Source organism: Carettochelys insculpta, chromosome 5, assembly GCF_033958435.1.
Source record: "Carettochelys insculpta isolate YL-2023 chromosome 5, ASM3395843v1, whole genome shotgun sequence".
NCBI lineage: Eukaryota > Metazoa > Chordata > Testudines > Carettochelyidae > Carettochelys > Carettochelys insculpta.
This window is the reverse complement of record NC_134141.1, coordinates 103,115,061-103,223,427: the sequence shown is the minus strand read 5'-3', so window position 1 is coordinate 103,223,427 and position 108,367 is coordinate 103,115,061. Positions and strand designations below refer to the sequence as shown.

The following is a 108,367-nucleotide window of genomic DNA, read 5'->3' as shown; positions in this document are numbered from 1 at the left end:
CCTGGTTCAAACCCCCCATGGCCCAGCTCACCACCTGAGTATGGCTTTGGCTCATGACCCCCGCGCGTGGCTCTAGCTCAACCACCCCACCTCTCTGCACACAGCTCCTGCTCAACTCCATCCCCAGTTCCCCTGCAGCCCTAACCCCCCACCAGACTTAACCCTCCCCAACTGCCCCCACAGCCCAGGACTTACCTTTCAAAAGGAGCTCCTGCTGCTTCCCTGGCTGCAGAACTAGTGGTCTGACAGGGGAAAAAAAGCCACCGCCCCCCTCCACCCGACTTACGCAAAATTCCAGTAACACGAGGGTGCATGGGAACACAACTCTAACATAAATCGAGGCACTACTGTACTAATAAGTGGAAAGTAATATCCATTATTACATAACTCATTTTACTTTTAAAGACTAACTTGTAAAATATCATCATTAATGAAGCAGGCACAGTTTTAGAAATAGATTTTATTAGTTAAGTTGTGCTCCCTGCATTAGGCTGACCTAGTGTAAGAAAACAATATTTAAAAGAAAAATCTCAATGTCAGAATGTTGTGGTTTGAGACTAAGTATATACATTAAATCCAGAGGCTATTTTCCATTATACATTTATAAGTCAATTTTCATTGCCTAGACTACAGTAACAATTTGACAAGTTTGCTTTGCAGTAAACAGAGAGTAAAACCTTAGGATAGACATCTGGAAAATCTGCTGAGCTAAATAGTTAGGTAGAGCCTTTCATGGCTAGTATCTCAGAGTGCTGTACATAAAACATATTAAAACCCATAAATTATGTTTATTCTTGTATAATTATTATGTATTCAAAATTAACATACAAACATTTAACGAACATTTTAGAGAATTATAGTTTATACTGGTACAGTATAAAACTTTAGCCGTGGAGGCACATGTCTTTGTGTATCGCTTTAACTTGACTCTTAAAATTGGAATGATGCATCAAGGATATTTTGGTTTCTCTGGCATCCACTTTTATTTCCTGTTTTCACCACAGTGATGGCGACCATTGGTGGTTACATTCCTTTATGTGATGTTGTCCTCCACAAAGTGGGCAGTCCAGGGCACCTGGGTCTGCTGGTCCATATATTCTTGCAGCAGTGAAATTACGTCTCTCCGTGAAGTTACCAAATTGATTGTTTTCATAGGGACCAAGTGGACTGTGGGAGAGGCAGAAAGGCTCCATTTGATGAAAACTTTAATTCCAGTTCACATTACCCAAACTGTAGTTGCATGAGGCATGACAGAGAAGAAATGCCAGTCAAAGCAATAAATCCAAAAGATTCAAAGTTCTGGGTAGGTTAACCAAAAGTTGTTACATGTAGAAGGATGATCACTAATGATATCTAGAACTTGTGACTAATCAGCTTCAGTGATGTTTTACGCCAGGTGAAAATCCAGTGAAGAGATTACCCTGACCCCCCCAGTGAAGATCAGACACTATCATTCACGATTAATCATTATCATAGATGCAACCTGAATAGGAAAGAAAACGCAAAAATATTAGTATTGTATACTAGCATACATTTTAAACTACCTCACATGTAACTATTAATTTACACCAGTTTGAAATGGCAACCTACCATCTGCAATGTCATCATAGATCTCTCCATCACTGTAAATTTAGAAAGAGAAAATATCTTAGCTTTAAAAAACTCACAAAATAATATACATTTACATCTGCAAATAGATACAAATTCAGGCAGCATAATCTAGAGACACATCCATTAATTAAACACAGGTGGTTAAAGAAAGACCATATTTATACATAGGCTTTAGATATCTCCATATTTGGAAGAAACATTCTGAAATCAAGACAGCTGGAGAACAAAACATGCTAAAGGAAGTTGAAAGTAAAGAACAGACATGGACACAGTGTTTTTAGCATCTTGGCAGCCCCAGCCATGGGATTGGCTGAGGGGCAGGAAGGTGGGAGCTAGCTGAGTACTGGCTCCATTTTTTTTTTAAAGCACTGCATGGAGGTAACATTTTTTGGAAAATGGCTTTTTTGAAAAACAAAAATTTAAGAAAAAATATTTTAAAATCATCTTTTTGTGATTACTTTTACGAAGTGTTATTTAAAATAAAATAGTCATTGATATTTACATTCTTTTTCAAACCAATACATGAAAACAGTAGTAGAGGGGATTATCATATCCTTAAAATGTTTCAGAAGATGCTCAGCCATATAATAATGGGACTGGAGAAAGCAAATGCTAGAAAACTCATTTAGCTAATGTCAATCTACAAATAGTACATGCTCTTTAAAGAGATATTTTCAAAACAAATTATTTACTTATGCATTTGTTTATGCAACTAAATAGTCTCATTGTCTTTAAAAGGACAACTCACATGTTTAATGTTAAGTACATGTATAAATCTGCTCAGGGTTATGGCCTAAATCTGTCATCTAATTTGCTGTTTAAGGGCCTGATCCAAATCCCACTACAGTCTAGAAAGACTCCTATTGACTTTAATGCATTTTGGATCAGACCCTAAATGCTGAACACAGTGCAACTATATTGAGGGTTGGAAGCAGAAATATGGAGACAAATTCTGCTTTGGGTTACATCTGTGGAGCTTCAATAAGATTACACAGGAGAAAACGTGAGGAGAAATTGATCTAATATATTTTAACATATGAAATCGACACAATTTTAATTAAATTAACATGCAGGTAAATAATGGCTATTTTAATACTCAAATTATGGATTAAGACGTGATTTATGTAATTTTTCAGTGCTTACTCTTGAATTTATTCATCAGTAATACAGGGGTAGTTCCACATGTAATTTCAAATAGAAATGGAAGTATGATTACTTGTTAGGAAGAATAAGCTTCATGAAAAATTTATCAATAAATTAATACAATAAAATATTTTATTTTCATGTCTAGTTGCATAATGAGTAGCCAACAGCAAAACTGAACGTATTATAACAAGTTTCCAGAGATCATTTTGTACTTACGTCTCCACTAAACTGCTTTTCAGGACATAGCCATCTGTAAAATAAAACGTATATTTAATTTCAGCTTACATTTTCGTTAAAGTCCTTGTGTTCCCAGAGAAAGCCATCTGAGATGCAGAAGGCATTATTAATAGATAAAACAGAAACATATCTATCTATCTATCTATGTATCTATATATTTATATATACATACAGTACACTAGAAAGGAAGAGGTTGTAGTCATGGAGTTTACACACATGATACGGAAATGAATTTAAGAGATTAATTTATAATTAATTGTTATAGTTATGAGGAGTAGAAGCAGTAAAATTATGGTGGCAACAGACTATAAGTCACAATCAGAAATCAGGATCCATTGCCCTAGGAACTGTACATACACAGACTAATTTTTCAGGTCTTTGTAATGAATTTCCATTGTTCAGATACCAAGTGGTATGGGGAATAGAAGGGAAATCAAGATGCACACGATCAGATAGATTTTATTTCTCATTTCAATTTCTTGGTTACCTAGCAGATGTGTGAAACAATGTCAGATTGCACAAGTTTTAAATAGAGTTTACAAAATGTGTCTTAGCAAAAAAAAGAAAAAAAAGAACTTCAGAAGAAACTGAGAAGAGTTCTTCATCGATGAATAAAAATAATATTTTCTTCTGTTGCTGATGATTTAAGTGACAAATATGCACAGGATATTTTAATCCCTTTGAAAAAAATGTCTTGGTGACTTTGGTAAAAGATAACTGATAGTATAATTCTTACATAATGCCAGTCCCTATAATATCTCATCTCCATTGGAGGATCAGTTACGAAGAAAAAATCCCTAAATTTTCCAATTCATTACCGTCTGCAAGGAGAGCCTGTCCATAATAATAGTATCTAATTTGTTTTGAATTACCCATATTTTACCAAATCTGATTACTCAAATCTAATTTAAAAGCTTGTTATCCAGCATCCCCAGGGAATTGGGGATGTGCCAAATACACAGGCAGGCCAGGCAGCAGGCATCCAGCCCCACTCCAATAGCCCCAGGCAGCTAGCCTACTCAGCTGGCCCAGCCTAGTAACTGGCCCTATAGCAGCCAGCCGGGGCTAGGTAACAGGTCCCATATCAGCCGGCCCATGGCATACCACTTAACAGATTGTGCTGGTTATCCGGGTGCCAGATTACCAACCTTTTACAGTATAAGAGATGTCACTTTGACTGCATACAAAGAACAAGCAGGCAAACTCATTTAAAAACCTGTGCAGTTTGCAGACTTTATAGATCCCTAAAATACACAGAATTTTAATGTAAAGTTTTAGAACTCTTATAACATACAATCTAACTGAAAGTATCACTACACCCTTCAAATTAATACCAAACTTAAGCATGCTCTGCATAAACGGTTACTGATCTACAAATAGGTAGCTCTTGCTTTAGGTTTTCTCTTCCGCAGCAACTTGCAAACAATAGTATCAAAGAATTGCTAATATTACTGGAGGAATTCTCTTGCCTCCGTTTTGTATGACTAATCTCTATTCTGAGTAAGTAGCAGACACGCCACTCTAAAATGGAAGCTGCAAATTATGGGCGTGCTCAGTACAAAAATAAGCTAAATAGGCCAAATATGGGCCATTCCCAGCTAGTGTAGAATACATTGAGGTATGGCCACAAAGTAAATGGCCTAGAGCTGAGCAGTGGGGTCAGATGAGGTAATCATGGCTCTGAAGTAGAAACAATGTGAGTGAGTTTGTGCAGACTAAAATAAGGTATGGCTTTGAACATGTGCAGTCTGAACGTCAGGTAGTGTTTGTTGTAAATATGCTCAGTAGGTGTTAAGAACAACACCTGAGATAAAAAAGACTGTTAACAGAGTATATAAGGCAGGAAGTTGAGAGAAAAAGAGATAGGATAGCAGGCAAAGAGATCAGTCAGGAGCTGGTGAGAAGAAGTGCTGGAAGCGAGCAAGAAGAACGATGTAAAGGCTTACTAAGCAAACGAAGAGATGTTAAGAGCATCAAAGAGTTCCAGAGAGAGAGAGAGAAGTTAGAATCCTCAGAACATTGGTGAGGAAAGCCACTTCAGCAACAAGTAGCAGCAACAGTTGCAACAACGCAGTGGAATCACCAGAAAATAAGCTTGTTATTTTTATCTATAATTTAGCTTAAGCATAGTGCACTTAGCGTGAGTAAACATGCAAATGAATGGTTGTTAACTGTAATTTTCTTATGTAAAACTAAAAAATTTAAGTTAGGAATTTTTGCCAGTGATCTATTACAGACTGATCATGTATAAAAGAGTGCATCACTTAACAGGGATTCCCAACCTATGGGTCGGGATCCAAACATGGGGCACCATTAGATTTTCTAAGTGTTGCCAGCTGGGCAGCTCCAAGCGGCATGTACCTCTTTAAGGAGCCATTTGCAGCTTCTGTCGCTGCTGCCGCTCACTCCTCCAGCTCTCAGTTCCTGCCCTGCTGCACTGAAATGGAACTCAATTTATTTGGCTTAACGGCCAACAGGAGGGATCCGGCATTTAAATCAGTTAAACTGAGTCCCATTTCAGCACAGCAGGGCGGGGACCTGCCTGTGCTGCAGGTGGGAGAAGGAAGTAGGAGGGCTGGGGAGAGCCGCACGGAGGAGAAGGGGGTAGCAGTAGCGCTTGTAGATGCGGGGGAAGCGTTTTGGGATTGCAAGGGCTTTAAACCTGGGGGTGTGAGCGTTTTGGGGCTGCGAGGGGGTTTTGAATTGCCTTGGGCCACTAAATCTTACTGATTTGTCACAATGGATCACTGTCTCAAAAAGGTTGGGAACCGTTAACTTAGAGTCATTTGAACTGTTTATGCTACTGCAATTTAAATGCCCTCTAACTTGGAATAAGAGATGTGTCTTATTTAGGATTTTAGATTAAATTGTAATAGGGATTATTACTTACATTAATACAAATATTTTGTTTTAGAAAACATACAGTTTATGTCAATCATGTTAGTGGAAGGTGACATGGATTAAGTGGACAATAGGCAGGTTATTCTTGAGGCACCCAAATGCCTAACTTTTGGGGTGATACTGGTGATAGATATTGATACCATTTGGGAATTGCTGGCAGAAGAGAGAACCTGTAACATGGAGATCAACAATAGTACATGCAGGAAAGGCTAAAGTTTGGTGGTAATTTAAAGGTACCTTTTTAGGGAAACTATATCTTGGGAACCCATTGCTCAAATTAATCGAAATTTGAACCACTAACCCACCTTTTACCGCAAAAAGTGCAATCTGAGTAAACAAGTGGATTTTAAAACTTAGTCTGTGTTTATACTAGTACCCTCCCTTTCGAAAGGGGGATGCTAATGAGACAATTCAGGATATGCTAATGAGGCGTTGCAATGAATATGCAGTGCCTCATTAGCATAATTGTGCTCGTGGCACTTTGAAAGTCTTGCTTTTGATCGCATGCAGCTCATCTAGACAGAGTCCTTTTCCAAAGGACCCTGCACACTTTGAAATCCTCTTATTCCTATTTGGTAATAGGCATAAGGGGATTTTGAAGTGTACAAGGTCCTTGCGAAAAGCACCCTGCCTAGACGAGCCACGTGCAATCGAAAGTGGAACTTTCAAAGTGCTGTGGCTGCCATTATGCTAACGAGATGCTGCATATTCATTGCAGAACCTCATTAGCATATCCCAACATCTCTCATTAGCATCCCCCTTTCAAAAGGAGGGTGCTAGTGTAGACATAGCCTCAGAATAGTTTAAACATTCTTTAAACTTTAACTCTCAAACTTAACTATAGCACAGCTGCCATTTTGCTACAGTAAACAAAATACTTCTGCAATATTGTTAAGCTAGGAATAGAGACGCTTAATAGAAAAACTATTTTAAAAAGTAATTAGTGAATTAAATGATGCAAAAAAAGAGAAATACCGTTCTTATTTTATTGGCGGTTCAAATGTGAAGGACTACTTTTTCAGGTCTAGCCAAGCTCTGCTCAACCCAAGACTCAAAGGAAGGCAAAGCTGGCTTTCCAAATTATTTTATTCCCTTCATCTTGGGGCTGGCTGGAGAGGTAGTCTGGCACCGCACAACTTAGAGTTTGGATCTACTCTAAATTGTGCACAGGTGGCCATGAGAATAGAAACATTGAATACTCTTGTATCCATAGTCCAAAACTTCTCAGTCAATGATATCAGACGCCTAGTGACAAGTAAGGATCCAGCCCACCTGATGTATTTGTGTGGCCAACAAGTCATATTGAGGTTCTGCAGAATTACAGTTTCTTTTAAAAAGAAGTTTGAACCTTTCATTGTCATAAAGAAAATCTTCCAAATGTGACCCAAGTGTAGCAGACATGGTGATGTCTGTCTGAGTATGCAGACAAACTGAAAGAATAGCTCTGACTGGCACATAATCATCAAGCTATATTTGACCTTTTTTTTTTCCCTCCCCATCCCTGACACCAGTGGGAGCCCTATAGTGGAATGAAGGAAAGATGTAGGCTGCATCTGCACTACAGTTCTGTTTTGAAAGAACGTTTTCCAAAAGAGAACATCGAAAGCTGCTCTTTTGAAACAGAGAGTCTACACACACCAGCGAGGACTGAAGGTTTGGTCTGCTCTTTTGAAAGGCCCTCAGCACAATTTCGAAAGAGAGCGTCCACACATACCAGGGTGTTCTTTTGAAAGAGCAGGGGCAGGAAGCGCCACGGGCAGGGTCGCATGGTGGACAAGCCCTTCCAGGGCTGCTGCCCACTGTCCCCTTAAAGGGCCCCCCTGCCTCAGCCTGCACACGCTGAAGGCCAGCAACCCTGTCCCCAGGCAGAGCGAGAGAGAGAGAGAGAGAGAGAGACACACACACACACACACACACACACACACACACACACATCAGAGGTGGCATCTTGGGCCCCCATGGACTCCGAGAAGCACCCCCCTTCCATCGCAGCCATGACCAGCACCCTGGCCACGGTCCTGGCTGCTGTGCTGCAGCGACTCTGGGTGGCCAGCACAATAGCCACCCTCCTGGACACCATCCTCAGGATGCAATGTCCCCAGCTGGTTCCCCGGATCATCTGCTGCAAGTGCCGGGGGGGAGGGTGAATGGGGAAAACTATATATGGGTGGGAGGAGGGTGAACAGGGAGCCGGGGTGGGGGGCCTTACCCCTCCATGGGGCTCAATGGCAGGGAATCCCATCACCCACACCCGCCCCCTCCTCCTCTTGTCTGGGGGCCAGCCAGGGCTGGGCTGGTGCTGACAGCACAGGGAGGTAGGGGTTTGGCTTGGGCGCGGTCCCCATGCCTTTGCCAGGCTTGGCATGAGGGGAGGGGGGGTTGGGGGCTCGGCCTCCATCTAGCCAGCCCTGGCCCGCAGGCTGTGGGCCAGGCAGATGAGGCTGGCTGGCGGGAGGTGAGGAGGGAGCAGGGCCTCAAGGTTGGCTTCCTCGGGGGGGGCATTGTGGGGGATGCAGGGGGATGGGGGATTGGGGTGATGGGGAACCATTTGGGGGGGAACTGGACACATGGGCGACGGGGTGTGAGGGATGGTGGGGGGCTACGTGGGATGTGGGTGTGGGAGTGACCCATGATGGAGCAGCAGCAGGGGCCAGGTGGCTGACCACAGCCTGGGTGAGGGTGTCCAGTTTGGATAGCACCCGGTCCCATGCCTGCTGCTCCATGGCAAGCCACTCCTGCACGATGGCTGTCAGCTCCCTGAGGGCGGCCATGTGGGCTGTGTCCCCTGCCTCCTCCCTGGCCTGGTGGTGCCTGCAGAGAGACAGGCGGCAGCCCCGCTCTGGTCCCGTCTGAGGCCTGGGCCTCTCCCCCTCGCCCTTGGTAGTCGGGCTCCCCAGGCCCATGGCGGGGCTGGCCCGGCTGCTGGCTGCTGGATCTGTGGGGACAAAAGGGGAGAGGAACAGGCCATTAGTCCTGGTGAGGGACCCCTTGAACCCTCCCATCCCTCCCACCTCATCCCAGGGGCCCTGCTGGGACCACATCCAGGGTACCCCCTCTGAGTTGCAGGAACACTAGCTGCCCTCTGCTACCCTCCATCCCTCCATGGCCTGGCGGCCCATGGTGCTGTCCAGCCCGTATGGTGCTGGGTGCCACACGTCAGCCCTCTGGGGTTGGGGTGGGGGGGCCATCTGGCCTGCCTGTGTCCTGGGGCTGATGTCCCTGTGGGTGGGCTGTGGCCACCCCGTGCGGGACTGTGTGCCCCCTCCCGGGCCCACAGCCATGGGTGTGTAGGGTACATACCTGTGGTTCCCTCCAGGAACTCAGGTGAGGTGTGGTTGGAGGGGGTCAGGCTGGATGGGCAGGATGGAACGTCGATGATGAGGGTCCTCTTGCTTGAGCCTTCATCATCGCTGCTGGCCTGGATCTGTGCAGGTGCCTGTGGGTGGCTGGTGGTCTGGGGCGGTCCTCCCTCTCAGTGCCCATCTCCTCCAGCTCTGGCTCGGTCGGGGGGCCAGCAGCGTCCAGGTACATGGCTGGGGGTCCTGCCTCCTTGGGCCCAAGGAGGTGGTCAAGTTCTTTAAAGTAGGGGCAGCTGGTGGGCACTGCCCCTGACTGCCTGGCCGTGTCCTGAGCCTGGCAGTAAGCCTGCCAGAGCTCCTTGACCTTGGACCTCACCTGGTCCAGGGTCCGGGTGGGGTGATCCCAGCTGGTGAGGCCCTTGGCCAGGCGCTCGAACGCAGCCGCTTTCCAGCACCAGACTCCCGTCTGCTGCAGGACATCCCTGTCTTCCCACAGGACAAGGAGGTGTTGCAGCTCGGTGTCGGTCCAGGAGGGGGCCTGAGGCTTGGGGGGCTGGCTCCCCTCTTGGGAGGACTCCCCCTGGTCTCTGGATGGCCCCTGGGTGGGCAGGAGTCCTGGCTGCTGGCCATGGTGTCAGAGGTGTTGTGGCGCGGGTCGTCACGGCTGGGAGTGGTCTGAGCAGCAGTGTGGGCTCCCTGCTGCCTGCCCACTCTCAGCTTCCTGCCTGAGGGCTTCTGGGAGCCTGCATGCTGAAACGCAGCTGGATGCTGGAGCCATAGAGTTCTGCTTTTGCTGTGAGTGGCGCCGCTGCCTGCCAGCTGATCGTGGCCATGGAGGACCCACTCTTTCGAAAGAGCGGGCCTCAGAGCATCTACACTTGCTCTCTTTCAAAATAATCTTTAGAAAGAGGCCACTTTTTCCATCCCAGGAACGGAGGACCAGCTTCGAAAGAACGGGGAGTTCTTTCAAAGTTAATTTTGAAAGAGCGCCATGTCCTCCGCACGTTCTTTTGAAAGAACCTGGTCTTCCGATCTGAATTTCGAATGTACTTGCTAGTGCAGATGCACCCGTAGTCTTAAATTTATATTCTAGTTAAAATGGAATTCAACATGTTGTTTTGCACAAGTTAGGCACTGCTATGTTAGATGGCCTCACCTCCCCCTTTATATTTCAATTACAACTCAAACAGCAAATATTACAAAGGCTACAATTCGAGACCTAATCTTACTGCTCTCTGGGGGCTTTGAAACTTGAGTTCCTGCAATTGATTTCATGTTCACATGCTTGCCTCTTAAGTGAGAGGAAATATCACCAATTACCATAATTTCCAAGGGGAAATGAGCTTCTCTGGCATATACTACTCTACCTGTCTCATGTGACTGTGATGTAAATTTTGCTACGAACAGGCTTTGTAGAACAAATTATTGATCTGCTTAAGCCTCAGATTCTTACTGCTAATAGTTAAGTGAATAAAAGAACATTTAAAATGATCTTCTTTAAATTATGATGTCCAAAGTGAAGAGCTATAGGTTAGTCATGCCATTTTAAATGAATTATCAAATGCTAGCTTCTCTGTAAAGACGTTCGCAACCAATTGATCAGATCTTTTATTTAATATGGGTCTCGAAAGCTTCTGAACAAAACCTAGAACAGAAATGCTTTGAAAAAGGCACACAAAATCTTTTTCCTACACCCTATATTTGATTAAAGATATACTAAGCAAAATACTTGTGCTGTAATCTCGCCAGTACTGATATATTAAGAATCATGAAGAGTGGTTATTTAAATCATCTTTATGCAGGCCTGCCGACATTCTGGGCCACAAGGCAGCACAGTGAATGGGCCTCCATGCATTCACAAGCTGCACCCTCACAGACGTGGTCCATCTGGCATTTGGGTTGTGGTATGCTTGTGCTGGCTGTGTGCCCAGCAAGCCAGTGGCTGCACTGCTAGGCACACTCTTTTGGCATGGCTAGGACTTCCACACGCCTACCCAGTAGACTAATTACACAAATCCAAAGACTCTTGCCCATGTTTGCCCCATCCCTTTACTGAGGCCATGCCCCTGTTCTGCCCCTTCTCTAAGGCCCCACTCCCTGCTCACTCCAACCCCCTCCCTCCATCCTCATTTTCCCCACCCTCACTCACTTGCTGGGGAAAAGGGTTGGAGTGCAGGAAGGGGTGTGAGGTTGTGTTCTCACAGGGAATTTAGGTGTGGGAAGGGATGCAAGCCTCTGGGAGGGGGTGGGGGCTCTGGTCTGCTGCAGGAGGAATGGATGCAGGAGGGGGTGCAGATTTTAAGATGAGGCAGGGGATTTGGGTAAAGGAGAGAGTGAGGGGTTGGGATATGGCAAGTGGCTTGGTTCTGGGATGGGGTGTAGGTTCTGAGCAGGGATGTGGGTTCTGGGCTGGGGTAGGGAGCTGGTGTGGAAGAGTCAGGGGGTCAGCGAGGGAGTTTGGGTACAGGCTCTAGGCTGGGGCAGAAGGTTGTGGGGCAGGAGAAGTCAGGAGGCTGGTGGTGAGGATGGATTAGCTACAATGGATTTCACAGATGTTATACTCTAGTATGTTTGGTATAATTTTATTCTTGCCATGAGAAACACCAACTGTAGTGCCTTAGAATTCTTGTCAGTACCCTTAGGTGGGGCGAATTCACTATCATGGAAATTATAAAAATCAAGTTAAATTTTCAAATGTATAGAAAGTTTGCAGAGTATTTAAATATGCATTTGAGATTCACAAATTAACCCCAGGTGACCTAGTCATTTAATACCAGAAGAAGTGATTGGATCATAGCATGTGCTACCTTACATCTTTGGCGATTCCACTGAAGTCAGTAGAATTGACACAGAATTGGAATGGTTCTACCCATTGCCTTAAAACAGAATTATACTTTAAAAGGTATGAAACTTCTCCCACTAAAGGACAAAAGTGTAATAGACCCCAGTGCACTGGGATGAGGCCAGAGAGACACTAACTAAGGTAGAAGTTGACAGGGATTTGTTTCGGGATTTTCCATCGAGGTGTTTTCACTCCTTTGCCCACAGCAGAATAGCAGCCTCTGTCCTCATTCAAATGATCAAAGAGCTCTGAAGAGATCCATAGGGAACACTGACACTACAAACCATTTTCAGCTGCATTGTTGTGACCGGGTGACCATCCGTCCCATTGTTGGTGGGCTGGCCCTCTGTTTGGGATGCCAAAAAGGCGTTCTGACTTATTTTTAAAAAGGGACTAATTATCCCGTATCTGCTGTGCAGGTGCAGCTGCCTGCTGGAGCACATGTACTGTGCATCAGTACATGCTCTCCAACAGAGGGAGCCAGTAGGTTAGTTGGGGGAGGGGGAGCGCCGTGGCTGCTCCATCTCTGCCACTTCCCCAAGGCTTAGGGAAGTTGCGGGGAGCACCCCGGCTGCTCCGTTCTGGCTACTTCCCTGAGGCTTGGGGAAGTGGTGCGGGGAAAGCCCACTTGGCTAATATGTGGCCATGGGAGATATAGTCACCCTATGTTGTGATGATCTGCTTAGAAACACCCTAAAGTGAAAGTCACTTATTGGCGAAAGGTCCTGACCAGGCTGTGGAAACACACATGCAGCCATTCAGGGAAACCCTGCACACTCTCCACATGTCCTAGGGAGAAGCTTCTGTCCCCAGTTAGGACATGGTGCATGGGGAACATGGTGGACATGTCAGAAGAAAGGCCCATGCAGGCTTACATAGAACAAGTGACCATTAATCTCCATACAGCAGATATAACAGAGTAAACGCTACTGATTTAATCCATAATATAGGCTCGGAAAGGGGAAGACGAGGGCAGGTGGAAGAGCTCTGTTGTATTCCTGCAGTTTATTCATCCATCAATATATGGACCAAATTTATGTAAGAAACTTACCAATTTATGCCAGACAGACCCTGGCAGAGAGCTCCACCAAGCCACAACATTTAGCTAGGATGTCTGGCTGCAATTGCTTTATGAACTCCTAACAAGAGGCACCACTGGCCAGGAAGGACATGTGATACAGATTTGCTGAGTGGAAAAGTCCCCGGATGTGCTCTCATAGAGCCAGCTGCCACCAGGCTTAAACTTACCTACCCCATAATAGAAATCTAGCCTGTGGGCAAGCGGGACACCCATCACGGGTCCTCCCCTGCGTTAATCATAGGGTGGCTGGCACTGGATGTACAGTGAAGATGATTGCTTCATTAAATTGTATCTGAAATTTTAGTTGTGTGCCATATGACAAATTCATAGATCTGAGCAGCAGACAAAACTTGTTCATCTTAAGAAAGGGAAATTAATATTTAAATAAATAATGCTGCCTTTCTCTCAACCTTATTTATCTTGTCTACTTAGCTTATAAGGTTTTTAGGACAAGCGCAGTCTCTTACCATGCATTTGTGTAGGCACCTCTCTAAGTAATAACACAGAATAACAACAAGTAATTTACAGGCCATCAGCAACAAAGCAAATAGAAAAAGTGATCATCAATCAATGTTTGAGCATAGCAAGTTTATGGGGTTTTTTAGCTGCATGAGTGGTGTTAGGCAGTAAATTTTGATACTCTACTTGCCAGTTTGTCCCATAATATGTGACATGTTGTACCATGTGGTATATAACTTACATTTTCCTTCCTCATTCCTACACAGGACCTTGGCATCATCTACAATTTGCATAACTTCAACTGTTTCCCCGGGTTTCACTTGTAAGTCTTTTCCTCCCCATTTTTTAGACTGCAGATCCATGATAACTGTAGTGGAATAAAGAACTCTAATTTCACCTTCAAACTGTAAAGACAAAATGAAGAGGTGCATGACGCAAACATTACACATTATAAAAACAAAAAGCAGTCAAGTAGCACTTTAAAGACTAGCAAAATGGTTTATTAGGTGAGCTTTCGTGGGACAGACCCACTTCTTAGACTAGCATGGCTTCCTCTTTGTTACTATTACACATTATAATTTCTTACGCACTATGTTACAGTCTTTTCGTACCTTATAGTCTGATTTTTAGAAATTTAGTCAAGTAATAGTGTGCGCTGTTTTGGTATCTATGCCACTTTATTCCTTTCACAACATAGGGCCTTCCATTTTTGCTGATGTCCTGCTGCAGTCTTAGCTACTTCTCATATTATGCTGATCATAGACTCATAGACTACTAGAACTGGAAGGGACCTCAAGAGGTCATCAAGTCCAGTCCCCTGCCCTCATGGCAGGACCAGTACCATTTATATAATCCCTGTTAGCTATTTATTCAACTTGTTCTTACATATCTCCGTTGATGGAGAATCTACAACCACTCTTGGCAATTTATTCCAGTCCTTAATAACCCTGACGGGAATTTTTTCCTAATGTCTGAGCTAAACCTCCATGCTGCAATTTAAGCCTGTTGCTTCTTGTCCTATGTCTTGATGGCTTTCAGCTGTGCTTCTGTTGTATGCTTCCATGTTGTTCCTGGTCTCCCTTATTGCTTGTTGTCCTGGGCCTGTTTCAGTTCAATGTCTATCTTGTTCAGCAGAGCTGATGGCCACCATGGGCCTGGGGGCAAGGTGTGTTGGGGGGGCCTGCTCTGAGCCCTGGAATAGGTGAAGTCTCAGGCAGAAGGGGCAGGTCTGAGGACAGTCAGCTCTTAGCACTACCCGGAGCCTGGTGCTAGCCCTGTCTCCAGCCCTCAGAGCTACGCAGAGTGGCATTTCCACAGCATTTCAAAGAGGTCTGAGGCTCCAGTACCACAGTAGCAGTGATGGCAGCAGGGAGCTCCATGCCCCTTTGAAACACCAAGCCCCTGTGCATTTGCCCCACCTGTCAGCAGGCCCTATTTTGTTATGTTATTCAGGTCTTTCCCCCACCTATGTCCTAGCCCTCTTAATGTTTATAATTTCCTGTGCAAGAAGTTTCTGTTTTTCCTCTTTCAGAGTTCTCCATATGTGTGTGGGGCAGGGGGAGAGGGGTTACTGATCATCTGATGTTGAGGATTTGTCTAATGCAGCTGTTTATGAACATTTGGAATTTAGACTAAAGTCTTTATAAATCTCCAAGTTTCAGTGTCATATATTAATGGTGACTTGACAGTGGTGCTAAATATTTGAAATTTAATTTGGAGAGCAAAATGTATGTTTCCCCAGAATGGCTTTAGCCTTACAAAGGCTTGTCTGCTTTTTGCCGTTCCAGCTTAAATGTCTTTGTTAGTCAAACTGTGACATTTAAAATGCTGCCAAAGTACATGAAATATTGGCTCTCTTTTATTTCAGTCTCTGAAAAGGTTATTGGTGTTTCTTGTTGTGGGTTAGTTCTCCTGGTATTAGTTTTCTTGGTGTTGATTTTTAATCCTAATAATTGTGCATAGGCATGGGGATAATACATGATGAGCCTCTGTGAATTGTACTATTATTACTACTTCATGACTGTTGTGGTAATGCAAGACACAAAGCAGAAGTCTTCCCAAAGTAAATTAATCTTGTACAAATTACTGTACTTCTAAGATGCTGACCACTGCCTAAATTTGCTATTGATTTCAATGGCAGCAGAGTTAGAACAGGGCTGAACACTATTGAAAATTGTTGCCCTTATCCAGTGGGTCTGAATGCCGTGTCTACACTAGCCCCAAACTTCGAAATGTCCACGCAAATGGCCATTTTGAAGTTTACTAATGAAGCGCTGAAATGCATATTCAGCGCTTCATTAGCATGCGGGTGGCCGCGGCACTTCGAAATTGACACGCCTCGCCGCCGTGCGGCTCGTCCCGACGGGGCTCCTTTTCGAAAGGACCCTTGGAATAAGGGGACTTCGAAGTAGGCAGGGTCCTTTCGAAAAGGAGCCCCGTCAGGACGAGCTGCGCGGCGGCAAGGCGCATCAATTTCGAAGTGCCGCAGCCGCCCGCATGCTAATGAAGCGCGGAATATGCATTTCAGCGCTTCATTAGTAAACTTCAAAATGGCCATTTGCGTGGACATTTCGAAGTTTGGGGCTAGTGTAGACATAACCAATATGAACAAGCCTATTTCATGGCACTAACCGTTGTTTCTAAACTGTCATTTGGAAGAGAAAGAGTTGCCACATGAACACACCCTTAAAAGATACATAGTTTTTTTTTGTTATTATAACATCTACAGGTAAACTTCATCATAAAGAGGGTCAGATGAATGAAAACCAAAGCCTGGAGGAAGTCAATTCCTTGACTGAAGAAGTGGCTACAGAATGTTCTGACTTGTCACCTTGAGTTGGAAAAGTCACTTACAATTTCTAGGGTGCTGAGCACACATAATCCTGATTAATTCAAGAAAACTGAGGACCTCAGCACCTCTGAATTCACCTCTCAGGGTCGTGTCATATGAAGAAGTGGAGATAGTAATATTTTGCAACTTCAACCTTGGTCAGAATTCTGATGAGGTAAATTATCAATTATTACAACATTCATAGACTTTGTGTCTGTGAGCAACTCAAAACTCCTTTATTTTTGTTTCTTTTTATTTTGTTGACCAAATATTGACTTAACTGAGATAAGCCTTGTACTTGAAAGTAATTGTTCATGCAGAAGATGCTTAGCTGCGGCAATAATTCTGTTGAAATTGGTCAGATTTGTTATGTAAAAATTTGCAGAACAAACATGTTGGGTGGAAAAATCAATACCCATAATTGGGATTTTTGAAGCTATGTTTAAAATATTAAGTGGAGTAAATATTATTGCATTAAAATTGATCACCTGATCTCCAAAACTGAGGACTTTATTTTTCAGTGGCAGAAGATATCAATGGATAAATTACAAATTGGAGAGTAAATTATGCAAACAGTTTCATTTTCAGACTGTATTCAAATAAGACTTACTTTAAACTTTTTTCTGAACTCTTTCTCCTCCTTTTCCATCTTTTTAAGCTTTTTCAGGTCTTTCTCATCTGATTTACCCCTTCCCAGGCTCAGAGATTTCACACTAAAACATTAAATCGGAGACAAAAACACAATTAACGACATGGGATAGGATGTGATAAACTTCAAACATTTCACTAAAACTGCCTTTACATTTAATTTGTTTCTAGTGAATCAATTTCTTCTACACCTAGTGTACTAATATGGATAATCATTACACACTATGAGTTGGATTTTTCAAAAGCATAAAAAGTAGGGATATTTTATTTTCTGTGTTTATTAAGTATATGTGGGTTCTGACCGTTATTTCTCTACAAACACAAACTACAAAAACTATAAAAAGGTACCTCTCACCCATGTACTGCAGACCAGATAAATAATGCTCCAGTTTAGAGCTCTGTTCAGGTTGTGGTTTTCTGGCGTACATGCATGCCTAGTGCAACAGCCTGACTGATGTACACAAAAGCCCTAGCCTCTCACTGAGTAGCAACCACACATTGTCTTATTATGCCAGGGAATCTGTACCACATAAATACAAGGTCCACCCTGAGTGCCACTGTTTTTTCCATGTTTATTATACATTCAGACTGACAGAGACTGAATTCCTTTATTACCCTCTCCATGCCTGCAAAGTTGAGCTTTGACTCCACCACTTCTCTTCCTGATCTCTCTAGGGCTGGAAATGAGAGAACTTCCCCCCACAGGTGATGGTGGTGGTAGTGGAAAGGGTGTGATGTCAAATAGCCTGGAAATGGGTGGACGAGGTCCTTCCTTTGCATGTGGACATTCGCAGTGGTCTATGTCTTTGTTACCTCCAAACTAGCTTACTGAAGTATTCTCTATCTGGGGCTACACTGAAGACTATGATCACAAATCAGCAAGAGCAGAGTATGCCAGACTGTTTAGTTACTGATTCTCTCAGAAAGCAGTGTAATACATCTGTGATTCAGGTCAGGTGTATAATACATCATAATATTTAATACTAGTGTAATACCTCTGCGCCCTGATTGCCATTTCATTTCCAGGTACAAAAGCAGGTGTTAAAGTAACATAAATCAGTGGCTTGGGTCTTGGATGCATTAATGATTGCCTTCTGTTTTCACATGATACTGGAGCACCATAGTTCCCAAGTTAATGGTCTCTAGGTCTAAAAAGAATGGTCACGCAAGACAGGGCATTTATGCCAGGAAGTCCTTGAATCAGGAAATCATGTCTCCCCTTAGCCCATCAGAGCCTGAATTTGTTGAAATTCAGGGCATGTTGCAAAGCCTATTTACTCTAGCAGCTTAATTCCTTTACTGTTTTAACTGCAAATACAGAATTTGAACTTCTAACTTACAATGTGAACATCCAGGCAATGAGAACAACTGTATCTGGCTGCAGCAAATGAGATACACAAGCTGAGTAATGTAACAATTTTGCCACTAGCAACAACTCAAAAAATGTGTCACAAGATATACAATCTTTTCCCACAATTATAGTTTTTATTTTCACTTACTCAACTTCTACTGGTGGAAGAGGGAAATCGGATGACTCTACATCATCATAAACATCGTCTCCTGCATCTGAAACGGCAGGATTCAAAACAATGAAGGATTAGTATTCAGCCTTGGGTACTGGATACAGTCCCAGGCTGCAACAAAACGTGTGGTCAAGAGGACAATAAATTACGGAATGAAATGTATCCATATATTTCATAGTTTATGGGCAGCTTTTCTTTGTGGACTGTCTCACCATTCAGAGCACATTTACACTAAAATCAGCCAATCTTTTCAGAAGGTTATTAATAATAAACAGTGGCTATTCACTGCTATTTTAATCTTTTAAAGCTTAAACAAGTTTTAGCACATGCTGGCTGATGCAATGGCCTTTAATCTTCAATTTAATTGGGTAATTTCCCACTATACTACTCACAGTATGCATTTTGGGCTTGATTTCCATTCACACTAAGGCCACTTTACACCACTGGGGTAGTGTAAAGATGGCTAGTATCGGGCATGAATCAAATTTATGTTATCTTTAAGACTACTTCACATTGTTAAAGCATTGGCAGAGGCCACAGTGTAAATAAGAATCAGATCTCAAAACTATTCTTTGAAGCTGACCCTAGATGTTTGCACAAAGACATTAGTTGTTGATCAACACATCAAGTCAGTCAGTGCCTAAAAAAATGTGATTACAGGAAAAGCAGGCTTAAAGTCTGCTTCTAGGCAACAGTGTCAAGAATGTCAAGAATTTGCTTAATGTTCCATAGCTGGATTGATATTTACCAGTTTTTGTTGCCTTCACATAAACCAGTATACATCACTTCTGTGTAATCACACTTTTAAAACTCTGCATTCAATGTTTCTTTCTAATTACATCTGTTTATATTGCCTAATGAATGGAATAAGACATCAAGAAGAGAAAAAATGTCCCCTTTAATGTCTGAAGATAGGACAAGAAACAATGGTCTAAAATTGCAGCAAGAGTGGTTTCTGTTGGACATCAGAAGGGGGAAAAAAAGCTTCCTGTCAGGGTAGTAAAGCACTGGAATAAATTTCCGAAGGAGAATGTAGGATCTCTGTCAGTGGAGATTTTTAAGAGCATAATAGACAAATACCTGTCAGGGATGGCTAGATCATTGATGGGCATCCTGCATCCCATAGGCCGCACACGACCCATCAGGGTTATCCGTTGGTGGGCCTGAGACAATTGGTTTATGTTGGACATCTGCAGACCCAGCTCTCTTCAGCTCCCACTGGCCATAGTTTGCTATTCCTGGCCAAATGGTGCTGTGGGAACTGGCTGCAAGCAAGTCCCCATGGCCTGCTGCTTCCTGAAGTTACTATTGGCCAGGAATGGTGAACTATGGCTGCTAGGAGCTGGGGGTGCTGTGTTTTTGGGCACTCAGTATAAACAAATTGTCTTGCAGCCCACCAGAGGATAAGACCAAAGGGTCACCAGCAGGCTGCAGGTTGCCCACCACCACTCTAGGTAATATTTACTCTTGTCTTAAGGGCAGGGGACTGGACTTGAACACATTTTGAGGTCCCTTCCAGTCCTAAACTTCAATGATTCATAACCAAAAAAGTCATGATGCTTTATTAAAGATCCTATGCCTTTTACAGACCCTTAATTACGTTTATAGGTCAGCTAAGGTATTTCAAAATTTATTTTCTGGGCGCTGAATAATGAATATGAAATCCTGATTATTTTCTTTTTTTAAATGATTTTTTCTGTGACTAGCATAATTCCAAACAATATATAACGAAGAAAGCTAGTGTTATGCAAATTATGCTGATAGAATATAAAAATAAAACAGTGAAAACTGACATTGGACTAGTGCTTACCTCTCACAAACTGCTTTACTGGAGGATTCTTGCTGAAAAAATATAATCTTCATTAATAATTATAATCAAATGAACAGACTTTCTCCTAATTTAAACCACTGATAGCCAATTCTCAAAACTGGTGCTGCATGCTACCTGTAGATAAGTTTGTGCCATTCCACTAACAGTAGAAATGGTCATGGACTGGCCACACATGTTCAGAACAGTGCCAGAGTAGCTGGTGATAAAAATGCCAACATTGATTCTACTCCATTTTCCCTATCTCTGGTAAGATTGGAGGATATGCATCAGTCCTATGGCAACTGTGGGTGATAATCCAGAAACTCTAATCGCTGACAAAACAAAAAAGCAGTTCTGCAGCACTTTAGAGACTAACAAAATAATTTATCAGGTGATGAGCTTTTGTGGACAGACCCACTTCTCCAGAATTTTCTAGATCTGAAGAAGTGGGTCTGTCCTAAGAAAGATCATCCGCTAATACATTATTTTGTTAGTCTTCAAAAGTGCTACAGGACTACTGTTTTGTTTTGTGAAGATACAGACTAACATGGCTACCTCTCTGTTATTGTTGACAAAGCCAATAGGGACAGGATTGGACCAAAAAAAGCAGTTCTGCTGTGATTTTGTTTTTAATGTTTCTTCATAATTTATAGCCTTATTTTAGACAGAGAGCGTGTGCTTCGTGGCTTCATCAAATATTAGCATTCAGAAATTACGGAGAACTGCTTCTCAGCATTGGAGAGGTTTTATGAACAGGAGGAGGATCAGGTCATTCTTCTGATTTGCATGTTATCCATATTTTGGATTCATCAGGCTACATTCACCATTCACATTCACCTGTTCCTTAGTGCCATGATGGTGATGCAAAGAAAAGCAACTTCTGCTGAATTTTTACAAAGTTGTGTCACTAGAAAGGCACAAAGTCGCTGGGATATTCTGGTGAATAAGGCCATCTGTTTTTCACAGCAAAAATAATATTTTAACTTAAGTGACTGAGTTCTTTGGGTAAATCCACTCATATTTTTAACACAAAATGCTCATATCAGGCAATTAAAATATGTCCTGTACATATTTCTAAGACCATCTGATAACATGATTTCATTAAAGGAGTGCTGAAAGCAATTAATAGGCCTTTTGGACCCCATTCAGCAATCCATCAGTATTCAGCAAATGACTTAAGCACATGCTTAACTCTTAAGCATATGCTGAAGTCCCATTGAAACCCATACTGTAATGAATACAGAAGAACATAAGAATGGATGTTCATGCTCTGTTGGATTGGGACATCTTTGCTCTTTGAATCTAGAATCAAACGCGTGAGCTTCATACATTCGGTGATTAATAAAGATAGCATAGCATGGGAAAGAACATGCTGCAGTAAGTAATGGACAGCAATTCAAAATTTGAATATCTGTGTGCAGTTTGATTTGTGACTGATTAGGCTGGTATGAAAATGTGTTAGTAGCATATGCTCAACTCTGTATTAGCATTAGTTGTAGTATATTGTGTTTTCACGGCAGACTCTTACAAGGAACCTCCATTATCTTCTGCCTCATTGTCTTTGGTTGTTTTCTCTCGTATACTTTTCTTTTTGTCATCTTTTCCCTTTAACTTCTTCAAAAGCCCCCAGGACCAGGAGTCATTCTTATCTTCATCCTGTGATATAGACCTTTGGAGTATGCATGCAATTATCACAATGCAGAATGGATTATCTTTTCTCAAAAAGGCCCTTTTCAGCTCTTGGTTGATGCACGTAATTCTCATTAGTGAAAACCAGTTGCATGCCATAAACCTATTAACATGCTTTTGTAAAAAAGTTAGTATTGAATATAGAACTAAACATGCTATTTGAATAACAACCATACAAAAGCCAGTGCCTAGCTCAGGCCTGGAACTCAGAAATCCATAACCACATGGACCAAGAGAAATGATCAAGCTCTTTTAGGTAATTCACATACTGATTTAATGTTTGCATGTTGTCCTTGAGCAAGCTAACACCTGTACTGTTCTTTCTTTTCCTCTTTGGATTATTCTGTCCAGGTGGTTTTTTTTTGTTTGTTTTTATTTTTTGTTTTGTTTTTTAATATGTTCATGGATACAGTTTCTTTTGCTGCCTTTATCAATCCATTCCACACATAGGCTGTGGCCACACTAGCCCCCTCCTTGCAGAGGGGGCATGGTAATAAGGCATTTTGGCAGATGCTAATAAGGTGTGTCCATGAATATGCAGCGCCTCATTAGCATAATGGTGGCTGCATGAGCTTTGAAAGTGCTGCTTTCGAAATGCATGCTGCCCATGTAGCTGGGGGCCTTTTGAAACAATCCACTGACTGCAAAAGCCCCTTCTTCCCATTTGGTTTTGGGAAGAAGGGGCTTTTGAAATCAGTGGATTGTTTCAAAAGGCCACCAGCCACGTGGGAAACGTGTGTTTCGAAAGCGGCACTTTCGAAGCTCATGTGGCCGCCATTATGCTAATGAGGGGCTGCATATTCATGGAAGCACCTCATCAGCATATGCCAAAGTGCCTCATTATCATGCCCTCTCCGAAAGGAGGGGGCTAGCGTGGCCACAGCCATAGTCTTATGCAGCTGAGTCAGACTAGATACATGTACATAGCTAGAAATGTACTGTAGAATCAGGGTTGAAGGCTGCAATCCAGTAATTGGCTCAGTGCAGTTGCAGAGATCTGCTTGACAGGTGTTGGTTGCCGACAGAGGCTTATATAGCACAAACACACAAGTTGTGACATACTGTAGTGTACTTACAGATAAGTAGAAAGTGTTAAGTACAACTGTGCACCGGAAACCTCCCCAAAGATGCAGTATAATGTTTAGGAGAGGGAATGTGGAGGGTATCAAAAGTATCCTGTTTTAGGAATTTATTATTAGTAGCGTTATATTGTCCAGATCTTTTAATTCATTCAAATACAAATTTAATATTTGTGTGCTGTCATTTAGCAAGCTACCATCTGTACCTTTCGTTCCTTTCCTCTATGGATTATTCTGACCCCTTTTTATTTCAATATGTTCATGCATGCAGCATCTTTTGCTGCCTTTATTAATCAATTCCACCCATTAATTATCCTAAACTTTACATGAAAATGTCTCTGGAAGTACCATAGAACTTTTTTCTTATCTTGGGTTCATGCCTTCTTGTTTCTGTCTCTCCACTGCTGGAATAGTTTGGTGGCATTCAAATTCTGTGTGTCTTTTTGAAGTCAGTGCAACTTTGCATTTTTACACCAGCTGAAGATCTAGCCAAATACTTGTTAATTATTATCCCACATTTAAAATGCTAAAATAAAAAGCTATACGACTGAGTTCAGATGGGCAATGATCATAAAGGAAATAAACCCTTACCTAACATTAACATCTTCGTCATCAATTCCATCATAAATTTCTTCATCAGGCGGCGGAGGTGGGAACACTTAAATAGATCAAAAAGTGAAATAATCCATGAATAATCTGAGTCTGTTGTGGTGTGATGTTAAGCAGTGGTTTGATATAGTCTGACTCTTCTCTCAGTTACTTGCAGCAAGGCTAACAGCCAGCATGGGCTCTGGGGCAAGGTGGAAGGGGGACCCAACTCTGCACCCTGGAAGGGGTAGAGACAAGGGCAGAAGGGGCAGGAACTAGCACAGTCAGCCCTCAGCCTTGCCCAGGCCATAGCACTGGGCTGCCCTCACCTCCCCCTCACAGTCATGCAGAGGGGCAACCCAGTGCCAAGGAAGTGTTTCAAAGATGTCCAGAGCTCCAGCTACTGTGACAGTAGCAGCAGCAGTGGCTGGAGCACCAGGCGCCTTTGAAACACTGCATCCCAATGCAACTGCCCCTTTTGCGCTCCCTGCATCAGTGGGGCAGGTCGCTTGTAATGTTAAATGTATTGGACTAGGTCCCCAGCTGGTGTAAATCAGAAGAGCTCCTTTATCAGTAAGGCTCTTCTGATTTATAACAAGTTGGGAGTGGCCCATATTATGTCACTAAAATAATACCAATAAATAAATAAATAAATAAATTGAATATTGAAAACAAATAAGTAATTGAAGAAAATTTCTTTAGGACATTAGGAAAAAAATCCTAGCTGTTGGATGGTTAACTACCACAATACATTGCTTGGGGTGGTTGTAGAATCTTTAGCATTGCCAATTTTTAGGAACAGGTTAGATAAATAGCTAACAGAGATGATATAGATAGTGCTTGGTTCTGCCATGAGGGCAGGGGACTGGAATTGAGGACCTCTTGATGTTCCTTCCACTGCTACTGTTCTTTGATTCTATGAAAACTGGAGGGCTATTATGCTGTCTTCCTGTCTTGTCAGTCTCTGGTCTTTCTGTTCAGCCTGTTAACTGAGAACAACGGGTGGAATCTTCCTAATCTACATTGCTAGGGGTGGTAGGAAATGTGTGGCCTTCTGTGACCAGTACCCTCTTTTAAACTGAGAGTATGATCTGAGTCTCCTAGAAGAATGAAGAAATATATGTACTGAACAAACTTGCAAGCACTTTTTTCAAAATGTGGATCAGCTCTGATGATGTTGACAATGAGGAACTACTGTACTAGCACTGACTCAAACTATAAAATGTGAGTGGAACCAGACTTCCCCTTTAGCTCTGCCAGTGAACCATAACTGACTCCAGTATACCTGGCTAGTCCATATTTGGTTTCTTTTGATCAGAAATCCTCAGTCATACTGAACTTTTGCCATTCTACATGTTTTGGTTGCATAAACTAGCATCTGCAATTATCCTCAGGCTCATGACCATACTTTGAATTCACTGTATTCAGAAACTGGTCACTCAGGTTTCCACGAGAGACAGGCAACTGCATTAAACCATCCTACTTTACCACTTCCTAAATAATATTTGCATACCTATGGGTAATTACCCCATATATGATGATCACAAAGGTCTGCTCTGTAAGTAATCACTAAACAACCTGCAAAGAAGGAATTAGATATAATAAAAATAGAACTTACATCCAGTTCCACTTCTACCACCACTGTGGCTAGAAGAACAAAAATAAAAGAACTATTAGGACTCACATTTTCATTCATTGTAAAATGAAACCACTACCCACCCACCCATCCACCATTTTTGTGACGTGCTCTGAATGTAGTATACTTCAATATGTATGGGCCCAGATAATTAAGAGATAAGCAATAATTTTTGATGGGGGAGCCACTCCAAGATTTTGATACCTAGTTAAGGGCTGTACTTTTTCATAGAAGGGGTGCAGAGTTTGGGATAAAGGTTGGATGCAGAAGGGAGCTTTGGGTAGAGGCCTGGGATGCAGCAGAAAGTGGGGGAGGCGGTCTGAGAGGGAGTTTGGGTGAAGGAGGGGGTTGTGACCTGGGGCAGGAGCTTGAGGGGCAAGGTCAGGGAGGGGGAATGGGTGCAGGAAAGGATTCTGGCAGGGGGGAGGGACATAGCAGGGGGTGCAGGGTCCAGGAGAGAGTTGTGACTTGTGGGAAGAGGGGATGCAGAGGATTTGGGTGGTGATCTGAGGTAGGGAGTTGGGGGGAGGGAGGGGCTTGAGTGCCAGATGCAAACTCTGTCTGGCAGGCACTGACCTGGGGAAGTCCCATATTGATCAGAACTTCTTCCTGCTCCACACGAAGGGAGGGAGAGGCTTGGTGTTCTGCTCCCCCCCTCCAGCAAAATCTCTGAGCTCCTATTGGCTAGAAACCAGAAATTAGCCAACTGGAGATACAAGATTTTTGCTGGCAGGTGGGGGCAGCATGCAAAGCTTCCCTCTCTACCCCAAGGTCTGGAGCAGAGAGCTACATGGAGCACGAAGTTGCTTAAAGCAGCAGGGGGAAGACCCATGCTGCTTTAAATGGCTTCCTACTCTGCGCTGAGCATACCAGCCAGGCAATTCATGGGCGAGATCGGGCATCTTGGAGGGCCAGCCCCAGCCCATGGGCTATATCTTGCCCACTCCTGAACTAAATAGTATATTCAAATTCAACATCTAGATGCCTAGATGGGCACTTAGGAAAGTAAACGTCCATGCGTACATACAGGCCTTCTAAATGCCCACATGTACCAATTCTTTCTTGCCCTCTTTCCTTTATCATCCTCATCATTATGCTATATGAGTGCCTGCTAGGCAACCAAAATCAGAAATATCAGAAATATCAGAACCACACATAAAAATGAATGTTTCAATAAAATTTTCTTTAAAATGCCTTGGGTCATCAAACTTTCACACATCGTGAACTTTAGCAGTCATAGGCTTGTATTAAAAATCGGTGTCATTAACAGTTACAATAATATTTTGGTCAACACATTTTTTATTATGGGAATCTTATGTTGGTCTCAAAACATATTGGTGCATGTGTCAGATATTTTGATATATGCAGGATAATTCAAGCTCATGAACTGCAACAAGGCTATAAATCACTAGAGAAAATAAAAATGCCAGAATATAGCTTAAAGGATTTAATGAATTACAGAGCCCTAAGAGTGAATTCTGGCCATCTATTCACTCTACAGCCTTTTACTGTTATTTGTAATATACAAAAGTACAGGGAATTGTACTTAAACCCACATAGAGGTGGAGATGGACGTAGGAGATGGACGGGTTGAAAGTCTCTGGGTTAGACTCAGAGGAGTAAAAAACAAGGATGAGGTCCTACTAGGAGTCTACTACAGGCCCCCTAGCCAGGTGGAAGAGGTGGATGAGGCTTTCTTTAAACATCTAACAAAATCATCCAGGGCCCAGAATTTGGTGGTGATGGGGGACTTCAACTATCCAGGTATATGTTGGGAAACTAATACAGCAGGGGACAGACTGTCCAATAAATTCTTGGATTGCACTGCAGACAACTTTTTATTCCAAAAGGTTGAAAAAGCTACTGGGGGGAAGCTGTTCTAGATTTAATTTTAACAAATAGGGAAGAAATTATTGAGAATTTGAAGGTGGAAGGATGCTTGGGTGAAGTGATCATGAAATCATAGAGTTCACAATTCTAAGGAAGGGTAGAAGGGAAAACAGTACATTAGAGATAATGGATTTCAGGAAGGCAGATCATGGTAAACTCAGACAGCTGCTAGGTAAGGTCCCATGGGAAGCTAAACTGAGGGGAAAAACAGCTGACGAGAGTTGGCAGTTTTTCAAAGGGACATTATTAAGGGCCCAAAAGCAAGCTATCCCTCTGCGTAGGAAAGATAGAAAACATGGCAAAAGACTGCCTTGGCTTAACCAGGAGATCTTGCATGATCTCAAAATAAAAATGGAATCGTATAAGAAATGGAAACTAGGACAAATTACAAAGGACGAATATAGGCAAACAACACGAGCATGCAGGAGCAAGATTAGAAAGGCTAAGGCACAAAATGAGCTCAAACTAGCTACAAGCACAAAGGGAAACAAGAAGGCTTTTTACAAATACATTGGTAACAAGAGGAAGACCAAGGAGAGGGTAGGGCCATTGGTCAGTGAGGAGGGAGAAACAGTAACAGGGAATTTGGAAGTGGCAGAGATGTTTAATGATTTCTTTGTTTCGGTCTTCACTGAGAAATCTGAAGGAATGCCTGACATAGAGAATGCTAGTGAAAAAGGGGTAGGTTTAGAAGTTGAAATAAGAAAAGAACAAATTAAAATTTACTTAGAAAAATTAGATGTCTGCAAATCAGCAGGGCCTGATGAAATGCATCCTAGAATTCTCAAGGAGCTGATAGACGAGGTATCTGAGCCTTTAGCAATCATTTTTGGAAAATCGTGGGAGACGAGAGAGATTCCAGAAGACTGCAAGAGGGCAAATATAGTACCCATTTATAAAAAGGGGAACAAGAATAACCTGGGAAACTACAGGCCGGTCAGCTTAACTTCTGTGCCAGGAAAGATAATGGAGCAGGTAATTAAAGAAATCATCTGCAAGCATTTGGAAGGTGGTAAGGTGATAGGGAACAGCCAGCATGGTTTTGTTAAAAACAGATCATGTCAAACCAATCTAATAGCTTTCTTTGATAGAATAACGAGCCTTGTGGATAAGGGAGAAGCGGTGGATGTGGTATACCTAGACTTCAGTAAAGCATTTGACACGGTCTCACACAATATACTTATCAATAAACTAGGCAAATACAACTTAGATGGGGCTACTATAAGGTGGGTGAACAACTGGCTGGATAACCGTACCCAGAGAGTAGTTATTAATGGTTTTCAATCCTGCTGGAAAAGCATAACTAGTGGGGTTCCGCAGGGGTCTGTTTTAGGACCGGTTCTGTTCAATATCTTTCTTAACGATTTAGATATTGACATAGAAAGTACACTTATTAAGTTTGCAGATGATACCAAGCTGGGAGGGGTTGCAACTTCTTTGGAGGATAGGGTCATAATTCAAAAGGATCTGCATAAACTGGAGAAATGGGCTGAGGCAAACAGGATGAAGTTTAATAAGGACAAATGCAAAGTGCTCCACTTAGGAAGGAACAATCAGTGTCACACATACAGAATGGGAAAGGACTGCCTAGGAATGAGTACAGCAGAAAGGGATCTAGGGGTTATAGTGGACCACAAGCTAAATATGAGTCAACAGTGTGATGCTGTTGCGAAAAAAGCAAACATGATTCTAGGATGCATTAACAGGTGTGTTGTGAACAAAACACGAGAAGTCATTCTCCCACTCTACTCTGCGCTGGTTAGGCCTCAGCTGGAGTATTGTGTCCAGTTCTGGGCACCGCAGTTCAGGAAGGATGTGGAGAAATTGGAGAGGGTCCAGAGGAGAGCAACGAGAATGACCAGAGGTCTAGAGAACATGACCTATGAAGAAAGGCTGAAAGAATTGGGCTTGTTTAGTTTGGAAAAGAGAAGATTGAGGGGGGACATGATAGCAGTTTTCAGGTATCTAAAAGGGTGTCATAAGGCAGAGGGAGGGAACTTGTTCTTCCTTGCCTCTGAGGATAGAACAAGAGGCAATGGACTTAAATTGCAGCAGGGGAGGGTCAGGTTGGACATTAGGAAAAAGTTCCTAACTGTCAAGGTGATCAAACACTGGAATGAATTGCCAAGGGAGGTGGTAGAATCTCCATCACTGGAGCTATTTAAGAAGAGGTTAGATAGATGGCTTTCAGGGATGGTCTAGAAAGTGCTTGGTCCTGCCATGAGGGCAGGGGTCTGGACTTGACGGCCTCTTGAGGTCCCATCCAGTCCTACGCTTCTATGATTCTAAGATTAGAATCTACTGTATTCTAAATAATCCCGTTTAACATATACATTTGCATCCATTTTATTGGATGTTGAGAAGCACAGCACATCTAAAGTCCTTGAACTGAGATGGATGATTATAATGTTCATTATGAAAAAAGAGATTTAAAAATACTTTTGCTGTGAAGTACCTAATGTTGGAATTGACTCTCACTTAGATTAGTGTTCCCAATTTCCTGGTATGGCTGGGATGTCTTAGTGGGGGTTGATCCTGCTTGAAGCAGGGGGCTGGACTAGATAACCTCCTGAGGTCCCTTCCAGCCCTATATTCTAAGCAGTGCTTGCATAGTCCAATGGCATCAGAGAAAGGCAGCTTTAAGCAATGTCTGCGTTTCCAGTTGGAAGCATCAGCTGCTCATTTGGTCCCTTCTTAAAACAGGGATAAAATGCTGTTTTGACAGCATTTATGTCCAGCTGCCCAGAGCACCAGGGAATATTTTAGCAGCTGAGGAACAACTGCATGAAGCCAATGTCCTTTTCCCCTCTGCCTTTTATCCCAGCCCCACCCATATGTAAAGAGGTGGGGAGGTGTTCTAGATACTAATAAAATGGCTGTATGCTTCTGTACGATTCTCCTCCACAAGGGAAATCCTCCCCAGTCTGGATATGGCATTTGCTGAGGCAGGGAGCTTAACTCTATTAGCCACTGATCCCTCCCAACATGGATCCCAGTTACAGTTGCCTCCGAACATCCCCCCACATTCATACAGAGGGAGCCTAAGCTCTCGTGGGAGGGAATGCACAGGGTGGAGGAGTACGCCAGTGCAGCTGCAACCGTTCCTTCACTTTTAGGGCCTTTTGAAAGGGTAGCACATGACCTTAAGAGAGAAGGAGAGAACTGTGTTGTTTGTTCAGTGATCTGTTTTGTGCTGCTTCTCTGGGAACCCAGCATTCATTGCATTGCCTTCTATGGAGTCCTGAGAGTATTTGCTCCACTTCCACTTTTGCTATCTTCCATTGTGTATAAATGGTTCTAGAGGCTGGAGTCCTTCTTTCATTCTCACTCCTCTCACTGCTTCACTCATTTTAGGCCAGTTACATGTTTTTATCTGAATAGCTCGGAAGTGGCCAACTCGCAGTTCGAGCCATATGTGGCTTACCTGGCCTGCTCACCGCCGTTCTCGGCATGCGCCCCAGTGCCTGGAGGGAGAAGCCTGTGGCTGGGATGGCAGCTATGGTGAGACCCAGGCATTGGAGTGGGGCTGAGTGTGTCTGGTCTGGCAGAGGGGAAGGGGATTAGGTTAGAACAGGGAGGAGTTGGGGTGCCTGTCTTGGGGGAGGGGTGGCGTGGGTGCATTGGGTTAGGGTGGGGAGGTTGGGGGTCCCTGGCTCTTGGGGAGTGGAGGGGATTGGGTTAGAGTAGGGGAGCTGGGAGTGCCTGCCTCTGGGGGAGTGCATTGAGCCACTTATTATATATTTATTTTTATCTATTAATTCTGTGTATCTATGTAGATCTACGTAGATAGATAGATAGATAGATAATACATGTCTCTTTGCACTCTATACACAGCTATTTTGGCTCAGGCTAACTGGTTGGCTACCCCTGGATTAGCTGTTTTTCACGTGCTACAAGAGTCGGTTGTGTATGTGTAAAAGCTGCGTGGTGGTGTAAACTGTCATAAATAGAGAACAGCCACTCTGCTCACAGCCTGGCATGCATGTCATTGGGCCAAACTGTGAAGTCCTTGTGAAGTTAGTGGAAGTTTTGCCGAAACAAAGTCAGCGTAACTAGCGAAACAGAATTTACGGATTTAACCCAGAGTTTGCAGTTCAAAGTCAGATCCTTCTCGCAGAGAATGAAGTTAGCTCAACAAGGTAGAATGTTATCTTCTTTCATACATCTTAACTGGTTAGGTGAGATATGAGTGGAGGTGCTGGAATAATTTGTATGGCGCGTGTGTGTGTGTACTGAAAACCACTGAATCAAATGATAAAACCTGGATGGAATAGAAACCATTTCACACCAGAGGATGCCACAGCACACCCAGCACCACTAGTTACAGCACCTGTGGCTTGGATGGGAAGTTTTATAACACCCAGGATTGTTTTCATTGTATTGACACTCTGATGCTTCAAACCTAGAGCTGAAATGAATTAGAAAATTATTTGGATACCTGATTAAACAAACAAGATGGCTCCTGAAGCTGAAAATATCGACTCAGACACGCTTATTGAAGGGATTGGCATAGGTGCAGTAACTTTAAGTTACAGATGGCCAGGAAGAAAATCTCACAGCGTCTCCAAATCAGAGGCTATGTCTACACGTGAAGCCTACATCGAAGTAGCTTATTTCGATGTAGCGACATCGAAATAGGCTATTTCGATGAATAACGTCTACACGTCCTCCAGGGCTGGCAACGTCGATGTTCAACATCGACGTTGTGCAGCACCACATCGAAATAGGCGCTGCGAGGGAACGTCTACATGCCAAAGTAGCACACATCGAAATAAGGGTGCCAGGCACAGCTGCAGACAGGGTCACAGGGCGGACTCAACAGCAAGCCACTCCCTTAAAGGGCCCCTCCCAGACACAGTTGCACTAAACAACACAAGATCCACAGGGCCGACAACTGGTTGCAGACCCTGTGCATGCAGCATGGATCCCCAGCTGCAGCAGCAGCAGCCAGAAGCCCTGGGCTAAGGGCTGCTGCACACGGTGACCATAGAGCCCCTCAGGGGCTGGAGAGAGAGCGTCTCTCAACCCCTCAGCTGATGGCTGCCATGGCAGACCCCGCTATTTCGATGTTGTGGGACGCGGATCGGCTACACGTGCCCTACTTCGACGTTCAACTTCGAAGTAGGGCACTATTCCCATCCCCTCATGGGGTTAGCGGCTTCGACGTCTCGCCGCCTAACGTCGATGTTAACATCGAAATAGCGCCCAACACGTGTAGCCGTGACGGGTGCTATTTCGAAGTTAGTGCCGCTACTTCGAAGTAGCGTGCACGTGTAGACACGGCTAGACAGTGGGTATTATTAAACAAGCAGCATTTAATGTGTCAGGTAGTGAACTTTATGGAATTTGTCGTATTTCCCATTCTAAGTAAAGGAAATATTATGATAAAACTCAAATGCTTCAGACCAGCATGTTTGTGTCAGCAAGATCCTTTTTTGAATGAAAAATGCTTTGTGTTTGTGTTGTAGTTTTCCTAATTTATCTTGGTTAGGTTAATCTATCAAATCAATTCCCTTGAGTGGATTCAGACATACCTGCTGTTACTGTCCTGGTCTCCAACATCATCATACACTTCTTGGTCACTTTCTACACGTTTCACAGAAGCACTGATGGAAGGTCTTTGTTTTCTTTTTAAAGAATCATAGTCAATCTCCACCACAGTTGTTTTAATGTATCCATCTAAAACAATAACAGCTTACGATCAAGCAGCAGTTTTCATTTTAGAACTTAAGAGCTAAGGAAGGACTTTAATAGAAGGCTGACAACTCAAATCATTATAGTTGGATTGTGTGTTTGAATGACCCCATAGAAATTTCTGAATGTAAGCATGTTAGCCTTTAATCTCCTCCACTTACAAAGGGCAAGTCAGGTGTTACGTCATTAAATTTAATGGACTTAGACACACTTAGGTGATAGGAGAATCAGGCCCTCTGTCTTGGAAACTAAACCCTCTGTTTTGAAGACGAGTGAATTATAATCAGTACAGTGATAGCCACTAGAGACTGTGGGCCTGATGCTCAGCTGTAGCAGAGGAGGGCACGGTGCAGCTGGTGGGGAGTGGAGCAAGTGGCAAGGTTGCTTTAAGATATCTTTCTCAGCTAATCCCAGGGTTACTGTGCAAATGGCTAGTCCTCCAGTCTGCTTTAGAGCAATCTATGGTCCAAATAGACCAACATGTAGAGCACTGTGATTCAGAGACATTACAAACGCACTCCTTACACCATGAATTGATAAAAAAGTATGTAGGAGTTACTTTGCTGGCCCTTTGCCAATGCGGATTTTGCCTACATTAGAGTGATCCTCTTGCTACTTGCATGTCCTGGCTGGAGGAGTAATACAAAGCACCTTAGTTCATCTGAGGACTGGGAGCTCCATCTTTATCATTTGTGCTGGATTTTACTGTGGAGATGTCCCTTGCAAAACTTCCATAATAATAAAATGGATTTAAATACTGTATCTGCTAGCTGATAAAAGTGACAGGCATGTTGATTATACAGGAATAGGGTTTTCTTTTCTTTTTCTTTTTTTTTTTTTTGTTTTCTCAAAAATGAGGAAGGCCCAGAGGAAAGCGCACTGAAAACTCTTCCTCCTTTCCTGGTACAGCAGCCCAGTTTCTGGTACATCTGTCCTCTCACTTAGATCTGAACTTCATATGAAAATTAAATAACTGAAAAAAACCCTGATGGAAACTTGGAAAGGAAGCTATAAACGAAGTCACTGTCATGCATTTCAAATGAATCATTATAAATACCCTTCTTTTACAGCATTTGGTACTTTCATTCTCTTGTCAACCTCTCCTCACCCTTATTAGTTTGTATACTTTTCAATTGGCAGATAAGATTAAGGTTGCAACATTGATGAACTACCGCAACTTCAATTTTTAACCTTCAACCATGGGAAGGTTGGTACAACTTCTGCCTTTGCTGAAACTAAAATCAGTTTATGACAAGCCAAAATAAGTTAACTAGCTTGAGATAATTGCACAAGAACCAGCCCAGCCCTACAGAGATTTTATTTTGCGTGTATAAAATCTCCCAAAGAGAACATTTTTTTTAAATGAAAGGTTCTTTTAGAGTGTGCATTAGTATGTCCATTCTCCTAAAGCACTTATCCCCAATAGAGCAAAGCATTTAAACATGCACATCACTCCCACAAAAGTCAATGGGACTACTAATGTTTTTGGCATTAAGCATGTCTTAAATGCTTTAGTGAACGAAGACTCTAATCCCTGTGTCTCTGTAAATCAGAGACCAGATCTTCAGATAGTGTGAATGAGCACAGCTCCACTTATTGCACCCATTTGCACCAGCTGTTGATCTGGTCCCAGCTGCATATGTGCATGAGGGGCTGGGGCTAAGGGTAGGGTAGGGAAAAGATACATTTTTGCTTTAAAAAACAACTTTTGATTTTAGGAATCAGTGACAGACTATTCAGAGAGACAGCTGGAGTGTTCCCATTGTTTTCTTGAGACTGGTAGGAGGTCCTGAAGTCTGCTTCTCTTACTTACACCAGTCATACTTCTGTCTAACTCCAGTGACTGTAAATAAGAGGAAATGTGGGCCCTTTAGTTTTTTTCAATGCAACATTGTATCTCATCACTCCCCCATCCATCTATCAATCTAGAGGCATCTATCTTTTTTTCGTAACAGACCTGGGGAAAAATACTTCCACAGAGTCAAGCTCCAGTGCTGATTCTAAAGCAGACACACTGAGCCACATCCCCAGTGGATGTAAACTGATGCAGCTCCAGTGAGGATTTGGCCCTTTGTTCTTAACTAATCCTAGAATCCCTAAGGTTGCCTCTCCACGGTACATAACTTCACCGTTGCAAGCTGTATCCCACATCAGATAAGCACAGCAGTACAAGCGTTGGCAGTTAATACTATATGTCCTGGCCCATATTGGCAGAGGATCCAGTCTACCTAACATAGCTCTCTCACATAATGCTGCTTCCACTCATGCTTTGATATTCATACTTCTGTAACACATGCTATGAATGAGACACATCCAGCTTAATTTGCTTTATTAACTGGTCCTACTAATGATGGTAAATTCCAGGGTTTTTTTTCATGCTACGTGATGTACCCTGGATTCGGTTATTTCCACCCATCTACTGAAGTGGGCTTTCCCCTCAAAAACTCAAGACCTAATAAATATGTTTGTCTCTAAGGCTTCTAGCTCTAATAGATACTTCACATCTATGAAACAGGCCTAGTATTTTGAAATAGTTTTTGAAATGACAGGTGTGCTTGTTCAGCATCCCTGTATACCTCTTTAAAGGAGGAGTAAGAGATGCCTGAAATAGTGCACTTTTTTGACATTTGGTGCTGTGCAGACAACGCCAAATGTCAAAATAGCCTATTTCAAAATTAACTCAAAATAGGATACATGATTTGTGGAGCACAAATTGCGTATCTTATTTTGAGTTTAGGGTGCAGTGTAGCCACAGCCTAAGGTGCCCAGGACTGCTTGTTGTTTTTGAAGTCACAGCCTAACCCTGCTACCCTCTGAGATGTTACACTCATGCTCTCAGTGTTTGACAGAGAAAACGTATAGGGGTTAAATAGAGAATCAGAACATACAAGATCCTTTTGTTCTGCCCAGCCACTTTCCTTCAGGGTTGTCTGTAATACGGATGATTTCAATTTTATCCCCCTGTTTGATAGTCAGCTCATTCTTCCCTCCCTTGTAGTCCATGCAAGCTCGTGCCTGATGAAGGACTTGGATGGGTCCTGATAACTGCACAGAAAAAAAACACACACACACACATAAAAAGATGCAGAAGATGTGCTGATTGCTTTGGGAGAAATACAGTCAAAACACAAAACAATAATCATTTGGTTTTGGTACCACCCACATGAGCTGGACATTTTGCAAACAAACACAAAGGCTCAGTGCCTGCTCTGAAAAAACCTTACTCTTTCAAGACAAACTACAAAGGATGCAGGCACCGGCTCAGCTACAGCATATAATTAAAGCAGTAGTAATGTAGTAGTTGGCCACATCTTGGTAATACAATGTATTATTAACAGGACAAGGTTAAGTAACCCTTGTTCACATAGGTGAATATTTATTAACTCACAGGAGCTGCTCTGTGTATTTTAGGATGGTTCATGTGAGTGTTAACCAGCACATAATGATCTTTTCCTCAAAATATGTTGTACCGATTGATGACCCATAAGTATGCAGAAGCTGGCCACACACACACCCAGCCAGTTTTTTGAATCCAGGCATCATGAAAGAAGTGGCATATAGGACAGACTGGACTGGATAGGGTAGTGGCCAGAGCAGTGCAGGAAGGGTGTTTTGTGCATTAGAACAGGGGTGCATGAAGTGGCGGGTGGGCCCCCTCGCGGGCTCATGAACTTTCATAATGGGAGGGGTGCAGCACCATTGGCTGTTGGGCCTCAGGCTCATCCATCTCATTACAAATATTGAAATGTTACTGTTTTTATGGCTGTGTAGTCACATTTACAGACCAATTAATAAAGTTTTTACAGCCTACAGACTTACTTTCTTACACATGGCAAAGGGAGGGTGTTTATTTTTCATATAAACATAACCAAATTTCCATTGGTTTGAATTACATTAGACAGGTGTGGGGGGGGCGGGTCCTAATTGTAGGGAAGAGAAGTGGGGCCTGACATAAAGTTTGCTCACCCCTGCCCTAGAACAACAGAGAAGAGATCTGTTTAGATGAACACACCATGTTTGTTTGCAGTTTTGCATTCATGGTTAAGAAGACATTTTAGCCTCCAGGATAAGATGGTCTGTAGACTAAAAACATGGAGCATACAATCCAACCAAGAATTTGATGTGAGGAAAAGATTTGGGGCCATGAAATCTACACACTCCGGATAGACAGTGATTGTGTCCACTGTTTATTGTCCAAAGTGCCCAATCTCCTCAGCCCTTCCACAAAGGCTGTTCCCTAGACACAGAGGAATCACCATGGTTTCTGTGGAGGAACACGACAGGGATTTGTGGGCAGGCAACAAGGATGGTAGAGAAAGACCAGTGAATTTGTAGGCCACCTGGGTCCAGTGGTTACAAAGTATGCATTCGGGGTGTGGGGCACAGAGATCTGGGCTCACTACTTCGCACCATGGGTGTTAGCAGCGGTCTGGCTCAGCTGCACAGGTGCCTTATCCCCAGCCTCACAACTGAGCTGGGAGAGTTCAGATGTCTGTGCCAGGTGTTGCTCCTCCAGGCACAGAACATGTGTGGTGGGCTCCATCCCATAAGGGGGTCAGGCCCCAGTGAAGCAAAACATGTGTTTAACTTGAAGCCTGTGAACATCTTGGACCTAATTCTCCTTTTCACTAAGGCCCCTCTATGCTCTGGACAGGGTAAAGGGTCATAAACCGTATATTAAAGCCCTTTTATACTACCAGTGCACGTACAGGAAACTTCAAGGAAATGAGACTCAGGCTCTGCAATCATTGAAATACTTGGGACTTCAGTGGGAAATTTCGCATGCTTAAATTGAAGCATGAGTTCAAGTTCTTTCTGGGGCCAGAGTGCTCAGCCCCCTCCAAGATCGAGTCCTGCCTCAGCCTTTGTCCAGGGGAGAAAAAGTTCACCCCAAATACCGGGCGAGCTGACAGTACCGAGCAGGCTTGTTTCCAAATGGAAACAGCTGTAACATGTGCTCTAAGCCACACATGGCTAAATAAAGGCTAATGCACTTCAGTTGGTAGCCTGAGAGAAAGAGCCATTACTTTGAACTTCTTTCTGATTTCTTGCTCTTTCTTTTCTTTCTCCTTCTGTTCTTTCTTCTCCTGGTCCAATCTTTTCTTTTCTTCCTTCTCTCTCTTCTTTTCTTGTTCTTTTGATGTGGCCCTAGAAAGGGAAAACAGATTAATTCACAGGTGAGGGGATGAATGTAGAAGTGAGTGGGCAGGAGGGGGTAGGTGCTCAGAGAGATCGGCAAGAGCAGCTAGGAGGAGACTTTCCCTAGGATCATACAAATACGTTCCCTGTGGGAAATGGTCCTGCTTGGATGAGCTACATATGGGAGGGGTTACTTGGAACCCTTTCCCTGCAAGGCGTCTATCTCAGAGCTGCTGGGCTGCTGGCCAGGAGTTGCCCAGGTAAATCTCCTGCTCACAGGCTGCCTCTGGCACTCCAGATATTCCCTCCTCCCATTCCTCTGCACTCCTCACTCCTGCCAACCTATGCTGCTTAATCCTAAACCTCCGCTCCCCTCCCCCACACCCATTCCCTCCCATAGCCCAACCCCTCTGCCACTCCTGCACCCATACCGCTCCCAGCCTCTGCCCCAGGTTACAAACCCTCCTGCCCTAGGTCACAGCTAAACCCCTGCACCTCCTCCTGCACCCCAGTCCCCTGCCCCAGGGCACAAACACCTCCTTCATTCAAATTCGCTCCCAATTCCACACTGACCCCTGCACCCCAGCTCCTCACTCCAAGTTCCCTTCTGCACCCAACCTGTACCCATATTCCACACCTCCTCCATCTATATCATAGAAGAGTGCGGCCCTTAGCCAAATTCTTCTTGAGAGAGCCCCCATCAAAAATGTTTGCCTGCCCCATTCTACGGTATAATTAGACACCTGTGGCTGGCCATGCAGGCTCATGAGGTTTGGGCTAAGGGGCTGCATAACTGTAGTGCAGATGCTCAGGTTCAGGCTGCAGCCTGAGCTCTGGGACCCTCTCACTTTGCAGGGTCCTAGACCCTCAGCTCCAGCCCAAGCCCAGATATTTACACAATTAAGAACCCTGAAAGCCTGAGTCAGCTGGCACAGGCCAGGCACAGCTTTTAGTAGTGTAGACCTGCCCAGAGAGGACATCCCTGGCCGAGAGGCATGATCCTGCTCCTGCATGTGGAGCAGTACCAGCAGGTGAGCCCTGGGATGGAACAGCAGCGAGTCTCACGGGTATGATGTAGCCCCCTTTTTGTGTGTGCATCTGCTAAACTGACTTGAATGGGCCTAGAGGTTGAACTAGTGCATTGCCCTGCATACCTCTCAAATGCATCTCACTTGGAGAGACATCACTCACTTCGTGCCAGCGTTACCTGTGTTCCAAGTATACTTCGTGCCCCCTTCACTTTTATCGTTGAAAATCATTTTGCATTACAAATAAAGAATCATGCACTCGAGTTCTAGTACACTAGGGCCCCCAAAGACAAGCCTCCCACAGTTCTGTAACTTTCCTGCACGAGTTATGTCTCTGTGCCCCTCATTTTGGGTCTCCTGTCATAGGCTGTATTTCACATATGGACTTTAGAAGGTAGTGAGAAAGGCCACTGGTCTCTTCAAATGAGAGGCACTGCTGCAGTTCAGTGGGAGGAAGCTATCTGAAGTGTCCTTGCTTGGTGGACCCCCAGGTTTCAGACCCATGGGGATGTTAATCCAACAGTTCCATGTAGGGCTTCTGATGAGGTTGGGTGGGGTGGGCTCAACTGCCCTGGGGTCCAACAATTCAAAAGGGCCTGGAGCTCCTGGCCACCACCACTGCTATAATAGTGGCTGGAGCCCCAGGTCCTTTAAATTGCTGCTGGAGCCCTATGTGGTATGTTTCCATCCAAGATCACACCCCTTTCAGGAGTGCAGAGCTGGGGCCCTTTCATTAGTCAGGGACCCAGTAAGTCTATCAGGCCCTCACCTCTGCTCCTCTCCCCTGCCCCCCCAGTTTCATGAGCTCCATAAAATCACTTTGAGAGCCACAACATTAACAAAATAATTCAGCTTGTACTGGGGGATAGGAAGGTGAGGTTGTATTTCATTCCCATTTCAGGCAGTAATTCCGTGCAGCAGCTCAGTCGTGCTGAAGATCGGAAAGAGCACATGATCACACTCTTTGCTATCCAAATCCAAATAATCACAGGACTGCATTTGAGGAAGTATCTTCACCTCATGCTACATCAGATATTAGGATAAAATTAACTGTAACCTGATGTGGTTTCTTTAGGGAACATGATTAAGGTGGAGCACAAGAGGACCACCAGTACAGTCAAGCTTTCTAGGCCAGAAGAAGTGTATTTCCTAGAGATCTTTTCACATTTAATAACAAATGGATAATGGACTAGAGCTGGATAAATTAGATTTGATACCTCATGTCATTGATATCTTCATACATTTCTCCTTCACTCTCTGGACCCTGTAAGAAACAATAATAATGGTTCAGTATCCAATTGCCCAAATATACCGTAGTTGCATAGAGAAAGTGACAAACCAGTTCAATTTTATACTAGATACAGAAATACACTAAGATGGAAAAATAATTAATTGAAAATGCATTTAACCTTTCCCAGCCCAAATTACTAAATTGTTCAAATATGTGTTTCTTCTTTTATGATTAGAGTTATCTGTCAAGCCACCCATCCATCCCAGCCCTCGTCCATTCCCTTTGCCTGCATGCATGAACACACATGCACCCACATGGAGATTTTTTATTCTGAGGTGAATCTCTGTGATGTAATTTTGGCTACAGTGAATCTGAAAGATGGCACTGTCATGAAAGGGACCCAGGGATTAAAACCTCGTTATGGGAGATGATGTGCTGGGGAGGGCAAAATTATGGATGGTATTAGAATAGCTCTGCAATGTATTGGCAGTCTACTGGATCTATTCTGCAACAAATTAGCTTTTTAATGCAATGATGTATTGGAGAGAATATGTTTTCAGTGTGTTATAAAGGATAATACTTACCCCATCTGTATTGCCATGACCTGAATGATCAGAAATATAAACAAACAGACAATTACTTTCTTGTGTAGAAAAAGTGCCTCATGCTGGTGCTAGCTCTATGGACAGATACATGGCTATACCTTAACAAGTGCTAAATATGGATTTATAGTTAGCCTTATGAATATTAATGAGGGTAGGAATGCAAACGAATTGGGACAACGAGAGTTTCCTAGTACTGGCATCGTGGTACTTTGTAAACTTTAGGCAGTATCTGATTTAAGCACTTTCACACATCATCTGCCATCATGTGTATTTATCACAGAATACTCATTTCAAAGCTTCCTTGGAGACAACCCTGTCCTTGCCTATTGTACCAGCTTACAGAAATGCACCTCTTACATGCAATGAAATGAACAGTTAATGACATAAAATCTTATACTGGTCTCATTGGGCTAGTGTACCCTTAGCTCTCCACAGCTCTGGCAGGGAGTTTGGAGGCATAAGACCTGTACTCCCAGTGCACGCTAGCTGTGCTATGGACTGCAACCCAGGAAGAGAAGGCTGTGCAGGGCTGCAGATTTCCCCAGGCTGCACAAGAGGGTGACAGGCTCCAGTTACACCCCACTATATGCTGTGCAGGCCAGTGAGGTAGTGTGTGGCTGATATCTCCTGACACAGTTAACTTCCTTTCTAAGGGAGACCAGAAGAGAGAATCATAATCTACTTCTTGGGCTACTCCTACACAAGAAAACTACAGGCTGGCCCTGGCTCAGGGTAGATAGCAAAGGGATGCTAATACATGGCAAGCCAATTTCTTTTATCAAGTATGAAAGCAATGCATGTTTCATGAGACCACAATCACTGAGTCTGAGAAAAGGATAGACCTACCAGAGCAGCATTAAAAATGATTATGCTCAGCAAATCTTCCAAGCCAAAGTTACCAGGGTCCTAAAACAAGGCTTTCTAAGAGACCATCGTTGTCAGGTTAATTGTAGAGCACTGTACTGCAGTTACAGCACTTACAACACTCCACAATATGCCTTGCAGTTCAATAACACTATAAGTAATTATTCTATGGCTTATGACATATTAGAAATTCAACAGGGCTTAATTCTTACATGGTTGCCATTAATTGCTAATTGCTTACCATCTGACCCAAATTCAACATCATCGTAACTTTGTTCATTTTCTTGACTTCTGCGGATATGAAAAGAGCGTGTGAAATATGAGAAGATAGTTCCTTTCATTACACCTTCATTAAGCTTTGTTCAGCTGCATGTACCAAGTATTTGGGACACTGATTGCATAGTCTGTTCACATTCAGCCCTAAACAATAGAGAGCTTAGATCTGTGTTTAAGTACTATTGAGATTTCCATAATGGATTAAGTGTGGCTGTGGTATTTACATGATGGCGTCTTGACTCTGAACATATAAGCAGAAAATACGGCAATGTCTACACAGCACTCCTATTCCTGAGTAAGGTATTCCGGAAGAGCTAATCTGAAATAGCCTATTTTGAAATAACACTGCTACACACAAAGGCCATGTCTACACTACATTTCCCTTTCAGAGGAGGAATGAAAATGAGGGAGATCAAAAATGCAAATGATGTGCTGATTTACAAATCTCACACTTCATTTGCATAATCAAGGGCAGTCACGTGAGGTGGAGTTGGAGCGTTTCTGGAAGAGACTTTTCCAAAAACAAAAACAGCCATGTAGAATGGGTTCCTCCAGGGAAAAAAACCCCTGTTTTCAAAAGAATCCTTCTTCCTAAATTTTTTCAGGAAATAGGGATATAAGCTGTCCACTATTTCAAAATTATTTTGAAATAGTGGTTGCATTGTGTAGATGCTTGCAAAGTTATTTTGGAATAGCAACAGTTATTTCAAAATAACTTTGCTGTATAGACACACCATAAGGCTGCATATACACTAGCAAGGTCTTTCAGAAAATCCAGTCCTTTTTGAAAGAACATGCGACACTTCTATGCAAAAAATGTGCTCTTTCAATCTGAAATCGAAAGAATGGGGCTCTTTCTCTGGAAGCCCTCTTCCAGTCCCCGATGAGGAAGAGTGCCTTCTTTTGAAAGCTTCCTTTGAAAAAAAGCATGTGTAGATGCACCACAGGCCCTTTCTTTGAAAGAACAGTCCTCTTGGTGCCAGATTTTCCGATCCCTGGCCCATTCTTTTGAAAGAGCGGGAGCTGTGTGGATGCTCTCTATTGAAAAAGCGGATCGATCTTTTGACCCACTTTTTTGTGTGTGGACGCACTCTTTTGAAAGAAGTTTTTTCAGAAGAGTTCTTCTGGAAGAACTTCTCTTGAAGTATCTCTGTAGTGTAGACATAGCTGAAATGACAAAGGCCATCATATGCAAGTGTCATATAAACAATGTTATTTGGTAGACAGAATAGTCAGAAATCTTTTTGTGGTTTTGGGGACACTAATAACCTCTGCAGACACATAAGCAGAACAATATACATTTGCATGTTGCACAGGTCGTGCAGCCAAAGAGAAGAAACTTGAATCTTAAACAGAAAGGTAGGAGAATGTATTGTTCAGGAATGTTGTTTATAGAGGCAGAGGGACGTGCTGCGGTTTAGCCACTAGATGGAGTACTTAATGTAGCTCATACTGAATATATTCCTTTGCGTTTATAAGAATTTTCTGTCTGAAGCTCTGTCTCAAATTCAAGAACAGCATTATCTTTAGGTAAGACAGTGTGCCTTCATATCATCATCAGCAAAAGCCAGTGTGTTGTGCAGTAAGTCAGAGAACTCCCATGGCTGTAGATACTTTTTTAACCACAAAATTACTTATTTTGAATATCAAACTTGCTTCTGTTTGCCTTTTCACTTTACAAACACATGCTTTCACCCCTTTGACTGCCAGCAGGCCCCCACTTGGCAAGACAAATTTAAGAAGAGCATGTAAATAGCATCACATTTGATGATAGAGGCTCCAAAATTTAAAAATGTGAGGAACTGTTGTGCCCTGTATGCACCAACTAGTGGCCACTGACATCTGGGAATCTTCCTTCCTCTGTCGTGGGCACTGAGTGCTGGAGTAACGTTCTCAGGTGCTGCTGCTGGCTAGAAGCCGCAGAGACTACTTATTCCCTACACATAAGGGAGAAGACAGAACCTTATGCTTTCTGATACGAGACACGGAAGCCATTTTCTCATTTCATCACCTGCTGAGTGGGAGAAGGGGGATCTGATAGCATACTTCTAGGCGCTGGCAGCAATCAGCTGAACTGACGGTCTCATCAGCTAGGGCTCGATTCGGGTTCCATGACAGCCCATGTAATAAATTTCAGTCACTTAAAGAGCAGCCTCAGTGCGGCCTCAGTGCGGCCTGGGAGCTTGGAGCTGGAGACACCTGGAAGCTGGCCTTAAACTGCCTCTGCCTGAGCACGTTGATCTCCCATGATACACGTGAACTGGAAAGTAACAGCAAAATATAAGCAAAGCAGATTTTGTGTTCACTTACAAGGGCTCAGAGCTTAGTTTGATATTTCTGGGAGGTAGGCTGGGAACTGGTGGCGTTTGTGTTGAGGGGTGAGATGCTGAAGGAGGAGGAGGAGGAGGAGGTGGTGTCTGTGTAGCTGAATTGGAGGGTGGAGGTGGAGCAGAAGAGAGCACTGAGTGGGAGATGGTCTGTTTTACAGCTTCCTTGTTAGAGCCTAAAACCAAGAAAACAGACAGTTATTCTAGATAACAATTAACATGAACCTAAGAAAGCTTGTTATCTTGTTTAGATAAATTCCACGTACAAAATACTAATAGGGTACATACCCAAAAATTATTGTTATTTAAGTATCATACATGCACATGGTGCTTTGCATATATATGTTGACAGATATTATTTATATTATCACAGTGTGCAGAAGACTCAACAATAGACCCCATTGTGCTAGGCACTGTGCAAACCGAGAACAATAAGATGGTCCCTGTTTCAAATGATTTACAATGTAAGTGTAAGATAAGAGAGAACAGATAGAAACAGAGAAGATGCCTGGAAATGATAGACAATACTGGTCAGCATGATAGGCTATAGTATCAGTGCACTAGCCAATATGAAATAGTTATAATAGACGATGCTAATAGTGAAACCCAAAGTTAATGATGCCATTTCTTCTATTGTAAGACCCTGTTTTCAGTTGCTTAAAACTTTGCCAGACTTTAAACATGGGTTTTAATTTCCCATGCTCAGTATCTGCCTCTGACTGAGTTTTTTACAGTGTTTTGTTACTGAGAATGAAATTATGGAGAATCCATTGTTTTATTCATGAAAAAACCTTACAATTGTTTCATTGATTAGCTGTGCCTCATTCATTCTTTGGAGCGAGGACTTCAAATGGGGAAGTGTGTATGTGTAGGTTTGCTCTAGTGTTAGGGATGTATACTTTGCTATTCCTGTGACAAAATCACTTACATCTGTCCCATTTATAAACCTTTGAATAACCCCAGTTCATACATGCTAACAGTCTTCATCTGAAGACATCAAGAGATGTAGAGCTCACCACTTTCCTTGGTAGTTTTTTCTAATGGCTAATATGTTCACAGTTAAAAACCTTTTGATTAATTTCTAATTTGAATTTGTCTGGCTTCATCTTACAGCTATTGGTTCGTGGTATGCTTTTCTTTGCTATGCTTGAGAGCTTTGTAGTACTGACAGTTTTCTTCCTGTGCTTTATTCATATTTTGTGGTGCTAGTTTTTTTAATCAGAACATAATGCAGTATTAGATCAAACTTAGAACAGTCTGTCTATTTTCCATCTAATTACCTTTGTGAACCAAACTCGTAATCTCATTTGTGAATTAAATAAGTTTTGTTTGACAAGACCTATTTTTCATAGTATCACATTAACTAGCACTATTTATAGTCCTTTCCTTTAGTTATTTTTAATTGAATTCCATTACAGCTTTTTCATTATTTCACCCTCTGCAACCTTAATCCTTTTGTGCCACCTTTAATTGCATGATTATATTTCTACCCCACTTCTTTGTTGACATTTGTTGGATTTATGTGTGTAGCATAGAGAGTATGAGCTGCAAATTTGGCTCTTTGTGATTTGTACAAGAACATTGGCATTTTTTTCTTTTCTCTCTGCAGGCCTCTTTATTTCCTGTGTTGCATCTTATGTAGTCATCCATACTGGTGTAAACATTAATGAGACAATTTTGTATGAAAATACCACTCAGTGGAAATAGTTCTGACAGTATCAGGTCCACAGTGTTTGCAGATTAAGCCAAAAGGATGTTTCAATATTGCCTCTTTTCTGTTTAATTGCATGTTGTGAATTAACTTCAGGTCCATATTTGTCTTGTTCTTCAGGTCTTAAAACAAAGAAAGGAAAGGAGCTATCTTAGTGATGGAATTAGAGTCAACTGAGAATGCTCAGGTGAAAGAGAAAGAACAGCAGTAATGAAATATTACAGTGGTTGCATATGTGAATAACCAGCATTCAAAGATCTGGTGAATCATTATTATTGTACGTTAGCCTTGACCATGGGCACACACCCTTTCTCTCTATTACCAACTTCTTCAGTTTTCAGGCATCCTGCAATCAGATCTAGATAGAGGGGTGGAAAGTGGAGCACTGATGGCAGAAGGTGAAAGCTGAATCAGACAGAATGTATAATAAATTCCTCAACGCCTGTGTTGAGGCTGTATCAAAACCCAGGAAAACGTTCCTTTCAACCTCCATTGAGGCTGCCAATTCTACCCCCAAGGAGCTGTCCAAGGTGTAAATTGCTCCAACTACCCTAAATGCCTACAAGGTGTAACAGAACTAAGCACCATCCTACTTCAGAGAAAAGATCACATCCAGTGGGAAGCCTCCTCAAACTGCATGGCACCCACCAACTCTGCTGGCATCCACCAATCCACAGCCCACCTTCAGTTGTGGAGTATCACAAGGATCAATTCTCTCTCCAGTTCTTTTCCACATTCAGCCATTCAGAGAACTGCTCCTAGAACATGGACTCAGGTGTTAGAACTTATGCAGAAGATAAATAGTTCCACCTATATCCAGCTACCAGCAAGATAGCCCCATGCTTGGATAAGATCAGCTCATGGATGAAGAATAACTGAATGAAGCTGCACCTGAGCAAATCAGGGGTGATGCTGGAAGGCAGAAGATAATACTTTGAAAAGTTTGCAACCATGATGCATTGTGATTGAATTGGTCATTCAGACTAACAGTGAGCTCTGACATAGAAATCACTACTCAAAGATGCTGCTATCATCTTCAGTTGGCTAGGAGAGTCTCTTCCATACTGGTAGAAGGTGACCTGGCCTCAGGTATTCACGCCTTTGTCACCTCTTGGTTAGATTACCACAATACCACATACCTGGCATGAAGCCTTCAGTACTTAGGAGACTCCTACTGGTACAGTCGCTGCTGAGCACATCTCCTAAGGCAACAGACTCCTGTGAGACAACACACCAGTCTTCTGCTCTCTGCACTGACTTTCCATTGAATTTTTATTCAAGTTATAGATGTGACGCTTATCTATAAGGGACTCCAATCCCAGGGCCCAGGATATCTAATGAGAACCTGGAGCCCTAGGATGAAGATGCCAGTGTCTTTTGGTACAATGAAGCTTTCTACTGCAAGGAGAGAGCTTGTTTGTGTGAGAGTGAGAACCATCTTGGGTGACGGTAAAATGAGCTCTCCTAGGAACTCATCACTTTCAGCTCTAAGTGCGAGGTGCATTTCTTTGACCTTGGTTTGTCTACAGTGGGAACATGTATATTAACACAAAATAAAATATCTGCCACAACAAGACCCTCCACTGCATCCTATGGGGAGAAGAAGAGAAAAAACCACACGTGACATCTGTTTAGTCACATTGCTTAAAGCACTACTGGAAGGCATTCATATACTAGAGCAATGACCTAAGTTCCCAGCTTATTTAGCACTGCACAGGTGCTCAGGGAATTCTGCCCAAGGACACGCCATGGTCAGTTACCCTCCTCCAGCTCCAACTTACCCCACCCTCAACCTGCCATGCCCAGACCTGCCCTGCTGGTTCCAACTCCAATTCTGCTTTGGCTTGGCCCTGCCACATCCAGGGCACCCTGGCCTGCTGGGCTGCCCCTACGCAGAGCCCACATCTCCAGCCAGAGACCTCACACCCCTCTACCCTGAGTCTCCTCCCACACTCCGAACCCCATGGCCTCACCTCACCCACATGAATTTTGTTATGTGCACCAATATGAAGGCAATGTGTGACATATGAGAACTATATACATAAGACCACAAGAATGGTCATTTCAGTTCAGAGCAGTGATTCACCTAGTCCAATCATCTGGTTTTTGACAGTAGCCAGTTCCAGGTGCTTCAGAGGGAATGAACAGCACAAGGCAATTTCAAATGATCCATCCCCTGTTATCCAGTCCCAGTTTCTGGTACTTGGAGGTTTAGCAGTATCTGGAGGATGGACAATAATAGCCATGTCCTCCCTGAACTCATTTAAATTCTTATATTGAATCAAATCGCTGGGGCCTAATTCTGTCACATTTATATGGATGGCTCTTCCTTATTCAAGTAGTTCAACTGCCTTCAGTGGGACTTCTTATGAAAGAAGGTAATATTCATTGTGAGCATGCTTTCAGGAACAGACTTTGAAATAATAATGAAATCTGTACTTGATACCCAAGAGCACTTAAACGTGCTTAATTTTAAGCCTGTGTTTATATTCTGTTGACGTAAGGGGCTTTTGTTTTCCTGACGCAGAGGGAAATAAAAAGTGATCAGTAAAGTAAAAGTAAAGAAGATTTTCATTCACATTGTGGAAATCTGGTTTTCATGGCTGAACATGATCTCAAAAAGTCATAGTGGGCTAGATTGCTTTCCATAAACACTGATGCTACTTTTCATAAATTCTGCCTAAAACTCATCAGTTTCAACACTTTCAGTGAAGGATTCCTCAAGTATAGTGTGTAAATAGTTTCAACACTTTCAGTGAAAGGATCCCTCAAATATAGTGTGTAAATATTTGTCAGGTTATTATGCATCATTCTAATGAAAAACAAACTTATTTTTAAGGAATTCAAGAGATCCATGTCCGGGAATGGTCACCCTTGGGAGCTGTCTCACCTCTGCAGTGAGTGAAGTTGAAAACAACTTGACACCTAACCATGAGGCAGGCAAGAAGATGAATAGGGTGCCATCTTCGTCTGACAACAAAGAACTAGTACAGCAATTCAGAGAGGAGCTTCAACGTGAACAGAAGAAAAGAGCGTTGATTATGGACCAAACAGTGAGTGGTGCCCTTTACAGACAGATTACTTTGAAAATTGCTGAGGCTCAGCTGTGTTCTGATTCGATTGCGTGGAGACTGAACACTTCATAATGCCTTTGATTTTGAATGCAATTTTATTTAAATGAAACTTTCAAGCACTATTTATATTTTGTTTTTACTTTCTATATCTAACTCCTTTTCTAATTCCATGTCTGGGGAGTAGTCACTTTCCATTATTTGTTCCATTCCCTCTCTCACAGAATGTTCGATGCTTGACAGAAAACAACAGATGAGTTACTCCAAAATTAAGATTCCATAACACATACATTCAGCAAACACATACACTTGCACTGTTGACCACTCCCTAGAAATATACATGCTACAGATCCTTTTCTTCCCCCTTTTCTGTCAAAATCATAAGGGCTCAGTTTTCCACACCTAAGGTCAGGCACAGGGTGAGAATAGAGAGCCAGCTAAATGTCCAGATCTAGCACTGCTACTCTGACTTGTAATACCCATATAAGTGACGCTAGACTAGTGAAGGGTACTAATGGATATAACAGATAAGAGAATTTGACTTTTCATATTGTTTTAACAAAGGCTTTTGGAGGGGTGCTGAAGGGGAGAAGAATACAATTTACTTAGGAGTTTTAAAAGATCACCAGTGATTCCCATAATACTACTGAACATCAGTACACAGTTTTCCAAGTCCTCCGCTTCGTACCGTTCTAGAACAAAACCACCCAACATCATGTAAACCATCACAGCAAGTCAAAATGCAGCGCTCAACTTCTGCATCTTCTGTGGGGCAGATTGTGCCCAGCCCTTACTTCATGTTTGCATGGGGAGAGCTTGCACTGTGAGGCAAGCAAAACTGGTGCTCCCCGGGTAACAATAATGACTGTAATCAGTGGACAATTACATTCTGTAACCCTGATCCAGATCAGGTGACCGGGACTAGTAAATAAAAAACAGTCTTTTACCAGCATGTATGTGACACTTGAATACTGTATTCCCTCAGGACTGCAGGGGATATTCCAGCCCTGTCCTCCCACAGATGATCCATGGCACCTCAAAGGCTCAGAGAGGAAGCAGAACCATATATAAGCCCATTATATACCAGATAGCAGAGCTGGCCTGCCATACTGAGTGATAGTATCTGTAGCTTTCTGCAACCCACACCATGATGTAGGAAAGGGGCACAGCCTAAATGACACAATCAGGTTATGTAGAAAGGTTGTTGTAGCCATCTCAGTCCCAGAATATTAGAGATACAAGGTGGACGATATCATATGTATTCTTGGACCAACTTTGTTTGGTGAGAGAGACAGATTTCAAGCTCATCAATGGAAGCAAGCTCCCTCCAGACCAGGAAACATCAACTCAAAGTGGCACCAGAAGGCAGACAGATATATTTCCACTGTTACAATGATCACTTCACACACCACACACCTTTTAAGATCCACAAGTCCTACACGTTCTTATCATATGTCATCCAGTGCATTAAATGTTGTAATAACATGGGCAAAACCAGACAATCACTATGCTCTCATATGGAATCACACAGGAAAATGATAAATGACAAAGGCACCCTATCATCTGTGGGTGAAAACCTTTCACAGAGCAATCTCTCTGCACCTGACCTATCAGTCCCCATCCTTAAAGGAAACCTGCATGCTTCCAAAAGATGAGCCTGGGAGCTTAAACTCATAACTTTACTAGATGTGAAAAATCATAGTCTGACTAAAGAGACTGGATTTATGGCTTATTACAGCAATCTGTAACCCACTAATCTCTTTTTTGTTCTATGACTACAAGAGCGTTAATAAGCTACTTCATCTTGAATGGTCCTGATTATTATGTGCTAACCACTTATGCTAAACTACCATTTCTATCTTGTATTTATCTGTGATGCTCTTTGTATCTTTCTCAGATCTCAAGATGACCTCTGGGTAGCTCAACATCTTCTGTCTCTAGTAATAAGTTGACCGGTAAAATATATTGCTTTACCACCTTGCCTCTCTAATAATCAAGGCCAGCACTTTATCCCTACTTCTTGATTTCCAAAGCTTCCATATTAGTTGCACTAATCTTGTTATAATTTTACTTACTAATTTCCAATATCTTACTCTCCTCCCTACAGCTCTACCAAAAAGTGTTCCTTCATTTTGTACACATCCCATTGGAGAACCCCAGCAACATCCTAATTTAACATTTTCTTGACCTTCCTCACTCAAGGCCTGATCTTGTGAGATGTGGAACATTCACAATCAGTACCAAATCACACAATTCGAAGATTGGAAGGGACCTTAGAAGGTCAGCTAGTCCAGCCCCCGGCCTAAAGCAGGATCAATCCCAACTAAATCATCCCAGCCAGGACTTTGTCAAGCTGGGACTTAAAAAGCTTTAGAGACGGAGGTTCCACCACCTCTCTAGGTAACACATTTCAGTGCTTCAACACTCTCTTGGTGAAATCATTTTTCCTAATATCCAACCTACATCTCTCCCTCTGTAACTTCAGACTATTGCCCCTTGTTCTGCCATTTGTCACTACTGAGAACAGCCTCTCTCCATCCTCTTTAGAGCCCCCTTTCAGGAAGTTGAAAGCTGCTAGCAAATCGCCCCTCAGTCTCCTCTTCAAACTAAATCAGCACAAATATCTCAGCCTCTCCTCATAGGACATGTGCGCCAGCCCTCTCATCATTTTTGTTGCCCTTCACTGGACCTCCTCCAAAGCACCCACAGCCTTACTATACTGGGGGGTGAGGGCAGAACTGGACACAAAACTCCAGATGAGGCCTCACGAGTGCTGATAGAAGGGAATAATAACTTCTCTAGATCTGTCAGAACTGCTTCTTCTAATGCACTCTTATATGCTGTTAGCCTTCTTGGTTCTCTCCTTTTATTAGCGTAAAGGACAAATGAAGACGACTGGCACCTTCAAGTATGACTACACAGCTTTTAGGGACAAGGTTGTGTTGACACAGCCCTGTTGCTAAAAGGTGGCTTATGTAAATGCTTTTTCTCAGCACTTAAGTTCACAAAATACTTCTGCCCCTAACAAGTGGGTTTCTCTTGGTTTGCAGGACAGTGCTTCAGTGCATTGATGACAAAACAGCATTTACATGTGCACCTGCCATGGCAAAGCTTTATTGTTCCTAGGTGGTGTGGGGAGAGGGGTTAAGTACCCGTGAGCAACAAAACTTTTGTTTAGCAAATAAGAGTGTAGACATAGCCGAGGTACCAACTCACAGCAGAATTGGTTGATTTCTACATTATAGAAGGTGGGGACAATTTTTATGACATTTTCTCAAAAAAACAGTTTCCATATTTTTCAACCATTTATATGGCTGGTCAAAAGATCTTGCATTTTGAAATGACAATTTAAAAAAAAATGAAAATATTCAAACAGGTCTATCCATCTAGTGTTACGTCTCCTTCATCTACTAGTTCTTCAGCCTCACTTTTAATCCTTCCATAGACACAAATGCTCAACTAGGACCACTGTCAACCTTTTTTATGACCTCAGATGTACACACAAATGTATAATCCAGAAAAAGAACTGGAGACTACAGTCATGAGAGCAAGAGAAGATGGTAGACAGATGCACCGAAGTGGACTGTCACTAACTTGTTGATGAGGTAGCAAAAAAATTCAGGTGGGAAAATGAGTGGTAGTTGTCATGAATTTCCAAACTATTCATGCTCCTTCTCTTTCAACAACAGAGTAACACATTTCACTGGTGTTTGTGTTTTTCTGCCAGAGACAGTACATTCCATCTCATGGATTCTAATTTTGTAGACTTTAGTAATCATTTCAAAACAGATGCAGTTTCAAAATTGTGCATATTTTCCCAGATTTTTAAATAGATACAGTTTCAAAATTGTGCACACTTTCAGAGATTTTTAAAATTATTCTCTATTAAACTTTGCACCTTTTTTGAGATTTTTTCATTTGCAGCAGGAAACTTTTGAAAAAAGCAAAAGTAGTCGCATTGACCCTTTTCTAGCTGAGAGCCCAGGGAGATGTTTCAGTTTAAAAAAGGCTTTGCTTGCAGCTCTGGCTGTAAAACAAAGAAGCTGCAACACTGCGTCTTACAGCGGATCACCCACTTCCTACTTTATTCATGTTTTGCAAAAAACCCATTCTCAGCTCAGCTTCCCTATCTTGCATGTTATTTTAGCAACAAACCGACCAGTCTTGGTTTCCCTCTAATACTGTGTTAAAAGTGCTCAAAACAAACAGCTGTGTTCATACCATCACTGAAACTGGAATCTTTTTGCTAAGTACCACACTGCTATCATTGCTATTGTATATGCTGTTATGGCAGATGCACAAAGATGCTAATCATTGCAGACAATGGGATTGTCTAATAAAGTGCAATTTGAAAAAAAAAGGTTGTGTGATGGCATCAGTTCTTGTATGTTCATAAGTTTTAAAAAAAATCTTTCTGTGCAGAAAGGTCCGTATGAGGTAGGTGTTGGAGCTGCCTCTGCCTCTGCCTGCTTTTTTACCAAGAGAAACTCTCCATGACAAATCTTCAGCTGCTGAAAGTTGACTTTGTGCCATGTAAGGATCACAAAAAATGGCAGCCTGGGGAAACAGACCTTTAGTTTTTAAACAGAACCTCACACATGACACTATCTAACACACTATTATTAAAATACTTAGCTCCTACTCAATACCTTAATTTTCAAAATTCTGTACAAATATCCTTTAACCCGCATTCCTGTTTTTAAACTATGGTAACAGTGACACAGTGTTTAAGTTCAATGCGTTCAAACTTAAGTGCTTAAATTCAACACCTAAATCTACAATTAGAATCTGATATGTTCAGAAAAACCTCATCACCTTTGGCATATGAGTATTTTTTCATGTCAATCCTTTTTATAAGCCAGTACTTGACAGTAGTGAGTACCGGCAACTCGGCAGCCCCAGCCATGGGATTGGCTTGGGGAGGGGGCACAGGGAGCTGTCTGAGTACTGGCTCACCTCCCTCCCTTTTTTTTTTAAATACAAAACCAGCACTGGATTTAGTTATTCAGTGTCTAGTTGCAGGACTGAGCTCTTTGGCATCCAGATAAGCATGCAGATATTAAGAAGTGTAAAAGTGATTTTTTTGCTTTTTTTTTTTTTTTTGTAGTTTATGCCCCTGAGCTGGACACTCAGTAAAAATAAAACAAAGAGCATTATGTGTCTGACAAACTCTGAAAACACTTATGGGCCCCCTTGTAAATAACAAATAATAATAATAACAATAATACTAATAGTGAATATTTGGAGTCTCTCAGAAGAAATCATGGACTTGTGAACAGCAATTGGGGCTAAAATCTTGGGAAACTATATCTGGGCCCCATACTAATGAAGATTGAGAAGAGTGATCTGTCACCAACCTTAAAACATACAGTAGGACAAGCAGTATTAAGGCAGCTGTGGCTCGATGTTAGAGACCTTGCAAACTACTGCCTGAATTTGACAGTTAAGCAGTTTGCAAAACAGTCTCTGCCCACTTCCTGTGAATGGCCCTTGTGATGGACATGTTGCGTGAAGTGTCAGGACAGAGTATAGCACAAAGTTAGCATTTCTTGCTCTGGTGAAAGACCATCTGGCTATGAGAGATGTCTAATCAGATTGCCCCCTCCTGCCTTGCTGTGGCATTTGATACCATGGACCAGCAATACCGCAGCCTTGATGAATAGAAAGGTCTTAAAATGATAGTTCCTTTCTCTCTACGCTAGGAAATAAAGTTGGATTTATTAAAGTAGATTTTATGCCACTAGATTTTATAACGTCAATGATGAGTGTCCATACATGCCTAGAAAGTCGACATCGTGTGTCCCCATCAACTTTGCTAAGTTTGACTGTGTCAGCAGGGCATTGTGGGTACATATTCCACAGTTCCTGCACCACCATTCCATTCTGGGTTTCTGTGTCAGTGTCTACTGGGAAAAAATTGCACCAGAAGTGGTTGTGGGCGTCTGATGTAATCATCCCAGAGTGCACTGCCCTCACTCCCCGTTCCCATTGAAAACAGGCTGTGAAATGCATTTTCGTGCCACTTTTCTACAGCCTGCCCCAGCATGTACCATTGCAAAGCTAGCAGGCCAGTGCCAAGAAATGTAAAATGCAGAAATAGAAATCTGAAAGGCTTCAATCTGGAGCTATTGAAAAGCTGGTTTTTGGTATCGTTGAAATGCTTCATTTTGAGAGTGTTATTTTTATTCATTTTATTTTGACCTGGCAGCTGTGTGGTGGGGGTAGGGTCGAGCTGGAGACCCCGGGCTGATTCCTGTTTCCTGTTTCCTACTTCCTGCTCACCTGGAAAACAGTGGAGATGAAAGTGATGGTCAGAACAGACACACTAGGGGCAATGTGGGATACTTCTGAAGGCCAATAAAATTAAATAACACTATGTCTACACTAGCATTAAGCAGCCCTTGTAAATTTGAATTTTGTGTTACTCCTTATGAAAAAGCTGGAATGGAAAAGTCGCCCTTAGGACCTCTTCACATCAACCTAATGATATTTGTAGTAAACACAGGTACATTATAAAATCAACCTAACTCCCTTAAAATTGACTTTATGCTCTAGTGTAGACATAGCCTCAGACTGAACAGTATTCACCATCGACGTGGAACCATCAAGAGACCTAGTAAGACAACACCAGGCTGAAGTGGCAGCAGTGCACAGACCACTCCCAGCTTTATAAATGTAAGCCGTTTTGTCACCCTGTTTCTCGTTGCTTAGTTGGTCTCAGACCAGCATGCAGATCAACAGGCCTAAGCTAAAACTAGGCAAGACTGAGATGCCGCAGGTAGGAAGAAAAACATAAAAGCAATTGCCTTCTCTAGCAAAGACATCTATACTCAGATTGCTGAGTTGCTCAGCAACCTTTGGATTCTTTTGCACATCTTAATGCTACTGAATGGCCTAATAGTTCTGACAGCATAATGCTTTCACTTACATTTGCCCCTCACTAGAGGCTTGTAGCATAAGTTATTTAATACTCAGCAGACCACACTGATGCTTGTGTTTATAATCTCCAGCTTGGGTCACTGCAGTTCATGTTTAAGAATGAAACTAGACACCCTGAAAAAACACCAACTTCCACAAAATGCAGCAGCCTGTCTCCTTATCAATATAGATCAATGAGGATCCATCGAACAAGAGATCCACTCTCTGAACTGGCTCCCCAATGAATTCCGAGGCCCGTGCAAGGTCTCTGTCCTGATATTTAAAGACCGCCATGGGATTGCTTGGAATTACTTGAAAGATGAAGTGTCCCTATTATGCAGGACTGCCTATTATATTTGGATTAAGGATGACAGATTAATAGAGATTAACTCCCCTGATTCTTTTTATGTGACGTTCTTTGGAATTTAAGATTATATTAGACATGATATATTTTCACAATTGTGTGTTTGTATGAACAAAGCCTGCAAGCTGAACATTTGTGAACACAGAATTGGATGCATATTTGAAGCCAGGTGAAATTAGGCCATTACAGTGCAAGACACACATTGGTATCATGTGCTACAGTAAACTCTTTCATGTCCAGCAGCCCTGGGTCCAGGAGGTTGCCAGATATTCAAATATTCTGGATAATAAAGAGGTATACCTAGCAATGCATAACACTAAAGAAAAACACAATTAGATATTAAGAAACAAACAAAAAAGTACTCAGCACACTTTATGTATCAACAACAGTAGTATTGTACCCCATGAACTTATACTCCATTTGCTGTATTTATTTGTATTTACTTTCACTACACTGTACTTATGGAAAATGTAACTAAAATTTACTTATGGTTAAAATGCCAGTTATCTGAGAATTCCAGATGATAGAATGCCAGATATAAAAGAGTTTACTGTAACAGCCAACTTCTTGCTTAAGCAAAGTTTTGTGTCTGCAGTATTTTTCTATTGCTGGAAAATAAAAGAAGAAATAGTGTTGTCTCAGACAGAGTATGTGAGGTTTGGGTTTCACAGCACAGGCTATTGCTGTAACTGGTTACCAAAGACATAGTCAGAGAAAGATGTACTTAGAGTTTAAAACCGGAGCATATCTGACAAATGCACAAAATTCCTCACGAGCTTTATCAACTGGCTTGAAATTGTACTAATATGAATCATGTTCACATTATTTTCTTGTGGACAGGCACCAATAGTGCAGTAGTTATGTCGCTGGTGGCAGATTTAGATTTTCAGCAGCAAATGTCTAACTGTGTAATTAAGATTATTTTGCATGGGCCCAGGCCAAAAGTTCCAAGGAAATAAGTACAATTTTCAAACCAAAATTAAAACCATCCCTTTTAGTAAGCATAATTTATACCAGGACACTGGCTCAGTCCCTTTGGTTTTACTGTAGTTTTTTGTCTAAAACCTTACTTAATATCTTGTGAATCCTTACTGACCTTTCAGAATTAAATCATACAGTTCTTATAATTTCATTGCTACATCCACATTCTGACTAATGTATTCAATACTGTCCCTCATGTAAATTTAATCCCATTCCATATTTATAGCCTGTGCTGATCTACTCTTATAGTCCCATTTGTTAGTGTACATATGGTCTGATTCAGCAAAACATATGCTAAATGCCATCATTTCAACCCATCCATTCACTTTTATTTAACAATTCAAATAGGTCTTTGTAATATTTTTATTTTATAATATTTATTCAGCTTTGCTGAAGAGCACTGACAGATAGATTTACCCTGTTTCTACTGGGTCTAACCCTAAAATCCTAATTCAGGAAAAATTAAATTGATGTATTGTAAGTTTCCGTAATCAGGACTGCAGAATTGAGTCCTAACACCCACACAGAAATTGTAGCCTCCTATTTCAATGTCATTGTAATCATTTAGGGTTTATATTTAACCCATATCTTGTGTTTTGTTTCTTAATGACCTACTTGTCTGGAAGGGAAAGAACATCCCATTTAGTCAATAGTAAAGACAAAACTAGAATATGGAGATATTTCTTGGAAGACTATTAGCTAGTGTGAATTGTCAATAGACAGAGTACAGCAGTTGAGGAGTGCCTTTCAGCAGTTTTATGCATCTTTTTTTCTCTCAGATTAGATTGCAATATGTATAAATACAGCTTTGCAACATTTTTGCATTGTAGCAATCTTTGTGGTGTTTCTGCTTCCTCTTAATATTTACAATTGTGGCATATGGTATGTTACACAATCTTCTGATGGCAACTACTGGAATTTACTGTCTTCCAGTAGATTTTCTTTGTGTACAATTAATTAGATTTATTCCTTTTAAAATATGTCACTCTCCTGCCTGGCTTCCTAATCTCCCTGTCTAACTGGAATGTTTCTATCTCTAAGAGGGTTACCATATTCGACCTTTCAAAAGACATCTATGAGAGGGAGTGTACCTGTATCAGTATCTATCATCTCATGCTGTATTGATATACTATATATACAATAACATGAATACAACATGAATAGGCGGATACTAATTCAGATACTACACCCCATCTCAGGAGGGTCCTCTTTTTTTATATGGTAACCCTATCTCAGAGCTGTAATGATTTTGCTTACCACACACTGCAAGACAGATCCTTAACTGGTATAAACTGGAATCAACCTTCTGCTTTCAGTGGAGCTTTACCAGCTTATGACGGGAAGAATTAGCTGGCCATCAGTCTTCAAACATCTCAGCAATCTCCATGATTAAAAAGGCAATGGTCAGACAGGGCAGATGCACAGGATAAAATCCTGGGTCCCATGAAGCACATGGCAAACCTCTGATTTACTTCAGTGGGGCCAGGACTTCATCAATAATATTAAACAAAGACACATGTTGTCCTCTCTCAAGGCTACTTTCTTCTTTAATCTAAAATAATAAAAGATCTCTCAGATTGAAAGCACACGGCTGTTTTAGCTATGTGATCTATCATCAGTGTGAATTGTGTTCCCACTCTGGGATGAACAAAAAGCAGAAAAGGTTTGGAGAATAGCAGCCCTTCAGTTGGTCTGCAACATAAATATTTGTCTGACCCTGTGCTGTCGGATAACAATTTGGGGCCAGATTATCAGTCTGTGTAGCTCTGGTGAATTCAGTAGAATAAGCAACAATTTATGTCCACTGAGAATCTGGCTCAGAATTGCTAGAATTATTAGCCCAGTTCTCTCTCTCAAATGCATTCAGAGTTTGTCTTCTATTGCAAGAATTAGGAGGCCTTTGCACATAAATCCTTTCTCTACACCAGTTTTTCCTGGATTCCTCTATCATAAATGAATCTAAACGCACTTGCGTGAATACCATAGTGCTGGTATCAGAGATGTCCCGAACTAGTTCTCCCAGGATTTGATTCTGCACCAAATTTATCATGACAGCAGAGGCCTCATCACTTCCATTTTAACCACCAGTTACATTAAAGTTGTGGTGCTTTTATATGGCAATAGAATCATGCTTAGGGAGGCTCCAGTTTGTAACCCTTCACCCAAATTCCAACTCAGGCAAACTTCCAGTCTCATGATTTCAGGCACTTTCAGATGACCAGTCCGCTCTTCTATGCAAGTAATACTGAAAACTTCACATGGACTGAAACTGATTTTCTCAGAAAGTGATGGCACAGCATGTGGGAACAAGTCTATAACCTTTCTACTTTAATTGCTTAAGAGACTATAGCTTTCCATTGCACCACACACAACATCCCCAACCATACTTTACATTATGGTTGTTTTCATAGTAATTTTATAGCAGGGCGCTGAAATGAGTTATCTTTTGCCAGGAGCTTTAAAATCTGATTCTCCTGATCCTTGGTGATACAAAATGTTATAATCCAATACACATTTGGAAGCAGAAGCCTTTGAGTTTTTACATTCACTAATAATGCTTACAACTTGCTCTGTACTAGGAGTCATATCATAATAACCCATGGACAAATTCTTCTCTCAATTAAACTACTTTAAATCAAAAATAACTGATCTGAAGAAGTGGGTCTGTCCCATGAAAGCTCATCATCTAATATATTCTTTTGTTAGTCTTTAAAGTGCTACTGGACTGCTTGGCTACGTCTACACGTGAAGCCTACATCAAAGTAGCTTATTTCGATGTAGCAACATCGAAATAGGCTATTTCGATGAATAACGTCTACACATCCTCCAGGGCTGGCAACGTCGATGTTCAACTTCGACGTTGCGCAGCACCACATCGAAATAGGCGCTGCGAGGGAACGTGTACACGCCAAAGTAGCACACATCGAAATAAGGGTGCCAGGCACAGCTGCAGACAGGGTCACAGGGCGGACTCAACAGCAAGCCGCTCCCTTAAAGGGCCCCTCCCAGACACAGTTGCACTAAACAACACAAGATCCACAGAGCCGACAACTGGTTGCAGACCCTGTGCCTGCAGCATGGATCCCCAGCTGCAGCAGCAGCAGCCAGAAGCCCTGAGCTAAGGGCTGCTGCCCACGGTGACCATAGAGCCCCGCAGGGGCTGGAGAGAGAGCGTCTCTCAACCCCTCAGCTGATGGCCGCCATGGCGGACCCCACTATTTCGAAGTTGTGGGACACGCAATGACTACACGGTCCCTACTTCGACGTTGAAGGTCGAAGTAGGGCGCTATCCCCATCTCCTGATGAGGATAGTGACTTCGACGTCTCACCGCCTAACGTCGAAGTTAAATTCGAAATAGCGCCCGACGCGTGTAGCCGTGACGGGCGCTATTTCGAAGTTAGTGCCGCTACTTCGAAGTAGCGTGCACGTGTAGACACGGCTCTTTTGTGTTTTCAGCTGAATGAAATAACTGTGCTACATATGTAGTCACGTGGACAAATATTATACTTATTAGTGCATCTGGGGGGCAAAAATGTCAACCAAAGTCTTGATTTTTTACTTCCACACTTTAGATTTACAAATGAACATAAAATCATTGAATCCAGAGGTGGAAAAGACCTTAGATCACTTAGGCTCAAAATGCTGCCTCTGAAGGATGGCCCCCTCAGTCATATATTGTTCATTAATATTTTTAAATTTATGGCCAGATATTGTCTCTATCTGAAATGACAAAGTAGTCAGGATTGAGGCATTCTGTGACACTTGTTGCTATAGCGCTCTTGGTCTGAGAACCATTTCAGCCAAACAAGACTTTGCGGCATGCTGCATGACAAATGTGGTCTCTTCCATTAGACACTAAAAACAAAACAATGGTGCAGCTGAGTCTCTGGTACAAAGCATGGTTTTTTTTTTCCCCCTTTGAGCTTGAATTGCTTTATAAACTGATTTGTCCACCTTAAGTTACACTTATTTTTCTTACCTTAAATTTTTGTTGTGCATATACTGTAGTACTATGCTGTCATATCTGTATCTTTTCCCATTCTAGCAGTGAAGTAACAAAAACTAAACCTACCAACCAAGCAAAGACAAGTCCCCGCAATAATCCCTTAGGTTGTCATTCTGCAAACATACATGCACATGAGTATATTTATTCCATTGAATTCCGTTTGTGAAATTGATTCACATTTTCCTGACTACCTAATAGTTATCCGAATACTCAGAAATAATGACGTGCTCAAAGAATAACAGGTACTTAACTTTTATGCATAAAATATTCACGTACCAGTTTGAAGACATTTGACCTACTTTAGTATATTCTATTTTTCTACAAAATTGTTATTTTAATAGTGACCTATTCTAAATTAACAAAACCTTACAACTTTGATAGTCACTTTTTATGTCTTGCACTTCAATCAGAATGCCATTTCCTTTGTACCAATATACTGTGCATCAGGTAGTTTCACCTTATTTGATTAATTAGCAATCTGTCAATCAATTAAGATAATCTGTGACCTTGGGCAAAGAACTTCACCTCTGGGTGCCTTCCACACCCTCCACTCTTTGCAATATCTATTTCGAGTACATCCACACAGCAGCGGAAGGGGATAATTTAAAGCTTAGGTGAGCGTGCTAAAAAAGCAGTATGGCTATAACAGCATGGACAACAGCTCAGGTTAGCACCCTGGACGTCAGGGGCATTGTTCTTGGCTGGCTGCTAAAACCACATGCCTGCTTTCATTTTGTTAGTCAAGGAGAACTCACACACATCTCTCCACTGGAGCTGGGAATCTCACCTCCAGGCTGAAGTATAAAGATACCGTTACCTGTAAGTTCCTCAGTGCAGGGACTGTCTCTTGCTGTGTGTTTGTACAGCTCCTAGCACAATGAGTCTCAATATTGATTGAGTTGGTACCAAAAATGCTCATTGTTATCATTGCCACTTTTTAGTAACCTTTTCCCACACACTGGTTAAAACAACTTTTGTAACATTTCCTTTACCCTCTTTTCTTCTCATACGATTTGCTTCAGAAAGTGTCATCTCCGTGAAGTCATTTAAATAGGAGAGGTACCTTAAACATCTTCCCTCTGAACTGATTCATACCCATTTTCTTTTAGCTCTGCAACTGACATTCAAACATTCAAAAGAACAAATGCTCTTCATTCACAGGGTGGAGAAAAGGAGGGTCTTTGAGATATTTAGGATTTCACATGGCTCGACATCTGCACCCACATGGTGTTATGGGTGCAAGACTTCCTCTGTGCAACCAGTGGCAGGGTCAAAGACTTCAGCTGTCAATTTTTTGGAGCAAGGAATGTGTTTTTACTTGCTTCTGTCACGTCCTTGCACACTTTTGGGCTCTTACTAATTACTGTTGCTTTTACTACCATCAACTGATTCTGGAAAGCCATTGAAGTGTCTGTAACTTAGGACTGAACCAATAATAGACAGCACTCTGTTTCATTCTAACTGGGAATGACATTAGCAAATACTACCACAATGGCTTGCCTGCATGGAACCCCAAAGTGAAATAAGTTTGCTCGTTCTCTGCTTACTCAGAACCCAGAAGTAAATACGGTAGGACCTAGCTGTTATTCTTTAGGTCAGAATTAGGACCAAGGTAACGGGAAGAGTGAACTCCTTGCTGAGTTAGTAGCATCTTCCTAGCTGAACATTCATTCTTGAATGACAAATAGTTTTTAGAAAACTGTTTAACTTCCTGGTTTTCCCAGAGCAAAACAATACTTTTAAGCTACCAAAGAAACCACCCTTCCATCCTCAAGTACAAGGTACTTTGAACAACCAGCATAGGTATTAGTGGTAACTTTTGGAAGCCAATGCTTTTGCTTCAATAAATTTTCTATTACTATTATGATTATGGCATGTTTGAGGCACTTGACAGTGCTAGTACAGTCTCATGGACTCTTCACCGAAGGGTCTATAAGTGAAGGCCCTGAGTGTTCTGTTCATGGCTGAACTTTTGCAACCGTGTGTAGCCAAGTGTAGGATCAGAGACCATTTTATTTGTTACAAATTAAGTTTCTAGCCCCAGTGGTTGCAGAGGAAATCATGACCTTAGAATACCCCAACAACTCAGAAAACAGAAACAAATATAATGAACCCCCTTAAGGTATTATTTTTTAAAAAAACCTCGATCTCTTTGTGGTGTGAGTAGTAATGTTTTTAAACACTGGTTAGCAGAACTGCTGTTTTTGATTTATTACTGAGAGTGCACAGTTTATGATGTCACTGACATAAATTGTGTTCTGTCTACTTCTACACCATCAAGTTGTGTGACACTACTCTAAAAACAGTAGTCCAGATCTTCATATCCTATACAGTTACATAGTTCTATTGAAGTCAGTGCAGCTACCCTGATTTACTCCAGATGAGAATTTGGCCCATGTAATGAATTCATGAAAACATATCACAAATACAGTTACAGAAAAACCAAAATGTAGCTGCTGCTAAGATTGTATACTTTAATTAGCTGAGTCCAGCCACTAACTCAGCACCAAAGGACTTAGTAGCTGAATAGTTGCACCCATATTTTGTGCTCAGAGCATTACTGTTATAATCCGTGAGACCTACCTCACCTCTTGGAATTCTTTTCTCTATGGAGTCTTCCTCTGGACATAAGATCAAGTTTGTCCATTCAGCAATAAGGAACAACAAATAACAAAAAAGCATGCATTGTTCTACATACAAAATTAACAAAGGCAATGGTCCTTGTAGACAATGTCTACTACTGGCCTTTTTGCACCAGCACAACTAGATTGGTGCAGCTGCCCCAGTACAAACTGTTAGTGCAAAAAGTGATTTACACTCACACAGCTTAACCACCTCACATGGAGCCTTAAGTGTTTGTGAAATGGCTGAAGTCTTCAGCCAAACAATGCTAGAGAAATTATAAGTATTCTTGTAATTATTTGTCACTGTGACTTAACCCAAGGGGTTGCAGTTCCCATCTTACTAACATCAGAGAGGTAGCTGTGTTAGTCTGTAGCTTCGAGAACAACAAGAAGTCTTGTGGCACCTTATAGACTAACAGATCTGTTAGTCTATAAGGTGCCACAAGACTTCTTGTTGCTCTCATATTACTAACAATCATTCAAAAATCATGAAACCAGCCTGGAAAAAGCATGAGATTGAATGAAAAATAATATATTTGGGGTTTTTAAATTTATCTTCTAAACCCTCAGCATATACTTGGTAAAAGAGAGAAGCTGGAAAACCTCAGTCATGAGGATGAGAGATTCTTTTTAAATTTTGTTTTATAAAAGAAAGCTGAAATTCTCCCATATCACTTGATGCCAGGAATTCTGGCTTTAAAAAACCCAAACCAAGGTTTGCAATAAATTGTGAGCATTGGCAACACTGAGATGCTTAGGTTAGTTCAAAGAAAGCCCATGTGAATGAGCCATTTAAAATTGCTTAGAAGTGATTTGTTACATATATAGGTGCTAATGTTTTGGCCTTACATGTTCATCAACACATTTTCCAAAGAGTCTGAGAAAATCCAGCCAGGGCCAATCAGAGGAGGGGCCCAGAGGGCCAGTTGGCCTTGGCCTCAAGCTCAAAGGGGGCCTCAGATGCAAACACTTGTTAATTTTTTAGCATTTGATGAGTTTCCAGCTTGGTTTTATGCACATCCCTCAATAATTAGTCCATTTGCACAGAACAAGGCTATACAAACATTTGTTAAATAAAAAACAAAATAAGGAACCAAAAAGAGAGAGAGAGAATTTGACTATTTTTTATTTAACAAATGGGCTCTCTCTCAGAGCCAACATTGCTTATTTTGCATAAGACAATTGCATGCACTTAGCTTTGTATTTCAGACAGACACAGGTAAGGTACTCACGAATAATGCATGTACATTTGCAGAGGCCCTATGTATAAAGCTGCCTCCCTCTATATCTGAGGTAGTCATAAACCACAAACTTCAAATTGAGATTTACAACCCCCACCAAGTTCAGAGCGTCTTACCTCTTTATAATAAAAACATCCTTCATTGATGTAAATCAGTATAACTCTACTGAAGCCAGTAGTGATGCAACAATTTACACTAGCAGATGCTCTGGCCGAGGAGCTGTTTGCGCAGTCATGATTCTGATTTGGATCTGAATTTCAAACACTCCAAATTTAGAGAACACTTGCGTCTGAGGTTTCGCTTACAGCCATTTTTATAGGTGCATTTCAAAAAGGCTGTTTCAGACTCACTGAATGACCGCACAAACCTTTTGGGCATTTATAATGCACAAACCACAGGCTCTAACACACACATGTAGCTACCCATTTCCACCCAGGAAATTGCTTGCTGAAAAATGACATTAGACATGAACCCCACACTTTCAGAAAACAGAAAATAAAAGCCTTATTGACGAAGAACTTGGAATATTTGATTCAAGTTATAGCCACGTCTAAGCAGTTTTCCAGCTACAAATACACTTTTTAAAGAAGGTGTTCCCTCTCCACTGGGTAATTGTTGGAAGAGTTAAATGACTTTTATTTTACAACCTGTTTTTCTCTTGCTTTCAGTAGGTTCTGCCCTGTGCTGGGGACAACACTTGCAAAATGAAAGGCCTTAAGCGGGGGTTGGATGATGCACTGTCCCTGAACACTGTGGGAAATTTCACACAAAATGAAATAAGTAGTAAATCAACCAATAAATAAAGCAAAAAAGGGACTCACTGTCTCTTGCATTGTTTTTTCGGAATCTTTCCAGGTCCACACTTGGAGGTTGGTTGGGCTTTTGGGGAGGCTGGCCCAATGTAAATAATGGAGGTAATGCTTTGCGTTTGGGGGTCGCAGAATTCTTGTTTCCCTCTTCTTTCTCAGGCAAGCCACTGGACGGTCTTCCTGCAGCAAACTTGGCAGTTGGCTTGGGGAATTTAGGAGGAGCTGAGCTAGAATCTTCCTGATTAATTTTACTAAGGTAAATATTCTTGGCAACCCCTGACCTATTATCTTCAGTCTTTTCCTCAGCATTTTTTGGGATCTGTCCTGGAGTGCTCCGATTACCAACAGATTTCAGAGTCACAGCAGGAAAATGACCAGCTGGCGAATTGGTGCCATTACTATTATTTTCTGCGGCATCCTTTGCTAATTTAAATGACTGTAATTTTTGTCTGGGGCCTTGAGAGCCAGAAGATCCCTTAGGCAGAAATGCATGTCTGTTGGAACCATCTTCGTGGTGGGAAGCGTCAGGGTTTACAGAAGGTTTTAGCCCCACGGGTGGCTTAGGGAAAGGGGGCTTGGGGTCTTTTTCTTGCGCTGAAGCAATGAACTTTTCTTTAACCCCTGCTACTTTGGAGAATGGTGGTTTTGGCTCACTGTCTTGTGGTGCAGAATTAAAATTCAGCTTAGGTCCTGGCGGCTTTATGTCATTTTCCTGGGCAGCCGAGCTGAGGAATTTGTTTCCAGGAGCTTTTGGAAACATGGGCTTGGGTTCTTCTTTTGGCAGTTCAGATGGTTTAGGACCCAGATATTTAGGAAACCCTGCTTTCCTGTCAGCTTCTCTGTTAGCTGCATGAACGGAAGGTCCAAATTTGTGTGCCACAGGATGTTTCAGAAAGGGAGGTTTTGGATCCTTTTCTGTTTTATCTTCAATAGAAGGTTTTGGTCCAAATGCCAGTTTAGGAGATGCAGCCTTGGGCAAGGTACTGGGACCTGAAGTAGAACTGGCATTGCTTTGGCTTGTAAATTTCTCTAGTGCAGCTTTCCTTGCCTGTAGTCCTGAAGCAGAAGGCTGTCCTGCGACTTTGAAGGGTTGATTGCTAACCGAAGTGTCCTCCGACGGGTGGTTAACATTGTTAAATTTCGCCATGAGGGACTTCACATCTGTCTTGCCATTCTACAGCCAGAAACAACAGAAAAAAAGAAAGAACAGCAAGTGAGAAGTCTTAGTCACAATGTTCACATATACTGTATTTTAAAGAGTTTCCTGGTCTGAGGCTTGCAGCACTACTGATTGGTTGGGGAGATATTGTAACATATCTTCCTGTATGGCTACAGAAGTTGAGCGTTTTGTTATATCTTTGCCATGGTTAAACAATTTTTCAGAGTTTTCAGTTCAGATATGTTTCTGCAGACTGGTTTTATAGCTACTGCTTTGTTACTGTAATTCCTGTTCTTCTTTTCTTTTTATTTACAGAACCTGGAAGTGACAACATATAAATAAACCCACTTTAGTTTTGTAAATAATATCCCTTATTAAAATTTAGGCTCATTAGTCAAACTAAGCAGGTTTGGGACCCGGATAATAAGATAGTGTTATTTTGCTAACTATTTTGTATTCATTGGAACTTTCTAGACTGTTGGTTTTTCTAGGTTTCTTCCCCTCCTTCCTTTTTCCTCCCTTTACCTCCCCTTCCTCTACCTTTTTCTTTTCCATTTTTTCACTGAAAAATGGGAGTGAGGCAGTGAGGAAAACTGATGAACAAAATGAAACTGTAAACCCAAAACTGGAATCTCCCCCTCACTACGCACACCTTTAGAAAAAAAGTGGGAAAAACAGAAAGCAAAAGCAAATCAAACAAAAAGAAAAAAAAAATCCCATGAACATTTCTAATTATTAAAAAGCCTAGTTTTTGTTTGTTTGTTTTATTAACTCTCCACAGCTCCTTGCATGATAAAGCTGAAAATGTGAACTAAGAGTAATTGTATGAGACACACTGGCCATACTGTACTGAAGAACCTATGTAATTCCTGGAAAAGGGGAAGTGATGAGTGAACTACCTTCTCTCACACCCCTTCTGCTACCCCACATCCTGCACCTGGGGATAAGATTCAGTCTGTGGGAAGTCTATACCAAGGATATCCTTGGCAAGAATGACTCCCGAGAGCCTTTTACACACACTTGCTGCAGAAAATATAAGCAGGTTATGTTAAATGAGGACTGTTTTGCCAGTGTGTTCTGTTATCACCATATATTAACCTAAAGGTTGAAGTGCAGAGTTTATCATTCTAAAGGTAGGGAGTGAGCTGCTGGCAAACAAACGAATATCATGGCCCAATTACAACACAGCATAATTTCCGTACCAATGCTAGGAGCTGAACAAAACTCTAACTTTCAGAAGGACTTAGAAGAATTAACTATGCACAGTTTGTTCTCTCCCACAGTAATGCTGGGCAGTACAGCACTTTCCTTTAGAGTTCATACTCTGATGTCTGTTTCATTCTGATAATAAATTAACCTGCACACACAACACACAGTGAATCAGGGTTATCCACTGTTTTTGCCTACCATGTTATTGCTGTGGATTACTTGAGCTGTTTATCCACCCAGGAACCGTTCTGCCTATGTGTGTCTGGATTTAGTTTTTCTGCATTTCTCTCTCACCCTTTTGATGACATCAGACATGTAGTCATTCCACACAGCTTATATACTGTAATGTTGAGTCACTTAAGTAGTAGTAAGCAATACAGAAAGCAAACTAATGTGAGTGTTGTTTAAGAATATGGGTAGACAAATGTAAGGCTTCTAGCACTGCCTTGTTATCTCTGTGCAGCCCTCTTGATTATGCAGGAAAGAGAGGACACTCATATTCGCTAGAGAGACTATCGGGTTTAAATTAATTACTATTGGCATGCACATGTGTGAGCACATATACAGAAAAGCCCATCAGACTAAAAGCTTCAACAGGCACTGATTTGCTCAATGGGAAGAAAAAAGTAATGTCACAGATGAAATTCAGGAGTTCTGGCTCCTGGGTCTCTGTTCTGACTACACTTTTTAATATTATCCTTTTTATGTCAGAGTACACTGTGGGAAGGCTAGCCATAGGCCCCAGCCCCTTGTTCTGCTCACAGTCCCACAGCTCATCTGAGTACTGAGGTCTGGGCCCCACATGCCCTAGGTACAGCTTGGACTTAAGTCCCTTGGCTGAAGAGGGCTGGGGTAGAGGCCCCCTGCCTGGGTTGGGTCCTCACCAGTCTCTGACTGACCCCAGTGATTAACTTGGGAGAGGGGAGCCCAAACACTCCCTATGGGAACTAAAAAGCAGTCCAGTAGCACTTTAAGACCAACAAAATAATTTAGGGAACTCTTCACCTCCCCTGCTGTTTCTGGCAGCGCTGGCTGGCGTTCTTCTCCTCAGCTCACTCATTCACTTTCACCTTATCCGTTAGCACCACCTCACTCCAACTTCCTCCTCTGCTCTCCTCCCGATTTCCCAGCAGGGAAACAGTCCCGGGGCAGCCTCAAGTGAGCTCAGTTGTCCCTAACTGATTTATAATACAACACCTTCTCAGCTGCTTCCACAGGTCAATGGCACCTCACTGCCATGAAGTCTTTCACCGCTAATTAGCCAGGCTGTCTCTGCTTTCTAAGCTACCCCTTGGCCTGACCCTGTCAGAACACATATTTTAAAATCTTTGCATTGGAATCCTAGCGATAAGAGATGTCCAAAACCTGCCTTTCAGCATGTTGGAATGCTGCAAGAACATGTCGGGGGCTATCATATTTCTTCCATCCACTGTCTCATAGTTTGGCCAGTTCACTTGCGTTCATTTAAATTGATCCCTGCATTCATACTGTGCTAAATAACAGTAACAAGATGAAGCTCATAGATCTGAGCAATTCACAGACTCTTACCAGAGCTCTTACAGGTACCGAAAATCCGGCTGCTTATAAAGCTTTTTCTTTTGCATCTTTTATTCAAAAGGCAAACCGTATGGCAAAAATTCAAATCCTACTGAAATGATGCTGAGAATTGTTGCAAATAAATCCCTTGTAAATCAAAGACAAGACTAAGAATGGCAGTGCTGGTTCAGACCAATCAACTCACTATTCAATATTCAGACAATGACCAATGCCCGGTGCTTCAGAAGGAAGACCGAATACTTCTGCCTTCATTTCACAGGATACCTTCAGTGGATGGATGTTTTCAATGGAAGGATGACAGTATTTGCCATATTCCATCTGATCTGAATTACACAGATTATATCTGTATACATTATTCATGGCAATTAGTTCTCCCTTTGGTTGGGCACCGTGTTTTGCTAATTCCCTTTGTGGCTCTTGTAGACCTTTGCAATAATCAGCACTGACTACGTTTACACTTACCTGACTTATGACTACTGGAATATTTTCAGTATGGGCTTTATTCAAAGCCCATCCGAATCGCTCTTTTTCAGAATTTCTTCAGAGGGAAAAAAGGACTGGTGACTGAGCAAGTGCACGAAGGAGCCACAATTAGCAATGTGCCCTTTTTTTACTTGTTTTTAGTAGTCAGGACAACAGAACTTTTTTTTATTTTTATCTTTTTTTAATTGTGATTTCAGGTGGTGGAGGCCTTGCTTGTTGTTTCTTTCTCAAGGGCTAAATTCTGGATCCTCTTGCACTCTTGACTGGCAAAGTGGTTCACTAGAATCTCCACAGAGACTGGGCCAGATATGGAATCTTCCTCCTCTCCATGGAACAGTCACCACATTTAGTGAGCTTCTCCTGTAAAGGGGACAATGGCAACCTATCATGCTGACTACATGTCTGTGCAGAAAGCTGTAAACAGAATGTTGCGATTGATGATATGAGCACTTGAAAAAGTCCTGAGATTAGATTCAGTGGGAATAAATACCATATATTTGGCTGCCTCAAATTCAAACCTGTTGGAGTAGACAGTTTCACATGGCCAGAGTTTAGGCTACTCTCTGAACTTCCTGTTTACAGTCAAGCAGGAAATACAATGAGACATATTATGGCCTCTCAGCCTGTACTCCCAGGAATGAGGGGAAAACCACACCATGCTCTGGGGCTCACGTGCATGGAATGACTTATTAGACCAAAGCTTCATTTAATCTTAGTGTAAATAGTGCAACTCACTGTTAAATTAAATCAAATAGTGCAACTCACTATTCTATACAGCATAAAAAGACAACATTACAGAAGGCCAGAATACAGTCCAAATGCAACAAAGATAATGGGCCCAAATCCATTCACACTGATATTATTAGGAACTGTGCAACTTTACCTAAGTGGGAGCATGGTTTGGCCCTCAGAAATGGTTTGTGCTCCATGTAAACATCAGCATACACTTGCGACTCTCTTTCAAGCAGAGATCATTTCACTTGAACTTCCTCTTGTGGGTGTTCTTTTTCAAGCAAACAGCAGCACTGGGATCAATCAACAAAGGAACAAAGTAATTTTGCTCAGAGCAAATGAGCGTCTCTACAGGCCTGAGCCCTCACCCTGAGAGAGATACTAATCTTTACGTTAAGCATAAGAAACACCCAATTCTCATGAAAAATACACACAAATCTGACTTACAAAGCCTGTTCCTCATCTGGACACATTTCCTGTCTGTGCCAGCTTTTCTTTGTCTTGCCATCTCTCTGCAACACCTGGGGAAGTTAAGGGTATAACCAGTGTTTCTAAGGAAAAGGAAATGTTGGAAAAGACTGAGGCTGGGTTGAGCTTTGCAGAGGGCAGCATCAGCTGAATTTATGAGAAAACAGTAATGGAGAAAAACAAAGAACTCTGGCATGTTCCAAACTTAAAGAAAGGCCCGCAGCAGATGCTAGCCACTGAGGGAAGTGAGATATCACCAAAGTCAAATAAGGAACTGTATAGTAACAGTCCAAGAAAAGTGTCATTGGCCGTGTCTACACTAGCCCCAAACTTCGAAATGGCCACGCAAATGGCCATTTTGAAGTTTACTAATGAAGCGCTGAAATGTATATTCAGCGCTTCATTAGCATGCGGGCAGCCACGGCGCTTCAAAATTGATGCGCCTCGCCGCCGCACAGCTCGTCCCGACGGGGCTCCTTTTTGAAAGGACCCCACCTACTTCGAAGTCCCTTTATTCCCATGAGCTGATGGGAATAAGGGGACTTTGAAGTAGGCGGGGTCCTTTCAAAAAGGAGCCCTGCCGGGACGAGCTGCACGGCGGCAAGGCGCGGCAATTTCGAAGCACCACGGCCGTCCGCATGCTAATGAAGCGCTGAATATTCATTTCAGCGCTTCATTAGTAAACTTCGAAATGGCCATTTGAGTGGCCATTTCGAAGTTTGGGGCTAGTGTAGACGTAGCCATTGAAAGTGGGAGGAGGAATAGCTCTGAAAATTATTTTGCAAAACACAGGCCCGATCCTGGAAGGTTCTGGGGCCTTTTGCTTCCACTGAAGTCAAAGGGAGTGGAGAGTGTTCAGCCGCTTGCTCAACCTGCCAGTACTTTTCAGGGTGGCTGAGTGATTATTTCTTCTCCTGGATCTCACTCTCCCAACATAGGGGCTGCAGAGTTGCCACCATGCAGCTTTCTCTTTTTAGAGGAGGTAACTGCTATGTCTCTTTCCTTTCCCCTGGGCGCTGGGCTCTCATGAGCCTACCCAGATTGTAAAGTCAAGTGTTGGAGAGTGGGAGGAAGTCTATACAAGTTGCAATAACCTGTAACAATAGATATTGATGGATAAAGTACAAAAGAGCTGAATTCATCCAATCACAAATGGCTCGTGGTACAACCTAAGAACTGGGTTCTGATTATGACTGGTAAACAAGATTGGAATACAAAATTAATGGTCCAAAATTAATGTGTTGGAAATAATGCCTAATTAATGAACAAAATAATGAGAGGATGGGTTCTTGCAACTACCAATCTACTCTTTTGGGGATCTCAGTGAAACACTCTAGGGATCAGAATGGAATAAATGTCTGTGCCCCACAGATTCTGTCCTCCCTTGGTAAGCCTCAAACATCAGTGTGTCTAGATCAGAAAACAGATGAAGATGCAAGACCATCACCTCTGTATCAGTGATGACTCTAATCTTACATGTGAGAGAAACCCTGCTCTGTCTTTCCCCTGCTTTCATTCCTTGCTATTTTTATCTGCTTTCTGGCCTTATCTTTTGGCTGTTCACTGGATTCACCATGGCATGGTGCCATCATGATCAGATGAAATGGCCCATTTAGGTTTGTCCAGACTCAGAAGGACCAGTGAAGGAGAGGGATTTGACCACACTGGCCTGTCTCTTCCCCTCAGCTGCACTTCACATCTGTACCTCTTAACATGTAACCCTCCTTTCCTTTCCTTTTTTTTTGCTTATTCTTTCCTAAGTAACAACCCCATCACACTCCCAAAAGGTAGAACTAACATGCCATTGGTTATCGTCATATTGTTCACTCTCTTTGGGCATCATATCCTTTCTCCCACCCCATGTCTGTCTTGTCTAGTTGAACTCTAAATGGGTCCCCTTTCTCTCCCTTATTCACTATTGTAATAAACTTGATTACTAACATAAACATAAGAACAGATGACATCCCAGAACAGGAAAAAGAGCCAGATCTAGATCAACATCTGTCATGACCAGCCAACCTACAGCATTTATCCATCAATAGAACAGCAACCTTGTGTCCTGAGAACACCAACAAAATCTGTATTTCCCTGCCAACCATTTCTTCATTCCTGTGCCACTTTGTTATGTCAAAAGCAGGAAGAATAACTACTATTCACAGCTGCCAACTCAGAATTCAACAGCAGAACTAACCTTTTCTTTTCCACTTACAAGGATCAGTTGACAAAATAAGAGTCTCTAACTGGTCTCTCTCTCTCTCTCTCAAAAATAGTTTTGATTGCTTGTTTTATATAACCAGTTGATTGACAAAAAGCTGTACCTTAATCAATAATTTTTCACACTTTGGCATGAATTTTCTAATGTGTTTGCCATGGGATTAAACTGTTTAAAGTCTCTGTACCCAAAGCCCAAATCATGTTTGACCACTTGGTGTGTCACAGCCATGTTAATACCTTGAATTCTTATTGCCTCTTTATAAATCCATGGTATGCCCACATCTGGAATAATGTGTGCAGTTGCAATCTCCCCCTCTTAAAAAAATAATAAATAATCTTGGCTTTGGAAAAAAATTCAGAAAAGGGCAACACATTAGGGGTATGGAACATCTGCCATAGGATGAGAGGTTGATAAGAGTGGGGCTTTTCAGCTTGGTCTATAAAATCATGACTGGTGTGAAGAAAGTGAATAAAGAAGAGTTATTTACTCCTTCCCAAAATGCAAAAACTAGAGGTCTGCAAATACAATTAATAGGTAGCAGTTTAAAACAAACAAAAGGAAGTACTTAACACAACACACAGGCACCCTGTGGAACTCCTTGCCAGAAGACATTGTAAAGGCCAAGACTATAACAGGATTTTAAAAAGAGCTATATAAATTCAAGGAGGCTAGGTCCATTGATAGCTATTAGCCAGGATAGGCAGGAATGATGTCCTTAGCCTCTGTTTGTCAGAAGATGGGAATAGGTGACGGGTTGGATCACTTGTTTTCTCGGGCCATCTATTCCATCAGAATTAACACAACAGCCCTGTCTTCCCAAGCACTGAAAGGTATGGATCCTCACCATTACTTTTAAGGATTTTATGCTAGCAAGCATCCATGTCATATGTAGCTTCAAGGAGATTTCGTTGAGGTTTTGGGTCTATAAATAAACATGGTACTTTTATGAATAATAAATCATCACATGGAAAATCTTTTCCTTGGCCAATTACAGAGAGGGTAGATAGTATGCTGATAACTCATTCCAATCTACTATAGAAAAACTAACCAAAACCAACTACTACACACAATGCACACAAGAAAAAGCAATGTGTAAGAAAATGCTAGCAAAGAAATCACTGATCACAACCATAACGTACCACTTGATGTCACCGTTTCAGTTACTCTCCACAGTGTAAAGTTTTCGTAGAATCAGGCTGAATCTTAGTAAGTACAAGCTCAGGATACATTACACAATGTGCAATTTTCAGAGAGTGAACGGGCAATTTTGTGGTGCTTAAGTCTTACAAAAGGTCTGCACTGAGATCTGTAAACAATGTATTGTATCATTTCTTGAGCTCATCAGTTTTCCAGCACTTTAATCATTTCTAGAAGAAGAAACTGTATTGAGGGAACTGGTACTGAATGTACCTGTCTTCTCCTGGAGTTCTGTACATTCATTTGTAAAATAAACGTACATGGCATTTACCTGCATTCTGCTCTTAATATTTTGGCAAAGATGGGAACATTGGCAGTGTTCCGGCTCTCTCAGAGTGTCAGAATCACAGGTTTGCCGCCATTGTGGTCTTGTTGCCTCTCTCTGCCTGCTTAGGAATCCCTGCTGAGAAGTGCTGAACCTCTTTTCCTGGCAGAGGGTTGCAGAATGAAGCCATGTGTGGATCCCATTAGCTCAGCACTGCAATCAGCAAAGAAACTCTCTTTCTCTAATACTTACGGGATATTGAGCAAGAAGTGTGGGGGTAAAGGAACTACAAATGTGTTTATTCACACTTCTGCCATCAGTAACATTAACAAAAAAATCCTAGAGAGAGTGGCAATTCTACTAACTCAGGTATTTGAAACACAGCCTGCACCCCAAGAAGTCAGTGTGCATTTTACAGGATCGGGCAGGAATCCTTTTTCTTTCTTTCTTTCTTTCTTTCTTGTTTTTAATGGTTATTTTTAAAAACTGAGTGTTATACATGTGCCTGCAGTTTTGTGGCATTGGGAGTATTTTATAAGTCCAAAGGTAAGTAAATAGAATAAAGATGAGAAAAATGGCATAGATACAATTGTATTCCCCATGAACCTGTGATATGATCAGCACAGGCTGACTTTGACACCCACATACAGTCCCTATGGGAGCCAGGTGGGGTTTGAACACAGAACAGATTGTGAAATAAGGGACTTGCACTTTTGGGTTTGGGCTGCACTACCACTATTGTACCTCTCAGCTCTCCTGGTATTTTCTAGATATAAATGCTGACCCTGCAAGTGTTAACTTAGTGGAGTTTCCACTTCACAGGCTGCGAACATCCCCTATGGGTGTAGTTTTGCGGGTACCAGAATCAGTGGATGGGTATCTTCCTGGTAGCCTGCAGGAGACTACCAGGGAGAGGCAGCCAAAAGCCATCAGAGAAGCACAAGAATCTTTTTTGGACCTCAGGTGATCTGTCGACCAAACCCTTAGCGTATTCTGTGTGGAGTAAATGCCTGAGAAAATATGCTGGGGCAAATGTCACAAGGACAACTCCCTTAAGTTTCTAATTCTTGTACTTGTGTAATCCACAAGCACAGAACAATATGTCGCTAACCCCACATTTGTATTTCCTGTGCACCTTGTCTTCTCTCAGCCTTTTAAATCCTGACCTACCCCAGCTGAGATCTACTAGCAGGCCTTGTGAGTATTGTGTATGTGCTATACACTTCTAAGTAATTGCTAAATACCGAAAACCACCACCATGGATGACACATCACTTCTGTGACTTCGGTGTCATAGTTCATAAGGAGATGTACTGTGATAAGAAGGGCCTCTGTACACTTGAATTATCAAATACCCAGTTTGGGACTGGATGGAGAATATCTAAAGCATGAATGCTCAGCCCCACCTTCTTTTCTTTAATATAACTGTATATTATTTTTTTCTATATATTAGATTTCATTTATATAACTCATGTTGTTTGTGAGAATGAATACTCAGCACTAAATGCTAAGCAGGATTATGCTCATTGGCTATTGTCAGTCTAGTTTTTTGATCTGCATGCATGTTTGAGAGCTGAAACTTCAACATTTGAGAGTGGTAAACACTGCTGCCAGAGTTTGCATACAGTATCTGTATTAGCAAATCATGAGATGATCAAAGAATGAACTGCTCTTTGCCGCTCTGACTGATAGACTGTTTCTGGTTTTCATCTTTTTCATATGACGCTGGAATGTAAAAAAATCATCTCGCTCTATTGTTATTGAGAGTTTTACCTTAAAACCAGCCAATGTCATTCAGTGAGAATCACAGGCCACTCTGTGAACTTGATGTGAAGTTACCCACTTTTAGTGTTTGCAGCATTAAGTTATTTACCATCAAAAATGAGCTTAAAGTGCCCCATGGGGACCATTTTACAACTCCAAGGTGCCACAGACTTTTAGGTTATATGTGGGGCTCTCTGGTGTCACAGTGGCATTTACTGGTAAGTGGTTTTGGGTTTCAGGCACTTTTAGCAGGCACACAGGACCTGCAGTTTTACAAAAGGTTTAGAGATCTTTTTTCCTTTTGCTTTCCAGCACTCTCAGCAGTTCAAGGGAACTTCTCCACAACCAAAATATCAACACAAAATGATTCGGGTTTTCAGCAAAACAGACATATCACACCAAACACTATAACAGTTTGAAACCTCACAGTCCAGCACTCTCTGTTCTGTTCTGTTTATTTGCACAGGTGAAATAAACAGGTGGAACGCTCAGTGGAGGGCCAATTGAGAACAGAGTCACCGCACAAAAACCTTATCGTGCTCCAGAAAGCCAACGACTCTCCCCATCAGCAACTCTCTTTTCTGAAAAACTTTCCTATCTTCTCTTTCTTCATGCTCTTCAGGGTCCCTGTATTATTTTCCATAAAGTCAAAAATCTTTTTTCCTAGACTTTTCTATCCTCTCTCTTCTAAGTTTGAGAATATAGTCAGGGTCTCTGTATTATTCTCAGGGATCGGATGCAATCACAGGAAGGGGGACACTCAGTAGCTGGCCAGTTGAGAATTCAGCTACAGAAGAAAGACATTTCTGTAAACTTTTTTGCTGTCTGTGTGGATGCCCTATTTTTCCTTCCTTTTAGTGGGAGAAAAGGACATTTGCTTAGCAGGGGAGGAGAATGAAGAAAGAGGATGGGAATGTGGGAAGGGGATGTCAAAGACTAGCGACCATACTCAGAATGCTATGTGGATGAGGGAAGTGTGGGATAGACTCCCACAGTGCACTACTGCAACAGCTGATGTTTGCCCATTTGAGTGTGGCAGCAAGGAGTCGACTTTGTGAGGTGCACAGGGAAGGGAGGAGGGTCCAGTTTGAACTTATAGATTCCAGAATTACAAATTCAATATCAATAAATTCGAATTTCTCTCAGAGCAGATGTAGCCATTGACAAGTTGACTTAGCGAACCACATACTGACTTCCTATCCTCAGTGAAATGGTTTGTTAATATTCCTGTACACAGACACCTGTACAACATAAGTTATATCCTGTGTTTCCAAGAGTTTATTTATTTATTTATTTTTAAATAAAGAAGTCAGAAGTAAAAAGGCAAAACCACAAGACAAATAGTAAAAGTTCCTTCCATAGGCTGAGTGGTGGCCTGGCTTGCCTACGTGCTCTTTTGTTTGCTCACATCAAACCTCAGAGACAATTGTCTCCTTCTCTTATTGTATTTTGAGGGTTGGACGTCCTCAGCAGAGGCAATTCCTTAACTTTGGCATTCACTCTTAATGGAGCCTCTCTAGACACAGAATCTTGGCAATTTTAGGGAGGGATGAAGCACAAATCTATTTGCTCTTGATTATTCCTAACTGCTGGTCATGTTTGGTCTCCTGCCTGCTTATACCTTAATCCTGGACTCCAGAAAGTGGGTGTAAGCCAAAAGCGGGAAAGGAGGAGACAGCTCTGGCTTAATTTGGGAAACATTTCATTGCATGTAACCAGTGTCATGAGGTAATGGATACCTGTACATAATAAATAACTGGCAGGAGAATGCGTAACGTGTCCAAGCAAGAGCAAGTTTCCCCTGTATTCCTTCTGACCCCTTTTGCAGTACTTCTCCCACTTACTAGGCAGCCAGTGACCAGAGGTGAGATGGCAGGTACCCTGTTAGGCAGCCAAGTAGCTCCCACCCATCTGCTGACATATAATGCCACTTACTGATGCAGTGATTTCAAAACTTTGTCTACAAATGACATACCTTACAAAGAAGTTGAATTAACATATGTGCAACAACCAGCACTTTTAATACAGCTCCTGGAAGACAAGAATTCTGGGAATGTTTTCTCATCTATCCTCCTTCTCCCGGGAGATGTAATGGCTCAGCTCTCCTAATACCAATCCTGTTAGTGAACTACTTTAGGAAATACCTAAGCCTCCAATGCAAACTTGCAGCTCCTGTGCAGGGACAAGCTTTTCCTTGTGCTTGCCAACACAGTTAAAAAGGAGAATGAGGCATCAGCTAGCATTTCCTTCAGTGATCAGGCACATTATCTTTGCCTCCCCAGACAGGAGTAGATTTCCTGAACAACATTCTATTAAAGCTCGATTCAGCTTCCATTTCATAATGCTTCAAGTATTGTAGCTCTGACCTGTGCTGCCAAGATCTGGCAAGAGCTGCAGGGCAAGACATGGGGTGGGGGTGCTCAGCGCCTGGAATGGGGCGGGGACAATGTCAGAAGGTGTGGGGCCTAGGGCATTTGGCCCTCAGTGCTGGCAGGAGCATGCTGCTCACCCCTCCCCCACGCTCTCCCAGGTGCATGCAGCCGGAGCTGCGTTGCCACAGCAATTCAAAGGGGCCTGTAGCTCCAGCCATCACCACTGCCAAAGTGGCAGCAGAGTGGCTGGAGTTCAAGGCCCCTTCGAAAGGCCTGGCCTGGGGACAGCTGCCACCTTTGCCCCCCTGTTGGCAGGCCTGGCTCTGACCAAAGTTTTAGTGGATAGCTGTGACATTGAATTATGAAAGCTCTGGTGTCCACATAGAGAACTGGCCCATAGCTACTGTATTGTTAGGTGCAGGGTTAAACCAGGAGGTGGGGTAAATTAAAACCTTAACACTGAGGTGTGAGCATATGCTTTGTTTAGCATTGCTGTTCTCAGGCTTGCAGGGCTTACGCTGCAGGCTAAAAATAGCAGTGTAGATGTGATTGCTCTGGCTAGCTTCAGGCTCTGAAACCATTGAGACGATCTCGAGACCCGGGCTCCAGCCCAAGTGGGACTGGCTACTTTTAGCCTCATCAAGCAAGTCCTGAGCCTCTGTGTCCAGGTTTTTGAGGTTCATGACTGGACTTTTTTGGGACGTGTAGACACACATGGACAGTCCACAGCATCGGCATTGAACCCTACTGAGAACAATGAGTCATCACAGCACAGGGGTTTGCCCAGGCTTGCCCCATGGCAGGAACTGACCAGGCTCTGGGGGTGCTCTCTATTTTTTAATCACTATTACCTTTAGGAAGTATTGATTATTTTATTTTAAGCCCTAAAAGATAACAGAGTCCTCCTGGGCATTTGGAACCTACTAATGCTACAAGCAGGGCCGTAACAAGGGCGAGACAAGTGAGGTGCTTGCCTTGGGTGTGTAGCTGAGGGGACACAGAAATTGCTTAGGGTCCCAAGCAGCGGAAGGGGAACCCCTTTCAATTATTTGTCTGTTTTGTGTGCAGGGTAGGGCCCTCCAAAACATTCCTGCTGTGACTCCAGCCTAGGTTCCGGTGTAAATGTGCTCAGACACAGCCCCTTTTGGCTCGGAGTGCGCCTGCCATCCCCAGCACATGCCTGCTGCATTGCTGGGAGCTCCCATGCAGTGAGCAGCTCCCAAGCCGAAGCACTGGGAAGTGCAGCTCCTGGCTTGGGGAGCCCCTCTGAGCTGCCCGCTCCTTAACATGCACCCTGCAGCGCCTACCAGATTTCACTGCTGCAGTCTGCCCCGGCCAACCCCTGCCTTTTCCCTTGGGCTGGTGGCAGCTGGGGGAAGCGATGGGTGCAGAGTGGGAACCGATCCCACTTTGGATTTCCTCCGCGCTCCGCTTCGAAAGTGCAAAGGTGAGCAGGACCCAATCCTGCTCCGGATTTAGGTCCACCTGGCACGTGGGATGTACCCTCCAGATCCCCAGCAAGTTCTCAGCATCAGTTGTGCCAGTGAAGTCTCTGGCAGCTTGGTCTTTTACTTCCTGGCTCCTGGGGGTCCTGCTTTGGTGGCTTGTTGGCAGCTCATATTTTTAAGGCTCAGGTGACTCTTTGCAGAAGCTTAAGCTGTTGCTTTCTGCATGACTGTAAGCTGGGGAGTCACTGCTGTCACATTCTTCCATGAAATCCCCTGGCTCTGGGAACTAATCCTCCCCCTTTTATATAAAATACCCTAACTGAAATAAACCTGGTATGGCTGTAGGGAGACTGTAGGTGGCTCTTTACACCCCCAGCTATTATCATCACAGAGTGGCTAGAGGAGAGGTTGTGCTATGGGCTCTCTCCTTGTCCTCAGGAAGATCCCTTTGGAATGAGGGTGGACTGTTTGTGCTTTCTCTCTCCTCCTTCGCAAGACATTGATGTTGTTTTTGTCCTGTGACTGTCCTAATGGACTCGTTGATTGCCGAGCATATAGCTCAGTTGCTGAGACTTGGCGAGCTGTTGTTGGCAGGGCAGTGTCATTTCACTATGGTTAAAAGGAGGCACCAGTTGGTCAGATGCATTGAAATGGGAGGGCTGGAATTCGGCTGAAAGGTTTTCTTTTCTATGCATAGGTTGAGGCTTAAGTAGCCCCACCAGTGGGGTGGTGGCACAGTGATGGCTAGAAGAGGTCAAAGTTGAACACTCAATGAAGCAGACTGACAGTGGGGTTTGTCAATGGCAGGAACTTACTGCAGGTTTGAGCAGCATTACACAAACAGCTAACTGCCTCTGCAATGACTACATGCATTGTAACACTGTTCTTGACTGACCAAAAGAACCACTGTGGGCAAGTGATTGGGACCCAGCACCACACTACACAATAGAAACACAAGTTTAAATTAGTGTCTACAAAGTTATTTTCTGCATTTTAAAACTAATTTGGAAGAATTCTGTTTTTGAGACGACTCCAGAAGCTGCATGTGGGTGAAACTGGGAGGATGGATGCAATCTTGGGGATTAGAGACAAACTTTTTTCTTACTCCTACCCATGGATTAGGATGGATCCAAGATGAATCATAAATGTTCTTAATTGCAAGGCTTATGTGCAGGTAAATATGAAATAAATGGCTGAAATTCTGCACAATGCTTTGAACACGTCTTTATTTAGGATTTGTGGCATGATGTATAAGATACAAAACTGACTACCAGATAGGCTAGGTGGAAATGCAGCAGACAGTATTATATCATGAATACTGTAAAATGGAATTAGACTCCAGCTTAAGAAACTGCATTAGTATTTCCAACTAAAAAGATTCTTATAGTGGTTGTGTATAGAGGGTCCACAATAAAAACAAAATGTTAAAATCCACTATCCTCTGAAACAGTCTCAGAATGGTAGCCAGGTTAGTCTGTAGCTTCGCACAAAAAAAAACCCAAAACAAAAAAAACTAAGCAGTCCTGTAGTACCATGAAGCCTCACAATTTTATTTATTAGGTACTGCGTTTCATCGAATTTTGAGAAAAAATGAGAATATTGGAGTTAATTGGGATGGGGGCCTTTCCTGCGAATATCAGAGATGGGGAAATTATCCTTGTAATGCCTAAGATAATTGAGATCTCTGTTTAGCCCCAGGTTAAATGTGTCAAACGTGCAAACAAATTCCCATTCAGTTGTCTCCTTTGTAAACTATTGGTAAAATCCTTTTGTAACAAGATGGCCACTTGAAGAAGTGGGTCTGTCCCAAAAAAGCTCATCATCTGATAAATTAGTTTGTTAGTCTTTAAAGTGCTACAGGACAGCTTTTTTGTTTCATGAAGATACAGACTACCTCTCTGAGACTTTAAGGTCCATTATTGTATGTCTTGGGAGCCTAAAGTATTCCCCTACAGGTTTATGTGTATTCCAATTCCTGATGTGTGATTTATGCCCATTCATCCTTTGGCAGAGGGACTGTCCATTGTACAGAAAGAGTAACATGTATTGGCTTAAACCTCTTATTCTCAAATCTATATTGTAATAAAAAACATCTATATTTGCCATATTGCTAGTCCAAGTAACAAATGCCCAGTAGGATGGAACTAAACTGAAAAGGAAAGTGTCAAGAACCTCTTTTCAGTGTTTCCTGATTGCCAAACAAATCTGTACCCAGTAAAGACATTTGAAGGAATGTCTTTGCATACATAAATATAAGGGTGTGCAATTTTATGTTCTTGCCTCAGGCCCAAATTTGGTAGTTACAGCATTGGCTACAAGTGACTCTTTAGATCACTGCAATTGAAAAATTAGAGCAAATGCACATCTTCTGCATTTTTTGCACTTTATGTTAGCCAGATCCACAAAAGGACTAAAGCACTTAACACCTCACTTTAAGGGCCGATGTCCATGCCACTGAGATGCTCAAAACCCCTCCTTGCCTGCCACCTACTCCTGTCGTCATTTAAAATCCCTCAGTACTTAAATCTGTACTCTAAAGGTGCCCTAGCAGCTTCTCTTTCTGGCATGCATGCTGGAGGCCTCACACATGGCATCCAGAGGTCAATCACATGCCCGTACCTCAGTGAGATCCTCAGACCAGGGGAAGATGGGTGTTCCTCCACTGATCTGGCCTGCAGGGGCTGTACCTGGGCTTCTGCTCAGAACGTGCCTATCAAATTGACCGCAGACAAAATTTGGCCAGACAGGATGATGACTCCCTTATCGCTTTTAGGCCAGCGGCTAGAGAACTCAGCTGAGATATGGGAGATTTGCTTTCAGTCCCCAGTCCCTGGCTCCTGTTGCAGAGAACAGGTCTGACCAGTAGTCTCCCACCTCACCTGAATGCCCTAGCAAATGAGCTCCAGGGATTCTCCTGTGGGTCATTCTTAACCTTTCCAGCTGAAAAATTTCCACTTTAGTTAAATAATTCAGCTGGCTCTCCCAGTGAATGCCCTAGCTACTAGGGTATAGAGTTATTCTCTCTCTCTCTCTCTCTCTCTCTCTCTCTCTCTTTTGATCCAGAGCTCACTGGATTTAATGGGGGAAGGGGTCTCTCCATTAATCTCAGTGAGCTTCCAATCAGGCCCTTTGTGCTCAGTCTATGTGTCTCATTTGTGGCTGTTCACTGATCTTCCCCACACGTGGGGTCCTGTCTTTACCAGCAGCAGCGAAACTGATGATGCAGAAGGCCAGAGTGCAGACACAAAGACTGGGTGTGGGGAGGGAAAGGGAAACAAAAATATGTCCTGAATGTGTTTGTGTTTTTGGGTCCACCCAAGAGATCCTCTGTAGGAGCAGATAACCTTTTCCTCCCGGCCCAAGATAGGTTTAAACAGTGCTCTGAAACCTAACCAGAGTTTCCAAAACGTCAATCTGGCAGTGTCCCTGGCTCTTTACTTGAGGACCTTGTGCAACTATTCCTTGGATAGCAAAATTCCTTCCATTCACACTGGACATCATCTGTCCCTGCTAGGACATAAGAATTACACAGCATGTGTCTTTTGCACAGCTGCCAAGTCTTATGCAGCTCTGTGTGCAAAAGTATAATGCCAACTATTTAATGAGCCCATTTGCATATTGGCACATAATATTTGCATGTAACCGTAATGTTCAGTGGCTTGGTCAACACATGCAATGGGGTGGGAAGTACACAGAGCGCCATGAAGTGGCAGTGTCATCTGTGGAAGGTGGCTGGAATTATCTGAGTCTGCTAGAGATGTTGGAGGCAGCAAGGTGCTGGAGCAAGGTGTCAAGGAGAAGGCGCATGGCTGTCCAGGGAATAGCCAGGGCGGTAGGTGATGGTGTCTGAGATGACAAAGGTGGCTGAAGCTCAGTGGGTGCATGTGTGATCAGTGGTACTGGAGCAAGCAGCTGTTGGGGCAGGTTGGTGTTTGCTGGTTGCCTGGAACTGCTGGTGAAGGAATCTGAGACAATGCCTTTCTGCTGCTGCTGTTTCCTTTGCCTCGTGCAACCTACTGCCATGTCTCTGCCTAAGCTGCTAGACCCAGCAGGGGAGCATCTGCAGAGGAAACACTGGACTATCTGCTCAATAGGTGTCACACAGCATCCTCTGGTGGCAGAAAGGCAAAACAAAGGCCTGCAGCCTTCCATCTTAAAACTGGGTGGCTGAAGGTCCAGCCAAGCTCTAGAAATGGCTCTGAGAGGAAGACCAAGTGTGTGAGATGAGAGAGGGTCATATAAAAGGCAGCTATGGCCTTCACACGAATGCAAATATTTTCCATACTAACTTTTATCTATTTAGTTTAATTTTCATAACTGCTTGGTCAGGAATAACCTCACACAAGCAGAAGATAAGTGTGGGAACTATAAATGGGGCATATGAGATTTCCCTGACTAAAGGGAAATTGCTTCAATATTTTCTCTGCTGCTGGGCACTTCCTTAATGTCTCTGCACTCAAACCAGGAATTTCCCACATTGACTTCTTACTGCACAGTATCCCCGGACAGCTGATTTCTCAAAAAGGAGGGAGAGGGGAAAGGAAAAAGGAACTGGTAGAATTAGCAAACACAGTGGACTTCCCCTTCTTATCTATAAGAAAAATGTCTAAGAATTTGCGAATATGTTGCCAGAAGTTATGCAAACGACGTAATATCACATGAGTGACCGACTTATAGGGTTTTCACAATTTCCCACTCAGAACTATCTTTGTACCCTTCTTTGTTACCCTACTATATCACATGTAGAAGCCTTTGAATCCAAATTTGCGACGAGCCCTTTCTGCATCCTTCAGGAAAATGCCACCTGATGCCCCTTGTCCAGTGAAGCATTTGAGCTCCGGGAAACCATTGGCTCTTTTGTGTAGGTCAGCATTTGTCTCTCTTGGGCCTTGGAAACACATAGGCGAGATTTCCCTAGGTTCATATATCAGTTAGTTCAATTACCATAATCTTTCAATGTCAGCTGGATGCCTAAAAGACCTAGTGTGCCCTTAGCTCAGTGGAGAATGGCTTTAGTGATAGGTACATTTTGTATAGAGACCCATATTTTGCTGGTTAATGCCCACAGCAGGCAAACCATCAGAAGTGGGAAGTTTTTAGTATTTAAGGATATTTATAAAATTCTATCACAAAATAAGATTTTTAAGTTACTGTCAGTTACAGGGAATCCTGATGGCTAAATCTCCCTCTCTTGCATATGGAGTCAGAAAAAAGCTAGGGCTGAAAGTATGTTTCAGTGTAACATAGCCATCACTGTATCCCATGTCTACCCCATGCCTAGGCCTGAGGACCTACTTGACAAGCTGGAGGGAACTCGCTACCATAGACCTTGCCAAAGGATACTGGAAAGTGCAGCTGCATCCAGATACAAGACTAAAATCTGCCTTTAACACTCCTTTGGGGCTCTGTGAATTCCTAGTCCTGCTTTTTGGCCTCAGGGGAGTGCCTGCCACCTTCCAGAGACAGCCCCTGGAGCAGTCAAGAAACCTCATCGCCCTGGCCCCGCTCTGGGCCCAGGAGCAGCTGCACTGCAGCTCCAGCCTTGCTTGCTTCACGGGCAACCACGTGGCCCCAGGCTATCCGGCTGGCTGGACAGCTGCACCAGAGCCCCAGCCTTCCCACCTTGCTGGAAGCTGCATGGTCCCAGCCTTCCTGACTGGCTGGGGTGTGAGCAGAGCCACTCCCATCATTTTGGGAAGACAATGCCTTCTCTTGCCTGTGTTACCCACTGCCCATGGATGCAATCAATTCACCATGGCAACACAATCCTTTATGTAATACTATTACTATCTCAGATAATGCCATTCACGGGTGCTGCTTATGGGTTAGCTATATGCTATTTAATGTACCCCATTGCTATTAAGAATGACATCTGGGTTCTTCCTCATGGCCTAAGACTTTTACTACTTACTTTGCATGTGCATGATATTAAACAGTATATTTTTCTTTATGCAAATACAGTATCCCCTTGAGGTATGCGAGGGTTGTGTTCCATGCAACCCTCGTGTACCTTGAATCTCGCATAAGTCGGGGAGGGCTTGGGGTATGGGTTGGGGCCCTGGGAGCATCCGCTGCCGCTGCTTCCCCAGGGCTGGGGAGTGGGGCCAGCTCCTGGGGGCTTAGTGCAGCTGGGAGGATATGCCCCTCCCCCTCACAGCTCCCTGTCCTGTATTTTGGACAGAGAGATATGGTCATCCTACCAGAGCCTCATGCGGTGGGAGGGGAGGAACTGAATTGGGGCTGCCAGAGCAGGGGTTGAGCCAGACAGGGGAGTTGAGGCCCAGGCATGGGGGGGGGGCGGAGTTTGAGGCATGGGGGTTGGGGGGTAGCCCCAGTTGTGCAGCTGGAGACGCCTGCTGGGGGAGGTGAGCCGGTGGGATACTTAATGGGGGAAGTTTAACAGAGAAGTGCCGGCATGGCTGTCAAGCAGTGCCTCTCTGGGAAGCAGGGGCAAGGGAGTTTTACCCCATCTGGCTGCCCGCAGCTGCAGCCAGCTAGGCAGGCTGACAGCCCAGGAGCTTCACCTTGTGTGAAACTCACGTTAATGCAAGTTTTGTGCAACGTGAAGCTGCCTAAAATGGGGGTTTACTGTATAAAGGAGAAAACTGTTAGTTACAAACACCAATATTTTTCTTCAAACCTCTGTTAAGCAATGAAAATATTACCAGCATCACAATCGACATTTGCAGTATACTCACAAAGTGTTAGGTGTATGGAGTCCATTTCCCCCGACAGACACTGAGGGATTCTGAGGCTCACGTGGTTGGAAGATGGTGATACTTATCACCTTTTGGCCAGGAGAAGGCTCCTTTTCCAGGCAGGCAAAAGAACTCTGGTTTTGCTGGTGAGCCGGATCAAAAACCAAGGCCCAGTTCTCTCTAGTTCTGAGTTTGAGCAAAGCTCCTATGCTCCCTCCCTCAGTTCTGTTAAGTGCAGCAGAACCAGAGCCCACTGATAAGGGAACTGCCATCTGCGAAAAACACAGGCACATAGCAAGCAAAAGAAAACTGCCACAAAGCTAAGAGAAGCCCATTTTGTGGGTTACAGGCAAAGCTATCCAGACTCTTCTGGAACAACAAGAAGTCTTGTGGCACCTTATAGACTAACTGATATTTTGGAGCATAAACTGATGAAGCGGGTCTTTGCCCACGAAAGCTTATGCTCCAAAATATCTGTTAGTCTATAAGGTGCCGCAAGACTTCTTGCTGTTCTCGAAGCTACAGACTAACATGGCTACATCTCTGATACCAGACGCTTCTGGCAGCCCATCCCAATAACTTTTTAAACTAGTAAATGAAACAAAACAACCACCACTACAAGTTAGTTTTGTTCCAGTTGATTTTAAGAAGCCGCAAAGGAGCTCTTCTTTTGTAGACCTTAGCAAGCATAAGGGGAATTACAGCTGGGTAAGACGTGGAGATAGGACATGGCAGAGGGCTACTATCTCTTCAGAATATCTCATTTTCTGCATTAAATATGCATTTTAGCAGGCAGGATGCACAAGCATCTTTTAGAAGTGATTCCTTATTTTTTTAATGTGAGTTGAATTTTCTTAAACAGCCAATAAAGTGAATTTACTAGGAACTAATCTTCACACAGTTATACCACTTCAGTAATACTAAACATAGCTTTAGTCATTTCTATCTTCCCTTTTCCGGTTTTTCTCAAAACCTTTGCCTTTGCACCGAGAAGGCAGTTTGCTAATATTGCTGATGGCAACACTAAGTTTGGGCCTGACGGTGTCAAACATTTCCCTGTATTTAATCCTCCATTAAATTTTAATTACTTTGCGAGAAATGCTGCGCATAAAAAGTTCACGAGAGGTGAGAAACCACTGGGTGACAATCTGGCCTCTCTGCTCCAGAACCCCTCTCTCTGTCAACCAGCCATGATTCACCCTGAGATTAAGCTTTAGCCTTTGTGCCTATGTGCAAAGTAGGCCACTCCCATCACAACCCACGAAATTACCCACATCAAGTGAGAATTCACAGTAGAAGGAAAAATAGCTCACTCCTATGCCAATAGAGCTGGTAAAGTACAGCTTTGAAAAACAGTGTTAGCTGCAACGCCCTTTCTTGCAGCATTTGCATAGCGTGTTGAGGTACTGCACATTTGTGCTTTTATACGATTTGCAAAACAGTTGCCTTTGCTGCAGCTGTAACACTGTAAAAGAGCAGGCTAGTTAATGAGCCCAGGAAGGGACAAGGCTGCTCTACACTCTGCTTCTGATCCTTCTTTCAGGTGACAGTTTATGGGTTTAACAAAAACTCGCAAAATACCAAAACAAAGTGGCTCCTCTGCCCCACATGGGCTATAACCCCCAGAGGTTGTCCTCCACCTCTCTTAGGCTCCTGTAGGTGTCTGAGGCAGGGTGTTGGCTTTCGCCTCCCTACAATTAATGTTCCCTGGGAATCAGATAATAGTTGGATACATTCTCCTTATCCAGAATCTGCTACATGTACCTAATTGTGTTACTGATCTACTCCCTATAGAGCACAGACTGACAGCTCAGGTGAGTGCTTGCTGGTTTTTAGGAGAACCTGCTGCTATTCAGGCTATCAGCTGACCTTAGATCTAGAACATCATCAGGGAGTCACCCATGGGGCTGGGTCCATCTCCACTTAAAGAAACATATCTTGTGACCAGTCTGGTGTCTGCCACCACCACCCCACAGTGAAGGAAAACCAAGCCAGTTAACAGGAAATAGTGGTGCTTGTCAATGTGCAGTAGCTGATGTCAGGCTCCGGCACGTCACTTTCCTGTTTGGAGCAGAAACCAGAGATGCAGTCAGTGCCACTGGCTTTTCAGATAATGAACTTGCATCTCATTTCCTGCAGCAGGGATGGTAAGAAATGGCATACTGGAAATTCCCTTTAGCAGGAAATTCAGTGCACCTCTGCCTCATTCCCAGGGGCAGCTGTTCTGCGCTATTATCTCTTGCAGGACTTCACACAAGTTTCTCTGCTTAATAAAATTGGTCCCTTTTATTCCTTAGGCCCTGCACTTTCTACATGGCATGAGGGGGTTAGGTCAGGTGCCTACAAGAAAATAACAGAAAACAGGTATATTAGTCCCAGGTTAATCAAGTCCCTGTTACCATGGAAACCAAACAAGGTCTACCTGAAGTTAATTAAGGCACCTGAGTCAATCAAGAGCCTGCTAGAACCAGTTGTGACCCGGATTCAATCTAGGACTGGCTGGAACTAGTCAAAAGCCTTCCCTTTAGTCTGTGATGTGGTGTGTCAGGGAGGAAGGAGGATGTGCTGCAGGAACTGTAGAGATGCTGTCAAGGACCAGGGTGGAACCCTGCAAGGGGCAAGGAGATCCCTGCCTGGGAAACAGTCCTTTCAGGCCCCAGAAGTCTGCAGGAGGTTAAATCCTAGCTAGACGGGGGAGAGAGTGAGTTAAAAAGTCCAGTCTGTTCCCACCACATCCACAGAGGCCACTAGAGATGATAATGTTTTTCTCCTCCATTTTTCTCCTGATATGCCAATAATGAGAGTGGCTAAATCAGACTATGGCTTGCCCCTGAAGTAAATGGGTTAGATTGAGAGCTGTAGTGAGCCACTGAGATGAGCAATTGGACTGGGAGCTGCCTTTTTTCCCCAGAGAGAGAGAGAGAAAGAGAGAGAGAGAGAGAATAGCTTACTACTACCCAGAAGTGTAGAACACACTGTGTTGAATTAGGAACTTTGCCACAGTGGCTACATTTACAGCAGAGAGTTTTGTAGACAAAACTGGGGTTTTGTTGGCAAAACTCCTGCAGTATCTGTACACAAAATGTGTTTTGTTGACAAACTGTTGACAAAAAAGCCATGTAAACACTGGGGGGGCCCTTTGTCAACAAAGTAGGTTGAAATATTGATCTGTTTTATGTGTAGACACGATCTGTTGACAGAAGCTTTGTTGGAACATCTCTTCTGACAGTAACTTCTGTAGACAGATGCTTCTAGCGTAAACCTAGCCAGTATGTATAGTGACCAACACAACGGAGCTCTGATCCTAACAGAAGCCTCCAGGCACTACTCTAATACAAATAATAATAGAGGTGATTGGCCTCTTTTTAATTTATCTAAAGATAGTAATGGGCTAGCCAGCACCTTCCATAATGCTTCAGCTTGCTTACACTGTTCTGGTGGTATAAAAGTGAGAGAGAGGGGTAAAAATGTCTCTTCATAAAATTCCCCTCTGCATTGACCTGAACAGGTGTAGCCAAGCACCCAGAATGTTTGAAAACCAGGCAGGCAGCTGAGTATGGGTTTGTGAGCTGTCTTAGAACACGTAGCATTGAACACATTGGCTTTATATCATTTGACTTCCCAAAGGAGCCAGATTCTCTTTAATTTAAACCCATAGCAAGTCATTACTTTTTCTGTGTTGCTGTTAGATGCCAAAGTTTGTAGCCTGTTCTTTTTACATATTGCAATATATATAACTGCTCACATAATATTGGTGTGTTTATGCCCCTTGTGGATGTACCCAATTAGTGCAGTACTAGTAAGACTATTACAATAACTTGGGTTATGGCTATATCCCTATTTTTAATAGTGAAAGGATTACTGAGTGAATTTAGTAATCTCATCCCAGTGGGAAATCTCATCCAAGGCATTGACCACAGCAATAGGCCAAGTGGGCCCGAGACCCAACTTTCCTTTAGTGCAGCTGCTTTGCGCCAAGAAGGACGTGTTAACTCACACAGTACCTGTAATGACTCAATGGATTCAGGGACTGCCTGACATCTTATCTCTATGAGGAGTTTCATCCAGGGTGCGTTTACTTCAGTGATCCCTGAGGCACAGGTCATTAGCAGCTTTTATCATAACAATATCCAGCTGTACACTTCTACCCCTAGGCACATGCCTTACCACTGCAGCATACCCTTAACTCTACCCTCAAGGGTTACCAGCCTTTTAGCGCCCCGTTACAGACTCCCCCTCCCCTTCAAGCCAACTCCTCTGTCTGTGAGGCTATGTCTACACTACAGCTTTCCTTAGAAAGAAGTTCTTCCAGAAGATTGCTTCTGAAGAAGCTTCTTTAGAAAGAGCTGAACACACACAAAAAAACAGAACAAAAAGATTGACCCATTCTTGACTGACAGCATCCACACAGCCCCTGCTCTGTCCAAAAGACAGGCCAGGGACCAAAAAATCTGGTGCCATGAGGACTGCCCTTTCAACAAAAGGGCCCATGGAGCATCTGTACATGCTTTTCTTTAAAAGAGTCTTTCAAAAAAAGGTGCTCTTCCTGATCCGGGAATGGAGAAGATCCTCCAGAAAAAGGGTCACATTCTTTCGATTTCAGCTCAGAGCGCACTTTGTGTGTAGATGCTCTGCGGGTTGTTTTGAAAAAGGCCTGGCTTTTCCAAAAAAACTTGGTCATGTAGACATAGCCTAAGTGAAGTACACTCAAGGCAGTTGTTGTGCTGTTCAGGCAGCTGAGGCTAAGCAGTGCCCCTGCTGGTCACCTGTTGCTTGACTGCATAGAGAGAGGATCTGTGGCTGCACGCTTAGGCGCACATGGGCAAGTTGTGGAGATTGCCCTCTTCTGTTCCCTTGTGGTGCAGGTATCCCCCCAGTGAGCCTGCAGGGGAGTAGGAGAGGCCATCTGTGGGCCTCACCCGGTAAGAGGTAATGGAAATGTGACTCTTTATCATAGAGGGGCTCAGTAGAGGTGGGCAGATCGGCTTCTGGGTCGCATGCCTCGGTGAAGAATCATTTTGGGGCAGGAGTGCATGATGAGCAGAGGCTGAGCTGGTTGGACCAAGTGACAGGGAGGAGCTTTGTCAGCAGATACTGGTAGCACATGAGCTTTTGGAGGTCAATGGATTATGAGGTCAGAAGGGATCACTGTGATGATCTGGTCTGATCTCTAGTCCAGCACAGGCCCTGACACTTCCTGGAGAAAATCCTTCAGAAAAAAATCTCATCTTAATTTCAAAATTGTCATTGATGGAGAATCCACTGTAACCCCTGGGAAATTGTTCCATTGTTTGAGTATGCTCACCGGTACATATTTACATCTTATTTCCCATCTGATTTTGTGTAGCTTCAGCTTCCAGCAGCTGGATCATGTTTTACAATTCTCTGTTGGACTGAAGAGCCCATTATTAAACAGCTGTGCCACATATAGGTACCTAAAGCTCGTGATCAAGTCTCTTCAACCTTTTCTTTAGTTTAAGCTCCTTGAACCTCTCACAATGAGGCATGTTTTCTAGTTCTTAACCATTCTAGTGTCTCTTCTCTAAACCTTCCTTCAATTCATCAATGTTGTTCTTGAACTGTGGGCACCTGAACTAGACACAATATGCCAGCAGTGGTCATATCAGTGCCAAATCCAGAGGCAAAATAACCTTTCTACTGCTACTCAAGATTCCACAGCTTATGTGTCCCAGAATTACATTTACGCTTTTGGATGCCGGGTCACACTGGGAGCTCCTGTTGAGCTGATTATCCACCACAATCTTCAAAACTTTTCCAAAATCATTGCTTGACAGGATAGAGTTCCCCATCCTTGTAGCATGACCTACATTCTTTGGTTCCAGAGCTGTACATTTACAATTGAGCCTATTAAAAGGCATATTGTTTGTTTGTACCCAGTTTACCAACTAATTTAGATCTCACTGACTCAGCAACTTGTCCTCTTCATTATTTTCCACTCCTCTACTTTTTGCATTAACAGTGTCTTTAACAGTGATGGTTCTATGTTTTCTTTTGGGTCATTGATAAACATGCTAAATATAGTAAGACCAAGAACCCATCCCTGGAGGACACCAGTAGAAACAGATCCACTGTATATGGACTCCTCATTCACAGTTAAATTTTGAGACATATCAGCTTGCCAGTTTTTAATCCATTTAATGTGTGCCATGCTAATTGGAGATCAGTCTAGTATTTTTAATCAAAATGTCATGCGGTATCAAGTCAAACACCTTACAGAAGTATACTTATGTAACACCAGTATTATCTTTATCAAGCAAACTCGTAAGCTCATAAAAATATAAAGGTAATTTGACATGATCTATTTTCCATAAACTTACACTGATTTTCATTACTTACATTACTCACCTTTAGGTCTTTATTAATTGAGTCCTGTATCAGATGATTCATTATCTTGTCTGGGATTGATGTCATGCCGTCAGGCCCATGGTTCATCCTATATAACCTTTTAAGATAATGGCACAACATGCCACTATCATGTCACTCAGGTTCCTTGCACTTCCCTAGTGTTACAAGACCTATTGAAATTAATGTTAATAGTCTAGCAAACACCTCAGTGTGCTCTTTTAAAACTCCTAGATGTAAGTTATCTGTGCTTGCTGATTTAGAAATGTTTAATGTTAATAGCATCTGTTTGCCATCCTTCAGTGGTAGAAGGGAAAGAATGTTATCTATACATGTTGAAGCTGTGTCATCTGTTTTATCCCCCAAAAGTAGAAAATAAATATTTATTGGGAAAATTGGTCTTTTCTGCCTTAGAATGATCAATTAATACCACTTCCAGCTAGTAATGGACCAATACCATTAGTCGTTTCTACACGTGCCATTTTCTCCAAAGAAAAGTTTCAGAAAGAAGGGGCTTTTGGAAGGAGGAACACAAGCCCTGAGGGCACATGCAACAAAAGAGCACTCTTGTGAAAAGAGAAAAACAACTCAGCATTAATATGAGAAAACACCACAGCTGCCATTCAAAAGCATGTGACCATCAGCAGACAAACCACACCTTGCATGTACAGTACTCTGGGCTGTGTCTGTTGCACCAGTTTCCCACCCTTTCGTGGGAGAGTACAAGTGAGGTACTGTTTTGGATGATGCCTTCAACCAGGGCTTGCTCACTACAGTTCTGCTGCCCTTTGCTCATACACTAAGGATACCATTGCATTACCTCTGCATCCAAAGGGATTTGCAAGCCAGCCAAAGCTGATCACTTTGGCAAAGCAGATGTGCCTGCTGAATAGCTGGGAACAGAGGGCGTGTCAGTGCAAATACGGGCTGCTCCTGAAGTCTTTTCCCTCAGTTCATTTCTAGATGCAAGGGTCTGAATGAGCTTTGCCCCACTTGCATTTGGAATGACATGCTCTATAGAAGCCAGCATTTTAAGCTATATGGGCAAAAATATCTTGTGGCCTATACTTAGGAGAATGTTCCTTCCAATGGAGAGATCAGTACTTACACCCATGAGATTATTTGCATACTTCCTGGTTACAGGAGATAGTTTGTGTATGGGGAAGTGAGATATGCAGAAGGGAATAAGGGCTAGATTGTTAATGTGAAGCCATACATGTTATTATGTAACTTTTCTAAAGCTTCCCTGTGCTTTAATTCTTTTAGTTACTCGGTAACAAGTGGAAAACAATAAAGAAAGAACAAGCCATGAAAACAATGCTTCTTTCTCTGGCAGCTGACAACACCTCGAGTGCATTCTAACTCCATGGGGAAGCCAAGTCACCCCATCGTGTCAAGGGAATTCTGTACTGGCGACTTAACAATGGCACAGAGCAATGTGCGTTGTCCTAAAGCTGCTCTGCAACATGTGGATGCACTCCAAATGTACATCTATACTTACTGGGGGATCGCCCCAGTCAGGGTCGATCTTCCGGGGTTCCACTTTGCACAGCTAATGAGGATGCACAAAATCAAACTATCAGGGCTTGACAGTTGACCCCTGTATGCCTCATTATCGCGAGGAGGAAGGGAGGTCGATGGGATAGTTTCTCCTGCTGACCTCTCTCTGTGAGGACAGCCAGATAAGTCAATCCTATATACACTTATTCTTACTACACAAAATTGGTGTAGCTGGAATTGCATATCTAGGAATGACTTACAGGTCTAACGTAGATCTGGCCCAAGTGACCAACCGTGAAAGCACATCTTTCAGATTAACAATATCAGTGCTTTGAGTACTACTGCTCCCCACACACAGACCTGGAATGCACAAGAGTTCAGCTATCCAAAGGGGACCTGTTTTGCCCTCCTCCTTTGTCAGGGATTGTGCAGTTGAGTTTCATGCCCCTGACCTGTACACAGGAATATCTTGGCTTTCACATCCATTAGTGATGGGTGGCATGACATACTCCAGCTTCTTCAGCTCTGATCCCAGCCGGCTCCACTTTCCAATTCCTGAAGCAATTGCCCTCAGAGGTGCTGAAACAACTTTTAGAGGTGGGTAGGGTGACTGCATTAACCTACGGCAAATACAGGACACCGACTTCCAGGGATGGGGGGCTGCTATTCCATGTCAGTGCTCCTCAGTGGTGGGGGCAGCTGCCCCACAGTGAGGCACCAGGGACGGGGGCTCCACAGCCTTCTGACGAGGGAAAGTGGAGGATGGGGGCTCCACAACCTCCCAGCAAGGGCACACCAGTGAATGAAGAAGGCGCCCCATGGCAGAGCTCACTGGCAGCAGGGGCTGCCTCCATGAGGTGCTAGAGAATGGGGCAGCTGCCCAGCAGAGGAGCTCCCTGGCAGCGGGGGCTGCCACCTCAATCCACCAGATGCCAGAGAAAAGGAGCCCCACAAAATATGGGACAATTAGCCCATTTTCTTTAAAAAGTTGGGACATCTGTGAGACAGGTTAAATAAGTAACTGTCCCAGGAAAGATGGGATGGATGGTTACCCTAGAGGTGGGGTACTGAGAGTGGCTGAGCCCAACTGGAAACCTTGTATGTCATGGAACCATGCAGCACCCTCCATTGCCCAAGTTCTGGTACATATGGCTGCCCATCTATTATGCATCAGCCTCCTGTCCAGCTCCTCCACTATGATTAATTTAAAACACTCCGCAGTTTAGGTTGCTGTATCTGGCCACCATCCCATCTTCCTCACACACATAGGGCAGGTCTGAACACACAAAAATAGTCTGCCACAAACTTGGTGAAACAAAAAACAATTCAACAGCCACCTTTAGCAGTTTCCTAAGCAACTTGCATGGGCCCATCACCTGTTATGCCCTTATCACCGGCTCTCTGATCTTGCGTGGATCACTCTGCTCATGTAGAATCAGCAGAACTCCTTGTGGGCTCAGAAGTCTGCTCTAGCAGACAGCATTTCATGACTTGTTTTGCCATGCAGAGGCCTAAACCCTGTGCACATTGGCAGAGGGATTGCAAATTGCTCACTCTGTGCCAGCAGGGCAGCTGTGGCGATGGCGGCATTCATGCTGCAGGGAACGGCAAACAGGCTCTGCTAGCAGAGGGTAGCTCTAAGTTCCAACCAGGGTTACATGCAGTGGTGCAAGCAAAGAGAAGTTCTTACCAGCAAGGGAGGAGGGAGATGCACCAGCTATGGGATGAGGTGTGGAAGGGAGATCATGTGATCTCCCACATGCCTCTGTCCCAGCCTCAGCTGAGGACCCACCATGCTCTTCCCCTCCTTTCCTCTCACTACGTGGGAAGAGAGGGGTCTGGGGTCAGTACCTCAGCCAAAAGAGTTGCTGGTAGTTCTGGTCCTTTCTCTGCTGCCTCCCCCAGCAGGGAAAGGAGCAGATCTGCCAGCCTCACCCCTTACCCTCCATGGAGCTGTCCTGTGTGTTTACAGAGCTGGGGTTGGGAGTTTCTGCTCCTTTCCCCAATGGGAGGGGCAGCAGGAGGAGAACTCTTAGCCCTGCTCCCAGCCTTTCCATGAAGCTCTGTCTTTGTGTGCAGAGCTGGGGGCGGGGAGAGGGCTGGCACTTCTGCTCCTTTTCCTGTTACTCCACCCTTTGGCTCTCCCCGGAGCTGCGATGTCTGTGTGTACAGGGCTGGGGGGTGGGTCTGGCAGTTCTCCTTCCCCCCCCTTGGGTGGGGCAGACAGGAAAGGAGCAGATTGCCAGCAGCTGCTCTGGCTGCTGTACGGCTTCCAGCGCCACCCAGCCAGGCCCCAGCCCTGCACACAGAGTCACAACAGACAGTGGAGGGACAGGGGTGGCTGGCAGGGAGCCTTTCTGGTATGCCATACTGGCTAGAAATAACTTGCCCCTACGGTGTATTGCGCCATAGCGGCCCACTTGCACCATATGGAAAAATCAGCTGGCAACAAGAAAGGTGCCGAATCAGCAGGTTTGGATGAGATGTATATTCTGAATCCTATGGGCTTGATCCTCACTTGAGCAAGTCAAATGCATTCCCAGGCATACGTGGAAGTGATCTGAAGAGGAACAGATGAAGGGGCGAGTTTCCCTACTGAGGGCTTTTCTTATTAATTAAACAGTGCATGATTTTTCAATATGCCTGCTGGTTTGGCTACGTTGATTGTCTTCAGACCTGCCCTGCCCCTTTGGGGACATTCCCCCTGGCTATGCAGCGTTGGGTCTGAGTGCCCAGCAGATAAGGGCTGCAAATAGCTTTTCTCTGTGCACCGCTCTCCCCACACCCTACTTTTCCCACCCAGTTCCACCTGCAGCTGAGGTTCCAAGTGCACACCGAGAATCCAACTGGGAGCTTAACACTTACGTTGAACCCATACAGGTGGTTAAAATGAGGCTATAGGACAAACCTTCCACTGACTTAAATCAGCATAATTGTACCCACCTCCACAGAGCAGTAATGATCTACAGCAACCCGTGAATTGGCCCTTGCCCTCCAAAGGTCACTTTTGCCCTTCATGAGGGCAGAGAATGGAATGTGTTGTGGCACATGGCCCTGCTGTGGCGCAACGGTGGTCAAAGGTTTGTGCTACCTGCTCATTTCAGTAAAGAACTAGAAAAAGAAAAATGCCCTGTTGTAGCCAGACATGAACCCCCCATTTGGCCTTTTCTTCTTCTCCCCCCCACTGGGAGAGACAGAGAGGGAGACAGGCAGCCTTTGATGTCCTGGGAACCCAGGTGTGCTCTCTCACCCGGACTCTCTACTATACACAGAAACCAGACAGTGAATAGGCTAGCTAATGGCCACCCTTCTGGCTGATCTTGGTAATTGACATGCCTGATCACTGCTCCAGGAAGAATGGGGAACCCCCACCCATCACCTCCAAAGGTGCCCAATTGTCCACAATTCACAGGTGCAAATTGAGCCTTGCACCTTCCCTGGGAAACCTGGGGTTCAAACACTTTCCTTCCCGATTGGCCACTTGAGACCAGGAAGAAGCCTACGTGGCCAAAGGGGTATAAAGAGGGGTTTGGCAGCCCACCCCCTTTGAGCTCCAATCACCTACACCTGCTGGCCAGGTCCGGTATTGACTCCCGAGACTGAGGACGCCTGGTTCGTATCTACTTCTTCCCGAGGGATTGAGAGAAAGATTCTGGGTCACACTGGATCTATGAGGCAGGGGTAAGAATTACACCTGTATTACACTTCTTTCCTATAGGAATTGAGGGAAAGACTCTGGTTCCACCAGGTCAAGAGGCAGGGGTGAAAATCACACCTGCAACGTGCCTTTCTTGTGTACACATTACTTGTATTAGTTTAAGCCAGCTAGTTTGTCTAGAACGTTTCTTAAGTTAAATTGTGTTGTTTCCCCTTTAAAAACTGCAGGTACTAACTGTTTTTGGCTATAAACTGCTAAAAACCATTAGCCTGTCAATCAAACCGCGGCAAGCCCTTATATTATCTTTAAAACACGTTTACCTCTTTGATCTATTAGAAAACTGCGATCGGCCATTACCTTTTACATAGAACCTCAGAAAATCATTATCTTGTCTGTCAAACCACAGGGGTCCTTACCTTAATTGGCAAGCTGCGGTCAGCAATTACCTTCTGTAAACATTAGTAACCACAAGAAAAATCATTATCCTGTCACTCACTCGGCGGCCATCTTGGTTTCATTCATAAATTTGGGCGGTCAGTTTAAAAATCCCTTTTACTCGTGGCAGCCGCTTCTGTTGTAAAATCGCTGCCAGCGGTTTTCCTATTAACTGCTGCTAAAGTTATAAATAAAAATTCACAATTGTTGTACTCTAATCATTTGTCTTAGTTAAATTGTTTCTATCTTTGTATAAATAAAAAGTAATTGTTAAAACCTCTAATAAGTGTAATTTTCCTCTTGCTGCTGTACCCGAACTAAACGCAAACCAAAGAACCCAGCCTGCCCTGGCTGCTTAGAGTAGCTGTTCATGCGGCATCACCCCCTTTGCCCCACCAGACCTTTAGCTGGCACCTGGGCATTGGCTCACACCTGTACGAACAGTAAGTGCATTTGTCATAACGCTTTATTCCCCACATCCTCTCCCATTTGCTTTTTCTTCTGCCACTCACAAGGAAAGGCGTGAGGGAACAAAGGGATACAATGGTCAACAAACTAGGGTATAGGTGAACTGACTCACATCGATTCCTCTGTCAAGCATGATAAACAACTGGTCTGCACTCCCGTTTGCAGTTCAACAGGGGGACAGTGTTGAGAAGTGAGGTTGTCGGGTCCCCATCCATGATAAAGCTCTCCAGACTGTCAACTGCAGTTGCATCCTGAGATGAACATGGAGCCAGTGCAGATGATGGAGTCCATAAAACATTAGGCACAGAATAGTTATGTTTACTTGCTGGCAGGTGCAGCTAAAAAGGCACCCTACATCTGCAGCCCTTCATGGGGGAAAAAGCGCCCCCAGGCAAAGGCCTTTGAAACTCTGAGCATCAAAACAAATTATCTTTAGGGGAAAATGGACAATGAACACCTGTTGTGCAGAACCAGTTATGGAGGCTATCTTAGCGTTCATATCGATGGGGAGATAAAAAGTAAATATCTTCAGTAGCCTACTGGAGCAAGTAGGCAACTATGCTTTAAACCTATCAGTGAGAACACGTGTGGCTATATAGCTTGTAGATTCCAATCAATAACATCTATTATTTATGATTCACTCTCACAACTGTGTGTTGATTCAATATGTGACAGATTGCCAAGTCCTGCCTCATTCTGACACTATGGACTCTGGCACCTACAACAAAGAAACCACCAGCCACTTAGTATCTTGTTACACAGCCCAGTCTCCTGGCAGTGTTAGCCTTTGTGTTTAATTCATGCAGCAAAATAATGATATCAGCTAACTTGCTCTCTTCCAAAATGGAGAAGAAAACTAAACTCTTTCCAGAGCTTGCCATGTAGACTCTTTTCATGCACCTTTGTTATTGTAGTGAACAATTTCTTTCTTTAATTAAATTGAATTTGACACATCTCTTTGTAGGCTGTTTGGTTTTACAGTATTTGCACTTTTAAAACCAGTCGGGAAGTCTTCTAAGCTACCAGATCAAGAAAAATGAATTCTAGCAAATTTCAACCAGAATAATAATTCAAAAATGCGAGACATGGCATATTTGTGTGGAGAAAAAATACTGAAAGTTCAGCAGGATGAAACAGTGGCACAGAAGACATCCCAGGAGTCAATCTTTCAGGCAGTCTTATCAGAGAGCTCAAAGATTGCACATCCCCAGATTCTGAACTACTTTTCTGTCATCAGCCTCAGTTCCTTCACCTTTGAGGTCACCCCCATGTGTTACGCTTTAGTTATATCGGCTGGGTGGCGGGGGGATAGCTTGCATTGCACTGGAAAAACAAGTGACTTTACTGATCAGCATGGTCTTTCTGGTACCTTTCTGAAGCATTGCATACTTTTTAAAAGTGCTGCAGATGGATTTATTTCCACAAGCTCAATCACTTGACTGGATTTGTCCCAAAGGCTGCTAAAACACACCTAGTGTTCTTCTTTCTAGCCATTCCTCACAGCTGTTATCTGTCCTCTCAGTAATAAATAGAGTTCACTACTTTTCAAAACATTTACTAAATTCATATTTTTACTGCTGCTAATCCGAGGTTGCTGTGTTCATGTTTATATTACTTTAAGTTACCAAAAATCAAATCTGGATTCAGAATGGACAACTTGGACGGTTTTTTTTTATTTAATTTTAAAGAAAAAAGTGGCACTGCTATTTTCGGAGCTCAGGACAACTGGTGTACTCTGCCTACTTGCATGCATATTCGCTACAATGAAACAACTCCTTTTGGGTAAGCAGCCAGACATTTGAATTGTGCCAAGAGAGTAGGTGTGTGCGAACCATGCATATTACAATGTAGAGGTTTGCAAGTGGAAGGTGTACATGCAAATTTGGGATCCATATTGACTAGCTGTGGGTATAAGGATGGAATTTCTGCAATAAATAGAAAACCAACATGAAAAAATGATGTTATGATACTAGTTCCTTGTAAAAATTTAAAGCCAAATTGTGTTCCCAGTTACACCTGTGTAAATCTAAAATAAATTAACTTCAGTGAGTTTGAGTCAAATTATACTGATATGACAGATAGAATTTTTCCTTTGGCTATTAGGTAGTAACTATCATGAATACTAGTAATTAAAATCAAGTAAATTAGTGATGAATAAGAAGTGTTATTTTTACATATCCCAGATTTTATTCTAAATCTCTGAAGCTATCCCCTCAGATTCACGAAAGATCCCATCATTAGAAATGGGCTTAACCAAAAGCCCAGATCCATACATACTAAACTCTATGTATGCTGATACATACTAAACCTGGATCTGGATCTTAACATTACACATGGTCTTCATATGAGGAACAAAACCACCAAATCCCATTGATCCTTGGGGTGTTCAGAATCTGGAGCCAGATCAGAGTTGTTCATATTGTGTCCCTCTCTGTTTACAAGTTTCACACACTTGCACTGACATGGAAGTGTTCAAATGAAGAATCTATCCTACAATAATATCCTTACCCTCCATAAAAGATTCCCTCGAATGCATGCATGTGGCATGATCAAAGTATGCAGCTATTCAAAGTAGTTTTACATCAACGCCAGAAGAAAAGAAAACAAGTCAACAGCTTACTAAAACGTGCAGCATCGTTGTATAGTCATATAAAAACCTCTAAGTTTTCTAGCTAGGATGGTCTGACATTTTGGACTAGGACACTGGAAACACTTTCTGGAGGTCTAATTGAAGTGATTGATTCATATCCATTTCCTATGCCTGGCTGTTGCTACACACTCCTGTTGGCATTGAAACCTCTCAGATGCATCACATTTTTCCTTGCTTACTCTTAAAGGGAAACATCTGCTTTTCTCTTTCTTAATTTCAAATGGTAGAATCAGTAAAATACACTCTTTCTCATCCAGATCGCTCAGCCCATGTCTATGCTATAGTGGCATCGCTATGGTGCTGCAGGCGAATCACTATTACACTATAATGTAAACACTCCCTACGTGAAAGGAAGAGGCTTTTCCCTCCATATCCTTAGTACACCTCTCTGAGAGGGTGCAGCTAGGACAATTGAAGTGTTCTTCCACTGCAGCAGTTTGAGGTTGACCTAACAGTACCGGTTAGGGCACATAATTTTTCACAGCTGTGGGTGACGATCAGGTTGCTCTACGTTTTAAGCGTACACCAGGCTTTGGAAAAAGACAGGAAAGAAGTGAAAGAGTTTTATCATTCTCTAAACAGCAGGATGTTCAACTTCAGGGAATTAAAATGAAAATTCCTATGAGCAGACCAGAAAATTTTACAGTCATGTCCACTGTTATTTCAGTTCTAAATTATAGGCATGTGTGAGAAAAGTAATGAAGAGAAAGTTTTGCACTTACCATAGTTTCAGCAACACAGTGGCAGCAAGTCTGGTAAAAAACATGCACTTAAATATGATGAGTCAAAAACTGTCCTGTCCTCCAGAGCACACTTCCTTTTTTGAAAGCCAGTGTGGTTTGTCCAGCCTTCACAGGAAGCCATAACAACAAAATACTGGTTTTGCATATCATCATCAAGGGCCTAACAATGTTTGCAGTTGTATCTATTTTCTTGAAATACACTGCAATGCTGAAGACTAGTGAAATGGGATTTGCATATGTTCATAATATAGTCTCCAAAAGGAAGATAAACAGGTTAAAGCTTAGATGAGAAAACAGAATGAACTAGTGTTTGGTTGAGCTAAAAATTGTATTTTGACTCATTTGTTCTTAAAACCCTTTCAGGTTTGCTTTCCTTCAGCACTCAGATGTTCAGGCCTTGCTAATGCAGTCATGAAACCATCGCCTTTCTGCTGTCACACTAAGAGGTATTTGGCATTTGAATCTAGAACTCTGACTATAACAGGTGGAACAATAACCCTCTATTCAAACACTGGTGAATGGTAAGGTGGTCAAAATTCAAATGTAGATTGACACAGAAAAGGATGATTCAGTGGAGGGAACAAGGGTACAAGTTCCTAATCTGTCACAGAATGATTTTGGTCAAGTTAGTTTCTCTATGCCTGAGTTCCCCTTTGTAAAAAAACTGGGAAGAATAGCACTTCCCTATCTCATGGGATGTTCACTTCATTACAATATTGTAAAGTGGGTTGGTACTTCTTCACTAGGCACATGAATGTACTTAAGATAAATCCATGTTCCTCCCCTCAACCCTTTGCTTGCATAAGATGCAAGATCAGGCAAAAATCAGAGGCAGAGGAAGTGAAGGTGCTATTTCTGGAATTCTTATCTTTTGTCAATGGTGCCTTCCTCAAAGTGTTTCTGTAAAAATCTTTGGCGATTCAAAGCCTGAGGCAGGCTGGGTTGGCTCACTTGTCTTGTGAAATCAGCAAGGGCATTGTCATGCCGAATAATTACTCTGGCATGCTTTTTAAGCAGCATATACATAGTGCATCTAGTAAAATCAGCTGCTTTCTCTCTCCCCTCCAGCACCCAGGTTTAATCCTGACTGTGAATGTAGATTTATAAACTTTTGTCACAGGCAACAGAGACAATAGGTCTGGGAAGAGTCTGTCTCCTGGTGCTGCGTTCACTCACTCTCCCACAGTTGGGTACAATGGGAGTTCTCCAATATTTTGTCTCCTGGCCCCAGCAAAGAATTTCTAATAAAGCAAAATGTTTGTACTTGGTTAGAATATTTAGAGCCTTAAAAACTAGGAAAGGCTTCCAAATAGTTTTTTAAACATTTTATTCACTAAATGTCTGGATCTAACTCTTGACAGGAACACAGAACAGGATGTGTGGTGAAGACTAGAAGATGAGATAGTACTTAAATTAGATTAATGGTTTTTTAAAAATATGGATGCCACAGTAATGAGATTCCAATGAGACCAATAACTCTTCACCCAGCTCATCATCTAGAAAGTGTGAAAGGGAGGATCCCAAAAGCTAAAACCCAAATCCCAAGCCATTTAAATGTCACTTTTCTGGCCTACAACTATTACTATCTAGTTTTTATTCAGGGCTTTTCATCAGCAGGTCTCAAAGTGCTTTACAGAGGAGGTAAGTACAATTATCTCCATTTTACAGAGAGGGAAAAATGAAACAGGATGACGTGAAGTGACATGCTCAAGATCACCCTGCTGGCCAGTGGAATAATCAGGCATAGAACCAGTCCCACCACAGTGTTCCATCCATCCACTAGGCTACCTTCTTTCTCATACTAACTCCTGACAGTTATCATCAGGGTACTTCCTCATGTCTGACGTACACAAAAACATGCTGAGCTATAGTCTCATTTGCTCTCACAGTGTAAAGGGAGCCTTGGCATAAAACTTAATTAAGCCTGCTAAGGTATGTCTTACCAATATTACCAATGGGAAACAAGATGATGAAAAGCAGCTTAGGTTTTGTGCAATGAGAAAATTATTTGATTGTCAGTTGCAAGGTTTGTTTTTTATTTTTATGCCTCACTCTGCTAGCTGGTAGGTACCAGAACCTGTGTCAGAAGAGAGCAAGGAAGAACAGACAGGGGAAAGTTAGGAAGTCAGTGAACCTAGGGAGGTGGGGAAGGTCCACGCTGGAAGTCAGGTCATTTGGAAAGCTTCAAGACAGGCTGGTGACAAGGTTATGGGGAGTGGCTAAAGATGGGTATCTGTCATGTCATGGAGAAGGAATGGGAACTTGTCATTGACTACCCACATCTGAGACTTGACCATCACTAATTCCAGGCAGGACTCTGCCAGTTCTGCAGCCCCTTGTTTTTCATGCCCCTGCCAGAATAGCAACACAGATCTAGGAAATAATATGTCAAGAGACACAAAGTATTAAAATGATTTATATCAGGGGTTCTTCAACTTTTTGCTGTCACACCTCCCCTGAAAGTGAACTTAATGTTTACACCTCCCTTCCTTCCCCAAATTAATCAATGAACCAATCAAGACATAATTAAGATGATAAAGGGATTTTACTTCTAGCCAATCCCTCACGTACACAAAAAATATAAAAATAAATAAATTAAAAAGTTCTTCAGGACCACCTTAATGAGATGGCTGTTGCTGCTTTCGGTCAGTAAGGACAGAAATTCGAGGGACAGTTTTGGACAATGCTAGGTGCATGTGATGCCTGGCATCCAACCAATTTCTAGCCTTTGTCTTCACACTGACCAATGTTGAAAATCCAGATTCACAGAGATAGGTTGTAGCAAATGGGGTCAAGGCTGAAAGAGCTTTCTTTGCCAAAAATGGGTAGGCAGCCATTTGAGAGCTCCAAAATTCATCAAGATTTTGATTGGAGAGTCCTTGCTTCAGCAAAGCTTTGCTCTGCAAATTGATGAGGTCGTCCTTCTGCATGTCAGCGTCATCCATCGAGTCCAAATTAAAGGTGAAAGGATTTTGAATCTACTCATCGTTTTTCAATTCATCTTTAACAAAGTAATTATCAAAAGAGTCCATGAGATTTTCTAGATGCCTCAAAAGATTGCCTTGAATCCAATCTGGGACCGTCTCTAACAAACCGTCTCCAGACAGAAGAACGTTTTCCAGAGTAGGAAAATTTACATAATTGTTCTTCACTACGCGTCTGTTCCAAAGAGCCAGGTTTTGCTGGAAGGCAGCAATCTTCTCATTTGCATTCAGAACAGTCATTTCTGATCCTTGAAGTGAAATGTTGAGGTCATTCAATTGCGAGAATATATCTGCAAGATAGACCAATGACACAATGAAACCCTGGGTTTCAAACTCTTCACACAGTTTGTTTTCCTTTTCTTGAAGAAACATGGCTATCTCAGTTCTAACTCCCATAACACGACTGAAGACTCCTCCATGTGAAAGCCAGTGTACTACTGTGTGATATAAGAACACTTCATGAGCAGCTCCAACTTCTTGGCAGAATAGTTTGAAGAGTCTGTTGTTCAAAGCTCGAGACTGGATGAAGTTCGCTGCTTGAACAGCGGTATCCCCATGGCTGATTTCAGTCTTGGAGAAAGAGTTTTTGATGCCAATGCATGACGATGTAGAAAACAGTGGATGACCTCCACCTGTGGGGCCTCCACCTGCACCAAAGCTCCAAAGTCAGATTTCTTCCCCAGCATAGAAGGTGCACCATCAGTGCATATGAAGCCCAGTTTTGCCTTCCAGTGCAGTCCAGTCCAGTCCATTTTTTGAAAAGAACTCATTGATTAGCTGGTACACATCAGCAGCTTTTGTGGTAGCCAACAGGGGTTCAAACAACAAAAAACTCTTTGATACAGGTTTCGGTGGTGTATCTCACAAAAGCCAAGAGTTGACTGCATTGAGCCTCATGAGTACTTTCATTCAATTGAAGTCCAAAGGGCAGAGTCACTTTCTTGAGTTCCTCCATGAGTTGATCCAAAATATCAGATGATATATCCAAAATTCGACACCTGATGATGTCGTTTGACAAAGGTATTTCAGCAATCCGTTTCCTCTGTTGGTTTCCAAGAAAAACTTCAACCATTTGAATGGCACAAGGCTTGATCAGAGTCTCACTGATCCTGTGAGGCTTTTTGTTCTTTACGATGAGATATGCCACTTTGTAGGGGGCCTCAAGGAGTGACTTCCAAGCAGATCCAAAACCCAACTTGGGTAAACTACCTGATGAGTGGAATCGAGCTTTCTCCTGCTTCAGCAACTCCAGCGAGCCTCCAGAATTTCCTGGGTGCACATTTGCGAAATGCTCTCAGAGTTTGGCAGGCCTCATGTTATCATTACAGAGAACTTTTGCACACAAAAAGCACTGAGTTTTTTTGGTTCCATCGCGGTCAAGGTAGCACATGAACCCAAATTTCACATAACCATCGCTGTATTTCCTTTTCTTTGACATTTTCTTGTCTTCTTGAGGGGACACAAAAATGTAAACTAAACTATTGATTGTGGTAGAGTTAAACACAAAACCAACAACTCATGCCAAAGATGGACTGCTAACTGAACCAGTGCGCGTGGGCAAAGTACACAACGATACAGCTTGACACAAGAGAGAGCGGTACTCCTGACTTTGAACAGGCGTAATCGAGGTGCGGGATGTGTGTGAAGATTGCAGTAATTCTACAAAGGCGCAATATTGTGTCTGACATAATTTTTTAAAAGTATCAGCCTTGAGGAAAAAAATATCACCTCTTGTTGCATCAGCCAATCAAAATGTAACACTGTTAGCAAGATGCTAGTTTCTGTCATAACCAGTTTAAAGCAGTTTGGTGAAATACGGTCAAATAGCTCTAACGGTGAAA

At 42.8% G+C, this 108,367-nt stretch overlaps 1 protein-coding gene across 1 annotated transcript; it reads right to left on the bottom strand.

Annotated features, from left to right (window-relative positions):
* Positions 1-465: 465 nt before the first annotated feature.
* Positions 466-67,333, bottom strand: FYB1 (FYN binding protein 1). Its single transcript, XM_074994310.1, has 18 exons — positions 66,172-67,333; positions 44,417-44,609; positions 42,072-42,121; positions 40,946-40,965; positions 40,348-40,394; positions 37,991-38,111; positions 35,852-36,008; positions 32,804-32,948; positions 25,362-25,390; positions 23,747-23,813; positions 21,916-22,056; positions 20,388-20,419; positions 18,554-18,620; positions 17,017-17,119; positions 13,818-13,980; positions 2,974-3,007; positions 1,591-1,622; positions 466-1,483 (listed from the first exon to the last, which is right to left on the bottom strand). Exons 1-18 carry the CDS (start codon positions 67,304-67,306, stop codon positions 1,461-1,463), a joined length of 2,559 nt encoding a protein of 852 aa, XP_074850411.1. The 5' UTR covers positions 67,307-67,333; the 3' UTR covers positions 466-1,460.
* Positions 67,334-108,367: the final 41,034 nt, after the last annotated feature.

Coding starts and splice junctions, on each gene's coding strand:
- FYB1 (XM_074994310.1), bottom strand. CDS start 67,306: ATGGCGAAATTTAACAATGTTAACCACCCGTCGGAGGACACTTCGGTT. Junction 40,966..42,071: donor TGTTGAATTTGGGTCAGATG/GTAAGCAATTAG, acceptor CTGATCATTCAG/GTCATGGCAATACAGATGGG. Junction 25,391..32,803: donor GACCAGGACAGTAACAGCAG/GTATGTCTGAAT, acceptor TTGTTCTTCTAG/CCACAGTGGTGGTAGAAGTG.